This window comes from Podarcis erhardii (genome assembly GCF_964252035.2).
Source record: "Podarcis erhardii genome assembly, chromosome: Z".
In the NCBI taxonomy this organism is placed as follows: domain Eukaryota; kingdom Metazoa; phylum Chordata; class Lepidosauria; order Squamata; family Lacertidae; genus Podarcis; species Podarcis erhardii.
In genome coordinates, this window is record NC_138504.1 from 5,650,767 (window position 1) to 5,794,945 (window position 144,179).

General features: G+C 44.8%; 3 protein-coding genes across 11 annotated transcripts in view; 2 read left to right on the plus strand and 1 right to left on the minus strand.

Moving 5' to 3' along the window:
* The first annotated feature begins 1,863 nt into the window (after positions 1-1,863).
* On the plus strand, positions 1,864-13,907 carry LOC309334038 (uncharacterized protein). Its single transcript, XM_081848225.1, has 7 exons — positions 1,864-1,937; positions 2,573-2,692; positions 5,562-5,696; positions 6,666-6,801; positions 8,622-8,710; positions 10,579-10,890; positions 11,511-13,907. Exons 2-7 carry the CDS (start codon positions 2,594-2,596, stop codon positions 11,607-11,609), a joined length of 870 nt encoding a protein of 289 aa, XP_081704351.1. The 5' UTR covers positions 1,864-1,937; positions 2,573-2,593; the 3' UTR covers positions 11,610-13,907.
* A 4,104-nt stretch (positions 13,908-18,011) lies between these two features.
* Positions 18,012-120,284, minus strand: ATP11C (ATPase phospholipid transporting 11C (ATP11C blood group)). 9 transcript variants are annotated; one of them, XR_014152777.1, is made up of 30 exons: positions 88,255-88,432; positions 82,002-82,121; positions 76,970-77,059; positions 74,163-74,243; positions 73,897-74,004; positions 73,112-73,240; positions 68,416-68,519; positions 65,908-65,958; positions 65,484-65,548; positions 63,910-63,991; positions 61,790-61,940; positions 61,483-61,680; positions 59,381-59,521; positions 58,959-59,116; positions 56,064-56,135; positions 55,160-55,233; positions 54,100-54,203; positions 52,438-52,619; positions 50,990-51,244; positions 49,420-49,594; positions 48,685-48,787; positions 48,333-48,478; positions 47,050-47,109; positions 45,410-45,537; positions 41,633-41,768; positions 39,438-39,503; positions 39,117-39,220; positions 36,654-36,807; positions 27,203-27,407; positions 21,453-21,589 (listed from the first exon to the last, which is right to left on the minus strand). XR_014152777.1 is itself a non-coding variant. In XM_081847889.1 (30 exons), the coding sequence occupies exons 1-29, from the start codon at positions 119,503-119,505 to the stop codon at positions 27,206-27,208; spliced, it is 3,366 nt and encodes a 1,121-aa protein (XP_081704015.1). In that variant the 5' UTR covers positions 119,506-120,284; the 3' UTR covers positions 21,453-21,589; positions 27,203-27,205. The 9 variants fall into 9 exon arrangements, 8 of the variants coding, with proteins under 8 accessions (XP_081704013.1, XP_081704014.1, XP_081704012.1 ...); XM_081847889.1 differs by lacking the exon at positions 88,255-88,432 and adding an exon at positions 119,479-120,284 and having other exon boundaries at positions 27,203-27,307; XM_081847883.1 differs by having other exon boundaries at positions 27,203-27,307.
* A 15,846-nt stretch (positions 120,285-136,130) lies between these two features.
* LOC309334182 (uncharacterized protein) overlaps positions 136,131-144,179 on the plus strand; it is an 8,741-nt gene continuing 692 nt past the window's right edge. The window contains exons 1-3 of the mRNA XM_081848341.1: positions 136,131-136,152; positions 137,080-137,209; positions 143,880-144,179. The exon at positions 143,880-144,179 is cut by the window's right edge and continues 692 nt beyond it. Coding sequence (XP_081704467.1) covers positions 137,088-137,209; positions 143,880-144,179 — 422 coding nt within the window. The 5' untranslated portion in view covers positions 136,131-136,152; positions 137,080-137,087. The remainder of the gene's footprint in view (positions 136,153-137,079; positions 137,210-143,879) is intronic.

The window sequence follows — 144,179 nt, forward strand, 5'->3', positions numbered from 1 at the left end:
GCTTCCTTTTTCGTAAAACCGTTAATACCCAGGGAATCCGCGCTCCGCAAGACGAAAAAATCGCAAGACGAAGCAACTTGCGGAATGAATTAATTTTGTCTTGCGAGGCACCACTGTAGATCTGGCAGGAACTGAAAGAGCTACCCAAACAGGTGCTGAAGGTATGTAGCTGATGATGATCAAGCTTTTCTGGTAATCTGCTAAATCCTAACTTGTAAAACATGTAAAAAAACAACAACCCACAAGTAATTCTCTCCCCCCCCCCCCGGGTTCTTGGGCATGCTTGCTCTTATTTATGTAAGCCATTTACAGCTTAACAGTAAAATTCATCACATTTGGAACACAAGACTGATGCAGATGTTACATTCCCAACTGGTAGATTCTTGCACAAAAATCTAACTTCTCTACGGCAAGGATGAGGGACCTGTAGTGCTGTAGAAGTTGCATATGAACTCCTAGCAATCCTAGCCTGTATGACCAGTGGTCAGCAATGCTGGAAGTTGTCTTCCAACAACACATGGAGGGCCACAAGTTCCTCATCCCTGCTTCTGCAGAGACCATTGTAAAACCGCCCCATGATCCTTGAATGAAGGGTGGTATATGTTAGCAATTTCACTCCTCCAACGCTGCAGATGAGATTGTTGTAAATCACATACCTGTCTGGGACGAGTCTGGGAAAGGAAGAAAGTCTTACCTCTTCCGCTGCAGGTACTATTACACTGTACTTTGCTTTTATTTCTTTGTTTGTTCTCTCGGAGCTGGAGAGAACGGACGCCATTATGCTTTTGTCTGTACATAGTGTGTAAATAAATAGTAGATTAGCTCTATGATGGCTCACTCACTCTTGCTGTGTTATGCCGGAAGATTAGTGTGCATATACCAGCTAGTATATGTTGCTAGAAGCGCACTGTAAGAGAAGGGAGATGCCTTTTCCAGAGCTGTGCGTACCGGAGGACGCTCAAAGTTTTGGGGGCTTGCTGGCACCCCCAGGGCGTTTTTTCCAACAGTATATACATTTAATGAATATAATATTTGGTTATAGGCCTTCTAGCGTTATCTTCCTCCTTTTGGCTGAAGTTATTCAACGTTTCTGAGTTAATTGGCATAATTCATCATATCACTAATAATGCTGAAGTCTTATTGGGTGTCTCCAATGCTGTCATTTCACTGACAGAAGGAATCTGTTGGCAGAACAGGGGAGATAATATTTTTTGGGTGATTCACCCTACGAAGGACCCTGTGCCCCTCTTTGATCTGCTGCAGAGGGTTGGGGAATCACCCAGAGCAGATTTAAGGACAGAATGGGAATCGTTGAAAATTGCCTCCCCCATTCTGCCGATATTGCCTTCTGTCAGGAGACCTTGGATAATGACCAGTATTGTTATTTCACACGTATAAAGTGCCTAAAGGGCAGGTAAAAACAATACAGAAGGGGGGGGGGAGAGAGAATGGAGAATGAAGAAGAAAGCAATCAAATTCAGGAACTCTTGACTATGTTAACTCCCAATATGGTAGCAAAAGAACTTTTGTAGAAGGAACTGTCTGAAAATAAAAAACTGATGTTTAATGCCTAGGGATCCATCTCCAAGAATGCTGCAATGTAAACCGGAGCCTCTCCATCTTGGGCCAAGTGATCAAGAACCTTTGTGAAGAGCAGAGTGGGTAAGGACAATTCAGTTAAGAAGGGTTCTTTAGTTTGTGCTGTTTTGAAAAGTGTTCTCACTTGATCTTAGGCCAGGCAGCCAATGTAGTGCCCATTCCTAGGTTGTTTGGCTACAACTCCCTCCACCGCCAGGCCATTGGTCATTTGTCTGGGCCTGATGGGAGTTGTCATCCAACAACCTTCGGAAGGCACCACATTGGCTGGCAATTCTAAGACTGTTATCATCTTCACGGTCATTCTGACATCGTTCGAAGAAACGCTTCGAACCCTCCAGGTAAAACTATACAGGTCCGTTTCCTTCCCCCAAAAGTTTTGCCCCAAGTAACAAGTAGGCAAGAAGGTATTTCCCCCTCTCTTTAAACTGGCATGCTTTGTTCTGGTATATGTATCTGCAGTTATAGAACTATGAGAAATCAGACTTCCACTTCAAAGGGAAGTAGTGTAGCACTTCCTCTAATAGCTGAGGTGGATACTGACAGCAAACCCTCAAACTCTTAAAAAGAGAGCTTGTGAAGACATGGTAGTCATGGAGTCTTGAATATCAGGTGGAAAAGGAAAGGTGGGGGGAAAGGCCTACTTGAACCCCTGATAGCTTCTCTGTTGCCCTCCAGATGTTGGAGACTCCAGCTCCCATCAGCCGTGGTCAACATGGTCAGATGATGAAAGCTGTAGTTCAACAACATCTGGAGGACACCAGGTTGGTTAACCTAGGCTTATCCCTTCTGTGGGGAGGTGAAAGAATGCTGCAACATTTCTTATAATGGGTACCAGTTGTATTTACTGTAATAGCAAATGTTGATTTTTATGATCCATACTTCTGTAATTTTCGAAGAGATTTTACACAAATGTCATTTTTTCTGACTTCTCCTTCAAAGAGCGGTTCTGACTCCATGTGCCTATCTCTCCTAGTTTGCGAATACATCCAAAAAAATGAAAAACCGCCCTATAATAAATTACGTTACAGATGAGGATGCCCTTCTAAAGAGGTATTGTTTAGAGATTGACAGCTTGAAACAACAAATTGAAGATGTAAGTTGTCTTCTTGGAAATCTGAGTGTTCTAGGCTGGAACAGGTCAAATTGCATCTATATTTTGTTTTGTTTTGAAATAGGATTCATGCTCTATTTTGCCAGCAATTATACCTTAAAAGCACAACACATTTATCTTTTAGAAGTTCAAATATCTGTGGTAATCTCGAATGCTGGTGGCAATAGCATTCTTTTAGTTGGTGACTTGGATTATAGGCCAGCTGCCTGTACCAAGTGAGGGGTCCGTAATCTCTGTTTAGACACAGTCTCCATTTTAAGAGTCTGGCCTAATTTTAATGGCAACTCTTAATAAAGTTGACAACCATTTCATGCGGGGGTTCCATTCCCGGCCTCCACATACACTGGAGTAGCATGTATAAGTGTATCCCAGCCCTGTTACACTCTTTTCGTGACATGCTGATCAATGTTTTTAGGTCACTTCCAGGTTCATCGCCATATGCAATCGCATGTCTTTTGGATGCTACTATTATAAGTGCTTATGCACCAACACTGGATGCCGATGAAGACATTAAAGATTTTACTCTCAGCTGGATACCGTCCTATCAGAGACACCTAAGGAAGATAAAATTATCCTCCTGGGTGATTTTAATGCAAGAGTTGGGTGAGATTTTGATCTGTGGCCTGGGATTATTGAGAAAAAAGGAATTGGTAACAGCAACGAGAACGGAATCTTACTTTTGACAATATGTGTAGCGCACAACATTGTTATTGCCAACAAACTCTTTCAACAGAAAAATAAAATTGAAACTTCATGGAGGCATCCTCAGTCAAACCACTGGCACCTCTTAGACTATGTTATTATCCGTGCTAAAGATTGCTGTGATGTGCTCTTTACCAGAGCTATGACAAGCGCCGATGACTGCTGGACAGATCACCAACTAATATGCTCCACGATGGCTATCAAGATTATACCTTGACGCAGGATTCAAGAAAGGAAACCAAGGCACAAAATGAACACTCAAGCCCTTCAAGATCCCATTAAGGACCATCCGTTTTCAGAATTTCCTGATAGCATCAAGGAACACTGGACCAAACTAAAAACATGCATTATTGCAGCCTGTGAACAAACTATTGGACACCAAACCAAGAAACACCAGAAACTGGTTTGATGAGAATGACAGTGAGATTGAACACATATTTGACAAGAAAAGGAAGGCCTTTCAGATCTGGCAAAGAGATAGAAACTGTGCCACTAAGAAAAAAACCTGTGCCAGTGCTAAGCCTGAGGTTCAAAGAAGAACCAGAGAACTAAAAAACACTGGTGGATTAAAATAAGCTCAAGAGATCCAGCACACTCAGAGGATGACCTCCAAACCATCCTAAATATCTTTGCAGAAGATTACGAAAAGCTTGGCCTATCACTCAACGTCCAAAAAACCAAAGTGCTACACCAACAAGTACAAAATCACCCCTCTGCAGCACCACAAATCCAACGCAATGGTGTAATGTTGGAAAATGTCAGTCACTTCTCCTACCTGGGCAGTTATCTTTCCCCAAGGGCCAACATTGATGCTGAAATCCATCATCGCCTAATCTCTGCGAGTGCAGCTTTCTCCCAGTTGAAGTGCAGAGTGTTTGAGGACCGGGACATTTGCAGGGAAACCAAAATGCTTGTTTACAAAGCTATTGTACTACCAACCTTACTGTATGCTTGTGAAACATGGACCACTAAAAAACGCCATCTCCAACTCCTTGAAAGATTCAATCAACAGTGTCTCCGAAAAATTTTACACATCACTTGGGAAGACAGGCGAACAAATATCAGTGTACTGGAAGAAGCAAAGATCACCAGTGTTGAAGCAATGATTCTTCAACATCAACTTCGTTGGACTGGTCATGTTGTGCGGTTGCCTGATCATCGTCTTCCAAAGCAACTACTCTATTCCAAACTTTAAAATAGCGTAATGCTGGTGGTCAACAAAAGAGGTTTAAAGACAGTCTCAAGGCAAATCTAAAAAAATGTAGTATAGACACTGACAACTGGGAAACGCTGGCCTGCGATCCCTCCAGTTGGAGAACAGCCTTTACTAAAGGTGTCATGGGCTTTGAAGACACTCAAACTCAGGACGCAAGGGAGAAAAGTGCTAAGAGGAAGGCATGCTTGGCAAATCTGCACCGTGATCAACTCCCACCCGGAAACCAATGTCCGCACTGTGGAAGAACATGTGGATCCAGAATTGGCCTCCACAGTCACTTACAGACTCGTTGTTAAAACCGTGTTTATGGAAGACAATCTTACTTGGCTTCGAGTGATCACCAAAGAATACGAAGTATCGGTCATTGCTTGTATGCAACCCTTTCCACACTGGGGGGTGCAGACTCAATTTCACAGAAATGACTGAGAAACTTAAATGCTTTCATTGCTTCTTGCTGATGTTTAACCTTCACAGCCGTTAGTACTTACAGTACATTATTATCATCACAGTACATTACAGTTAGTACTTACAGTACATTATTTATTAGGCTATGCCTAATAAAGGATTTTGAAATTGAAATATACAGATTAACAGCCATAATCATCGCAAGCATGGAGGGGTCTACACAAAAGGACATGGGTATCCTAGCCAATGTAACATGTCAGGGTAATTTTTTCTGTAATGTAAACTTCAATACCTTCTCCAGGCACCACAAACATGGATTTGTTTTAAGGGATTTTACTACCCCAAAATAGATTGAAAATTTGGCTTGGGGTAGTAAAGTATTCCCAAAAGTGTGTGTAAGTTTTCAGCAGGTCATATACAAAATCCCCCCTCATAATGGATTTTCCTTGCTTGGGAAATCATGCACACCTTACTATGAACAACATTTTGTGCCTTTCGACGTTTGGTATTGATGCTTTCCCTTGGTAGATCTCATCACAATCCCAGGTGGCAGAGATTGTTGAAGAGAAGTATGCTCTTCAAAATGAGCTGCAGGAGAAAATAAAGAATCTCACTGAGATGCTGGTGACGTCAGCTTCTCTTGCATCAGCGCAAGAGTTCAAGGTAATACTTAAAAATTGAAGTGTTGTGGGACCTTTGGTGGAAAACTGGTGGCTCTTCCACATTTCTTGTATCAGCTGTTATTAAGTAATCAAATGGGGCGAGGGAAGCCTGGAAATGACTAGAAGGGTGTCGCTGCAGTAAAGGACCTTCGAATGCGTGGAAGTTTAAGGTAAACCCTTCATAAAACTGAGTAAGAAAGCAGAACTTACTTATTGTGTGTTTCTTTTTATATAAAACCTGACTCAGGTCCAACCGATAGAAGAAAAGTCTCTTGAACTGAGGCAACTTCTTGTCAAGACTTCCAGTACCAGAAGGACTAGAAGTGTGTCACTGTAGAAAAGGACCTTCCAATGTGTGGAAGTTTAACATAGCTCTGTTAATGCATGCTTGAAGCAGGAAGTTCATATCGGGAAGCTGGTATAAGAACAGGCACCAGCGACTGAGTGTGCTGTAGTGGTGCCAGGAGTGCAGAGCGGGAGGGTGAATGGAGCCTGCTGCTCTCCGGTCCAGCCCCCATCACCCAGGGCCCTCCACAACTTGGCAGCTCGTGGAGGGCGGCATGAGAAGGCTCCCATGTGCCCTTCAGTCCCAGCCTTACCCCCGAGGACTGGGATCAAAGGGCATGTGGCAGTAGTGTCCTTCTCATGTCGCTCTCCCCGGCTCCCAGCCTCGCAAAATAAGGCTTTGTGTTGAATTCTGAAGCCTCTACTTGTCACCCGACTAGTGAGGCACAACGAGTTCAAGTTGCTTATGGGGCTTGCAAACATGTTTTTGGAAAGTTTCCCCTCTCCCTTTGCAACTTTTTTTGCAAATGTTTATGGTAGAACTTACAACTAGCTTCAACTGACCATGTCCTAGGCCATGTACAAATTCCAAGACATCAGCAAATGGGATTGTGCTTTCAAAAATATCTAACTTCCTTTAATTCTCCTACGTGCCTTGATTTTTATTTTTATTTTATGTTTTAAGTTTCCAAGGACAAGGAAGAGGAAAGCGACCTGGTCTGCAGGAACAACATCCCAGGAAGCAGGGGAATGTCTCCTGGGAAGCTTTTTCCAAAAAGCCAAACAGTTTAAAAAACCTTGTCTAGCAGAGATGAAAACATGTAAGTTTGTTATGTGTGGAAACTATATTTAAAAGGTGCTATATAAAATATGGGCTGAAGCATGGTAGGTTGGGATAAGTTAGAACTTAGATAAAACAAAACAAATTCCTTCCAGTAGCACCTTAAAGACCAACTAAGTCAGTTCTTGGTATGAGCTTTCGTGTGCATGCACACTTCTTCAGATACACTGAAACAGAAGTTTCCAGACCCTTCTATATAGTGAGAAGGTGGGGAGGGGTATTACTCAGAAGGGTGGTGGGAATGGGTGATTGGCAGATAGCTGTGATGAGCCTGTTGACGACTCTTAACGACTGCAATAGGTCTTACAGGAAAAAGCAAGGGGTGAAAAGGTGAAAAATGTCTTTGTCATGTATAATGAGATAAGAATCCAAGGTCTTTGTTCAGACCAGGTTTCTCCATGGTTTTAAGTTTGGTGATAAGTTGTAATTCAGCAGCTTCTCTTTCCAGTCTATTTCTGAAATTCCTTTGTAGTAAAACAGCTACTTTGAGATCTTGTATAGAATGTCCTGGGAGATTGAAGTGTTCTCCTACTGGTTTCTCTGTCTTGTGATTCCTGATGTCCGATTTATGTCCGTTTATTCTTTGGCGTAAGGTCTGGCCTGTTTGTCCAATATAGAGAGCTATATTCTGTTTCAGTGTATCTGAAGAAGTGTGCATGCACACGAAAGCTCATACCAAGAACTGACTTAGTTGGTCTTTAAGGTGCTACTGGAAGGAATTTGTTTTGTTTTGACTATGGCAGACCAACACGGCTACCTATCTGTAATTAGAACTTAGATAATACATTGTTTAAACCAATATCCACAGTGAGCTGCAAATAGTTAAACTCTTGCACCCATTTTGAGGGCTGTGCTTAAGTTGCATATGTTAATTATGCTGAATGTTATTGCTACATCTGAAGTTTTCAGAGAAGGGCAAGAGGGCTCTTGGCATAACTTAGCCTGCTCCATTTATCTCCTGGTTGCTCCAGAGGTCGGATTCTGACATTGATCTTTAGGCGCTAGGGAGAACTGGCTTCCTTGCAAATGCTAGCAAAGGCTAATGTAGCCAACTCTCTCGCCGCTTGCATTTGGCTGCTCGTGTGTTCTTTCTCCCATGGCAGGGGAGAATTAAACCCACTGGGCCCCAAGGTAGTCAAAGCTCAGTTCCTTTCACTGCACCTTTCTGCATTTGTCTCAAGAACTTAGAGTCACAGAGTTGTAGCATGGGAAGGGATCCCAAGCGTCATCTTGTCCAACTCCCTGCAATGCCGGAATCTCAGCCAAGGCATCCATGACAGATGGTCATCCAAGCTCTGCTTAGAAACCTCCAAGGAGAGTCCACAGCTCCCACGGGAGTCCGTTCCACTGTTGAACAGCTCCTGCTGTCATGAAAGCTCTTCCTGATTGTTTAGTCAGAATCTCCTTTCTTGTAAGTTGAAGCCATGGGTTCAAGTCCAACTTCCAGAGCAGGAGAAAACAAACTTGCTCTATCTTCCATGTGACAGCCCTTGAGATATATGGAGATGGCTATCATATCTCCTCTCAGTCTCCTATTTTCCAGGCTAAACATCCCCAGCTTCTTCAGCCTTTCCTCGTAAGCCTTGGTTTCCAGACCCTTGGTCGTCTTAGCTGCCCTCATTTGCACGCATTCCAGTTTGTCAATATCTTTCTTAAATTGTGGTGCCCAGAACTGGACACAGTGTTTCAAGCTTGGACTGACCAAGGCAGAATAGAGTGGTACTGTTACTTCCCTTTTTTGCATCTTAAGTATACAGGCTTTTATTTGTTAAATTTTTGGCAAAATGGGTTGTCTTTCAGCTGTATCCTCGGAATGTGATGATCAAGGGATGACAGCCAGTGTTACCATTCCTGAAGAGGAACGGACTCCAGGGTCTGAGGTTGGTTTGGTAAGCAGTATATGTGTGTGTGTGGAAACTAGTGTGCTTCACCAAAGATGAAATTTACGTTCAATTTTTCTCTTACCCCTCGTGGATATAGCCCCAGAAGGTTGCCAAGAAATGAATGTCACCCTTGGAATGGAAAAGGTTCCCACTCATCTTTCAAGGACGAAGCTGGGAGTGGGGAGTATGCCCTCTGCAGGCTTCCTCCTCCTTTCTTTTTTGCAACAACAATTTCTTGATTACCCCCTACTAACTATATTGGACATGGGTGGCGCTGTGGGTTAAACCACTGAGCCTAGGACTTGCCGATCAGAAGGTCGGCGGTTCGAATCCCCACGACGGGGTGAGCTCCCATTGCTTGGTCCCAGCTCCTGCCAACCTAGCAGTTCAAAAGCACGTCAAAGTGCAAGTAGATAAATAGGTACCGCTCTGGCAGGAAGGTAAACGGCGTTTCCGTGCGCTGCTCTGGTTCACCAGAAGTGGCTTAGTCATGCTGGCCACATGACCCGGAAGCCAGTAAAGTGAGATGAGCGCCGCAACCCCAGAGTCGGTCACGACTGGACCTAATGGTCAGGGGTATCTTTACCTTTACCTAACTATATTGGATCAACATGACTTCTTTTACACTTGGTTGGATGGGGTGGAACTGAGGGAGCAGAGTTTAGGGGACAGAAATTCTGAGGTTTGGAAAGCTCACCTCTCCTTTTCAGGGTTTTTTGCAAGCCTCCCAAACTTGGCAGCGTTGCCAGCATGTAGCTGGAACTTAACATATAAATGATGTCTAGCTCTCAGTATGGCTTTGGCAACAACACTTTTGAGCTACCAATATATTGCTGAAGGAACAAGCAAGGGCTTTCAGTATTAAAGTTTTATGGCACAAAACGTCTAGTAAAATGGCAGGTTCCGGTGATATCGGAGCTCAAAGTCGCATATGATTGTAAAAGTAAGTGCTGACACTGTAAATTGAGTTCAAACAGACTGGTAGCCAGTACCTTCCCTTCAGGAAAGATGAAGTGTGTTCCCTTCACCTGTATTTATGAAGTGCCTAATTTTTTCAGTTTTCCAAAACAGCCCCAGGTACGACACACCGCAGTAGTCTAGTCAGGAAGTGGTGATGGCATGGATCACAGTGGTCATTGGGGGGGGGGGCAGGGATGCACAGTTGATGGACACACCTTAGCTGGTGAAAAGCACTGCATCTCACATCCCCAGCAACAAAACTGGGCCTTGAGACGCTGCTCTGTGTCTTCCACTGTTTGCAGTATGGCCTATGGACACAAAGGACATCGTCTTCCCTATGGTAGAAGACAAGACCTCACTGATGCGGTCCATAGAGAAGCAGAGCAATACGTTTAGCACCAACATGGCAGCAGGTGTTGCCAGAAGGAGGCATGCAAGGCACCATCCAGCCATCTTAGGGACTCCACTCCAAATTTGTGTAGGGTTTACTCCTTAAGCCTTTTCTTCTCTCAAAGATATTCTGCAAGGCAGTTGTGTATTACAGCTGAACATTTTAGTGTCATGTCAAGCCATAACCCAAGGTTTACTATACACAAACAAACTGGAGATTGGAGTGAAATAAACCATGATTGGTACACCAAGAAGAAACCTTGGCTTATCATCATGGTTTATTTTTCCTTACTCCAGCACTAGCCGCGAGGAGCAAATACGTAATTTGCTCATCTACACTAAGTCATGACTTACAGTGATGTGCACAGATGGTCAGACACAAGTTGCAGTCTGTCTTTGAGAAAAACTGATATATACATGGTGTGCTAAAGTTTCTTATAACATTTTTGGGATAAAGTTAGAATATTGACACTTGCATGGCTAGAGCACATCACTGACACCTTGCCCATTTTCCTTTTCTTAAGAAGCCACCTAGCAAGATCCAAGAGCTGCAAATAGGAGACACAGAAGAGGATAGACCTTGTATGAAAGAACAACTCAGCAAAACTCTAGAGAAGTTGAATGAAATGGAACAACTGAGGGAGAAATTAAAAGCCAGTAAGTCTAGAATTGAAGCGGAGTTAATGGACATGCTGAGAATAACTCATAAACTTCATGAGCAGGAAGAAGCAATGACAGACTTAATCCAGGAGCGAGATTACCTGAAGGACAAATTGAATTCTCTCCAAGTGGAGAGGGATCTCATCAGTAAAGAGATGCAAGAAGCGAAATCAATGGTAAAATATTATTAGTTTTTACTAAGATCCCTTTTCCTTTCTTTTTTTACTATTTACAGTTTATTGATTTTTGTAAAATTGCAAAAGTGCATCTGCCAACCAACCTTTCCTTCCCAATGTCCTTTTAATAGCTTGCACTTTCATATTTGTGCTGGTCTTTTAATGGAAGGGGAAAGTAAGCCAGAAACCTTTACCAGTTGGATATTCTACCATCACAAGTTACAGTTCTAGGAGTTGAGAGCAGATTTTCATAGACCAAATAATGCGCACAGACTGGGGGAATGTTGTGCATGCCCGTGTGAGACCAGGAGCCTGTTCAGGCAAAGTAACAGCTGGCGGAGTGGAAATGGAGCTGGTGGTCTAAAGCTGGCCTTAAATCTTGGGACAGGAGGATTTGTAAGCCATTGAGGGAAGGCTTGTGCTTCAAATCTCGTGGCAGGGGATGGGTCTTCTGCTCCAACATATGGTGTTCCTGGCAGCAGGCAACTTGGAGAAGGGTTTGGGCATTAGAGAATTAGGGAGCTCCAGGTCCCACCTTTCAAGGTAAACCCTGCATAAAACTGAGTAAGAAAGCAGAACTTACTTATTGTGTGTTTCTTTCTCTATAAAACCTGACTCAGGTCCAACAGATAAGAGAAAGGTCTCTTGAACTGGCACAAGTGTTTGAGTCAAAGGAAGAGCAAAGTCAGACGGAACGCAATACACAGCAGCAATCTTGATATTTTGTGGACCCTGTGGGCAAGCCTATAATGCTGAACTGGAAATCAGCTTGTGTTAATTTTTATCACTTCATACTTATTTAAAAGAACAAAATTACACATTTGCACAAATATTTGTGTTGTTGAAACTGAAGTGATCTTTCTAAAGTGTGGTGGTATAGAGACAAATTGAGATGTGTGTGAGCTCATCGTGACAACTGCTCTGTAGCCACATCTCCAAGGGGAGTCCAAAAAATGTAGGCAGCTGTAATTGATCCCTGAGCTGGCAAAAGCTGGTATAGCAGTCAGCATGTTGAAATTTGGATTGGATGGCCTGGATTTGGGTTATTAATCCAGCCTTGTGCATGACTACAGTCCTGTGCACTGTTCCATGGAGAGTTAGCTCCATTTAATTCAGTGTCTTCTTTTGAATATAATATGCTGAGCTTGTAGATCTTTAAACAAAGGTCTTCAGCCAGCCAGCAGTCTTGCAAAGTGTTTAATCGGATTTCTGCTTCATGCTAACCATTTAAGGAAGTCTCTAGCTTCTGCTCAAATCTTTTCCCATTTCCACTGCTGGAGTTATGTATAGGCTAAGTAGGCTGAAGCCTAGGGTCTCTAAATCTATGGGGCTTCCCCAGCCTGCCCAACACCCAGCAGGCAGTCTCCCCTCTCCCCAAATTGCAAACCCAAGACTTCATGCGAGGGCAGGGCAACTTGGGCCCAGCAACTATGAGACTCGGGGCCAGCCAGTGGAGCCCAATTTGAAATTCTGGGACCCAACTTGAAATTTTTTTGTGGGGTGCTACTTCACAGCCAAAGTCTGCAAAATCTTAAGAGATATAAATCCATGTGCTAGGTCATTTTCACAAGGTCAGCAAAGCCCTTCAGAAGTCAGGTCTGTTACTGAGTTCTTATGCAAGTTTGTACAGTTTTCTGTATTTTTAAAGGAAAATTAGAGAAGATTTTGATGAGCTTGAGAAATAGGCAAAAGCCAACTTGCCCAATGTTAATTATAAAACCAGGAGACAAAGAGTGAGGGCACGGCAAAGAAATGACAGAAGTGCACCTGATGCCTTAGATGCACTTTCTTCAAGAGATAAGTTAGGATAAAATCCTTTATTCCTATATTCCTTTATTAGATGCACTTGAAGCCAATTTAAAAAGAGGTACTGTGTTGCAGAATTGTTTTCCATTCTTGCTATCCTGATAGTATCTAAGCAAGAAATTCAGCAAGGTTTAGAACTGTTGATGGAATATCTACCCAAAATATATTGACCTGAAACTTCTTGATGAACTTTTGCACTTTCACCAGTATGTGAGACAAAGCCATAGGCACTGCACCGCCACTGGCTTTAAACCGGAACGCTGTTCCTGTTCATGTATAATGCTGGAGACACATGCCTGAGAACCCCTCTTTACATCAGGCTTGGGGACAGGTTGGTGTTGGGGAGAGGATGGGCTAGAGAGGATCTTTCATAGGCTTGGATCTTCAGGGGAGGCCTGCAAGATGTCTCCAGTCTGATTTGGCCCTTATGCAGTGGAGAGCTGCATAGCGCTGTGAGTGTATGGCTTTTCCTTTAGTGTAAGGGGCTAACCGTGCATCAGAGCCACCTTGCCATAGAAGCCAACTCCTACGGACCAACAAGAGATCTCCCCTCCCAATAAAATATATGAGGGGGCAGCCCCCCCCAGTTGATGGGCATTACCATTCAAATTGTGTGTGTACTATGTCATGTGATTATGTGGGACGGGGCTTACCTGCTGACACCCCCATTTTATTCAAATTGTGCCAGCTCTCAAAGCACCTCTAGAAACGCAAGGTGCACTTCTTAGGTAGATACTTTGTCCACTTAGCTCAGGACTGTCTGTACTAACAGGATTGTGTGTCTCAAGAGTTTCAGGCTGTGGAGGGGGGGGGGTTAAAAGCTGCTTTAGGCTATGTCAGATCTCTGGCCCACCTAGGTCAGCCCTACCTGGAGATCCAGGAAACCGAACCTGTGATGCACCAGCATGCACCCCTTAAATGATAATTTTAGACTCAATGCTGAAAAGGGGAAATATTTAAGTAATCTAAGAAGCTGCCTTATGCAGAGCCAGATCATGGGACGATCTAGCTCAGTACAGTGGTGGACCTTGGGGTCAGCAGCGCCCTATGGGCTGCCAAAATTCAGCTACCTCCACTTCTTGCCTTCCACTTTATGTACATCATATTCAGGACTTTAAATTGTGCTTTTATATCAAATTTCATTTTCTCCATATACTGTTTTACTGTTGCTATGTCCATTGGCTAATGCGAATAAAGTTTTTTTTAAATAATCTCTTTCTATGTACATCATATATGCAGCACCCTCGAGGCTTCGCACCCAGTAAGACCGAACCAGTTGCACTCCCCTAAATCTGCATCTGCTCAGAACTGTCTATGACTGTCAGAGGCTCTTTAGTGTTCCAGGCAAGGTGACTGTCCCAGACCTACCTGGAGATGCCAAGGGTTGAACCTTGGTGCCCTTTTGGATGCAGAGAGGATGCTCTGCCACTGAGTTGCAGCCTTTCCCCAAGGTCTAACCTGGATTGAGCTCCTTGCATCCAAAAGGATGTGCTCTAACCACTGAGCTCTGGTCCTCCTTCCACTTTTAACATTATCTGCAACCAAATAACTTCAGTTCAGCAGTGCAGGGAGATTCACCTGCAGGATTTCTGCCTGGCACTCTCAGCTGTTATAGAAGTCCAGAACTACTGCCAGTAAAGGGAGGACAGCTTATGGCAGTGAGCACCATCTGTTCATCACATACTGGACGTTCCTTGTGTCAGTCCAACGAAAGAGAGAAAGAATGTCCTAAAACACACTTCTCCTTTTTTTAAAAAAACAAAGCACTTCCACATTGCCACTCCGTAACCTCAGAACCATGTTTAGCAGCATACAAAAATAATGAAGGATAATGTATTTAAAATTCCCAACAAATATTGTTGTTGGGGTTTTTTTAAGTACCAACTATCCCTGCTTTTAACAGTGCAGTCCTATGCATGTTTAGTGATAAAAGGAAGGAGGACAGCCAGATGAATCACTGCTCTGCTTTTCAATTAGATATGCGCACGTTGAGTGTGGTGGAATGTTAACTCTATATAGCAGCTTTGTTCCAAGTTCTATGTAAGCTGTCATTTCACATCAAAAAAGTTTGGGGGGGGGGAAGGCCCTTATGTCCTGCGTGGGCTGTATAATTATGCTGCTGCTTCTTTTTTTACATTAGAGGTTCAGAAATTTGACAGGCAGACACTGCCCTCAATCTTTTGAGAGAAAGTTATGATTATTTTTTGTTCTTATTCAAATGGAGGGGGGGGGGAATTTTGATCCTGTTTCTTGAAGAAGCTTTCAATCTATTGAAGCGATATACATAGCTGCTCCTCTACCCAAATTGGATTTGGGGTGGTGGTGTTCATTTTACCAAATACAGTCATACCTCATGTTATGTTATTTCAGGTTATGTCCCGCGGCAACCCAGAAGTACTGGAAAGGGTTACTTCCGGGTTTCCCCGCTCGCGCATGCGCAGAAGTGCAAAATGACATCACGCGCATGCGCAGAAGCACCAAATTGTAACCCGTGTGTGCACAGACACGCTGCTACGGGTTGTGCTCTTTTTTGGTTGCAAACGGGCCTCCTGTACCACTGTACTGCTACACCAGTCTCTTTGTACTACTCTGCGTCCATGGAATACACCATGTGGCTGAGCCACTGTAGTACTTGTTTGAAACTGGAGTAGAAATGGGTACTCTTCCCCCACCCCCTTAGAATTTTGCAGTTGAGTATCCCAATGCCCTGTTAAAATATGGTTTTAGTTCCATTCTCCAAACTGCTCCTGGCTTTTGAACCACTGATACTTCTCTGGGTTTTTAAATATTGTTTTTTTGGGGATACTGTTTTCTTTCATGCAGCTGAAACACTGTGGAAACAGCCCCTATATACAGCTGCAAAAAAGGTGAGAGAAATGAAAGGACACAGCAAGTGTTGCCTGTAGTCTTACAAATACATTTGCAAAATTGCTAGACCCCCTAAGAGAAATTGGCTAGCTGACTGACCTGCAACCTAAAAATGGGGAGGAAGGAGAAGCATTATTTCAATGCTTCTGTGCCGATAAGTGATTTTACCTGGCTGTGGACAAGAAGCTATTTTCAAGCTATTGATGGTATTTTAACTGCTACCTGCAAAGATAAAGAAGGGACATTCTTTCATCAGTGGTGGGAATGTAAGAAAGTGAAAAGTTTTTGGGAAATGATATATAATGAGTTGAAAAAAATGTTAAGATATACTTTTGTGAAAAAACCCGAAGCTTTTCTTTTAGGTATCATAGGAAAGGACATTGGAAGAAAGGACTGTAAGCTTTTCCAGTATGCGGTAACGGCAGCCAGAATCCTGTTGGCCCAGAAGTGGAAACAAGAGGAGATACCGACGATAGAAGAATGGAGATTAAAATTGATAGACTATGCAGAATTGGATAAATTAACTGGGAAAATCAGATATACTAAAGACCAAAAGTTCATCGAGGACTGGGGAAAATTTGTGGATTATCTGACAAATATGTGGTGTAAATACAACGCTAGTGGGATTTAAAGAGGCACTGTAAAAAAAAGAAAATAAGTATTGTTTATTATAAACAATGGGAGTAAGGAGGAAAAATGGCAATACGAAAGAAGGGAATGTGTATTAAAGGTATAATTATAGATGATTGTCAGAGACGCTGAAGGAAGTCAAAAAACAATTATAATTTGTTGTATGTGGGATTAAATGAATAATTGGATGGAAGTTTATAAAATGTATAATAATAAAAATTATTTTTTTAAAAAGAAGGGGAGCAGCATTACCCACTGCCACCCACAAATGCTTTGCTAGGGTTGCCATATATCTGGAATTTCCCAGACATATACAGAATACCGCATTCATCAGCAGCATCCAAGTGGAAATCAGCTAAATGTCTGGGAAAATCTGAACATATGGCTGCCAATGTCAGCAGTGCCGATTTTGCCAATTTCCCCTTAAAATAGCTCAAAAATGGCATTTTTGTGTGTGTGATTTGTGCTTATTACACAGAAAAGTCAGGTTCACTTAAGACAGGGGTCCTCAAACTTTTTAAATGGGGCCAGTTCACTGTTGGGGGTCGGACTATACTTTGGAAAAAATATGAACGAATTCCTATGCACACTGCACATATTTTATTTCTAGTGCACAAAAAACAGGAAAAATACAATATTTAAAATGAAGAACGATTTTAATCAACATAAATTTACATATATATATATTTTAAAAAATATTTTGACTGTGTCAGACCAATAAGTATTTCAATGGGAAGTATGGGCCTGCTTTTGGCAAATGAGATGGTCAATATCCGGTTCCATATTTGTCGCTGCTAGTCGTAGCAAGTGATGCAAGTGTTCATCCGTTAGTCTGGATCTGGTTGGAGATTTCAGATGTTTCATTCGGGGAAAAGTCTGTTCACAGACATAGGTGCTAGATGGTTGCAAATTTGAGTGCATGGTTCTGAGATTAAGATATGTCTCAGAGAGGAGCTTGATTTGAATGCGTCTCATTGAGGGTTGTGGGGAACCACAGACCTTAAGCTCCAGGGAGAAAAAATGTGGGGTGGGAATTCAGTAACTGTTCAGTCCCACTTTGGGGGCGGAGATTTGGATGAACCTATACCATTTATTTTTTCAAGGCCTGCCTCCGACTGGGCTCGTCTTGGATGGCAGGCAGACGTTTACTTGCAAGCAACCCGATGCTGAGGAGTTTTCCTTGCGAGCAAGTGTGCCTTGGATCGCAGCCCAGCTTCCAAGCACTTTTCCCAGGACAAAAACTCGCTAGGATGATGGCAGCCATCTTTTTCCTTGGACGTGATCCCCAGTGGCTCCAGGGGTGTTTCCTCATGAGTAAGCACTGGAGCCCTGCTTTCCTTGTGAGCGACCTTCTTCCCCCTTTCCCTGCCTTCTGAGCATAGCTCACCATTGGTGTGGAGGCTGCTGCAGGCAACGGAGGGTGAGCCCGGCCGGAGGAGGCGGTGGTTGGGGCCGCCGAGCTGGGCTGCAAGGATAACAGCGGCCAGGGCTGGATCAGGTGGAGAGGGCAGCAGAGCGCAGGGCATGAGCGAGCAGCATGGTGGCTGGCGATTGAGGGAGGCGGACACATGTGGGGAGAGACAGGCCGCAAGGCAAGGCACGGCCAGGAGGGGGAAATCCTGACCCGCCTCTTTCCCTCCCGCCTGCTCTGCTTAAAAGCACCGTGGAGCAAGCTCTCCAAAGCGCTTTGAGTCTCCTCAATGGCTTTGCAGTGAGTTCTGCAATGCCTGGGCGGATTTATGACCCTGGCGGGCTGGATTCGGCCCGCATCCCATAGTTTGAGGACCCCTGACTTAAGACAACAAACTTCATGAAGCTCAATCAGAACATACCAAAGTTTATTGATTATTTCAAAACAAAACAAAACAAAAAGGTTTGTTTTCATAAGGAAAAAAAAAAGGAGCGAGTTGCATTCATAAAAGTTAACATTCACATTCCATTGTCATTATATAAAGCAACATGAACGTATAAAATTGCAGTTGAAGTGATAAAAATTAAGAATGCAGTCCTGCTGGGTTTTCGCAAGAAGCTGAAAAATGCATCTTAAAATCTGTATATATAATTTTACACCCTCTCCCCCCCCCCACCCCGTATTTACAAAAACAAATGAACAAATGTATTTTCCAGAAGTTCTGCTTCAGATTTAAGTCAGGCAAGTTTCAAGATATTGACACAAGTCTCTTTGGACTGGTGTGGCACAGGTGCAAAGCTGAATTTAATTTTTTGTTTGCTTATTCCGTGTCACTGGCCATATGCAAATTTTCAGCAACAATTATATTGCTTGGGAAGAGGGAGAGAAGCCACCAGCCACACTTAGTTGCTGGAAAATACAGAATGAAGTGCAGAGAAGGTTAGTATTGATTAAGGCCCAGTCTATGCAGGGAGCAGATCACCTGGGAAAACTGCAGCAGAACTATAACATGTTAGAATGAGTTTCCCATGAAAAAGAGCACATCAGGGAGCCATTTAGGCCATTTCTCTCTAAAATCCAGTTTTCCATGTGAAGCAAGTCTGACCACCATCCCACTGGAGGACACAATGGACAGGTATGCAAATTGGGAGATCCCCCATCTCCTATCTAAAGTGGCACAGTCCATTTTTAAGCACCCACCCCCATCTTTTCTGTGTTGTAGGCCAGACCAAACCCATCATTTTACAAATGGGATTTCAAAGAAGCCATCTTTCCTCTTTTCTTCCTCCAAGCCTCTGCATAAATCTCAATGAACTGCTAGGTTCACGTTACTTTCGGGTGGACTGGGCCCTTCAGTGGAGCTGAAAAGAGGTGGCTTGGTATTTTCGAAAGCAACAAAATGCAGAAACCATACTTTGGTAAGCTTACCAAATTAATGTTACTTGGGGGTAGGGAGGGTGGATGGATGGGTGATAAGCTTGAGGCTTCTCCTGACTCACTTTGAATAAAAAGCACCCCCCCCCCAAAAAAAACCCCCAACAACAAAACGACAATAAAACCACCACACTCCTCGAACTAAAATAAATGGGAGGTGCAGAGTGAATCCTAATCACAACCACTAGGCAAAAGGCTGCCTGTAGGGAGTCTGCCATCCCCCAGGTGTTGTGGACCACAACTCCCATAATCCCTTATCACTAGTCATGTGGGCTGGGGCTGATGGCAGCTATGGTCCAGTAACATCTGGAGGACTTCAAGGTTCCCCTTCCCTGATACAGAGAACATTAGAGCTGAACATTTCAGCACTAGCACTGGAGAAGTCACAAAAGCACTGATTGAAATATGCATATAAACATCCCTCCCAAATGGTTTGGCACTCAGGCTGCCATTCAAGCTGCCTTTGGGACCTATCTGGACACTGCAGGGGAGACATGGATCAAATTAAGAACTGTTATTCCAAGAGTGGCAAGAGCCACACCACTGGTTTCTTTCCCGAGAGATGTGGGTCATTGCCAGCCTCCCCACTAACACCTAGCAATTCTCCAATACGTCCTTTGTAGGCACAGCGGAAGTGAGAAGTTCTGATTTACTGGCCCCGTGGCAATGGGGAAAGAATGAGCAAAGGAAGACTGAACCTTGATTAAATGCTGGGGAGTTTTAGGAGCAGCCCCAGTCACCACATGCCACATCATCACAGGCTCAGATCTGCTACAAAAACGTTTTAACTGGACCATACATATGCCCTACTATGTGGAATTGCTTGCTGCTGGTGAATATCCTTTGCCTTGCATAGAAGCAATGTGTGAACCGAAGCTTACACTCTTTTAACTTGAATCGTAAATTCCAAACCAGTTTTCTTTGGGCCTCTTCCACCGTTGCAGGAAGTGCTGAGGTTGTGGGCAACACTCACGGTAAAGGAGAGGGGGAACCCGTGGTGCTCTGTGTCCACTGCATGTGCCCAAACGAGCCGCATCAGACACTACATGGCGGCAAACGCATGCACCCACCAGACACGTGCAGCTGAAGGCATGCTTGGCATTGCACATGCAAAATAGCGCCACGTTTCCACACTGAAAGGATTCTGCAGGGGACGTCTTTGAAACCTATTGTTGGAATTGGCCATTAAGATGTGCCACACTTTGGAGGAGATTGAAGGTGATGCGTCTCCTGCCTCCCTTCACAGAACAGAAGGGATAACAGTACAGGCTGTTTTAGGTTTTGCATCCCACACCCTTTCAAAAAAAGGGGGGAAGGGAGGGCTGATGTCTCATGGGTTGGACCTGCCACCCGCTCAACAGAATACGGAAGAGGAGGACAAGGTTAGCACAGCAAAGAACCCATGGCTTGCATCCTTCGACGGTGCTTGGGACACTGACTTGAGCTTGTGAAGAAGTCATACATTCTAGGCAACGTGGCAACCTGCATCCAAAAGGCAGGTGTGCAAGCCCATCACAGCAGAAGTCAAAGCAGGTCAGAAAACACAGGTCCCACATTTTCACACAGCCAAAGGACACCAATCTAGAGTTTGGGTGAGTGGGGAAAATAGGTGCATGTTCACTTTGGCTGTGAGATGCCTGTTTGGTGGGAGAAGAGAGAGCCTGGACAAAGGACACATTTGAAAAAGGTGGGAATTAACCTCAGCTTTTGAGATAGATGTAGATGCTGGGAGAATGGGTGCTTCAGTTGTTTTGTTTTTTAGGTACTCCTGATGGGTCGGATTGGATGGGAGAAAAAAATGGTGTGTGTGTGTTTTCTCTAAATGTCCACATTTTTCCTTTAAAAGGGTATGGCACAACTTTCTCATTAGAGGAACTGGGGTGGCGATGGGGGAAATTAAGATTCCGCCAACAAACATAGTTTATGGCTTAGCAACATAATGGTTACCTACCAAAAATTCCTAGTGCTATTTTGGGGGAACTGTAACATACCTCTTGTGCTATATCTTTGGTTGGAAGGGGGGGGCGGGGATAGAGCCATACACAGCTCTTCTTCTTCCTTGGACAAGGGTGAAGATGGCTGAACAGAGGACAGATCATCCATCGCAGCGGGCAAAAATCTCACACAATTTTTGTCATCAAAACAGCAAGGTTGCTTTCTCAAAACTTGCATTAGGAAGGGGGAGGAACAGATGAAAAGGATGGCACCCCCCCTTTATGTTGATTTTTTTTTAAAAAAAAAAAATCACAATGCAAACCAAAAGTCCTCTTAAAAACAAAAAAGCCAAAAAGCCTAACCAAAATATAGAACCATTTGTATTTTTCTTCTTTTTCTGGTGGGCCTGATTTGCTTCCAAGCGTTCATTTTTTTACTCCGAGAGTGCTGTTCGTTTAGAACTGTGTGCTGGGGTTAAAATCTTTGCATCTGAAGTATCCTGAGATGGCAATGTTCTGCAAAATTTGTCACGGGGCTCCCTGGCTTTCCTTCAACAGTGTAGCTGTTCCCCCGTGGTTTGTAGGACAACAGCATCGGCAGCTCCAGGGGGTTAGGCTGTAAAAAAAGGAAAGGGGGGGAGAGACGGAGGGCAGGGGTTGGGAAGAAAGAGAGAGAAATTCAGCTTAAGTTGTTGTTGTCAACATGGACCAGGAAGGGAAAGAAACAGATATAGCAGAGTGGCACCAGGTCAGAAACCAAGGCTTAGAATTTGCAAGGAGTTAAAGAGCTACATGATTTGGAAAGGGGTTGGGGAGGGAAAATGCCAAACCAAATTCATAATTAAGCAGATAAACGCTATGATTAGAATTCTGGGAGCTGTAGTTTGTTAAGGGTGCTTCCCCGCCCCCCCCCCACTCCCAGAGCTACACATCCCCATGTGTTTTATCAATCAGTCCCAGGGCACTCTGCAAATTGCAGCCCTGTGAGGGGAAACAAGGGTCTCCCAGCAAACCTCTGCCCTCCTGGTGAACTACAGTTCCCACAGTTCTTTGGGGAAAGCCATTGCTCTTTAAAGTGGCATCCTAGTACTTTAGACGTACGCTGGGGGTGTGGCTAGTGGGGTTAGCAGAGCATCATGTGCACTCAAACGGGTTAATTGTGCAACTCCGTTTAGGGAAGGACCTCCGCACAGTGCTAAAACACACGCTTCGCATGCTCCTCTGCTTTGCTGTGATTATCACAGGATGTTTCGTGCCTCTGTGAGCAGCCACATTCCCCCCCTTCATGAGATATGGGGACAGGATTCTTTCATTCGCCAAGCTGAGGGGCAAGTGAGGAGGGAACGCTTGAGGCTGCCAGAAAATAAAAAGCTTGGGTGCCACCTAGCGTTGAAGGGAAGGTTTGCTCTCTTGTTTTCTTCCAAGTATGAAATCTCACCTCACCTTTCTGCTAACCACGGCAGCTTTCCACACTGCCCACTTAACAAAGCTGCCTAGATATAAATGCAAGCTTTAGAGTTTTATCTACAGTTCTTCATGTGCCTCCTCTTTGAGAGGTCCAGAGGGTGGCAACACGAGAACGGGGCCTTCTCCGTAGTGGCTCCCCTTCTGTGGAATGCTCTCCCCAGGGAAGTTTGCCTGGTGCTTTCATTATACACCTTTAGGCGCCAGGCAAAAACATTCCTTTTTAACCAGGCCTTTTGGTTGATTTGATTGACATCCTAGGCCCATTTAAAATGTGGGGGTTTTTTGGGGGGGGGGGTTATTGGGTCGTTGTTGTTTTTATTTTCATTATGCATTTTGTGTTTTTATATTTTGATTTTATTCTGTGAAGATGCCCTGAGACCTGCTGGTATAAGGCTGTACTGTATATATATATATACTGTATACTGTATATTCATATACATATATACTGTATACTGTATATTCATATACATATATACTGTATATTAAACAAACAAACAAATAAATAAATAAAAAAGACAGAGTTTATTTTAAGGAAGATGTCACTGTGCAAATCTGCCTCACTGGTTTCTTTTGTGTTTATTTGTTTTAAGAGGCCATGGCGGAGCTATTTAACTTTTATGAGACTGATTCTTATCAACAAATGATGGTATGTCATTTTATTGCTCAGTGCAAGTCACCCAAGTTACACTGTAGAATGACAGGGTGTCCTCCATGTATTTTGGGGTTTTATATCTTGATTTTACTTTGTGAACTGCCCTGAGAGCCTGGGTATGGGGTGGTATATTAATTCAACTAACAACAACAACAACAACAATACTCTAGAGGTGGGGAACACTGGGCCCTGCCATTGCTGAGGAACAACTCCTATCTTCCTTGGCCACTGGCCATGCTTGCTTGGGCTGATGGGAGTTGTAGAGTTCAGCAACATCTGGAAGGCCAAAGTACCCCCCACGCCTTCCCATAAACTAATAGCAAACCCATGTTCCCAGGTACCAATTCTTACTTGGCCAAAACAGCACCATCCACACACAAGGAGATTCTCCCAGTTGGCCTGCAATGACTGAACTCTGGTATTGGCGTCTCTCTTTCCCCACACTTTATATTTAACTGATGAGACAGATGGGAATTTTAGAAATTGTAACAGGGATGGAACATGCTTGGGACTCTCTTCAGTCACTGTCACTTATTTCTGACTTTGCACCTTCCTCAGGTGTTTCTGCCTGGCTGGAATGTGTCCTGAACTCCCATAACACCTCCTTGCTTGCCTGGATGGATAGAGAGGGTTGGGTGTAGAAACTAGAGTACGGCACAAAAGATGGCTTCATGTTCATCGCTCCACTCCCTTGTAGTGATGGTGGCCTAAGGCAAGCACAACCAACTGAGGTTCACTAGGCCAATGTAGAGCAGTTCTTGTTCTGCTGTTGGATGTCATTTGGCAGAAGGGAATACATAAGCAGGGGGCTGGCAACTTTGCTGAACCATTTCTCACCAATGCAACGTTTGTGTTGGATTCCTCTGTTGTACAACATTAAAACTCACCTGTCTGCAAATGCAGTAATCCTTGCATTAACAAACAGAATGAAGTCCATTATTTATTAGTGTTCTTAATTATCTATGGACATTCTTATAGTTGTGTTTAGCTGTTCTTGATTTGTTTTCCATTTGGAAGGCAGATTCTAGCGTTTTATAATAAATACATTTTAAAACAAAAAACAATGACTTGGTGCTTCATGTCCCCATATTATGTAACAGAGGAAAAACTTGAAAACAGAGATGACTATTATGGGCATGAAATGGACCATATGCATCTACAGGGCGATATTTTAAATGGAAGTAGGAAGGTGATTGGTTTGGCATTCTTCCCTCTTTGTTACATGTGGCACTTAACACACTTTTGAGAATCAAAAACATTTAAGAAGGAGTTGCGTACAGTGTGTGAAGAATACACAACAGACACAGAATCCACAGACAGATGGACACATGTTATTCTATATCAACAGGCAATCAAAGCCAGGTGATGTCAAAATACAGAGATTTTGCAAGTCTTATTCAGATAGGAGCAGCATGCAGGTAGCAGTTAAATACCATCAAATCATTTAAACACCTCACAAGTGCAATGCCAGAATACTTGGGGAGTCAATGGAAGCCAGTTGATCTTTCCTTCCAATTGAAATGTTCACTTCTAGAGTCACTAAGAAACCAACATGGATTCATCGATGCTTAAAACTGAGCACAATTCTCCAAAAACCTCTTGGGCTCCACTGAAATCCACAGAGGCACTCAAGTCTCTGTGGTTTTTGGAGGACTGTACCAACTGCAGGTTTGATTAACTCCAAAAGAAGCTTATGCTGGGGCTGGGGCAATTACCGTATTTTTTGCTCTATAAGACTCACTTTTTCCCTCCTAAAAAGTAAGGGGGAAGTGTGTGCGTCTTATGGAGCGAATGCAGACTGCACAGCTATCACAGAAGCCAGAACAGCAAGAGGGATTGCTGCTTTCACTGCACAGCGATCCCTCTTGCTCTTCTGGCTTCTGAGATTCAGAATATTTTTTTCCTTGTTTTCCTCCTCCAAAAACTAGGTGCGTCTTGTGGTCTGGTGCGTCCTATAGAGCGAAAAATACGGTACTTCTTTGGGGAATGAGCTGGGATTCACCTCTCCTTCTGTGAAACTTGTGATGGCTATGGGGCTCCAAATGGGTTCTGACAATCTGCTCCACCTTAGCTTAGTGGTACGGGATTTGCCTTGTGTGCAGAAGGGCCCGAGTTCAATCCCCATCATCAGTAAGAGCTGTTCGACAGTGGAATTTGCTGCCAAGGAGTGTGGTGGAGTCTCCTTCTTTGGAGGTCTTTAAGCAGAGGCTTGACAACCATATGTCAGGAGTGCTCTGATGGTGTTTCCTGCTTGGCAGGGGGTTGGACTCGATGGCCCTTGTGGTCTCTTCCAACTCTATGATTCTATGATTCTATGATTCTATGATCTCCAGGTGGGGCTGGGAGAGAACCCAATCCTGGAGACCCACTGCCTGTCAGTGTAAACACTACTGAGTTAGATGGACCAATGGTCCGACTCAATATAAGCTAGATACCTGTGTTCCTTGCAAGCCCAGAAATATCAGACTCTGTATCTGTTGAGACACACAAGGCTCTACACACCACTTTGCACACTGGCACATTAAGTGCACTTAATGTAACAGAAAAAGCAATAGAAGTGGTGTTTGCCATAAAACCTGTGCGAGTGAACCCAACTGGAATAGAAGCCACACATCCCCCAATCCCAAAGGTCTCCAAGGCTTGGGCAAAAACAGAGCTAACTATCCTCAAAAAGCAGCCTTCCTGTATAACCAGCTGCTGAATAACTATCACCATACCAAGGTTCTTTCTAAAAGGATTAACGTACAAAGGCCACGGATATCCTAAACACAGTAACTACAATCTTGTGGCTCAGGATGTTGACATAGTCAAGACAGAATGAACGAAGGCAAAATGAGTTGGGCTTAGTCACATTTTTAAGGGGGGGGGGGGAACAAACAGAAGGACCTTCTGCATATAGAACAGATCCCACTTCCACTGGCTGCAGCTCATCTGCTGACTGTACAAAAAAACTGGAAGGGTTAGGATAATTTGCAGTTGCCTGCTTGGACAATGGCTCTCATGGAAAAGTTGACTAAATGCTAAAAAGGCACTGAATGGGAAATGATTCTGCAGAAATACGGCATGCCTTTGCAGCAGGGGTAAGCAACCTAAGGCCCATGGGCCACAAGCAGTCCATGGGGGTTGTTTAACCAGCCCACGAGCTGCCCCTGACCGAGCCGCCTGCTTGGAGAGTTCCCACACACTGCGCCAGAAACTGTATCTGCACAGACAATGGAAATCACAAGCGTGCACAATGTGGCCCATGGAGGGATCTCCGCTGGAGTGAACCAGCCCAGGCAGACTGCCAACCCCTGCTTTATAGCATGTGTGCAGTCTCCGGGAATTATGTCAGGGTATATTAGGCTAACTTCTGCACCTTATTCTCATGAGAGATGAGGATTTTCCCCTCCCCCTTTTATTGTATGGGGGCTTCTCATGTTGTTATACTGGAAAAATCAAATGAAAGCATTTACAAAGTAAAATAATAACAACAATTGCATGCTAATTCTGTCCATCCCTTCATCTGCGTACTTCAGTTTTGACAACAAAGGTTTCAGGGAACTGGGGATGTCTCATAGTTTTTATGGCCAGGGTTGGGGGTATCTGGCAACTCCCCTGGCTTTCATGGCTCCAGGAAACAGAGAAGTAGCCACAGGTTGAGGGACCTGTGGGAAAGGGCAACAAAGACCCAGAAGTGTGCAGAAGTCGAGAAGCAAACCAGGCTCCTCTGGCTTCTGGGCCTTTTTGCAGAAAAAAGATCCATGCATCTCCAAACACCTTCTAAACCTCAAACAAGATGGCCACAAAGCTTTTACTGAACGAAAAGCTTTCAATGCTCTGGCCTGTGCTAGATATTAGGTTAAAAAGAGAAGAGGGGAACACCCCTCCCTCCTGCTTCTAGTTATCTTGCTTTTAATAAAAACATCTCCACTAAAAAAAGAAGAAGAAAATCCAAAACTCCCAAATGGCACCCGAAACCCGTATGGCAGGCATTGTACCTGGCGATGTTTGGCAAGGAGGGTTGCCAGCCCCGGTGGCTGAGATTACAAGAATCACATTTTAATTGATTTCAGGGATCACTTGGTTAATCCATGCCTTCCCAGGCCCTAATTCTCGAGAACAGGATACCTGTCACAATACATTAGATTCGTCTGAGAAGGTTCTTAAAAGGAGAGGTCTGACTGACGGTCTGGTCGGCACTGAACTGGCTGCAATCCTAGGGCGCCCTCTTTTCTGCAAAGGGTGAGGCAAACAGAGTATAAAGCACGTGAAAATGCAACAGATGATCTGGGCAAAGCGAGGTTAACAAGGCAACGCAACTGAGCTCTGGAAGCTAAAATGGAAATGAGAAACGTTAAAAGGAAAGGGTGGTGGGGTGGGGTGGGGGTGGAGAGACAGCACACAACTTACTGTGAGAAAAGCAGACCAGTTTGTGAAGAAGAGGAAAATCTCCTTCCAAGATATCAACTGAGAAGCATGTGGTTCGTTTTCACAATTCCACCCCACGCAGCAAACAGAGAAAGCAAGCCCCACACTATTCACTTTCTGCTCCATTCAGAGTGTGGGGAAAATACAGCTTACATGCCTTCAACGACTGCCTGCTATCCCCCACCTGAGAGGCCTCACTGATTCTGAGTTCCATGCCTAGTAAATTAACCAGGATTCTCTGTGTACTAGCCTCACGGGGCCCTTCATGGGTAGGAGGGAATGGCAGGGTGCAACACTGGCCCCCATTGTCACCTAGAGGTATGAAGCCTCTGGACTGGCCAGGCCTTGTAAAATGTATAGGCCACCAGCCACCTATAGAATCATGGAGTTGGAAGGGACCCCGACAGCCATCTAGTTCAACCCTCTGCAATCCAATTTGAAACCAGCTTTGTAAAAGTGCTGGAAGTTTTATTGCTGCAGTCTTGCAGCTGCCCGTTCCAGCTCAACAAAAAGGTTCATGTCTATATACTGCACTTTGTTCCTGTCTTAAGTGTACTTCGAAAAGGTGCCTAAGCATTATTAATGCAAGCACTAGCCTACGCTTAGGGGAAAAGCTGTTCCACTGCACAGGGGCCACCACAGAAAAGGCCCTCCCCTCTAGCGACTGCTGGCTATATTCCCATAGCCTTTGGCATGACAAGGCAGGCCCCTCCAAGTAATTGTAATGGTGGAGAGCTTTTTTTTTTTTCCCAGGAGGCCAGGTATTCATCTTCCACACCCTGGCTGGGTAACTTTGTCAGGTGGATGGGACACCCAACTGTCAAAGGGGTGGGGGAGATGTTGCTCAAGCAGGTTTGAACTCCCTGTGTGTTACCTGATGGGCAGGGAGTTCACCCCTGCTTTGTGCAGGGCTTGGGTAAGCCAGCCAGTTCCCAGCAGGCATTCACTAGCTCACCTGAAATGAAAAGGGTTGAACTCCCTGCATCAGCAGACATGCAGGAAGTTTTCTCCTGCTTTATGAAGCTGCGTCTTTACCAGCCCAACATCTGACACAAGTGTGGTTTAGGGGGAATCTGCCTCACAGGCCAAATGGGGAGGCCTGGTGACCCAAGTCTAGCCCATGGGCTGAAGGTCCCCCCACACCTGATGAACAGCAATGATACCTGAAGTGGTGCAAAAACAAATTAAGACATTATAGGTCAGTACCAACACCTGGCCCAGTAGCTTATCTACAATCCGTGTTAATTCCTTTAAGAGTGATAGGCTGCCCCAGTAAGTAGCTTAGCAGCTGAATTTTCCATTATCTTGCAGCTTCCTGACCAGCCTTTAACAAAACTGAGTAATAATAATAACAACAATAATTTTATTATTTATACCCCACCCATTTGGGTGGCTACCAACAGAACACTAAAAACAGAATAAAACTTCAAACATTAAAAACTTCCCTAAACAGGGCTGCCTTCAGATGTCTTCTGAAAGTCAGGATAGTTGCTTATTTCCTAGAGGATCAGGAAGGTGTTCCACAGGGCGGGTGTCACTACCGAGAAGGCCTCCTGCCTGGTTTCTTGTATGTAACTATGTTATGGAGCTATAGGTGGCATTTTAATAGCATATATACATTTATTTTTGCTAGGATTTTGAATACTGTGCAATCCTGCCCTGCAATCATCAGATGAAGGGCAGTCTAATAGCACTAAAGTAAATGGGGGATTAGGGGAGGGGTTGTACCTCTTGTGGGGGAACATGTCCTGCTGCTTCCCGGGTAGTTCATTCCCACTCTGCTCAAATTTACCCTTGGACTGCCATCTGTCCAGATTTTAATTTGCTCTGAACTCATTTTAAGATGTATTTTAACTAACTGATTGCCTGTTTTTATGTTCTTTGTATACTGTCTTACTTACATGATGTTAGCCGCCCTGAGCCTGGCTCTGACTGGGGTGGGCAGGGTACAAATAATAATGTATTATTGTTAGGGGTTCCTAGAAGTTGTCAGCATGTGACAGTGTCCATACCCTGAGAATGGCTTCAACCGGCCAGCAAAACCAGGTGAGGGCAGCTGATGGGTTCCGAACCCTCAGTGAGAGAGGGACTAACTCATCAATCTGGGAAGGAAAACTCTTGATCCTAAACCTCTGCTGCCTTGTGGGATAACTCTGGGAGAAGAAAAGCCTAAGGAGTAAACCCTACACTAATCCAGAGTGGAGGCCCTAAAATGGTTGGATGGCACCTTGTATACCTCCTTCTGGCAACTTCTAGCAGCCAAGCTGGTGCCAAATGTCTTTCTCTGCTTTTTCCTGGACCACATCAGGGAGGCTGAGGGAGGTGGGGCTTGTTGCTTGGGCAGCTCAGGGCCTCCATGTACACCGCCCAGAGGTCACTCTGGTGGTGCTAGTGCAGCAGAAACAACATGGGAGGCAGCAGTTATGAACTCCCTGTGTGTTACCTGATGGGCAGGGACAGGCGGGGGGGGGGGGAGCAAGAGAAAGAGAAATTACAAATGAGTTACTGGCAGACGCTGTACTTCTTCAGTGGTTTGACTTCAACCCCCCCCCCCCGGAGGTGCGCCCCACTGTCTCTCGAGACAGATCCATGCCAACAACAAACTAATGCAATTTTTTTAAAAGTGCCATTGGGGTGGAAATAAATTGATAATGTTGATGAAGTTGATGATACTGGTTACTGGCCCAAGGTCATCCAGTGAGCTTCCTGGTGGGAGTGGGGATTTGAATGCAAGTCTAATACCCTAACCATTACACCACCACTGGCTCTTCCATGGATGGTTCAACCACACCAGCTGCTCAACGCTGGTAGCTGCAATCTCCAAGCAGTCAGCTTCAGAGCCTTGTCAGGCACAAAGACAGCTGGGCTATTGGGGAGGGGTAAGATTGGGATGCCTTTGGAGAAGGGGAGAGATGGAACGACAGGAGGAAGCAATGCACAGTGAAAAGCAGAAATGCAAGGAGATGCATCTTCAAAAAGAAAAGGCAAGACACACACACATTATCAAGGAAGTTATATGCATAGAGAGAAAGGAAAGCAGCTAAGTGGCTCAAGGGCTTCCAATTATTAGAGAAGAAAGATCACCTTATTCATTCAGAGAAGCTGTGATTGCTGGAAGTTTGAGAGAGCACGAAGATAGTAGACGTTCCCGAGGAAGGAAGGCGCCTCGTTACCTGGTTCAGAAGGGCACAAAAGAAAAAAGGAGGAGATTTCAAAGAGGCAGGGAGGTAGGTGGGGGCAGAAAGGAATGCGGGGACAGGCGGGGGGGGGGGAGCAAGAGAGAGAGAAATTACAAATGAACTTTCCACTCAAATACCTCCTCAACATGGGGGAAGGCGCTGTTAATAAAAACCAGGGAGAACAGAATATGTTGAGATAGAGAAGCACTGAAGAGTTAGAGACAAGAGAGCAGCAGTTTTTAAACAGGAAGACTTGGGGAACAAAAGCACAGCGACTGAAGCTGATTTGTTCTGAAATAGGCCAGAGGGAGGAGGGGAGGCTTTTAAAAAATCAGTTTATTCAGAGCAGGCAAAAAAAGGGGAGGGCAGGGAACATTTATCTGTATTGCATTTTTAAAAATTGTGTATGTAATCTTTTACACTCAGGAATCAGCCCTGCTGGCTCCAGCAGAACGCCCATCTCGTTTCCAGGCATCTTGTTTCCAAAGGTGACCAGCCGAATACTTTTGGATTGTTTCCGTTTCCTGAACGGGGGTGGAGGGCTAATACAATTATTGGTGGGTTGTGTGCATGTGTATGTATATGTGTGCTATATAGATAACTATATAGATCTATATAGATATAGATATATACGCGTGCACCTGAATATGGGCGTTTCCTTGGGGCTGCATTTAACTCTTGGTGCCATTGGCCAGAGCATGGTCTTAAGGTACATGGCATCATCGCCTCGTCTGATGGATCTGTGACATGTCAGTGTCGGGGTGGGTGTTCCCTAGGGAATCACATATCCTCTGCCTTGGTTGGGTTCCATGACAGACAAGGTGGAATGTAAACATGACCAAAAATATTATTATTTTTCAAAATAAAATAAAGGACCTCTCCACCTCCAAGATTTTGTCTAACCCTTAAGAGTTTCAGTGTAAAAAGAAATGCAGGATAGCTAGCAAACTTTGCCATAAGGTAACCTATTACCATCCAGATGTTGGACTCTATCTTCCATCAACCATGGTGGTCGGTGATGAGAACTACAGCCTAGCAACACCTAGAACAGAATTTCTCACACTTGGGGCCCCCAGCTGTTGTTGGACTACAACTGCAATCATCCCTGACTACTGGTCCCGCTAGCTAGAGATGATGGGATTTGTAGTCCAAAAACAGCTGGAGACCCAAGCTTGAGAAGTACTGGCCTGGAGGGTGCCACTTTGAGTATGCCTCTCATATGGAAGGTGCTGCCACAAAGAAAGGAACATTCTTTTGTCTACCGTCATGTCAATTTCATTGGGTGACTGTCTCTTTTCTGGGGGCAGGAGAAGGTGTATCAAACTTCCCTTGCTCTCAATTCTTCTCCCAATTTTTATAAAACTCTGCCATGTTCCTAGAACATGGGGAGAGGAAGCTGGTACGCTGAGGTGTTACTGAATTCAACTGCTGTCAGACGCAGTCAGCATGGCCAGCCAGTCAAGGATGATGAGAGCCATTATAGCTCACCAACATCTGCAGGGCCACAGATTTCGTATCTTTGCTTTAGCCTTTCAGGAGGGAAAATGCTCTACCACCTCTGTTCCCACTCACTTGGGTTGCATTTTCACACACCTTTGTTTTTTTTAGATTGGTCAACCAAAGCAGTTGAATACGTCACACAATACTATACTGTGATACCAGTTGTCTCTTTTTTTCCTGATAAATCTTTCACAAGAAAACCTTCTCATTTGCCAGAACCGATAGTTTCTCTTGGGCAGACTGCATAAAAATTTGAGGATCAAAGGACAAAATCCTTTTCTCATTTTACAGCTTGAATAAAACAGCCACATATAATATTTATTCAAGCTGTAAAATGAGAAAGGGATTTTGTCCTTTGAACTGAAAAACCTCCTTTCTCCTTCCATAAGTGCCTCAGACTCCATACAGGGTTATATACAGCTGCATATACTTTTAGGAAGTCTGCTTCTGGAGGCACCATCATTGAATTTTGTTCCAATGAACAGTCATCTCATTAAGTTCACAGGAAATCTTGGTTTGCAGAAGTTGGCTGTGCACAGCACTGATTGGCTGGAACCTGGAACATTGTGAACACCCCCTTTCTTCCCAGAGCAGTTTTGCAAGTCTTCTCCTCGCTCAACTGTGCTCTGTATAAAAAATAAATTAAAGGAACTGACTGTAATAAAAAGAACTAGAATACAGCTTTTAAGAGGGAAGTGAACTGTCTTGTCTCTCTTGGACTCCACACCAAGAGAGAACATAAGCACACAACACAGCCACTTGTGCTATTTGTTCATCCCAGTTTAATGTTGGGAACCCTAACTTGGTGCCTGGGGGCACCACGGATCCTTCTTGGTGTCTGCCAATACCCGCTATCCCACCTACCCACTCCTCTCTCCCTCTCTTTTCAAAGAGTATTTTCATTTTGAGGAAAGGGTGTTTGGTTGGGCTTAGGGATGAATATGCCAATTGCAGTTTCTCTGAGTTTCACATACTTCCAGTCATATTTTCAGTTCTCCTCACTTGTCTTCATGAAAATTCATCAATATAGCAGTGTCACTTGCAATATTGCAACCCTGATATACAAATGCTTGCAATTTTGCCTAATACACACATTTTGCAAAGCAATTGCCCCTAACATACAGCATTTCACGTGCACAATTTATGTTATGCGTTTTTTAAATACATTACTTGACTGGGTAATTGCATTGCAAAATGCAGAGGACTGCAAATTTCAAAGGGTGATGGAGTTTTGGTTATTCTTTCAGAAAGTGCAAAATAGGTAGGTACACACTTAAACCCAAACTGAGCTGAACTTCTTCCCCATCCCTAGTTGGGGTTGTGCTGAACCAAAGGTGAACCACTCCAGAAGCTTTGCTAACGCCATCTTGGTAGTCAAGATAACCCCACAATTAACTGGTAGTTGCTGTAGCAAGGAGCTCATATATGTTTATATTCACTTGCTTTGATATACGCTAATTGGCTGACTTTGATGTTATCCTTATCTGTGGGCTTCGGGTGCTGGGCTCTGAGCCCAGAAACAGGAACTCTCTGTAACATTTGGGTGCTTGCCATCTATGTCCTCTTCTGGTCAGGTGAAGTGATGGGAAGTCCTAGCCAAAGTGACATATGCTACTTTGTGCATAAAGAAACATATGCACGTTTGCTTGGGCATGGACAAGCCATCTCCTTGCTGCGGTGACAGTTCCATGTCTGTAAAGGTTGGCAGGCTGATTTGCTGTAAATCTACACCTTTCTTTTAATAAAGCACTAGAACTGATCTCTCTGGCGTTTTTGGCATCCATCCTTGGTACCCTTGCACCCAACCACTCCCACAAGCCCTCCTTTGGGCTGGTGGATCCAGACGGGGTGATGCCTGGCTTTTTGTTTGTGTGTGTTTCAGTGTTTTGCCCTTTTCATGAAGGGGGCAGGTCTGAGGTTTTCGTTTGTGAACTGGATACATTGTGATGCCCACAACGGATTGCAGTCGTACCTTGGTTCTTGAATGGAATTTGTTCTGGAAGTTTGAAAACCAAGGCACAACTTCCGATTGGCTGCAAGAGCTTCCTGTACCCAATCAGAAGCTGCAGAAGCTCCATCGGACATTCGGCTTCCAAAAAAGTTTGCAAAGTGGAACAGTCACTTCTGAGCTTACGGCGTTTGGAAGCCAAAATGTTCGAATCGCAGGGCATTCGAGAACCAAGATATGACTGTATTATATCCATGCCTTTGGGGGGAAAGTTTTTAATCTGACCTCCAAAATCACTAAACAATCTACTCCTCCCAATTCAGCCAGGGCTGGTGGGAGTCAGGAATATCTGGAGGGTCACAGGTCCCCACCCCGGCACTACAAGGTGCAGGGATCTTGCTGTGCAACAACTTTGCAGTCCTATTTGGCCATTCACCCTTACAGGGTTTGCAACTGCCTGCTCATCAACCCCACCACTTCTGGTGCAGTGCTCTTGCCTGGTCCTGCCTCCTTCCATGGGCTGGATGGTGTGGTTTGAAGCAGGGAGCAGCAGTGCCGGAGCATGCCACTGGAGAACAGCCAAGAAGGACACAATGCCCTGTGTCCCTCACAAAAAACCCTCTGCCTGGAGAGGCAACTATGTGGAAAGGTTGCCCACTTTCCACATAGACTTGGAACCCTGATGCAATTTCCACACCTTTTAAACCCTTTAGGAAACTGTCAGGGGACCTGCCTACTGTTTGCCCCTAAATGTGCTGCTAATGTAACTTGAAAGAGGGAAATGTTGGCCCTCCCACCATCTGCCAGTTAGAAAACACAGCAGGATTTAGTGGATTCAAATGTGTCAAGGGCAAGAACAACAACAAAAACATACTGTGGTGTGTTCAAAGCACCTCACATCACACTGATGTGTTTACCAATCACCCCAAAAACATACGGGTGGGGAGCTGAGCCGAAGGCTGTCCTGTGAAATTGCAGTCTGAACTGGAAACCTTTGTTCAGTTTTAGCCACTACCCTCTGCTGGCAAAGCTACCTTGCATAGTATTCCTTCGACTGACAGCTGCCCATTAAAAGCATCTACAGCCTCCACAATTTATTTTGGGGTACTTTAATAATAATGCTGTTGTGCCTTTTTTATACTTTAGCAAAGACAACTCTTTGACATGTTAATTGTGTATAAAGTTTACTGTAAAACCGCATGAAAGTACAATCTAACATAATGCACACGGCAACATTTTTCAACACGCTGTATAAAAAAAAACAACGGAAAATATTTCTGAAGGCATCACTTAGAACTCACCAAATCCTTCTTTGTTAAAACAATGCCAACTCCAGCATTTTTTTAAAAGAAAAGTAAGAAAAGGGAGACGTGCAATTCACGAAATGGTTTATGGGCTAGAACCATATGAAACAAATATTATATGGGAGTTCTGATGCAGATGTAATACTGCTGGTCTCTCAACTAAGAAACTGGCTACCTGTTCCCTGCCCAGCTGCAATCCCAGTTTACCATCTGCACTGGCACTTACAGTGCTTAGCATTATCCAGGATTCCCTCCCAAGTTGGTTGACCAGCATTAATCCAGGTTTAAGGCTAGAGGCAGAGAGTGGTTACTTATGCTCAAGGGGGAAGTACGGAGCTTATGAGCTCACAGATCACACACTTCCTCACCCATGGCTAGGATTTCCAGGGAGGCACATTTGCAGCAGGTGACTGTTGCCATGGCCTCACTGACACAAAGGATGATTCAGCTGGCAGGCCCAATCTGTCATGGATGGTGGCTGCTGGGGGTGAGTGGGTCAAAGTCACAGCTTCTGAGCAGCAGACACTTAGCAGTGTTTTTGAAAAACTGAGAACTAAGTACTATTCAACTAGCCCAAGTGAGGGACTTAAGATGGCTGGGGTTTAGTGCTTGTTAAGAATCACAGAGGAAAACCAAGCTCCCTTCCTGCTGGTCCCAACAGGTATGCTATGGGATTTATGGTTCCAGCACAAATGGCTCCTTGCAGTATCAGATTCAGACAGGTAGGCAATTCAGCCCTTATCAGACATAAAGGGACATAAAGAAATTGGACATCTCCTCAACTCTTAAAAAACAAAAACAAAACACCACCTTCTACAACTGCTGAAAGAGATGCAGGAAGCCCTAAGCAAAGGTCCAGCTGAAAACCTCAAAATATGGAGTCTGGGTCTGATTTGGAGTTTGGGGGGAAAGTTCTTTCTGGAAACCCCTGCTTGCATTCTCGCTTGTCTTGGTCCAGCCTCTATGAGTTCAGGTCTAGACAGGCTAGATGGATGAAGCTGTTGTCTGCTATGCACTGTCAGCTGCCCTTCCATATCCCAGAGATATCCTCTTTGCTGATCTCGACAAAGAGCCATTGGCCGTCTATGAGGCACTGCTAGATAATCTGGGCAGAGCTTTCCAAATGTTCCAAACAGCCTGCCTGCCAAAGAGATCGCTTAGAAGAGGGGGATCCACTCTTCCGGTTCAGAAGTCTCAGGCTTCTTCCGTTCGCTCCTTACCTGGTGGCGTTTTCTCTTCATGCTTCTAAAGAGTTGGAAAAGGATCTCGGGGAGAAGGGCAAGGAAGATCAGGCAAAATATTGCCAACCAGACTGAGACAGAAGTCAGCAGCTGGGCAAAGACATGATACATTCTTTGTTGCTTCAAGAAAGGCCTGGCCGGAACAACAAAGAAGGAGGGAGAAAGAAAGAAAGGCACACATTAGATTTATTTATTAAAAAACAAAAACAAAACCACCCCTCAACCAAATAGGCTCATTCTTTTATTTATCCCAAAGCATCAAGATTTATGATATATCAATCTTGGGGTACCTCAGGTTAAGTACTTAATTCGTTCTGGAGGTCTGTTCTTAACCTGAAACTGTTCTTAGCCTGAAGCACCACTTTAGCTAATGGGGCCTCCTGCTGCTGCTGTGCTGCCGGAGCATGATTTCTGTTCTCATCCTGAAGCCAGCCGGCCATGCCCTCTCCCAGGCTATTCCATTACATTCTCCCTCCTACCCATCTGGTTTTCCATGCCCCTCCTAAACAGTCACTCAGTATTCCCAATGCCCATTGGGCCTTCACTGAGCCATTGCAACCCACCCCCCATCTTGTTCTCTCAAATATGCCGATAGCCCCTTCATTGAACATGGACCATGCCATTTTGCCCACACAAATCTTTTGCTAGTTTGTTTTCGATGTCTTACGTTCCAGTGGCTGTTTGTAGGTTCTGGTGCCAATATTTGTGATTCTAACGAGGACTGTCATTCTGCTGTTATTTTAGAGGTCTGGGATTGTAAGTGGACGGGTGAGTCTTTAAAAAACTATGCATGCACATGCAAGGATTGGCACTTGGGAGACCTGAGGCCCCTATTATAATATAGGATTAAACATATTTTTCTGTGTATTAGACTATATTTCCTACTATTTTTTCAAGTTTAAAATTGGGGGGTTCACTTGTACATGGTGCATATGGGGTACTGGCGATTGGTTTCTGTCGCGAGCAGATTGTCAGCAGCGATTGGGTGGGTGATTGGTGGCTGTGGCCATGACTGCGGTCAATTGGCATCCGCTGTGGAAATTGGGCGGGCGATCGGTGGTTGCTGGCAGCAAGCCTGCAGACAACTGGTGGCTTTGGCGACATGAGAGATTTTTCAGCATCGGTCAGGCGGGTAAGTGATTTTTGGCAATCCCTGCCCAAACCACAACTCTGGGCAACCCCCCTCCCTGAAAAAGCTTAACAATTCTGGGCAATCTCCCCCCATTTTCTTTATTTGGAGTCCCCAAAAATGGAGGTCGTGTTCTACACGGGGGCGTGTTATACATGGAAAAATACGGTAATGCATTTTATACTCCAGCCCCATCTGTGCACATAAAATCACAGACCAGAGTTGGAAGGAATCACAGGGGGCATCTAGTCCAACCCCCCGAAGTGAAGGACTCTTTTTGCCCATCTTGGATCTCAAACCTACAACCCTGAGATTTGGAGTCTTGTGCTCTACCAACTGAGCTATCCCTATGAAGCTAACTTACACTGAGTTGGGCCACTGGTTCACCAAGACCTGTGCTGTCCACTCTTGTTTAGCCACAGCTATGCAAGGTTTCAGGAAGGGGTCATTCCCCAGCACCTGTTATCTGACCCTTTCAACTGGAGATGGCAGGGGTTGAATCCGAGGCCTTCTGCATGCAAAGCATGTGCTCTACCACAAAGGCACAGAAGACTCTTCCCTTTGGATCTCAGGGCCACTCCCTACACACAGAATTTATCGCCACAGCAGTCTTGTGCTGTAGGTGGACTCATTTGCTAGCAAGGCTAGCTAGTGAATTTCATGGCCATGTGAGAGTCTGAGCATAGGTCTTCCCACTACCTCGTCCTGAGGAAGGGTCATAGCTCAGTGGTAGGAGAGCACATGTTTTGCATCCAGAAGGTTCCAGGAGGCATTTCCAGGTGGGGTGTAAAAGAGAGGCCCCTGCCTGAGAAGGCTGCTGCTAGCCATTGTTGACAATGCTGAGCTACATGGACCAATGCCCTTAGTTAGCAGAAGGTAACTTTCTATGTTCCCATGTCCCTACAAAGTTTTAAAATATATTTTTAGTAGCATTGAATAACCCCCCCCCACACCAATCTCATTATGTTAAAGGAGGAGGCACCTCATATTTATTAAGGTATTTGTTCTCACCTAATTCCCCCCCCACTAAACTTTTGGTGGTATTATTATTATTATTATTATTATTATTATTATTATTATTATTATTATTATTATTATTAAAATTTATATACCACCCTATATCTGGGGGTTTCAGGGCGGCTCACAGAATAAAATGAAGATATAAAACCACAAAATACATAATAAGAATAAAAACAAACACCCAACAGCCACCCCACCCCCAAATATGCAAATACACTACACTTAAATCTGGGGTGCAATCGGTGCAGATTACGCTGGAGCACAATAATATAAATTGAAAATAAAATGCTTACCAAATGATTCCTCCCCAGAAGAATGAGAAAAACACATAGAAGACCAAAGAACCCCAAATGACAAAGTGGGTCACCCACGTCCAGAACCGAGTGTCTAATGCCAGCTGGAGTATTTGAAAAAGAGAAAGAGATAAAAGAGAACAGGGAGCTTTAGATACAATATGTTGTAGGGCAAAATTATCATTAATTACTACAGCAGTTGGAGCAATAGGAAGAAAATCACTGCCAGTAACATCAATACATCAAGCTCAGTGTCAGGAAGTCCCCTGTACAACTAAATTGAGAGGTGGCTTTTTAAAAAATTCAAACGAGGACACTAACCTTTAGAGTGACGGTGAACACCAATACAGTAAAAATCATTGTTCCAAAACTCCAGTTCCCAGACATCTGAAAAACAGAGTTGGCTGAGATATTTGCCTGGTCCAGATTTTTGAAAGAGGGCAGGCGAGGAATTAAACAGATGATTACAATGAACTGAATAATTCATCCCTACCCCACAGGAGCAAGATACTGCAATAATCAATAGAACATTTTCCCCTAACCAAAACAAAACAAAACAAAACAAAACAAAAACCACCTTGCAGAGCACAACAAAATCAAACAAGTAACGTTTATGGCTATCTACTGCAATTTGCTCAATGATTCTTTTTTTAAAAAGGAAAAGAAAAGAAAAGAAAACACAACCATAGTGGTCTCCTGCTTTAAAAAAAAACCAAAACAACCACAGGTGTGAGGAAGCAAGGCTAGCATTCCTTTCCACAAAGGTTTATGTTGGCTGGTAAGGGGTCCAGATGAAAGAATGCTTTGCGGTTGGACGACAGAAGAACTGGCACTGCAAGGAAAGGTACAGTCTCTGCAGAGGATTCTGGGTAATGTTCTCGCACGTGCACTCAGTCGGGGAGAAGGCAAATTAAAAAACAACAACTGATCTGTGTTTTTCGATCACGGGATGATGCAGCCTGCATCACCCCTGCCTTCATGGGGTGTGGAATTCAATATGGTGCTAAGTGGAGCTCCCCTACCACTCTCCAAAGCAGATTTAGGGGGTGCAGAGGGCACACTGAGGGTTGGGGTCCCACTGCGTGAGCGGTCTTTGCTCTGCTCACACAACAACTTAAGTTGAATCCCATCCCTAGGATCCAATTCCCAAACCTCTGGTTCAGTGCTCAACACCCACATGGACAAGCCTTTATGTGTGGACTGCTATCCCTCCTTTTTCACGCATCTCCTTCTTTCTTATTTTTCGGCTCTACCCACACTGAAGAAAAAGCAACAGGCTGTGTTTCAAAGTCAGAACAATGGCAACAAATGGGACAATTTGCTTACCAAATTCTGTCAAGATCTGAATGCATACATTAAAACAGAAAGTGACATGTAAAAAGTGTTTTTTTGTTTGTTTGTTTTTAAATTCTTTTGCATTTAATGACAAACAGGCAGAAAGTCAAGGTGCAGGAAGCCAGGGAACGTGATTGAATGGTCAACAAGAAGCAACTTTGCAAGAAGAAGAAGAGGAGGAGGAGGTGGTGGTTGGACATGACATCCCGTCTTTCACTTCCCTTAAGGAGTCTCAAGGTGGCTAACAATCTCATTTCCCTTCTTCCCCCACAACAAACACCTTGTGAGATGAGTGGGGCTGAGAGACTTCAGAGAAGTGTGACTAGCTCAAGGTCACCCAGCAGCTGCATGTGGAAGAGCGGGGAAGTGAACCCAGTTCACCAGATTATAAGTCTACCACTCTTAACCACCACACCAAGGATGAAGCAAAGTAGATCTACATGGATCTCTCTTTTGGAAGCTGCCAACCACTGCTGCTTCCAAAAAAACACTGTACAACGGAGTTTATGGAACACTGCAAAATCTGAAAGAGGCTTTGATTCACTGGCAGTAAGAACAACCTTTGCACAGAGGCCACAAATAAACAGGTTTGATAGAAGAGATGCACCACTGCAATGGTCAAATACATAATTTACAATTAACATTTACACAAAGTCACCTGAAGGCAAACGAAGACACACGCAAGATTCCCCACAGGTTTTTGAAGTGACAATTGCAGCTGTTGGTTGGGGGAGGTGAACATTCAGATCAAGACATGGCGCATGGGGAGAGGTTTTGTAATCCTTCCCCCCCCTCCCCCAATGGCATTTCTCTCTATTAACTTGCACGAAAACACACACACACAAAGAACAACAACAAAACGGGTACGCTGCCCACTCCACTCATGGGTGGGGGAAGTTAATTGAGAAAACAACACAAGGAGAAAGGTTAAAAAACCCTCCTGTGGACAACAGAGTACTAATCCTCAATCCCACCTCCCAGCTAAGAAAGAAAGAAAGAAAGAAAGAAAGAAAGAAAGAAATCACAATCACACAGTTTCAAAAGTGGTTTCCTGCATGACAGGGGCATGCTCTTTTAGATACACACATCTGATGGTCCCGTGGGTGCGTGGAATAAGTTGCACCATACAGCAACTCCAGGCACAGCCTGATTTTTGGTTTAAAAGGCTTTGTTCCTCTTACCTTTCCGTTGTTCTCTATAGAAGAGTTCATGAAAAAAAAGTAAGTCCCAAAGAAAAACACACAGCCATCAAAAAGGCCCAGGAGGGTCCAGTATAAGAAAGGTTTCAACTGCAACATGGCGTTGTCGGAAACGTTCCTGCCAAGGAAAATGTAACAGAAAGAAAAGGCTTTAAAACTGTGTTCACGAAAAGCAAGAAGGGGTGTCTGTGTGTGTATGTGTGTGTGTGTGTGTGTGTGTGTACGTACGCAATTGCCAGATGGTGTCCTGCAGGGCCTCAAAGCAGGCAGGAGACCAGAAGGTGACCTTGAAGATTACAACAGCAGCACAATCCCTACACAACCATGCAACCTCACAGGGTTGTTGTAAAGATACATTTTATTTGGGGAGGGGGAGAACCTTGAGCTCTGTAGAGGGAACATAGGATTAAAAAAATTACAATAAATAAAATCTATGAAATCCCCTTCCTGCGTTAGAAGTGGAAAAGAAAGCTGCATAAGACTAGCAGGTTATGCAAAGAAACAAGAAGAGTTAATTTGCAAAGACACTAACAAGGTGACTGTATAACTTTCAGACACTTCTCTCCACTGGTTGTCATTCCGTTTCAGTACTTATTCTCTGCCCAGTCTGGGTTTTGCTCTTCTTTTGTTTGGCCCGACAGAATCATCTTTTAGCCAGCCACACGCTCCAAAAAGAAGTGAGGAAAATGTCCGAACTACTCTAGCTATATTGCTCTGGTGGCTTAATAAATAATAATAATAATAATAATAATAATAATAATAATAATAATAATAATAATAGCAAAAACAAAACACAGATCTGATACCTGAAACTGCTTTAATGCTCTGTCCTTATCATTCCTATGAGGAACGTAAGACATGGGCTCCCTCTACTGGACTTGAAACACACTCTCTTTCCAAAAGAGAGTTCTTGAGAAGACTGAAAAGGGAATGCAAGGAATGCAGTGGGACAGCAGCAGGATTTGGCCCAGGCAGCAGCCGACCATCAATGTCCGCCTCGTCTTCTCTGACAACTGCTCTCCATGATCTCACCAGAGGAAGGGTCTCTCCCATCATCTCCTTTTAACTTTCACATACCTGCACACAGCTACTGCTGAGCCATGGCCTCTTGCTGCACAGCAGATGGCATGCAAATATGGCTATTATAATAGCAAAGATGAGCTAACACAATTCGTCTTTCATATTTCTTTGTTATACAATAAATAGCAGACCAATTCTTGTAGGGATCAAGCTCCCCTCACTCCCCCCTTTAAATACTGTTTCCTTCCCAATTTCAGCTGTTCTGCTACAACTACCCCAGCTCATCTTATTATATGTTGTTGTTGTTGTTTTATTTCTACCTCGCTCATCTAGCTGGGTTGCCCCGGTCACTCTGGGCAGCCTCCAACCAAATACAGTGGTACCTCTGGTTGTGAACGGGATCCGTTCCGGAGGCCCTTCGCAACATGAAAAGAGCGCAACCCGCAGCGGCACATCTGCGCATGCACAGGTTGCAATTTGCTGCTTCTGCACATGACGTCATTTTGCGCTTCTGCGCATGCGTGAGCGGCGAAACCCGGAAGTAACCCTTTCTGGTACTTCCAGGTCGCCGCGGGACGTAACCTGAAAGAACGTAACATGAAGCAACACAGCAACACAGTAAGACATCAAGCATTAAAAACTTCCAGATACATGGCTGCTTTCAGATGTCTTCTAAAAGTTGTGTAGTTCTTGATCTCCTTGACATCTGAAGGGAGGGTGTTCCACAGGGAGGGCACCACTACCACGAAGGGTGATATGGGCCTTGGGATATATGAAATTGGAATGGTATGGTATGAAGTCAAGCACGTTTGGGCACCACTGAATTGGGCACCTCCCTCTGAAAGAATCAATGGGGTTTAAAAGTGCTTAGCTTTGACAGGGCCATGATCAGGAATGTTTTACTTCTGGAAACGTGCATGACGCAGAGAAAGGCAAAGCTACCTTCCCTCTCGCGTTGTTTTGATAACGCAGGGCCTATTGTAATAGTAGGCTGGGCTAAAGCCCTCCCACCTTCTACGGCAACGCCGTTTCACAGACAAAGCCAAACCAGGCAGAGCTGCACTAAGATTTAGGAAAGGCAATGTGCTTCAGGACAGACCGTAATGATGGCAGGGCTAACTATCCCACTGAGAAACCACAGGGAGCCCACTGCTGCAAGCCCCGCCTGGGATTCTGCTGTTGGACCATCCCACCTGCCCAAACAGCAGTGATAAACTGCCTAAGTAGCAGAGCAGAAAATGGGAGAGCTGAAAAAGGCAGCAGCCTGCAAAACCGCTTTGTATTCAGGGACACATTTTCAGCTGATGAATATTCAAAGCAAGGCCATCTTATTTTTTGCAATTAGCTTGTTTTCCTTACTCTGCTCATGCAATTACGATCGCCGGGCAAGCAAGGCGCTCAATAAGCTCCTATCAAGTTATAAATAGTGGCAGAGGGGAATGCTGAGGCGCTTGGCAGAGGAAGAAGTGGGGCAGGGGTGGCTAGCCCCATTCTGGAGCAGCTCTGCTTCTGTGCCCCCAACAACCCCCCACCCAGCCTTTTGCTACATACACAAATCCTTTGGATGCAAACAAGGATGTTTACACCAGCATCAAGCACCCAATACTGATAACAACAGCTGGCTTGCTGGACCAGGGCCAGAGGAAGATTTTCATTTGCTGGAGCAGGTTAGCAGAGCACTCCACAGATGCGAGGCTAAGCATCTGTTGCTGTGCAGCTCAGGGAGAGGTGGAGAGACAGCCACTGACAGGGGCTTTTCCAGGGACCAGCTTCCAGCAACACCAATCCTCCCCTGGTTTGTGTCAGTGGTGAAGATTGAGAAGCAACAGCCCACTGAAGGGAACCAGAAGGTATTAATTGCTGGAACTGGGAATCCTGGTAACGGCGCAATCCTCGTTGCAGTCAGAACTTTCTGAAAGCACCCTGAGTCAGGGTAGTCAAAAGACCCACAAGCACTGGTCTAAAAAAAAATTCTTCACAATTCAGAAGTTCAGGAATCAGGCAAGATCTGCAAGGAAGCAACTGTCCCAAGCTGCAAAGGTGCGACTTGCTGATTTAGTGAGAATGCCCGAATTGAAAACAAGTGCTCCACTGGGGTTCTCTGTTCTCCCCCTGGAGGTTGTTCAGGAGGAACCAGCATCCTTGCCTCCCCTTTCTGAAGCAAGTGGAAGTTGAGGCACATTGGGGAGAGCCTCCCCACCAGCCATGCTTCCCCAAAATGAGCACCACCACCCCAGTTTCTTCCTGCTCGTGTCAGGATCTGCCAACCTGACCCCAACCGCGACAGAGCTGAGGAGCTCATGACACTGACCCCTGACGGGCACTCTGCCCACCTGTCAATCACTGGAGGTGACCATAATATCAGGTAACTAATTCTTCATTTATAGTGCTGCTTGAGCCAAAGCTGCACAGCAAGCAGAGACCCAAGCTGAGCAGAACTGACGTCAAGCCCTGCTTTCTTTAGTGGGAGGGAGGCTGAACTATGGAATTCTCCCCATGGGGGACTCAGCAGCCCAGCTGACTCCAGCAGGGCTTGCTGTCACTGCTGATAAAGAGTGGGATATAAATGCCATAAACAAAGAAAAGCAAATCAAAACATTGCACCTGGGAGTGGAGTTGACTGCCTAAGGCTATGGGCAGAGGGAAGGGAGTGCTGAATCTCTGTCCACAATCCAGCTCAACTTCTTTCACCAGCAGCCAAAGGCAGATAAAACAGAAAAAGCGCTGGTGGTTACTTACAGGTATAGTTTTGGGAAGGCCATCAGCGTGTCAATAGGGACGTGTTGCTCCAGCAGACTGTAGGCCACGATTGGCATAGATGTAAAGCAGATGTTGAACATGGTAAGGTAAGCAGCATCATAGAGAGGCTTAAAAAGACAAGGAAGGGAGAAGGGGAGTCAGGAGGAGAAAGCAGCACCCTTGTTTGCTCCTGCCCTCTCCAAAATACTTACGGTGCTGCCCACTGCAGCAGCCTCCCCTACAGTTAAGGCTTCAAGGCTTCCAGAGGCAACTGAACCTCAGGTTTAGCAAACTGCACTTGATCGTGGTGGGGAAAGCTTTTATGCAGTTTTGGGGCATACTTCCTGCTCGCTTTAGGCTGTCAACATGCCATTCTGGACTTCTGGTTTGCAAGAGATCACAGTCGTAATGCAATGTTACAGGTTCAAGAAGAGGGCTGAGTGCTACTCAGCCAGAAGGAACATGGGATGCAAAGGCAAATCCTGCACTTCGTAGAACTGTAAACTCAAGCATAACCTCACTCTGAACTTCTACACCAAACACAAAATTGAACTGTTGCTGGGTGGGGTGGGGGGGAGGAGTAACCACAAGCCAAAGAGGGAGAAAAGAGGAGAGTCAAAGGAAGCAGGGTTATGGAGAACAGCTGCGTTCAAAGTGAGGGGGGGGGGTCAGCTCATTAGCAGAATTGGTTACGGCAAAACCAGTGCTTGAATGGAACACTCGAGAAACTGGACATTGTACTCATTCAATATATCCCAAAGTCTGGTTTCAAGGAACACCGGGTAGTTTGTGAGCCTCTGGAGATGAGCCAGCAATTCTGCAAACAGGGGTTAGAAGTGGGTTTCGAGTACCACGGAAAACATCTTGAGGTGCAAAGGGCAGGAAACCAAACCATTAGACAGCAGTTGCAGAAACTTGCTTGCTATGACGGTGACAGCTGCCAAACAGTTTCACTTTTGATTAATTTAAAAAGCTGCACACCCAGATGGCTTCAACAGCTTTTTTGCACAATGGAACTCCCCTCCCCCCCCCCCGCCCCTTGTGAAGTCCTTTCTTTAAAAACCTCCAGCACAGAAGTGCTCCTGGCGAAGGTTGTTGGCTCGATTGGCAAGTGCCTATGTTTCTGCACTTTGCAAGGGGTGCATTAAGAAATAAAAGCAGGAGTGGAAGAAGGGTAGAGGGTGGTCCAAAGCTGACTGGTTTACTGAGCAGAACAAGAGAAGACGCACAAGGGAGCCAGCCATCTTGCCACTGGACCTTTATCCCAACTCCTGCCCTAGCATAGGATGGAAGGTCACTCAGCCCTTCACAATATATATCTGCATCTATCTGGAAATCCAATTGGAGTAAAAGGTGCCTCCTGTGCTGTCTTTGCTGCAACTGAAACACCTAAGTGGTCCTCCAGGGCGCAAGTCTAGGCAGTGCGTATGGAACAGGTGGGAGGAAAGAGAATTTTTCTCTAGCAAGCACTGAAAGGAACAAAATAGCTTCATATAATTCGATAAAAACAAGCAGTCTGAGAATTCTGGTCACAGAAAAGGAGGTAGCACCATAATAAAAAATTAGCAGGCCTAGAACTTCAGCCCAAACTGTGAGTCGCGATTCGGCTGACAAAGTCATCACCGATAGCAGCAACCTACCTGTTGTGAAAAGCCACAGAAGAACTGGTACAAAAATTGTGGGAAAATGAAGCAAAGATTCTAAAAATGAAACAGAAAAGCAAAAGCCATGTTACTCGGGAGACTTAAGCACTTTATTAATTTAATTTAATTTATACAGCTGAGAGCATTGGGGACCCACTACATAAGAAACAGCTATCCCCACAAAACCGTTCTTGCCCTTTTCAGATTTGCTGACAAAGCTCTGCTCCAAATCCTCACTTCAAAAGAGCAGCAACGTGTTTTGCCCTCCCTCCCAGGAGGCGCAGGGTGGCATATATGTGGGTGGATCCCATTTTATCCTTGGAGTGGGGAGGGAGACAGGCTTGTAGGTAGGTTAGACTGAGAGTGCGCAGCTTGCCCCCAGCATCACAAAGCGAGCTGCTTCTTTTTTTGTGCCACCTGTTTTGTCTTCCATAGATCCTGAGGGTTATCAAGTCCAACCCCCTGGATCTCAGCAGTCTTTTAAAGGCTACAACTCAATAAAACAAATTTAAAAATCACAATCACAAACGTAAAACAACAAATTCAGAAGAGCCTTATTTATTTCAGGGAGGGGTGTGTGTGTGTGTGTGTGCGCGCGCGCGTATGCGCTGCATCACATGCTTACTGCCCATTTTCCTATCCACGAATGCTCTACAGAAGAGTCATATATTTACAGTACGCTGGAAGACCAAGTGGCCAGCTTCTCTTGGAAGGGAATTCTGTCACAATGGTGCAGTGATTGAGATGGCCCTAGCCTGTGCACCCACCATGGCAACACAAAGAGAGGTCTTTGCTGGCCAACCGCCAAACCACTAACACACACCTCCTCTCTCGGCATGCATACCAACAACCATGGTAAGACAGGACATAGGAAGCAGTCTTCTACCAGGTCAAACTGTTTGCAAGCCTAGCCCAATACTGTCCACTCTGCGTGGCAGTAGCTCTCAAGGGTCTCAAGCAGGGACCTTTCTCATCACCTGCTAGCTCATAGCTTAAACTGGGGGGGGGGGTGTCGGGGATTGAATTGTGGGCTTCCAGTGTGCGAAACACTTGCTCCATCGCTCAGCTATGGGACTGCAAAGCCAGGAGTGGCTGAAGGACAGAAGAGGCCAGGAAGAACCGACATATCCGTAAGCCAGGATGGGTGCCGTAGGCCACTCATCTAGGATCAGGGCTTCAGAATTTCCACCTTCCCTGAAGCCCACCAGCAGTTCTTCTTGGGATTAACCAATGATTGGGAAGTGACTAAATGCGCCCTCCAAGCAAATGAAGCCCATTACCTTGTAGAAGAAATACTGTACAAGGTGTGAGATTCTCACGTAGTACAAATGCCCATGAGCCAAGAGCAATTTTTTCAAGTCTTTAAACTTTGGGATGGCGTAGTCACTGTTCCGGGCTGCTTGGCGGCCCTCTTTACCTTTGATACCTGGAAGCAGAGATGGAAGAATTGGTGGGTGAGGAGATCCCTGGCCAATACATCTTGTATAAAACCCCCAGTTGCTCTGCCTCCCCCCCCCATACGTACACTTCTATCATGCTCCCCACACTCTTAGATTTCTCCCCCACTCACCCTGCAAGACAAGAATGCTCCAAATAGTTGCCCAATGCTATGCACTTCAAGATATGCCTCACCTATGCCCACATGAGCTTCCAAGATCATGCTGACGTCGTTGGCCCCATCTCCCACCGCCAGGGTTATTGGGCTGCCCTTCGAACACTTAACCATCCGAACAATCTAAATGGGCAAAAGAGAAGCAATAAAGGCAGACAGAGAAGGAAAAAGGAGTAAAGTCTATGAATCTCTCTTGTGTTGCTCATGAGCATTACATTTAGTGTAGCGCAAAGGGGGGCGGGGATGGATTTGGACTTGAGACCAATAGGAAAAGATGCCACAACCCAAAAAAAAAAGGTCCTGCTGCGCTGCAAGTCAGTTGCCTGGTGAGAATTTACTTCCACAACTCCTGTTTGTTATCCAGGTGAGGCAATTTATTACCAATCGTCATCAAACTTATAACCCTTTTACTGTTAATATTTATTACCTGCCCGTCACTGTCATCACCTTTATCACCTTTTGATTTGGTTTATTAAATGCCACTTTTCAAATGAATCCCAAAGCGGCTTGCAACCAATAAATAACAAGAGCAAGACAGAATGTCATATCATGCCCTTCAACAGCAAGTCAGAGATGCATTTCAACAATCTGAAATTCAGTAGTGAAAGCAGTTTTGAAAAAACTGCAAACAGGTGGGTCCTAAAACACAACACTCCTCTCAGTGCCAAAGGCCGGGGTAAAGAGTTGTGTAAACATAGCAGTTAAAACGCACTGGTTCTCTTGTTGTTCAAAGGCCCTGCATCACACACACACACCTGTGCTTTCTGCAAGGGAGCCATCCGACAACATAAGACTGCTGTACACTTCAGGCAGATCTGGAGGAAGATGCTTTTGTAGTGGCCGGAACGTGAATCTTGGGAAGGGTTCAGTATCAGGGCCAGGGTGGCACCATCGATAACCAGTCCATACTCGTGACTTAGTGTCCAGCTTCTAAAACAGAAGACAACAAGCCTTGCAATAATTATATACACCTCTCCTGACACAGATCCTGGAAGAAGATAAGGGCAGCAGATGCTCTGGCACAAGGCACCACAAGACAGACAGCTAAATAATCAGAAAGCCAGAATTAACAGCAGCTAAAACAGGAAGCTGTGTGCATTTGGTTACATTATCTGTTTTCACTACTGCATACATAATGGAACAAAAGGATGTGGACTTTTGCTTTTTGCTGTGGCCATAACTGCCTCTTGTCTATACTGAGTGGCAGGGGCTCCCTCCAGGGTTTCAGGCTGGTTCCCCCACCCCCTTCCCCCACCCCCTTATCTGGAGATGGCAGGGATCAAACATGGGACCTTTCAAATGCAAATGTGATGCTCTAGCTCTGAGTTGCAACCCTTCAACTAAGCTACTCTGGGGACAGTTGTTAAGCTGCTGTTGCTCAAATGGCTCCTAGTTTTTTTACTGGGTATCTGGTAGCTGGAAGAGTTTTGGAAAAAGAACTACCATGGACTCTAGCCTTTGTGCTGAGCCTGTTTAATTATTCAGAATTTGAAAGTGTACCTCGTCTTCCCTACTGTAATCCTCTGCAGTCACATTCCTGCTAACTCACCCTTTGCTTCCCACTGCCCCCCCCCTCATGTCCTCTATCACCCACCCCTTAGCAGAACACTCTGGTGTTAAAGACAGTTGGAAGAAACCAGCCAGATCAACTAAATATTTGCATGATTTATTTCTGTGTGCATGTCCTAGGGGGTTTGGAGAAGATTCGGAGTATACATATGAGCTCAGGTTGAAAGTAGCATCCTGGTACAATATCCAGGGAATGAAAGGTCAAGGGACATGGGATCAAGCCTACTTGCCCTGGTATGATCTCCCAATTTCCATCTGCAGGAAACTTGCCAACAGCGATTGTTGGAGTTCGTTGCAAGTTGTGGGGTGAGGGAAATCAGGAAGGAACCAATACAGGGAAAAGAACATCATAAGACAAGCCTGACAGATCAAGGCCAGTGGCCCACCCAGTCTTGCATCCATTTCTCACAGCAGCCAGCCAGGTAGGTGCCTGCCTGCCTGTGATTCCCATCAACTGGGATTCAAAGACATCGCTTCCAACAGAGGAGGGATAACAGAGGCATAGTGGCCAGCCTTGAGGTACACAGAAGTGAACTTTATTTCAAAGTCTGGGCACTCTTTAAAAGAAACTTAATCTGTAGTCACCAGCAAATAGTGCTAAAGTTTAAAATTGGTTGCGTTCCAGAGCACCTCTGGAAAGTAATCAACTACAGAATGCCCTTGGCTGAACAAAGTCCAGTCTCTCCTCTTGGGCTGCAAAGTTATCTCAGGGCTGCCTGTCCACAGACCCTTAGAAGCTGCCTGTTTCACACTTACCTCTTTGCATTTAGGGGCACGTCGCTCACCAGCTTCTTGTGATAATCCACGAGCAGTTCGTGCAGCCGGTCCTCCTTCCGGTCTTCCCCTTCCATGATTTTGGCCGTCAGGTGCAGCAACTCCGTGTTGGTCTGGAAGAGTTTGCAGGCATAGCAGGTGGCCTGAGCCGTCTCTAGCTTGTCCCCTGTCAGCACCCAGATCTTCATGCCCGCAGTGTGCATGGCCTCAATGGTTTCAGCAGCAAAGTCCTGGAGCCTATGGGCAGAGACACCTTTCGCTTATCAAACGAAACAACTGGTGTGCCAAAATGTTCTTTCCCCGCTATAATTTTCTTTTCTTTTTTTAAAGAGAGAACTCTTTTGAATGATCCAGAATTCATAACGGGTAAAAAAGGATACAGGAGAGAGATAATGACACCCTCACAATCATTAATTAATGAACTGGAACCCAGTAAAACTGGTGGAGATGAGAAAGAGAAGATGAGGCATTTTCCAGTCAACAATTCCACTATTACAAAAAAAAAAGAAAAGACAACTGTATATTTTCCAGAATAATTCACTCTTCCTTCTGTTCTAACAGTTCAGGGGCTGATTTCTGATATTACTTACTTTCTAGGCAGGCAGTAGGAATATGAGAACTGCCTTAGGGTTAGACTGTTGGTCCATGTAATTCAGTACTGCCTACTCTGACCGGCAGAAGTTCTACAGGGGTCTCAGGCACAGAAACGTCTTCCTTGTCACCTATTCCCTGATCACTTCAAACAGAGATTCCTGGGATTGAACCTGTGACCTTCTGCATGCAAACTACATTCGCTAACCCTTTAGTCCCGAGGCCACCACAAAAATCTGACATAAGATTATCAGGAGAGCAGCTGGGCCCTGTATGGCTGAGAAGGGAAAAGGCAGAGTATAGCTGAAAGAGGAGGACAGGTTCTGAAGTTGCTCAGACAGGCAACGGAGATCAAAGCCTAGTGGTGCACTGACACCTCCATGCTACAGTGTCCCTCTGGCCGCTACATTCAAGCCCCATGGCAAGCTTCCTCACTGGCATTATTTTTCCACTGATGGCATTTGGTGAGAATATTCAGCAAGGTGCTCTTCTGGCTAGCTGGCATTCTAAACTGGTTGGCAGAAACACAACAGGGCTATGTAGGAGAACCAGCCACCCCACATTCAGTGAGCGCATGAAAGAAGTGGGGTCGTGCATGTTCACAATTCACTCCCATAAAATGTGAAAGGAGCCCAACACACATGGAGGGGGATGTGCCTAGGCACATCTGGGTTCTCAGTCATGTGGTGGAGCTGTATGGATGCACTCTTTACCTTGGCGTTTAACAATATATATGTAGCTTGCCTTGGGATCTTGTGATGAAAGGCAGGGACAAAAACATCACCCAATCTCCTTTTCCAAGTTGCGGAGGTCACGTTTCTTTTCCTGTGGACACTTACTTGTCTTCCACAGCTGTGGACCCAATCAAATGCATGTTCCTCTCAATATCGTCGAAAACCTGGGCCATCTTTGCTTCCCGGTCCTGTAGCGCCATCGTCGCTTCCTTAACCCGGGTATCAATTATGTGGTAATCATAGTGAGATATTTCTTTGTAGGCCACGCAGAGAGTTCGATACCCATCCTAAAAAAAAGAAGCAAGGAAGTGCATTTTTCTAAAGATCAGGTCTCCCACCCAACTTCCCTCTAGAACAGCAGGGTTCAGTTGCTCGCAAGCACCTGCAAAAAAACCCAGACTCAACCTGCTGGGCCAGTAGTCACAGGTAGCCTCTCAAAGCTGCCTTAAAAAGATTGCTGGGTCATGGGTTGATGGCCATGATTCTCAGAGCCTTCCTTGCAGTAAATCCACTGATGACAAGTGTAGTTGGTAGCAGTAGAGTGACCCTTCAGGTGCTCAAAAACCTAAGAGACTTGTGGGATCAGACCAAGAGATTCACTGAGTCCCAAGACCTTGTCTAAAAGTATGAGGTGGGTGAGGGGGGTAGCCACCTTGCTGAAGCTAAGCAGATGCAGGTCTAGTCAGTGCCTGGGTTCAGGAGACAACCTGGGAACCCCATGCACACCAGCTTGTGTTCCACAATGGAAAATAAGTTTATTACCCACAGAATAAGCACGGCCAATCAAGAGTCCAGCGTCCCGTTTCCCACAGTGGCCAGCCAGATAAAAGGCATTACATCAACAGGCCTTACTTGCCGCTGCTCCCCAGCCAGTGTTCAGAATACAGTCATACCTTGGGTTAAAGTAGCTTCGGGTTGAATGTTTTCAGGTTGCGTCCTGCGGCAACCCAGAGGTAATGGAATGGGTTACTTCCATGTTTCGCCGCTCATGCATGTAGATGCTCAAAATGATGTCACACGAATGCACAGATGCGGCGAATCAAGATCCGCACATGCGCAGGCATGGGTTGCGTTCTGCTCAGGATGCGAACGGGGCTCCAGAACGGATCCTGTTCGCATCCTGAGGTACCACTGTACTGAAGCTGGAGGCTCCCATTTAACAGCACAAAATTTAAAAAGTTTAAGGTTGGGGCCACCAATATGAAACCCATTAAAACATCTGATTAGGAATAGGCAATTGGGAGCCCAATCCCGCCCCTTGACAAATAGACATCACCCTTTGTCATCAGTTGTTTTCTACCACACAAGCCAAGATGCAAGGCTTTTGGAGACAGCACCCCTTCTCCAAGGGAACAGCAACTGTGATGCAAATAGGGTTCTGTTATCCAACTGCATACTGCCTCTAGCAGTGGAGGGAAAACATAGCCAGCCTGGCTAGCAGTTGCTGAAAACCTTTCCGTCCATGAATTTCTCTAACCCTCTCTTAAAGCCATCCAGGTTGGTAGCCATTGCTATTATCTTGCAAGTTCTGCACTATTTATCCTGGAGAGTCAGCAGTAAAGGTGATTCTGAAAGGGTGAGCTGGTGGAAAGAGCCACTGCCACCAGCCTTTGGGACTTTAGTCCAAACATGGTCCCTGTGAAAAATCAACAGCCAATCTAAGCAAAGCTTAACGGCATTTGATTTTCCAAACGCCAAGATTCTGGACTATGCATTCTCTCTATGAGCAAAACAAAATAACTCATCAGTCAAAGTTGGCGTTCTTACCATTGCATTGCGTTCGACGTGTATCCTTGTTTTTTGGACATCAGCTTCTGGGACCCTGGGGAAAATTGCAGAGTCTGCTCCCTTGCAGAACAGGTATATGCTTCCTAAAAACAGAGTTTGAAAAGGGATGGGTGGGTAAAATAATCAGTGATTCGTAGGACGAGAGATCTAGGGCATAACATAGAATTTGATCTCTGGGAGTAATTATGGAAGAAAGATCTTCATGCTACACATTGAAAGAAAACCATATAAAATGATACATAGAGGGTATTTAACCCTGAGTAGATTAGCTAAAATGTATAAATCTTAATCTGACTTGTGTTGGGAATGTAAAGAAGTAGCCACATTTTTTTCATATGTGGTGGTCATGCAAAATAGTTAAAGATTATTGGGAAATGATATACTATGAGATGAAAGCAAGTTTTAAAAAAACATTCCCCTCCCCCCCAAACCAGAAGCATTCCTTTTGGGAATAGTTCAGATGGAGGTACCCATGAGTCAGAAAAAATTATTTCTGTATGCAACTACAGCAGCTCAGACTTTGTTAGCCCCAAAATGGAGCCTGAGAGAGGTCTCTAAGAAGGAGGAATGGCAACTTAAAATGATAGAATATGCAGAGTTCGCAGGCCTAACCAGTAAAATAAGAGAACAAGAAGATCGAGTCTACAAAGGGGAGTGGAATTTTTTGTGTGGAATATCTGGAAAATAACAGTAAACAAGTGAAAATGCTAACAGGATTAAGGTAAGTTCTACAATATAATGTAGAATGAGGAAATACGATTGGGGGATTAAATGGTTTTAACAGAATATGCATTAATTATGAGAAAATTAAAAGACCCATGGAAGAGGAAGCAGGGAAGTCAATGAATGTATAATTATAATGGTGGATATTTAATGATGGAAATGTGTATTTGAAAACTTTAATAAAAACTATTTTAAAAAGAAAAAGAAAAGGGATTGATTATTATTAAAGCAGTGAAGAAGTTAAACTAACAGGCCGCTGCTGGAAAAGTCAAAATAATAAATTTCATGGTGAAGAGAGAAAAGAGCTTCAACTCACCGTCGTGTGATTTCACGAGAACACTCATTCGGCGACGGACACAATCAAAATCTAGAACATTCAGCAGTTCGTACCTTTTGAGGCAAGAAAGACAAAGAGCATTTAGGGTCTTGGAAGGTGGCTGGGAAACTCAAACCACTTATTACCCTCAAACCCTACACAAGTGAATCAAATAAGAACCCTGTGTAAGCTTCAGTTAGCCACTGCTCTGTTAAGGATTACAAACACTCTGTATCTATTATGAAGGTATTTAGGGGTTTGTAACTTGTGTAAATGAAAAGGGGTGTCTAAGTCAAATCCACCCTCCTAAGGGATGCTAATCTGGCCTCTGGAAAGAAAGGGGGCATGTCTAAAAGCAGGAGGAAGAGCAACAACAACTGCTGGCCATGCAGCCAGCCAACCCTTGTCCTTCAGCTCCTGTAATAGCCTTAGCCCACTTAAGGATGCCTCCCACACCCTCCCAAAAAAGAGAAAACTGTTTTGAGTACGTTAATGATGGGTTTTAAAAGATGCTAGCACTTCTGGAATTCTAATGTGGAGCCAGCAGCCACATGCAAGGATCACAGAGAATACTTGCAAAACGCAAGGCTGGAGCTGCCCCACCTCAATTAAGCGATATAAAAAAGAGGAAGGGGGATGCAGCCCATGTACACCTGCTGATTTCTGTACTGCTCTAACAGGTATCTGTCACAGCCCAAATGGCTCAACAGAAGCAGAAATGTGGGAAAACAGCAATGGGAACCAGGCGCTAGATTCAAGGAAGGCGAGTGATTTTTTTAAATAAAAAACCATGCCTTGAAATGAGCCAATCATTTCCATCACCACCGCCCAGTATTAGGGTTTCCCTAACCATGCTTCGGCTGCCTTGCGTGATATCGGGAGGCCTAGCCATGGTCGCACCTACCTTTCGATTTCCTTTTTTCGGTTCTGTACATTCATGAAGTTATTTTCTTGTCCTAGAAAAGTGAAACCATACCTGTCAATGAACAAAAAGGACAGAATGGCGTTGAAAAAAAAAACCCAACACACACGCACTTCAGATTTAAAAAGAAACAAAAAACTGACAGAAATTAAAAAGAAATAAAAGCCACGTGGAGATAACGCCATACAGGCAGCAGTTGTGGGAGCAGTTCCTTGGAAACGTAGGAAACCCGGCCAAATAGTGCTGGACACAGAGTTCAACTTCCTGAGAAAGTCTCAGGTTTGCTTTCTTTCTTTTTTTGTCGTTGTTGTTAAAAAGTAGGTTTATAGTTTTCATGGATGAAAATACATTATCTGCTGAAATCTCAGAGAAGTGACTAAGCTTTCCAAAGTCTGCTGAAAGGGGTGTCATATTCTTCAGCATTCCTTGCTCCTTCGTAGTTCAATGAGAAGCATCAGAATTAGGCACATTTGCTGAATCTGAATTGCTTCTCATGTTTCAGAAACCCGGCTGGACATTTAGCATCACAGATTAGATGCTGCAAAACAGTCTTCTGGCAGGCAATCCTGCTGCTAATTGGCAGGTGATTCTTGAAGACCAGTTCATGCCAACAGGCCTATTTATTCATTTTTTTACAATTGTTCTGTGTTGTTTTTATTTTCTGAACTTGTTGTACACTTGCACACTTGCATTTTATGTGAGGTGGCTGTCTATAAATATTTTTAGAAATAAAATGTACGCAAGATGTAGAACTGAGTTTGTGGGGGGGGGGGGTGAAGGACTTCCAATCGCCCACAGATGTGTGAAATGTGTGAAAGCATTTTTAAGCAATGGAATACAGCAACCTCTGATCCTTGTATGTGGTTTGTGGGGGCAGAGCGTGTTCAGAGATTGCTCTGCACATTTCTTCTGCTTTGCTTGTTTTTAACTTATGGACAATATGACTGCATCCCCCCCCCCCAATTCTCTCTTGGCAAGCAGCTCGTTTATTTTTTGTCCGTTAATGTGTTCCATTTTGCTGATGCCCCTGTTTCAGCTGCTTTGCAAATCAAAACCCGACTGAAGGACGTTTAAAGAATTTATCTCTGCTGTACAGAATGATCTAAACTTTTATTTATTTATTTTTATTTTTGGCCACAGTTGCAACACAGGGGAAAAGGTTGAAGGACTCTGGTTCAGCCTGCCCTGACCTTAGAAGCATCAAATGCAACTTAAAACAAACAAGCAAGCAAAAAAAAAAAAAAGGGGGGGGGAGACACTCTTTTTCAGCAAGAGGTAAAGGACCAAGCCCAGTTGTTGGAATGTTCCTCCACTGATGAGACAAGAGTGATTGCTGTTAAAAATCAAGACACCACCACTCAGCAACCTGCGATTAGGCCAGGATGGGCAACAGGTGGGCTGCAGCCAGCACCAAGCCCAATTTTCACACTGTCCCGCCCTAATTTTGGAAGTTGTCAGTTGACCTCCCAGCTGTTTGGCCCCAGGAGATTCTGAAATGGCCTTGGTTTCAGAGAAAAGGGTGCCTGCCAGGTTTCTTAAGATGAAGTGACCTGAGCTGCCCAGCTCCAAAACGTGCAGAGGACAGGTGTGATGTCATGGCCAAGGGAGAGAAGAAGTTGGCTATCCCCCAGTAGAAAAATTAAGACCCCCCCACATCTGCTTTACAAGCATCTTCTCCAGATGCACGCCACTGCCTCTACAATTACGCCCACACCTGTCTGAGTAGGCGGCAAAGACTCACTTCCAAGTGATTCACCTTCCTGACTCAGCTTCTTCATTTTAACGACTTGTTATAAATACTTCCATCCCACCTTTTCACCAGAGGGCCCACAGCAAAGCAGTAGGGCACCTGTTTTGAATGCAGAAAGTCCCAGGCATCTCCAGGGAGAGCCAAGAAATACGCCATGCCTGAAATCACAGAGCTGCTGCTGCTGCCAGTCAGTGTAAACAACACTGAGCTAGATGGTTAGGGATTGTATATCCAATGTTAGTCCCGCACAAAGCAGACCAGCTGGAATTGATGAGCATGGGTTTCAAAGGGTATGTCTTTGCGGGTTGCAACCCTATGGTCCTATTTGCATCCGTTGGCTTACAACAATTTTAATAAACCATAAAATCCAATTAGAGTTGTCCCAAGCAATTGAAAACAAAAACAAAAAATTAAAAGACCTGACAGATGTAGCAGATAAAATACAATTTAAAAAGAAGGGAGTAAACCACAAAATAATCCTCAGACAAACAGATCAAATGCCTGCAGGCAAAGGACACATCTTGGTCAAAATAATCCTTCCTCTTCTGTTACCCTCCAGATGTTGTTGAATTACAGCTCCCATCATCCATGACTACATGACAACAGCTATTGTGGCTGACGGGACTTGGGGAGTCCAAATGCCCTTGCTTTCCACCATTATGGGGTAAATGGAAAAAGGCAGGAGGGAAATGGGCCAATGAAACATCTGGGGATACTAGGGAAGTCTAGGGATTCTGAGAGGTGCCTCGGACTGGTTTTGACAGAGAGAGTATGCACAATACCTCTGACAAGACCAGAGGTGAGCCTCCCTGCAATTCTGAGCTTCAGCAGGTCCCCAGCCATGGTGGCTCCTAGCATTGCCCACGCATCAAGGGAATTCTAAAGCATGGCCTAAGTCACGGAAACCTACAGCCAGACCCCCCAACAACCGTAAACACCTTTAAGCCAAATTTCACCAGGCAGTTTCAGCAATATTTTCTTTACCACTCTCAGTATCCAAAGCTGGAGAGTGTCCACCTGTGAGCATAATGGCCTCACAGGGAACATTTGTGTACCGTTCAATACAATTGAGTGGGAAGATAGATGTACTGGGAAGGGAGTGGCCTTGCCTCCGAAGCCATCCTTACTTTTGAGCTCCTTGCAGCAAAGCAATCTCGTCTGGGGAAGCGGCAACATACTTGCTCGTGCTGCCTGTCTGCGACCCCCCTGAATCCATTTCGTCTTTCTGCTGAACCTGAACTGTGTGGCAGAGACACAAAGCACGAAGGAAGAGCTCTTCGCGGTTCTGGGGAAGGGATGTAACAAAAGGAAACGAGAATGTTAGCAAGCAGGCTTCCTGCTCCAGGGATACAAGGAAGAAGCACGGAGACATCGTCACAGAACCAGCTGCTTCCAGTGCAACAACAGTCAAATTTTAGTCTTGCTCCACCCCCCACCCCGCAACAAGACAGTGTACAGCCTGCACATACAATACCTCAAAAAGCTTGTCTAAGTACTCTTGCAGCCCTTCTGGTACGGAAAGTTGGGTTGCCCTGCACTGGATGCTTACCTTCTCTGCTTTTCCATGACCCTTCAATCCATCAACCTCGGTAATGGAATCTCCATACTTGTAGCCATCAATGCTGCACTCAATGAACTCCATTGTGTTTTCTGTTAAAGTCCCCGTTTTATCAGAAAACACATACTCAACCTAAAAGAAAAAGAGAAATGGTTCCCAGTTAACGAGAAACAAAACCCTTTGCTCTTTCCCCAACTGGTGGCATCTATAGGAAAAGGAGGCCCACTTCACTTTTATATACGTGTTAAGACATAAAACGCTTTAGGAAGTGGCTTTAATGCTAGAATTAAAACATACCTGTTACATTCTGATTTATGCTTCACATTTCCTGCAGCAATGGCCCCTAGTTCTTTACACTGTTTTCATTTTTATCCTGCTCATTTATCCTGCTCATTCTTCAAATTACCCCCCCCCCCTCCCGTGATGATCTAGTTTTGTCTCACTGTCCAGGTGAGCAAGCAAGTTAGTTGTTTTCACGTTCCTGGCCGGAAACTAGTTTTCTTGGAGGGCCACTTGGAAAATGAAAGAAAAGCAGAGATGAGCTACATCTTCCATCAGCACTGATCACTGGCTGTGTTGCCTGAGGCTGAAAACTGTGGGAGCCCTGCAGTCTGGAGGGACACAAGTTTCCTATCCCTGAAGCAAAGGGTGGAGAACCAAGGCTCCATCCCTCAAAGTGGCCTACTGGCAAGTCCACTTCACAAAGAACCCATTCCCTTCCCAGATGGGAGAAGACAGGCCCTTAGGAGGGACAATTTGGCTGAGATCTTCTAGCTGCTGAGCCATGCCTCACACAGCAGCAAGCAGTGAAGCCCAGCTGCCCAAGAAAGGGAAAAACAAAAAAGTCAAACCAAGTTTATATTTGCAAGAAAAACAGTCCCACTGCAAAAGGAGAAGAAGCGATTTTAAAAATTAAAAGCAGCACGACTAGGAGGATCAGCTGACATGTGCACAGCATGGGATTGGGAGCCTGACATTTCCCTGCATGGTAACAAGCATGCAAATCCTGCTTAGTGAGGCTAATTATAGCATCCAGCACTCAGGGGCCCAAAGAATCAATCTTTAGCGCTAATACATATTTAAATACTCTAAAAAGAAATCCTGTGTTGAAAGGAACACGAGAACCTAGAAGTCTCAGGTTCTGTTAAGGCCAGATAATTACGTCTTGGCTGGCTAAACAGCCTTTTAGAGCCACTGCACTGGCAGGAAATCTACTATCTTCTCCCTGACATGTTTGCTCTGCTTGTTTCACAACCAAGCCGTGCTTTCTTTTGTTTTGATAGTTGCAATATGCTTTTCTATAGCTCCATTGTTCTCATTAGGGAGGGCAGAAATAAATAGGATCTAACTGAGAAGAGAGTGCTAATGGAATATCAAAGTAAAGGTGATCTTCTACTTGGATTGATGGTCAAATCTTGAGCTCTCAGTATTTTGGAACTTGGAAGCAATTCTAAATTGATTTGGGCTACAACCCTAACCGCACGAGTAAGCCTCACTGAATTCAGAAAGACTTACTTCCAAACAGGATTGAGTTGTCAGGGTTAAGTAGTCAGTTCTTTTTTGAGTCCAGAACTTTAGTGAAAAAAATGTGAGCTCTGAAGGATTATTATGTTCCAATCTACACACGGTGTTGTGGGCTGGGGGAGAATTGGTACTTAATTTTTCTGCAGAAAAATTGTTGTTCCACAAGGACATTTGGAAGAATGAATAGATGCCGACTGCAGATTCAGTATTAGTCAAGCTTAGCACAGTGTGAGTTTTTAGCATTACTTATAAATAACAAGGACAATTAACTTGCTGAAGCAGATCACTCACTCTCCATGGCATCGGCAGCTTCTCCAATGCAATCTGAAAACTTCCCAAGCAAATTACTCTGATTAGCATGTAAAAATTAGTCCAATTTTACCTTGGGGAAATTTTCCAGTTTGGACTTTTCTGGAAAACCCATGTCACTGCTGACACTTCAGGTCAGTTCTCACCAAAATTCAATACAGTGGTAGTTGTATCATTTTAACTTGGACCAACAGATCGTAAGACACTAACTGCAGTGGGAAGGAGGGAAAGGTGAGAAAAGGAAACGAGATGCTTCTGACCTGGCCCAGCTCTTCATTGAGGTCAGAGGTGTTCACCAAGGCTCCTTCATTGCAGCTCACATCATACATCTCTTTGTCCCATGAAATGAAGAAGGAGCCCAGGAATTTCTGCATCTCAACGGTCACGTACATGGAGACAGGGATGATGAAATTGAAGAGAACCATGAAGGACAGGAAATCGGTGAACATTTTTAAGAGCTAGAGAGAACAGAAAGATTGACTGGACTGTTGTTTTAAAAAGTACACACGGGCAAACGCTAATGAATACAGAGGCAGTGGCAATCAAAGCTGAAGCAAGCCCAGTTACCTTGAAGGCTTCTTTGTCCTTTTGGGTTCTCTGGTTGTACCAAGGCTCATCGTGAAATGGAACGCTTTGCCAGACGTACTTCAGAGTTGTGCATATTATAGCCTTGCCCACAAGAATGCATAAATAAACGATCAAGAACATGTTGATCGACCTGGAAAGGCAAAGTGTTAAAAAAGAATCACAGTGGTTTATAGTATTACACAAGCAGTGGAAAAACTCTATGCTGATAGGGACCTGAAAGAAACAATTCCAAGACTTATAAGGGTACAATACCCCCCAAGGTTTTGCAGCCATCCAGCCTTGATTCAAGAGAATTGCACCGGCATTAGACCCCTCACTTGAATTAAACCACATTACGCTCATGCATCTGTGAGGCTCTCTTTTGAAAAGTGTTTGAGACATGCAACTGATAGAAGATGCACTGGCCAGACTGCTACCTTGAGACAGATGGCAGAGAATATTGGGGGGCGGGGGAAGTACTGCACTGGATACCTATTTATTTCTGGTCTTAATCCAAAATGTTGGTGTAAACCTTAGCAGGGGTGGGGAACTGGAACTCCCCTACCCCCCATGCCAAAGCTGATGGATAGGTACGGCTGTCCGCTCATCAGTTAAGTGACATGACGCTTTGAAGCACTTACAATCATAGAATCATAGAACTGCAGAGCTGGAAGGGACCCCAAGGATCATCTAAGCCCAACCCCCTGCAATGCATGATTCTCAGCTGAAGCATTCATGACGGCCAGGCAGGACCTCAAAGCACTGTGGAGGGACCCATGCATGGTGCTCAGAAGTCCTGCTGATCAGCTGGTCACCCGTGCTGCAGAAGACACTTTTGGTTCAGCCCAGCCCAGCCTCCTGCCCACACGTGATTTAATCGTTTATTTATTCAGTGCATTTATATGCTGCCTTTCTGGCAAAGAACCCAAGGCAGTTTACAATTTTAAAGGACAAAAAAGAATTATTTAACATTTGAAGTTTAAACCTGACTGGGGCGAGAAGCCAATCCAGGCCCTGTGTTGTCGTCGTTACATACATATGGTCATACATGATGCCAGGTGATTTGCAGGTGGGCATGGCTTGGCCAGAACAGAGTGGAGTGGAGTGCAAAACAGGGAGGCCTGGCGGGGCTGTGAAACAGCTTAGGGATACAATAGCTCCTAAACACAGCCACTGAGGCACTCCAGTTAATTTCTATAGAAATTCTGGGGAGGAAACCAAGTGTTGGGGCTTTACAAAGAGGTGAGACCACCTGGGGCCCCCAGATTCAAGGTGGGGGCAGGATGACTGCCGCATCATCAGCAATCCAGTTCGGGATCCAATGAATCCTGGGCTGGCTAAAGCCTTTCCCACCTCCAGAATGCCTTGTTCTGCTGGTAGGGATTTGGAAGGCATGCAGAGAGGGACATGGCACATGTTTGTCCAGTCCAACCTTACCCTTTCACACACAGTGCATGTCTTATACAGGGCGTGGGGGGTGTAGATTACCACCCCTCTTCCATTTTACAAATACCATATTTACTCGAATCTAATTTGGCCTTTTTTGGCCAAATTACGTTGCAAAAATTAAGGTGCACATTACATTTGGGCAAATACGGAATGTGTCACCGCCACAAAGCTGGGCTTTTCTTCTTCAGCGTGTGCCATGTTCGAAACTCCTATTTTTCTAGCCGCATTTTGCAACAGGGGGTTTTATTAGTGTGAGCGGTTTCTGAGCTCTGGGAGCAATACTGCCCCTAAGATTTCAGATTAAAACTGCCACTGTTGAAAGGAAAGGAAGAGCTTTTTTCTGCCTCCCCACCTCCAGCTATTCTCTGAAGACTGGAGAAAGGATCCTAATAAGAATATTGGGGGGTGCATGCGCAGGGGAAGGACTAGACCATGTGAAAAATTAACATAGTATTTTAGCTGCAGTGCATTCAATTTCAGCATTGCTTTCTTGTTTTTTTAAAAAAGTGCCTAGACATTCCATTGTTGCGTCTTAGCTCCTAGCTTTCATATCTCAGTTTCCAACACTGGGTGTGTCTGAGACAAAGGAAGAATGTTGAAGTACAATATACACAATCCAATTAAACAACAGTTGACTCAAAAGAGATTTACAATATGTCCAGATAACCTACTTTTCAACTGCAGATCGCTTCTGGGATTTTCCTTGGTAGTTCAAAGCCATTTTGGTTTCCATTCCAGTATATACTGCGACTCCTACAAAAAATCAAAGCCACCGGTGAAACGCCCTGAAAACATTCACCTACCTGCTCCTTCCTAGGAAGGAAGTTTCACAATGACCGGTCCATGTAGTCAAGTACATGGGCTCACTCATGTTCCAGAGCAACTGGTAGTCAGAGACATAATAAATGTAATAAACAGTTCATACTGCATGGAAGAATCATTCTCAATAGGCTAAAAATGAAGTCACAATTGATGAGCTTAAGCTCAGGATAGAAGAAGTACAACCTTGTGGTTGCCTCCTGACTGTCAAGTTATTTTGGGAGAGGAATTCAAACCAGAAATTTAGGTTTGCACAGTTCAAGCAGATTAAAGTACTCTATCGCACTGGCACAACAAATCTGCTTAAGAATGTTTCTTTTCTTTTTTAATCACTCTTTGCGCTTAGGGAAGTGATGGGGAAATGCACTTGGAAATGGGGTAAGATGTGAAAAACCATTAAATGCTCTGAGAAATGGGGTAAAACCCTGCAAGCAAATCAGAATAAAGATCAGACATCATCCAACCACTGTGCATGCTTTGTGCAAGCAAACCAAGATGGTAAAGGTAAAGGGACCCCTGACCATTAGGTCCAGTCGTGACCGACTCTGGGGTTGTGGCGCTCATCTCGCTTTATTGGCCGAGGGAGCCGGTGTACAGCTTCTGGGTCATGTGGCCGGCATGACTAAGCCACTTCTGGCGAACTAGAGCAGCACACGGAACCACCGTTTACCTTCCCGCCGGAGTGGTACCTATTTATCTACTTGCACTTTGACGTGCTTTCGAACTGCTAGGTTGGCAGGAGCAGGGACCGAGCAACGGGAGCTCACCCCGCTGTGGGGATTCGAAACGCCGACCTGCTGATCAGCAAATCCTAGGCTCTGTGGTTTAACCCACAGCGCCACCCAAGTCCCTCTCAAACCAATATGAGTGCCCATTTAAAAAGGTTGCCTGAGTGAGCCCTTAAGTCAAAAGTAAATCCCACTAATTTAAAATGTGTGTTACTAGTGATTAAATATGCATAGGAACCCAGCCCAAAACTTTTGTTTGGGGCAGGAAATAAACACCACACAAATTTGAGATTTCAGCCTTCTTCCCAACGGGTCCTCCCAGGCGTTGAGATAAGCAGGTGGGTCCCTCTTGGTTGTTCCACCTCCATCAAAATTTTGGGCGCAGTGGCAGTAACGGCCCAAGAGACAGCGCCTGGGGTGGCAGCCCCAAAACCTTGGGGTTCCCTCCCTATAGAGATGTGTCTGGCACCTTCACTAGACAGGATTTTGGTGAATGCTGAAGATGCATCACTTCACCCTGACCTATGGCACCTGAGATGTGTGTTTCCAATGTCCGGCCCATTCCCGTGACTGTAACATGTTTTAACGGCCTATAACTTCAAATTGTTGTAATGTGCCCTGGGAGAGGCTGGTGAAGGGCAGGTCTTAAATTCAAAGCATGGCTGAAACAAACTAGAAAACGCCAAACAGTTGCTTACCATAGATCCTAGGGGTGTTTTTTAATGTTGCTCCCTTCAGCAACAGGTTCTCAGGACCCAGTGCCCTAGAATGAAGTCAGACTATTAGGCCACTTACAAAAGGAAAGGGGGGGAGGGAGGGAGGGAGGGAGGGAGGGAGGGAGGGAGGGAGGGAGGGAGAGAGAGAGAGAGAGAGAGAGAAGCATTCTGAAAATGCCAACTAATATGGCAATGGTAAGGGGGAAGCAAGACAACACCACTAAGACGGTTTCATTAATGTGCAGGGAAAGTGAAAAATCAGTGCAAGGGATAGAGAGCAGTCAAACATCAAGCTGCTGATGTCAGCAATAGCCTTTAGGGAGGCGACAAGAGGCCAGCTAATTAATTACAAAACAGAAGCCCCCCAAAGCATAGTGATAATGAACTAACAAAACAGCTGACTAACCTGGCTACTGGCTCTTGACTGTCCTTGTAGATGGTAATTCGGCCCACAAACCTGCAATGAGAGATGGGCACAAGAGGTTGCTTATTAAGCCTTGCTGGTAATTTGTAGGAGAGCCGCCGCAAATTATCAATGAACAAAAGTGGAGAGAGAAAAGCAAAGGTGGGTAACTGCAGAGCTCTCAGAAACACCTGTTCCACAAAGCAGTGGTGGGGAACCTCATCCCTGGGGGCCCCGAATGTGGCCCTCCAAGCCTCCCTATTCGGCCCTTGGGGTAATCCCAAGGCCCCACCGTTCTCCAGGCCACACCCCTCACCTGGCTTCTCATCAGAGATTTTATTTACTTTTGTTTGTTTATTAAAATAGTATACCACCCTTCCTTCTTAGTTCTCAGGATGCTTCACCACTTGGAATTACAATATAAAGAGTTAGCAGAAATGACTGGCAGAATCCGAGACCTGGGAGAGGAAGCAGTGGAAGAGGATTGGAAGAAATTTAAGGACTACCTACAAAAACACTGTAAATTACACGAGTGTTAAGAAGGATGAGGGATTTGAAAATAATAGGGCACCATAAAGTTTGGTGAAAAGACTATGAGACTGAGTGAAGTTTATGAGAAAGATAAATTTTGAATAAATATTATGGTAAAATTAGGTATTTAAGACCTAGATAAAAATATTCAAAGTTAGGGACAAAATATTGGAAATGTGTACAATAAGAATGGAAATAAGGTGATAAATTGCTGGTTAAAGTTTTATAAATTTGGAAAGTAGGAGCGAGAGACGTGAGGAAGTCCAAAAATGAAGAAAAGTTGGTTATTACACGATGCTAAATTTTATGTTTGTTTTTCTTTTCTGTTTGTTCTTTGCTTATGCTGTTTTTCTCTGTTTATTGTATTAAAAAAAAACTCTTAATAATTTTTTTTTTAAAAAAAAGGAATTACAATATAAAAACACGATATGTGTAATAAAAAGAAGAATAAAAAGGTTTTGTGCCCCGGAACTGTGATAAGGCATTATTTCTTCCCTAGGTGGAGGAAGGGGATGTTTGTGAGGTGTGCTTGTGTGTAGAAACGGCTGGCCTGTCAGGAAGGTAACTTAGTGTAGAAAGTTGAAAGCCACATTTGCTGCTCCACCCACTTTACCTGTGGCCCCACCTATCACTGCCACACAGCTCCTAGAAGCTGGACCATGGTGGAATGAGCCTCAGGCTGATTAAGGTTCTCCCACACTGTTCCAAACATTTGTACACTGTGTGCTATGCAAATCCAGCGAGTTATTCACTAATAAGTCACTCTGGGCAGCTCCCATCATATATAAAAACATAGTAAAACCTTAAACCTTAAAAAGCTTCCCTATACAGGGATGCCTTCGGACGTTTCCTAAAGTTACGTAATTACTCATCTCCTTAACACCTGGTGGGAGGGCGTTCCATGGGGCAGGTGCCACTACCGAGAAGGATAAGGAAGGAATGGTGGATGGATGGATGGATATATATATATATATATGGCACAGAAGTGCCAGAGACTAAATTTGTGAGAACCATGTTTTAAGGCATTTATTTTACAAGCAGTTATTCGTCAGCCTCCAACCCACCATCCTCCCTAGCATTTGCGAAACGCACATCTACCAAACGCCTGCATTTGCTAGATGCTGCAAAAAAAAAGATTAAAAAGGCAGAGTCTGCCCTTAACCCGTTTATAGGCTGTGAGCTCAAAGGCATGACACATTTGGGAGGAGGGAAGAGTACAAGGGAAGGAGAATCAATAGCAGGCCAGGGAAAGGGGTCGGTCCCTCCCTCCCATGCATGAGAAAGGGGGGGGGGCGGCAACTGGGTCAGGAAGGCCAATGGATGGAAAGGGACTTGTTCGACATTTGCCTAAGGGCAATTAGACCAGGATCAATTTCAGAATATAATGAAGCACAGTCAACTTTCTCATACGGGGAAAGGAGATCAACAACTCTAAATTCGGGAATGAATCGAATTCTCAAAAAGAGATAATCTCACATGAGAAGGGTCATTTAGCAACTGCACTGCATGCAGAAGGTCCCAGGTTCAGTCCCTAGCACCTTCAGGCAGGGTTGGGAAAGATCTTTGTTTGAAACCCTGCAGAGATCATAGAAACATAATCTTAAAGTTGGGAGGGACCCAAGGATCATCTAGTCCAACCCCCTAAAGCATCCATGACAGGTGGCCACCATGATGCTGTTTTAAGACAGACAGATGCTGCCTGTCAGTGTACACAACTGTGAGCAAGATGGACCAACAAGATACGATCCTAATCTCTAATCCTGACTGCCTGATCTCCCAGGAAACGGTGCAGATCCAGCTCGCAGCTGGTTAATGCAAATAAAATAGTAAACAGAAAGCTTTGACACAGTCGAAGCAGAACCTACCATGCACCTCAAAGCCCAACTCATGAGCCCGGTCCTGGGAAAAGACAGACACAAGGTGGTGCATGCCTCAAAAAAAAAATTGGCAAGGAAATAAATGTTGCGTTTCAGAACTTACTTGTAGAGGTCTGGCTGAGGCTGTTCACATTCTATTGTAGCAGTAAGGCAATTTATGGCTTGGCATGTATGGAGTTTGGCAGTATCCTGCACAGTGTAGTGAGTCTAGAAGGGAGACAGAAATGCAAAATCCGTTAAGCAGCTGTTTACTGTCCCTAGAGTACACAGACCGTTTTGCACAGTGGGCGATTCTAACAAGCTACAGAGCTCATGTGGTGCTTTGATTGCTAGAAATGCTACTAGGAATTGGTTTTAGCTGATCTGTGTTTTAGCCATCTTCGAGAGGCTCATTATTACTATCGCTACTGCTGCGTTAGCTGTAATTTTATTGCTGGGTTTTTAAAGGCCTTTTATCCCAGCTCGATCAGTGAGATCATCCAGAGGAGCACGGCTGGTTGCTTCCTGTATTACAGAGGCTTGACGTGACACTCACTAGAAATTGGGCATTTAGCGTCATCGGTCTTATGCTGTGGAATGCTCTTCCAACACAGACTCAGCAGGCACCCTCACTTTTGACTTTCCTGCAGATATTCTTACATCAACAGGTCTATGCAGCTGCTTAAAAAATCTTCGATTAGCCAGTCATTTTAACCATTTTTTAATATTTTACTGTATGTAATTGCTCTGCACTGCCATGCTATATTGTATGAACAGGTGGTATATAAATACCTTTTATAAATATAAAATAATGAACCTATTTGCAAGCTACCACAAGAATCCTTTTGGCATAAAGCAAGACACAAGTGCTTCAGTAACTAACCAACTCAGTAAACCTACTAAATTAAAATGCACGTTGAGCCAATTATTTGCTCCGACAATATAGAAATAAGCTGGAAATTTTCTGATAGATCCTATGTGAAATAGATGCCTGTCTCCTCCTTGTGGGGTTGCAGTTCCAGTTGAGCAGCTTACTCTTGATAACTCATGCACTGCCATTTACTTGCTTTCCACGCTGAACAAAATCTTAATTCAGGGATGGGGAACCTGTGACCTTTTAGCTGCTGTTGGACTCCGGCTCCCATCAGTGATTGGCCATGGAGCAGGGATGATGGGAGCTGGAGTCTAGCAACAGCTACAGGTTTCCCATCCGTGGCCTAATACAGTGGTGCCTCGCAAGACGAAAAGAATCCGTTCCGCGAGTCTCTTCGTCTTGCGGTTTTTTCGTCTTTCGAAGCAAGCCCATTAGCGGCTTAGTGGATTAGCGCTATTAGCGGCTTAGCGGATCAGCTAATAAGCGGCTTAGTGGATCAGCTGATAAGTGGCTTAGCGGATCAGCTGATAAGCGGCTTAGCGGATCAGCTGATAAGCGGCTTAGAAAAAGGGGGGGGGGAGGAAAAAAATCCTGCAGGAACTCGCAAGACATTTTCGTCTTGCGAAGCAAGCCCATAGGAAATTCGTTTTGCGAAGCACCTCCAAAACGGAAAACCCTTTCGTCTAGCGGGTTTTCCGTCTTGCGAGGCATTCGTCTTGCGGGGCACCACTGTACGTTGATTCCAGAGACCTGTTGAAGAACAATCCATCAGCTTCTCCAGGTTTCATGAAAAGCTGCAGATGCTTCAACAGGTGTTCTGTGTTCCCTGTTCCCCTGAGTGCTGGCCTAGGATCTCTCAAAGGTAATCGGGTGAGAGAATTAAATGTCAGTAGAGGAGGGAGAGCTATTCTAGGCATCCCTGGCTACGCAGATACTTCTTGATTAAATTAGAAAGCAGACAAAGGGTTTAAAATTCTCCATTTAAGAGGTTCTATTTCTAGACACTACTCGGGTGTTGTAAATCACTTCTGTCAGCAGGAGACACTGCCGTGATCCATCTTCATAAACAAAACTCACCCAGATGCTTCCCTAGCTCGTTATCTCTAAATTTTCCTCGTTTCAAGCTGGATGAGAAACAGCTCTATTGCATCAACGGTGGGAGATGATGAATGGCATTAAAAGCACAGACATTTTCACAACTTGGAGGTTAAGCTCTTGGGCCTTGCGCTTCCTTGCCAAAGATTTATAGAAAAAGCTCATTAAACATTTTAAGTACATTCCTTCTCAGGCACATCCTGTTGCACCTTGTTCTTGCAAAACAAGATACAGGACATGCTTTGGAGGAAAGCTGAAGGGGAAAAAGAGTGTGTGTGTGTGTGTGAGGGGAGAATCAGCATGACTTGCTTGCGGCAACAGTGGATGAGAAGAAGACCAGCTGGCTAGATCACACCAGGGGCCACTCCAGTCCAGCATCCTGTTTTCAGAGTGGCCAATCAGATGACAACAGGAAGCGCGCAAACAGGACATGAGCACTCCTCACTTTTGTGGTTTGCAGCAACCGGTGTTCAGAAGAACACTGACTCAGAGCATGGGAGAAGAGCATAGCCATTGCGCCTAGTGGCTACTGGCAGCCCTATTGCCTGTGAATTTGTCCGATCCTCTTTTAAAGGCCATCACTGCCTCCTATGAGCGTGTATGCCATAGTTTAACCATGTGCCAGATAAACACCAGAGTTCTATTATGTCATAATGTCTCTCTCTCTCTCACACACACACATGTACACCAAAGTTCAATGATATTTTATCTGGCAATGTACAGAAAATGGAATGGTTCATACGGCTGGGTGCGTGTGTACATGCACAAGAGAGAGACAGACAGACAGACAGAGAATCTTCCATAGGATAATGGTCCCGGGCTCTGTTATCTTTCAAAAGGAAATTTGAAACAGTAAATCATAGGATGGGCAATCTTATTGCTATTACCAGCCAGACTTCATGTTATGAATCATGTTGCATATGAAGTAAGATCAAAATATCGAACCTTCAGAACGACAGATATACCTGTGTTTCAATAGCTATTGCTCAGACAGTGTATAACATCACAGAGGAGCTATTGTATTTTTGTACAACTTTAATAGTTGTATTTTGTACAACTATTAAAAATGGGCAGATAGTAAAATTGATTAGTTGTTCACCTAGAGATAAACCTAAGCCTTCCCTCATTTGACACAAGAAGCGCCTGGTGGATCAGGCCCATGGCCCATCTAGTCTAGCATCCTGTTCTTGTTCTGGCCAACCAGCCGCCTGTGCAAGACCAGGGAGCAGAAGGGGAGCTCAGGAGTCCTTGGTTTCCAGCAACTGCTATTCAGAAGCATCGCTGCCTTTCATACTTTTGATTTAACTGATTTCTGCCTTTTTGCAGGGCAAATGTTTGCTCAGAATGGCACCAACTATTTCCAGTTTTATTTTAATTTTTTGTGATATCATAATAGGCTGCAGGGAGTGGGTGCTTGAGGGCCACATGCCAATTGTGCGGCTGGGGCATGCACGAACGCGCACCAACGCGCGCACACAACTTTCCAGAGGTCTCCCTGCTGAGACTGAGAAGTGCAGCTGCTCCCAACACACACCAGTGGCAAAAGATCTCACTCTGCCCAGCCTGCATAACAGTAACTAGGCGGGCCAAGAGAAGTGCAATTTACATTTGGAGGAAGGTGCTTAGGGATGACCCCCATTGCAATCATGATCCCCTCAGCGGCAGGGGGTAGGCAACCTACGGCCCGTGGGCCGGATGCGGCCCAATCGCCTTCTCAATCCGGCCCGTGGACGGTCGGGGAATCAGTGTGTTTTTATATAAGTAGAATGTGTGCTTTTATTTAAAATGCATCTCTGGGTTATTTGTGTAGCATAGGAATTCGTTCATTCCCCCTCCTCAAAATGTAGTCCAGCCCCCCACATGGTCTGAGGGACAGTGGACCGGCCCATGGCTGAAAAAGGTTGCTGACCCCTGCCTCAGTCCATCAAGCAGCTGTTCTTAAGGCACACCCCTGCCAGACATCAAAATTCGCTGGTGGGTGGTGAATTTGGCAGTGGTGGGTGGCTCGTGCATCTGTGGCTGGCTGCATGGAAGACCTGTGAAGGTTGCATGAATCCCATGGTTTATCCACCTTTGCACTGAATGGAGAAGGCGCTCCATCAGTGGCTATTAGAGAAATCCACATTCAGAGACAAGGCGCTGCTGAATCCCCCAAAAGGGGTGCGGTGGCTTGATCTATCCAGTGGCATAGCCGGCTGCTCGGGCGCCCAGGGCGGAACACATGCCCTGCACCCAGGGGCAGGGCAAGCCGCCCACAGGGCAGGGCAAGCCAGGGCAGAGCACGCTGTGTGGAACCTCCATGGAGTCCACAAGCCCCACGTTGCCGTTTCGGGCAGTGCGGAGTCTGCAGGGGCCCGAGCCACCATGTCACTCCCCAAGAGAGACGTGTGGCTCGGGCGCGCTGCAGGCCTCAGTGATGACACCCGGGGGTGGACTGCACCCCCCTTCCTACGCCACCGGATCTGCCCTCACAGAAAACAGGATGCTGAACCTTTCGTCTGACCCAGAAGGCATGCTCTTATAATCCCATGTAAGCTGTGGACCAGATAGGAGCCTGCCGCTCATGAGAGAAGGACTGTGGTGTAGCTCTGTGAGGGCCACGCATGACCATACGCTCCCCAGCACAAAAATATCCTGTCATATAGAATTAGCAAGTTGTGAAGAGAGCATGGCTGAAAGGGAATGCATTTCACTTTCCTTTGTGTGACAGGTACGCACAGTCAGTCACTCTTGATTCGGAGCCTAGTGACTGCGCCGTGTCAAAGCTTTGGAAAGCCAAGATTTACCGCTTCAAAGCTTAGTGAAGATAAAAGGGCTGCAGGTCAGATGTGCTGTTTACCCATTCTGTTACCTTGACATTTGATTCTCCATCCAAACTAGCTGTAGTGACATAACAACACCCGTCCTTGTGAGTTGATGCGAGGAAGATCAGGTCGCATGGGAAGGTTTCATCTGACTTTACTTCTACTATGTCGCCAACCTTAAAGACCAGAACAAATAAATGTCAACGTGCTGCAGAAATGTTTGCTCAGATGTACTTATTTCGAGCATCACCCCCCCCCACTCTTCAGCTGAAAAGGCTTTATTGATATAAATCAACAACAAATAAGTGAAGAAGGCATCTAAATCTAAAAGCTCTCTGTCGTGCTGGGAGCGGGGTGGGGGGTGGGGGTGGGCTCATGCAGGGTACACACATTCCTGCCTCTGTGCACCACCCCCAGAATGTAGCCTTCACACAAGTCGCAATCGTGCTGCATTACAGAAGAGGAAAAAGCCTTCTGCCAAGTGGAATGGCAGAGGAGGGGTACAGAGATCTGTCACCTCCACCAGCTTGCTCACTCGCCTGCACAGAACTCCTTGCTGCCTGTGGCTCCCTGCGGTTGAAGGCAAGGCCCCAAACCATTTCCAACGTGCAGAAACCTCGCTCGTCTTTGCTACAAAACACACAAGTGCTTCAGCCCATTCCCAGCCACCCCAACCAGCCAGAGGGGACCAGCCGGAGTCCATCATCAAGCACGAATGCAAGGTTTTAATAACAACTCTCCCTGCACTCACACCCCGCCCTCCGCCTTTCGCTACAGGCTCCCTGGAGCTTCCCAGTGCCCCGAAAGCTTGCTCCCCTCTTTCATACCACACCTTGATTCCTTCACACTCCTTCTTCACTTGCTTTGCATCCTCAATCACCAGGACGGTGCTTTTGTTTACTTCTTTGTCAGCCCTGTGCCGTAGCCAATCCTCATAACCCTGGAGCAGGGGGCGGAAGTCATCACAATCAAGAAACAAGAGAAACAAAGAAAAAAGAGGTGAGGGAGAGCCTTTCCTCAGATATTTTGCAGAGCTCTAAACTGACAATCCTCTTTTTTCATTTACTTTTTCTGGGGGAAGGGGGAGAACGCAAATACCTGTTTAATAGCTGTAATGGTAATAACAAAGAATAGAGGAAGTCCGCTCGTGACGGGGCTGGTTGGTGTGTCTACTATGACCTGCGGAAGAGGGGGAAATGCAAGTTATTGGGGGAGAATTAAAGAAAAGGATATTTGCTGGTTTGATGTCCTCAGCTTTTATAAGCAACAAACATAAACTGATGCTGCAACGTGGAAAACACCGGAAAACACTGGAAAACACCAGAGCGTGCATGTCATTGCTTTTTAATGAACTGCATCTGTTTATGTACAATTTTTTCTGTACAATAATCCATTCAGACTTCTGTTTTATAGTGTGTGGTGAATCACTGGTAGGAAGTGCCTAGAAGTTTTGATAATGATGTGGCGAAGTTTGCCATTCATTCAAATGGCAGAGGTGTCTTCCAGATAAGAAGAAAAGCACCCATGTATATTCTTCATTCCCACTTTCTTGCTGTGAAGAGCTTGTGAAGGGATCTCTTTGAGTGTCCAAACAGAATAATGTGAGGTCTGAATACATCCTTTTCCATTATATGTCCTGCCATGTGAATCCAAGTGTGTATTATTATTATTATTAGTAGTAGTAGTAGTAGTAGTACTAAAGAACTCATTTCTTTGAAGCCAACACTCTTCAGTTTTGATTCTCCAGATGTTGTCGGGCTGCAAACAGCATCATACCTGTTCAAACTGGCTGAGAGTGACAGGAATCTTATCCCAGAAACATCTGGGGACCCAAGGCTGACTGACCTCGTCAAAGCCTTCTGCTACAGATATACAGTTGATATCAAGTATGTGCTAAGCTTGCACTGTAAATGGAGGTTTGTCACACACATGCACATTTGCTCAAGAGCTCAGCTCATGCTCCAGGAAGTCTGTTCACTAGAACAGCTATTCCAGTGGTCCAAGCTACTCCAGCACTAAAAGTATTTATGCTTCTGATCGTAGAGACAGGGAATAGCTACTGTGGCCAGAAGCCATTGACAGATGCAACTATAATTATGAGGGTTAGCTATGTTATTACAACAAACAGACACCCTTAAAGACTAAGGCTGCTAGCTACACACCCTTACCTGGGAATAAGCCTCGTTAAAGAAAGCGGGGCATACTTCACAGTAAACATGTGTAAGACCGCACCGTAATGGATTTATTATGGCATGTGTTTAAAGCTGTGCAGTCTTCACAAGAAAAAGCCTCTTGTGGAACAATGAACACACACATTGGCGGGTAGGTGGATTTGACGGGTTCCAAGCCTTTAACTGCCAGGCTCTACTAATGCCTGGCACAGGAGCGATGCTTTTGTAATGTGATGCCAAACATTTGAATATAAGATTAATTTCTTTCCTATGGTAATGGCTAACTGGGGAGGGCAAGGGGAGGTTTGGTACAAATAGGTAGCCATGATATTTTTCATGGGGGTGTTCTGCTTCAGAAGATAGTCAGCTGGGTTTTTGTTTTTTTATCACAGTGTGATAATTCACACACACCTCTCCATGGCCAGGTTTTCAAGTAAGTTTTACTCAGAGTATACCCGCTGATATTGACCATGACGGGTCAACTTTGGGCAAAAATCAGCTGTATGCAATTCACTGAAACTTGGGGATATTTATTCCAAAACTGCACAGCACTGGAACTGAGAGAGAAAACCGCACCTGTCCCTAGTGGCGCTATTTTGATTTGTTTCAAGTTAAATATAGCCTTTGTTCCAACCTGTTCCAAGTTAAAGCCCCACGCGCACTGGGGAGATTCCTGTCGAATTTGTTGCTCCTGGCAAGCTGAACCACACCGCCCAAGGAAATGGAAGTGGCAGCCGGTTAGCCTGGTGCATAAGCAAGGTTATACATTTCACAACCAGCCCCGACTGCTCAGAACAGGATTCTACAGTTATCTGGAAGATGGGGCGATGCCATCTTAGCATTGTCATGTAAATTAGCTGGAGCTACTTCCTCAGAGATCATTAATGCCTCTGCCCCTGACACAAGGATGAGATGCAAATTGGCAAAGCGCTCTGTCTTCAAAGCAGGCAAGATGCAATCGTCAGGGAATGCAGGCAGCAGCAGTGGCGAATTCAACACACTCCATTTAGCAAAGTCTGAGGAAGGTTCAAGCTTATGAGGAATGGGCCAAGATGCTCTCCTCCGTCTACAATAATGAGTGCTTTTAATAAACGTCAGCAGATATGCTGCCCAAGAGCAGTGGCCAATGCTGCAGGTCAAGAGCCCTTTTTAAAAAAAAACGCTGAAAGACTGAAAACCCATCTGACATCACCAGAAGCTGAACCCACTCCCCTACTTTCCTTCCCTGAAATGGTTGGTCTGCAGAATTTCAGCTTGCTTTTGATTTTATTTTTTTAAAGAGTCTCCTGATTCAGCTCTAGCCTCTTTAATCAGAAAGCAGAAGTGAAAAGGACACAGCCCACATCTGTGGTTGCTATTCGCCTACCCACCAAGAAATGCACACTCAGAAATTTACTTCTGCATTTGTGTAGCACCTAGACAACATAACAGGGAGGTATTTGGGGGCCTCATCACAAGCTGTTGCGTGTGCAGGAGGGAGGGGATGATGCATCTTTGACCACTGAAGATAAGCAGCTATATAATGTAGTGTCTCTAGGTTGGAGCAAATGACACCATTGTTGTCGTGTTCTGTAAACACAAACCCACTAACTTATGCCTTGAAAATAAGGGTCTTTATTTTAGCAGGATGGCATTGAAACATTTCAATGACTGGTACTTACAACACACACACACACACACACACACCAGCAACGTTCTCCCTCACCTTCATTGCTTTTTCTAAAGCAGCCTTACCTGTACAAGGAAAATGATAAGGAAGTAAAAGTTGGCAATTCTTCGGAACTGTTCAAAGAGATTCTTTGGAAGAAAATTCCAGACAGTGTACTGTGGGGCAAAAAAGCAAAAGAGGCAGGTATGAACCAAGACTTTGACCAGCAATGGCCTCTTCCGAACAGGGTTGCCCTGAGACACTTTGGCACCTGAAGCTAACCAGAAAATGGCACACACACACACACACACACACACACAAACCACCCCCCACCAGGGAAGAAGTGAGGGTCAAGGAACTACATCAGGAACAATGGGAGAATAAAGATCTACACTGGGAACGAGGATGGAAGGAGACCTGCAGTGCCTCCTATTTGCCAAGAGGCTGCTGCGGAGATGGTATTGCAGTGGCTGTGGGCGATGCAATCCTCAGAGGCTGGATCTGCTGCCCCTCTGGATTCGGCTGCCTGAGGCAGTCGCCTCACCTTCCCTCATGGGTGGAGTGGGCCAGCCCTGCCTCTGAAGACCACACCAAAATTGGGATACCTATCATCTGTTCAATATGTCTGTCTGTCTGTCTGTCTGTCTGTCTATCTATCTCTGTCTATAAATATAAAATGGGTGGCTTTTAAAGGGGCAAACAATTATAATGGGCACGCATGCACACACATCCACACACCCCTTTGGTGTCATTTCCAACAGAAAGAAATAAGCATCTTGCTCGTGAAGAGCTTGCTTTGCTACCCACTCAGAAACATTGGTTTTCCTCCTTTCATTTCTAAGAGTCGTGTCCCGTGGGTCTTATGCCAGCGTTTGCAAAAGGCTTGGCGCATAACCCCACTCAAAAATTCTAGTGCCAGAAACAAGAGATGTGAAGGTTTAAAGGGGGGGGGGCATTTTCCCTGTCTCTCCCGCACACACAAGCCAGCTTGAAATAAGGTGAGGTGGAGAAGGCAGCCTTGAGGGCCAGCTACTGCCTCTGCATTGCTGAAGAAGCACCAGGACTTAAATATCAGAAAGTGCTTCCAAATGTAATGGCAAAATGCACCGCGTCTTCAGTCGCTTGGTTCAAAATGAAAGGCTGCCAAACATATTGCTCTGGCAAGGTATGCATTTGATACAACCTCTTGGCTCCTCCTCTGCCTCAACAATACCAAGTCAGTGGGAAGGGACCTTCACTGGCTTACAGAATCCCAACCCGTTAGGGTCTTCTCAAGCTACTGATCAATAGTATAGCCTTCAGAAATGTTGCGGCCTCCTTCACAGTGCAGTGAGAGCCAGGGTGGCACAGCAGTTAAGAGTGTTAGGGCCAGGACCTGGGAGACCAGGGTTCAAATCTGCACTCGACCATGAAGCTCCCTGGGTTGACCTAGAGCCAGTCACTGCCTCTCAGCCGTGGCTTCCTCACAGGGTGGTTGTGGGAATTAACAGAGGAGGGGGTGTGCCACTTTTGAGTTCTGGGGTGTGTGAGGAAGTTGGGATATATATGCAATACGTGAACAAATGAACTAATGGACTAACCCATGCTCTGGCTGGTTTTAAATCGGCCATAAGAGGAATTCAAAAAGCTTCCTAGGCCAGCCAAATCCAGGTGCAGTGGAGACCTGACAGCAAAAGTAATCATTGCTACGGCTGGTTGTTTTGTGTGTTGTGTTTCTTTGGTTTAATGTGGCCCTTTCGTGGAAGGGGGTTACTGTTTTCTTTTGTTTTCATTCTTGTTTTCATTCTGTAGTTTGTGTTTTTATCTTGGTCCCTTGTGCCTATGGCTCCTGGGATGTCCTGCGGAGGACCTTATGGTCCACAGATAACACTTTGGAGGTCCCGAGCCGCAAGGTGTTTAGATTGGTCTCAACTAGGGCCAGGGCCTTTTCAGTACTGGCCCCGACTTGGTGGGACGCTCTGTCACAAGAGACTTGGGCCCTGTGGGACTTGACATCTTTCTGCAGCGCCTGCAAGACAGAGCTGTTCCGCCTGGCCTTTGGTTTGGACTCAGTCTGACCCTTATGTTTCCCACCCCTTATGGTTTTGATTTATGGGCTACTACTAAAATGAGGCTGCATTTTAAATTGTATTTTAACCTGTATTTTAATTAACTGGGTTTTTTGTTGGTTTTTTTGTTTCCTATTATGTTTTATTGTAATTTTATTGGTGTTAGCTGCCCTGAGCCCAGTTCTGGTAGGGAGGGCGGGGTATAAATAAAAATTATTATTATTATTATTATTATTATTATTATTATTATTATTATTATTATTTTGTGAACTGCCCTGAGATGTATGGATTAAGGGTGGTATACAGATTTAATAAACAACAACAACAACTCCTCTCTTGTGCTACTGCAGAGCTTTCCAAACTTTTCCTGTTGGTGACACACTTTTTAGACAAGCATATTTCACGACATAGTAATTCAGTTTTACCAGCAAACTGGAGGTTAAATTAACCCCTTTCCAGCCCCAGGAGGAGCGTGGGGAACATTTGTGCGACACACCTACACACTGTAGCCGACACGCTAATGTGTCATGACACAGAGTTTGGAAAGCTCTGCACTACTGTCTGGAACTGCAAGGGCTAGAACCCAGAACCGATAGCTCCATGATCCGCCACCCCATACAGCAAGACATTAGGGCAGCAGGTTGCAGCATCTCCCTTGTAAACAGATTCCAAGGGCTCGAATGACTGTGTCCATCGAGAGTAGCCGCTGACTCTCCTCTTGTCAGCCCGGGGTACTGCCTTGGCAAGGACAACCTTTCCTACGTTGGTCCAGCTCCAGGGTCAATCCTCTCATCTGCCTACTGCACAGCCCAGGACTTTCACCACTCAAAGGACAAGCTTCTGAATTGATCCAGCAAGCACCAGGAGCTCCACACCCACAAGAAAGCTCCCCCAAAATCAGGCTCGTCTGCTAAATGGCAAGTGGGGGAAGCTGAGTTTGCACTGAGTCATTTTGCGAGACCACGTGAAAAGTGCAGGTGGATGCTTTGCAGAGCAGAGAAAGCGGTATGGGAACCCGACCTTTTCCTGGCACACAAAAGGCACATGGAACATACAGCAGTTGATGAACAGAATCTGCTGAATGTCAACCACTAGCGGAGGTTGTCACGATGTTTCACGCAACTCCCCTTTTGCCGCTGATAGCAGCCACCTGCTTTCCTGGCTTGGAAAAACTGTTGCCTTTTGTTCCACCTTCCGAGCTACACACAATGAGAGCAAGACTTCCCAGTCAATGCAACAGTAAATATATTAAAAGATTCAAGAGGTGCAGCTTGCGCTGTGCCTTGCCTGGTTTGCATTAGCTCTTTTTAAAAAACAAAAATAAAAAATTGAAGCTTGGGTGCAATTTATACTCTCATTCTGCTTTGCAAATATTGCTGCACAGAAGAAACGGAAATTTGTGCACAATAAAAAAATATTTAGGGTTGTCGCCCTTATATTTTATCCAAGCTCTCCTTGTATAATTCACAATCATTTTGTATTTTCTAATTATCTGGAAATTTCACCAGCTTCAGCGCTTCAAAATGTTTCTATATATGACTCCCTGTAACGGCATGCGCGGATGGCAGGTGCTTGGAGGAACTGTGGCTGAGAAAACGAGGAGGTTAGATCAGCAAAAATCCCAAAGGGTGAAGAAGAAGCAAGAAAGAAAAAGCCAAGGGGACAAAATAACAATAACAGCAACAGCAACAACAACACAACAGTTCAATGAGGACTGACCATGCTCAGTGTGTATTGGGGCGGGGCGGGGGGGGGGGGAGCCAAAAAACTGTGTGTGTCTGTGTGTAAGAGAGCGAAGTGCAATAGCTCAAGGACTCCCCCTCTCTCCATATGAGCCTACCCAGACCCTGCTACCCATCATCTGAGGCCCTTCTTTATGTGCCACCTCCTCCAGGAGAGGTTTGGAGGGTGACAACTCAAGAAGGGCCTTTTCTGTGGTGGCTCCTTGTTCATAGAAGGCTTTCCCCATGGAGGCTTGTCTGGCGACTTCGTTACATATCTTTAGGCACAAGGCAAAAACGTTCCTCTTCAACCAGGTGTTCAGCTGATTACCTTTCTATGGCTTTTTGAACGTATTTGTGGGAGCGGGGTTATTGGGGTTTTTGTTGTTGTTGTTGTTCCATTATGTATTTTGAATTATCATTTTGTATTTTTGTCTTGCAAACCACCCTTGGATCTTTGGATGAAGAGCAGCATGCACATTTATCAAATAACAATAATAACCGGATGAGATGTCTTGGAAGAAAATACGGTTGGTTAGCTGGAACACCGGACAATACCCTCTGTGCCCTTTTACTGGAGTTCCCACTTGTAAATGTAATAAAACCATTAGCTGGGCTACTTGTGCCAGACAGAGGAAGCTACAAAAGAGGAACTACGGGTCTTTTGTGTTTCATGCAGTTCTAAAACTGGAACACCTTGCGGGATTGGGAAAGAGTTCCTTCATGCATGGGTTTTATTCTTAGCTGTAACAAACAGAGCTGCAAAACAGCAGCAGAATAAGTGCACCAGACTGATAAAGGGTCTCACAGACTGCCTTTTTGCAACAGATTTCTTGTTATGCCTGGAGGACCTCGTGGATGAGCTGGATCACTAACGAAGTATAAGCTTTAAACAAAAGACACCCCGCCCACCCGAACAAAAACCAGGCACAGCTTGCGAGTGATCTTCATAACTCATTATCAAGTCATAAGGTTAATGATGGTCAGAGTGATTCCCAAGTTCAAAACAAGTCTGTGGGAAAAGTAACAGAACACAAAATTACTTTTGCTAACGGCACACTCTGGAGTAGAACTGTAACCTGAACAGGATCTAAGTACTGCAGGTTATGAGCAGAGTCTCTAAACCACGAAGGACCAGGAGAACCTGCTCCACTCTTCCATGATGCTCGCTGGGTGACCTTCGGCCGGCCACGTCCCTTCTGCCTAAAATACTCTGCAGGGTTGTTGTGAAGCTAAAAACAGGTCGGGTGGGCCGGTGCAGCAATTAAAGAATGGTTATTACGGTGCTCACATGAATTGTCAAGAGCTCGCATGCCATTCCCGCAAAAGCATTCATGTGGCAAACGTACCTTGGAAGAGACTATTTGGTTAGAGCAGAACTTCTGCGGAATGTAAGCCTCTGGCGTGGGAAGCGGATGGTGGCCAACAAGGACAGTTCGTGTCCCAACACGTTTCTCTTCCCCGACAAGCTGCAAGTAGAAGAGGAAGAGGATTAAGTCACAGGCCCCCAAACATATTGCAAAGCAGGCTTCTGTGTCTGTGGAATTCTGCACCCTCGGTGCCCCGGGTCAATAGCCTATGGGCTCATTAACAACATGGAACTTCCATGTTCCCAAGGGCTTGTGGCATTCACTGGATGCCAGGGGCTCCTCCACGCACACAATTCATTTGTGCATTTGGGGAGCCGCTCCTAATGTTAGTCAGTGAGGAAATCTCTTGGGAAATTACACAGATGTGCAGAGAACGTGTGTCCCACAAAAAGAAATTACCATTCCAAACGTACAGAACAACTCTATTCAGAGCTGGCAGTACACAATGTACATATGCTGCTGTTTTCCTAAAGTTATATCCCAGCTACCTATTTCATTCATTTAAAACATTATATCCTGCCGCAAGGCAGATAACAGTATGAAACAAGTAATTAGCATAGAATAAAAATAATAAAAAACCACATTTGTGTACAGCGATGCGGCAGCAGTAACAACAAAAACGTTAAGAGTAACTGTTGAAGCAAAGCAGCAATTAGTAACTTGGAGAGCTTTGGGGTAAAACTGAAAGCCAGCGTTTCGATGCTGTCCAAATCTTAACATGGGAGCAAACAAACATTCCTGGGAGTTCCACATTAGACCACGCAATGGTCCCTTCCTTCTGAAGGCACCAAGAAATGGAGGAACAACACAGTGCAGGTCTTCCAACAGGAAAATAAGTTGACTCCTAAGGGAGAATCTTCTGCAAATGATGATTTCCAGCATGCTCCAGGGAGTCCTGGAGTTCTTCCAACCTTATCAGAGGTTCTCCAATGAGAAGACCACAAGAAACCAACATACCCCTTTAGGGGCAGCTAATCTCCTGCAGCAGAATGCAGCTGCACTAGGTACATCCCACAGAACTCATGCTGAAGAGAGCAAGGCCCCCAAACACATCCCACCAGGCGCATCAACTCCCAAGAGCGGAGGAGTCTTCGGCCCCCTCAATATCGGATGGCAAAGAAGAGGCTGGTGTCAAGCGACTGGCTCCTCCTGAGCGCAAGAGAGGAAGCAGTGCCATGCTGGGCTCCATGCGTGACCTCCTCCCAACGATGTGATGTCACCAAGCATATGACGTATGGCGCACATCGCACACATGACACAACTCAACACACACCAGGCCCCCTCAATCTTAGGCCCAAGACGGAATCTCTGCCTCCCACAATCTCCTGCAACAGGCATATTTGGGGGTAGGCAAGCTCGTGGTGGGCGAAAGTTCCTTTTTTAAAAGTTAAGAATATAGAATAGAATAGAATAGAATAGAATAGAATAGAATAGAATAGAATATAAAATATTCCACCTAAAATGAAAAAGAAAAGACAAACCCGTTAAGAACATACCGGATCCAATTCATAGTCCATTCCATCCAATCTACCTTCTCCAACAATAGGAAAACAAAGAAGGATGTAGAAGACCATGCAAGAACTTTTAGAAAAGTAGGTCACGGCAAAAAAAGCACATACAACACAATCAACTGATGTGAGATTGGATAATACTCCACAGCATTTTATATGCCGAGCTCCGATACTCACACACCCAACCTTTTTCATTCCTTCCAGTGTGGAAAAACCTTGCTCATAATCAAGTAGTAAGGAGAGGATTTTCCTCCTATTGCAGGGGAGGACGAGAGTTTAAAAATAGTATTAATGCAACTGGAGGTACATATCTATCATTGACCGGAGCATTGTACTGGAAATTCCCAGGAGCATCCAGTGTCGGATCGGAGAGTTTCTGTACAGAGACCTTGACATAAAAAATGATCCAGGACCATGAGGCTTCTAGAGCAAATTCACATTTCTGTTTCCTTCCTCCCAAACTCTCTTTTGGGAGTGCATGCAGGGGAAGATGGAAATAAAATGGAAAATCCTTCCAAACCTAACTATTCCCTGGCCTCGACGCAGCCATAAGCCTGGCACTACATTTACCATTCAAAACATCTTCAGGGGTGCACTGAACAGCAAAGAAGAACTGCAACCCTGGTCTTCAATTCATTGTGGAAGTCTGCTTGTCCAGCCCATGAACAAAGCTTTGCCAGGAGCTGAATAAATGCCAAATTATATGTTGCATGAAGGTGTGCGTGCTTGGGGTGTGCACAGCCTCTGAATTACAGTGGTACCTCTGGTTACGTACTTAATTCATTCCAGAGGTCCGTTCTTAACCTGAAACTGTTCTTAACCTGAAGCACCACTTTAGCTAATGGGGCCTCCTGCTGCTGCCACGCTGCCGAAGCACGATTTCTGTTCTCATCCTGAAGCAAAGTTCTTAACCCGAGGTAATATTTCTGGGTTAACATCTGGAGGGCACCAGCTTGGCAGAGGCTGCTTTCATGGCTCTCTCCTTCATAACCAGACTTACTCTGGACAAAGTCATTCCAGTTCAAATCTTGTCTATGGCCTGAACTCATCTGAAATGAGCAAGAGGCCAGTGTTACCAACCTCGTTTGCCAGGTTATTTTATGCATTACAAGAAATAGCATACGTCAAGTTCACTGAAACACACTGCAGTTCCACGGAGTAAAATTCCAGTACTTCAAGTCAAAAGCAGCTAATGGAATATTTTTTGAGAAATCTCATAATTCACCCGGACAACCAGTTGTTCTGAAGAAAGAGGATTTGGAAGGATCAAAGTGGTGGTCATTCTGTTGAGCCAACTGTTCCCTGTGCAAATAGTTAAATAGCTTTCCCAACAAGTTTCACAATACATTTAGGTACATTTCAAGGCAAATGACATTTCCCAGAAAAAAAAAACCCTGTTTCGTTGTTCATACTTTATAGGAAACGAACCTTAAAGCAGAACTGCCCATATCTGCTAGCTTAAAATCCTGAAGTTGGTAGAGATAAAGAATTTACCAGGTTCAAGGAGATACTATCAGTATATAAACCCCTTAAAAACTTGGGACCAGTTTACCTCTGAGATCGCCCTACCCCACACGTGCCCACTTGACCACTTCGGTCAATGCAGAGGGCACGATTCAACCAGCATTAAGCATTTTTAAGGGTCCCTCCTGACGTCACTTTTTATTGCTAGTTAATGATTATTTATGGTAATGATGGTATTGGGGCAGTTATAAGTGATCCTTTCAATACTGTTTGCACCATATGCTCCATAGCTGAAATTATGCAACTTTTCATGCTGTACGTGTTCCAAGAGTTTTCCTTGCTACAGTGGTGCCTCGCAAGACGAAATCAATTCGTTCTGCGAGTTGCTTCGTCTTGCGATTTTTTCGTCTTGCGGAGCGCAGATTCCCCGGGTATTAACGGCTTTAAGAAAAAGGAAGCAAACCCGCAAGACGTTTTCGTCTTGCGAAGCAAGCCCATAGGGAAATTCGTCTTGCGAAGCAACTCAAGAAACGAAAAACCCTTTCGTCTTGCGCGTTTTTCGTCTAGTGAGGCATTCGTCTTGCGGGGCACCACTGTACTGTTTTTCTGTTATAGTGCAAGTGTGCTCCTCCAGACAATTGAGGTAACATTGGAATATTACAGAACTAATAAAGCAGAGTGGCGTGTGGACTTGCCCAGTATAAATTGATCACTAAGGCATTTATATTGCCTGAGTTATTCACACAAAAGTTTATTCCATTTCCCCAACATTTCCTAGCTGTTCATTTCTGCATTGTATCTGGGCTTTCACATGACACAAAAACCACCAGGAAAACTAATGGAATATAGCACACATTTAGCTCTAATTTGATTCCAGAAATAATCCATTTGTAGCCCTTTTAACGTGGAAAATCCCAGGAGAAAACTGAAAAATTTGGGGTGGGATGCTGGCATACAGTTACCTCCTGTTTTCATGAGGAAATCATAGGGGGGAAAGAGCACACATGTGCGGAAAGGTCATTGCTGTGCCACAATACTGGTGAAAATGAAATTTAGCACAGCATGCCAGTGTATTTGTCAAAAAGGCAAAATTCCACAGCACACCAGGTACTTAAGTACAAAAGCAACATTGTTAGAAAAGAGGACAACTGGGGAAACTAATGCAACATTTGCCACATCTGAACGCACCCAAATCCTCTAGAATACACTAGCACAAAAATGCCTCCCACTGATCTTTGTGGAAGAGTTGAAGTTTGAGTTGAAGCAACTCCTCTTTAAAGCAACCATGAAGATGACACACACTCTCAGAAAACTTATGCCTATTATAGTCAATGGTACTTCTTTCCAAGTAAAGAGGCAAGTAAATGCTCTACTTTGGCTGGGTCACCCCTGATTAGTGATGCTGGCTTGACCATGCATCAGTCTGAAATATCTGGAGGGTGCCAGGTCAAAAAGGCTGGAGTAGACCCAGGGCCGTCTTACCCATAGGTGCCAGGGGTGCAGGACACCTGAGTGCCTGGCTCTCAGAGGCGCCAGGCTGAGAGTCTGGGGCCCAAGAGTTGAGTCCGGGGAAGAGCCCGCCCGTCGGTTGGAGTGCCATGGCAGGCTCTCTGCGTCACAAGTTTGGGGGGCGAGCGAGATGCTAAGGCAGCAGGCCAGCTCTGCCCTACAGCGCGCCTGGGACTGGGCAACCTGGGGGGGGGGGCGCACCGGGTGGATATTTGCACCCCAGCGCCGCATATGCTTAAGACAGCCCTGAGTAGACAATATTTTGCATGCATACCTGCCCCCTATGAGCAAGTACCATAACCTGGCATTCGGCAGCTTTCTACATCCCCTAAATTCTAGTGCTAAAACATCTTTCTAAGCCCAGTTCCAACCAACAGAAAAGGCTTCACTGAATGCAACAGTTTGCAATAATGAGAACAGGAACTGTAATCTTGACCTTCATTCTACACCCGCACAAGAAAAAGCATCAGAGGAACAAGTAAAACGAACAGGAAGCTGAATATTTAAAGATCTGTAAAACACACAGGTCACTCACGCAAAGGCTTCCCTCCTCTGAGTTAAAAGAAACAAGCACTCCACCAAAAAGCTCTCAAGAAGGAAAACAAAAGACTCCAGAGCAGGTGTCTCTGTTTTGTTTTGTTTTTTAAACTAATGAAAGGGAGGAAGATCATATTTACAACAGTGAGCTCTTACCTTGAAAACAACTGATATGGCTTTTTGACCTGATGTTTTTTAAGCCACGTGAAAGAATTTGACAAGAAACTTGCATCACCTAAAAACTCAAGGAGCTAGTATGTGTGGACCCATGGAAAGCTGTAGTTTCCCCCAACCACTAGGCCATGTTACCTAGGCTAGCTTCCATTTAGTATTTTTTTAACCACCTGAAACTCATCCCCAGCTTTGCTAAAAGAAAAAACCTCTGCTATGTTTCTACTTACGTGTGTTCTTTACCTCGCAAGGAATATGCCTGTATGCCATCAGCCAGGAGACAGACCTGGGTATCTGCTTGATTTTATATTTTCAGAAATGGGGGGGGGGGGGTCCAGCCACTCCTTCCTTACTTGCCCCACCAGTCCTGGGTGCAAACCAAGACTGGGATGGTAACCCAGGAGAGCCTAATCCTGTGTCCCAAAACTTCCATGGTCCAGAAGCACATTCAATAAAGTAAGAAACTGCTGTGGGTACCAAAAAGAAGAAAAAAGAAAAACCACCACACATCTCACAAAAGAAAACCTGAGAATATTCGGGATTACAACTCATGCCATCCCCAAAACCACAGCAAAACACTTACATATGTCCTTAAACAAATAAATCACATACCAAAAAGAAAAAGGAAAGGCAGACACCCCAGACATCCTACCAACCCAAACAGCTCAATATTTAAAATTTTAAAAACTGGGACAGAAAGGGGTGTTAGGATTATAACCTTAGTCTTGCTATCTGCAACCAGACAGGTGATAATATAAACCTGCCCTAAAGGGTCATTGCAAACCTCACAACTAGAAAATCCACAGATAGCAATATGAAGACTTGAAAACACAAGTATTATTATTTACAGTCTGTAACTCACCTTATGCCTTTGGCCTAGAGAGGTGGGATCTAAATAACAACTCCCCCCTCACATACCAAAACACACAGAGGGAGAGACAAAAAACAGGACTTTCATAGGTCGCATTTGTAGGGAGCAGGCAGATTATCCCCCCTTCCCATGGCTTTCAGATGCCAGCTTGAAGGTCAACACGACTTACCGGTACATGAATATGCTTTGACCAGTTGGGCTGCGCATGAGAGGCTGCTGTTTTCTGCTCCATGTAGAGGATCTTGAATTTGGGGGACAGGGAGGGGTGAGCGGAGGAGAGGATCCTCTCCCCGGGATAAAGGGTCCTCAAAATCCCATTTGGCATCGAGAAGTGTTGCCGCAGCAACCGCCCAGTCTGGGGACCAACTGCCATGGAATTCAAGGACGGGTGCTTAGGGCAAGGAAAGAGGGAGGTTGTGCCCCAGTATCTAGTGACCGGGATGGGGTTAGGGAGAGATGGTGCCAATGGACCAGCAGGCAAAAACCCTACCCTGCTCTTCCACATGGAGAAAATATTTTCTGCTATTAGAAAAAGCAGAGCAATCGGAAGGGAATTTCACCAAGCCACCTCAACCCCAAAGCAGGCTAGAGATAAACGTTAGAATCACCTGCTGCCATGTTTATGCATCAAACTTGTATATTTTTTTAGGGGTGGATGGGAGTTGTTTGAGAAGTTGGCAGCACAGCTTTTGAACTTGGTCATTACCCTCCACCAGGCCATGCAGAAGAAGGGGGTGTATTCTGAAGAAAACCCACAAAATTGAATTACATTTTTATCTTGCTCACCTCATTTTGTCCCCACAACAGCTGCAAGTGGTAGATTAGGTTGAGACATGGCGACTGGCCACTGAGTGAGCTCTGCAGTGGAGGCAGAATTTGAACCCAAGTTTCTCAGGAACTACTCTAACCCTCCCGGCAACTACACAACACAGAGACAATTGTGTGCAAGCAACAGGTGGGGAGCTTGCTATTCACCTAGACACATGCAATCTGGGCCCCAGCATTTTTAAATCTGTGCTTTCAATTCCAGGCACCCAGTGTGTTTTGGTTTTGTTACATCTACATTGGTTTTGTTTTCATATCTCACTTCTTTGTATTTAAATTGCTTTCATCCCCAATGTATTCTAAAATGCCCAGAGGAAGCTATTCATTCATTAGCTATATTTCTGTTACTGCCCTGCATCCAATATCCTACAGTATTCACGGGGAGCATTCGCAAGACACATGTACACACTGCAGCCAACACACTAACGTGTTGCAACACATAGGACTCAGCTAAACAGCTGCAAATATAATGTTTAAATTGTGTTTTAAGTGCATTATACAAATATGACACAAGATGGCAATGGTGAGCTTATGGCATATATATATATATGTGTGTGTGTGTGTGTGTGTGTGTGTGTGTATTTTCACAGCATTTTTTATGTGTGTCCAGATCCCACCACAGTTTGGAAAGCTCTGTATTAAAACAACAATAAATAATGTCATGGGAAAGCACTCAAGTGAAATGGATAAATAAATACAACAAAAAGGGTTGTGGAGGAAGTCTGATTGAGAAGTCTGCCCCCCTTTCATCCATGATGTGCTAAGCAAAGTTATCGAAGGGTAAAGTCAACACCTTTTCTCTCAAGGAGCAAAAGTAGTTCAGTAGCAGAGAACATGTTTTGAAAGCAGAAGATTGCAGGGAATCTCCAGTCAAAGGATCTCACACACCAGGCAATAGGAAAAACCCTTCTATGAACACAAAGAGCTGTGGCCTGTCAGGCAATGTTTCTCAAGCTTGAGTCCCCAGCTGTTGCTAGACTACAACTCCCACCATCCCTGACCACTGGTCCTGTTAGCTAGGGATGATGGGAGTTGTAGTCCCACAGCAGCTGAGGACCCAAGTACAGTGGTACCTCAGGTTAAGTACTTAATTTGTTCTGAAGGTCCGTTCTTAACCTGAAACTGTGCTTAACCTGAGGTACCACTTTAGGTAATGGGGCCTCCTGTTGCTGCCGCGCTGCCGGAGCACGATTTCTGTTCTCATCCTGAAGCAAAGTTCTTAACCCGAGGTAATATTTCTGGGTTAGCGGAGTCTGTAACCTGAAGTGAGTGTAACCTGAAGCGTATGTAACCCGAGGTACCACTGTATGAGTAACAATGGTAGACAATACGGAGATAGACAGACAAATAGTCTGACCGGGTATAAGCCAGCTTCCTATGCACTCTGCATAAGCCTGGACTGCTGTCCACAACTTCACTTTGAATTCAGTGCCAAGCTTAAAGCAGGTTCTAGAGTGCGTTAGCAAGGCTAATGCTGTTTTCAAATAAATGAAGCTGTTTTCAAATAAAAGCAAATGTATACAATTTCACTGGCTTGGCATATATCTTGAATAACTGACTTTCTGTTCCAGAGAACTGAGACATGCAATGACTCATTCGTAATGCTGGGATTCCTTCCTGAAAAGTTAAATCAGTGCAACATTGCCCCTATTATTATGTATTCAGGCTGCATTTATTGAATTTTAGCCTGCTACCCAACTGTTAAAGGCCTAAAAGCCATACCAGGTAAAAGAGTGGTGTCTGCAGCCGAGGCCTTGCCAGATCTGATAAGACACTGCAATAAAGTGGTACCTTGGGTTAAGAACTTAATTCATTCTGGAGGTCCGTTCTTAACCTCAAACTGTGCTTAACCTGAGGTACCACTTTAGCTAACGGGCCTCCCGCTGCCACCATGCCACTGGAGGACGATTTCTGTTCTCATCCTGAAGCAAAGTCCAAGGTACTATTTCTGGGTTAGCGGAGTCTGTAACCTGAAGCGTCTGTAACCTGAAGCGTATGTAACCCGGGGTACCACTGTACTGGTCACAGAAATCTGTAATTTGTTTTTTTAGCACAGCAATTTTAAAGCTACTAGCCCAGCTCTAAAATGGAAATGGAAAATGAGCAAAATCCCATAGCTGAACATGATTGATTTCAAAACAAAATAGAAGAAAGCAACAAATGCTACTACCCAGAGCCATTCAATTAAGCATTGGAAGATTCAGGGCAGACGACGGTAAGGACATCCACACAAGAGCACAGTTAAACTATGGAATTTGTTATTACAAGATGTATTGGTGGCCCCTAGACTAGATGATTTTAATAGACAGTTAGCAACAAACTCATAACCACAATGGCTATGTTATAACAACACTGTCAGAGGCAGTGAGCCTCTGGATCTCAACTTTTTGGAATCATAACTTGGGAGAGCGCTGTAACACCTGGTTGCCCACTTTGGGAACCCAAGCTAGACAAGATGGCCCTCTGACCTGATCCAGTATTTCTCATACACTCTTAAAACATAGGTAAAGGTAAAGGGACCCCTGACCATTAGGTCCAGTCATGACCGACTCTGGGGTTGCAGAGCTCATCTCGCTTTATTGGCCGAGGGAGCCGGAGTACAGCTTCCGGGTCATGTGGCTAGCATGACTAAGCCGCTTCTGGCGAACCAGAACAGCGCACAGAAACGCTGTTTACCTTCCCGCCAGAACGGTACCTATTTATCTACTTGCACTTTGACGTGCTTTTGAACTGCTAGGAGCAGGGACTGAGCAACGGGAGCTCACCCCGTCGCTGCGGGGATTCGAACCACCGACCTTCTGATTGGCAAGTCCTAGGCTCTGTGGTTTAACCCACAGCACTACCCGCGTCCCTAAAACATACTATGCTGTATTTTAAACACTAAACACATAGCAGTAAATCTTCTCAGCTTTGGAAGCCAATTTTACAGTGTTTGAATTGCCACTTTTTAATGCTTTCATTTTTTTTAAAGAATGTGCGCGCGCACACACACACACAAAATCTCTCCATGCATACACATAGTCCTAAGAAGAAACGACATTTAATACAATTACCTAAGCAGTCAACTCCTAACCATGCCTAATTAAACTCAACGAGGCTAACACCCAGGTAAGTGATGTTAGGATTGTGGCCTTATTCAGGATCAGCTCTGATACATCAGTCAGTCAAATATCACTGCAAACCAGTCAACACACTAATCCAACGTGTTTTAGTAAATCCCGTTACCTAAGTGAAACTCTGGCTTCTGCTAACTGGCATTCATTTTTTACCTTCCCCCTTGCTTCCATTCGCCTTTCCAGAAACGTCTGCATTTTAAAAACAACATATTGTTCTCTGCTGCATACTTTCCAGAGCAAACGCTGTAATTCTGAAACACCAGTTAATTTGCAAATGCAATGGCTAAGCAGAAAAGCCAGTGAATACATTTGGGCTTACCGCCATAGACCACACCTTCAACCAAGTTTCTGGGGTGAAGCAGAATTCCATTTCAAGACAACGAAATGAACCAACAATCTTCTATACAGAGATGGCACTCCATAAAATAAATAAGGAACTAAAATGCTGTGTGGTTTGTTGTTTTTTAAAAAGCAGGCAGTAAGCAGGAAAAAACAGGCTTTTGCACAAAGTTGAGCAAAGATCAAATTACATTGGGCTGGAAAGGCATTCTGTTTAAAAAAGCACCTTCCAAAAGGGAGGGGAGGGGCTTGTGACCTCAACAGTTTGACTTCTGTAGCAAGCCTAGTTGACCTTAAGGCTGCAACCTTCTGTACACCCAACCAACCACAAAGGAGCAAGCCCGGCCGGTCTCAGTGGGACAAACTCACAAGTAAACATGCAGAGGATCAGGCTGCCTGGGCTGTAATCCTTAAAACAAAAGTCTGCTGCAGGAAAAAATAAACCGAGAGACATGCAGTACTTTGCCATCTTGTACACAAACCCATATCAGAACTATGCAAGATGCAAATACAGTAGTTATATGATCTCACCATGCCAGGGGGCCCCTTTTAACCCTTGTGTGGCTGTCAGAAATACCTGCAGAAGGCTGTGAAGCTGCAGGCAAGTGATTTTAGCATTCTTCAGACTCTTATTATTAACAGAAACCTGCTCCACAGGTTTTGTTCTGATGGGCTTTTCTGGGTGGATGAAATGGTCTCTGCCATGGGCATCTAATTTGTACTGGTGTTTTTTTATTTAAAAAAATGCTGTTTGTTTGTTTTTTGCTATTTGTATTATACACCGCCTTGAGACGCTTGCATACAAGGTGATTCATTAATACATAATAATTTTATGGTATATAAATATTCATTTTTAAAAGTCAGTTGTAAAAATGCTGCAATAATAATAATAATAATAATAATAATAATAATTTATTAAATTTCTATATAAAAACAGTGTAAAACCACAAAAGCTCACAACATAGCAACAAACGAAAATAATACCCTCACAGAAGGCCATAGATTGTTTAATTAGCCAAAAGCCTGGGAGAAGAGGAATTTTTTTGCATGGCGCCTAAAGATAGGTAACAAAGGTGCCAGGTGAGGCTCCCTGGTGAGAGCATCCCGCAAGCGGGAGCCACCCAAGAAAAGGCCTGGTCTCATGTTGCCACCCTCCTGACCTCTCATGATGGGGCACGTGAAAAAGGGCCCCATATGGTCAGTTCATATGGGGAGAGGTGACCTTTGAGGTATTGCTGTCCTGAGCCATTTAAGGCTTTATAAGTCAAAACCAGCGCCGGAAACTAATTGCCACCCAGTGCAGTTGGACCAAGACCAGTATAATATGATCAAATCGCCTTGTCCCAAGGAACCTGGCCACCTAATTCTGCACCAGCTGGTGTCTTCGAACCATCTTCAGAGGCAGCCCCACATATAACACATTGCAGTTATTCAACCTGGAGGTTACTGGAGCACACACAACCAAAGTTAGGCTTTCCCTGACCAGACAGGGACATGGCTGATCCACTAGCCGAAGCTGACGGAAGGCATGGATCCAGGAGTACCCCTGAAGGAATGGGTTTCCCAAACCTCAAAACTGACTGTGCAGGCAGTTTTTAAACTGCACCAAAATCCCCATTTCTCCTTAGCTAAAATGCATAAACTTTAGCCGTTGAGCAAATGCAAAACAAGAACACAGCTCTCTCCCTTATCAGTTTGACGGCAAGACTGGCCTTGACTTTACCAGTAGAACAGACACAGACATATTTTATGTCCTGACGACAAATGATGCAGAGACCCAAGTCTGAGACTAACGCCAGAGCATGTTCTCGCAAGTAGTGACCTCTTGCTCCAAGATAGGAGTAGGAACAGGAATATCCTTTTATGGTCAGAAGTACAGGAAGGAAGATCCTTGTATGGTTGAGAGTACCAGAGCAGGAACATATGTGATGTCAACCTGCTTACGTAGGCCAACGTGGTTGGGCTCCTAGGGGAGGAGTGAGAGGGTGCCTGGAGGATATATAAACTGCATGAAAGCTGTCATTTCTTTGTACTTGCTGTGGACTCACCACGCAGGTGCCTTCTGCTATCCGGAGAGCAGAATAAACTCTTTCTTTGAACCAACCTCGGTGTCATTTTGACTTCCTTCCTCCTGTCCCGGAGCAACGCAGACCCAATCGGTGAACTCCAATAAGGCTACACCCCCAGGCTGCATAACCTTCAGAGCAAGTGTAACCCCATAATGCAGGCAACCTCCCACCCATCCAGTCTAGGGAACCACCCATTCACAGTGCCCAATCTTATCTGGATTGAGCTTCAGTTTGTTGGCTTTCCCTCGGTCTATTGCTGAGGGTCCAGCACTTCCACTGCCTCACCTGCAGGTATAACATCATCTCTCTGGGAAAGCCTGGATAACGGGAAATACAAAGTTTTAGAAGACAAAGGATAGTCATTAACATCCTGTGTTTCTTATGCATCTCTCTTAATTCCTACAGGTGGTGGTAAACCACAGGGCAGGTGATACTGTGCTAGTTATTAGCATCATTTTCCAATTTATTTATTTTTTAATGCTGATGGAAAACTCTGCATATTACATGTGCATGATGAACACATGCAAAACCCACACACTTGAAAATACACCTGCAATGACTGGGATATTTGCAGGGCGCTTTCAATATACCTTTATCGTAGGTAAATTCTTAAGCAATCTGATACAAGTCAAGTGCAGTACAAAGGTTTTTTTGCACAATTACCATAAATAAGCAAACTTTCCCTTGTTAAATATGTATCTAGAGTGCACTGGGAGCATGCCAGTTCTTGCAGGGGTGTATGTGCATGAATGCAGGCATGCGCATGAATGAAGAGTTGCCTTTCAGTATTAATACTCTGTCCTGAGCCAGGCTCGCAAATGGTTGCTAGCCTTGGCTGCCTCCAGCTTTATGAAAGCAGGGGTTCACCACCACTACCCCAACCCATTTATACCAGAAGTAAAAAAGTACCGCAATCCAATACATGTCCGCTCAAAATAAAGTCCAATTGAGTTCAGTGGGAGTGGCCTTCCAGGTGTAACACTGCAGTGTAGCACACACGCACACAGAGAAGTATGGCAGACTGGTTGCTAAAAATGTTTCGTTGGTTAGCAAGCACTGCGCTCTTGCAAAGACACTCTAATCCGTGTGGTGTTTGTTGTAGCTGCCATTGAATAAATGCTTCCCAGTATTCGGATGCTGGAGCTGCTGAACATATACAGCTCTCGTTACTGAACTCTGCTTATAAAAGAAGCCAAAAGATAAACCATGATATCCTCTTCCTGTGCTATATTAGCAGCTGCGCATTGTCCGGCCAGCTATAATGACCTTTCAGCCTCATGTATTTGTGAACTGGAGCCTGGGATAAAGATATTGGCAGTAACTTGAGCATAGGTGTGAAATGCCTGCAGAATTCAACTCATGGCAGCCTCTTTCCTGGGTCTAGTGAAATGAAGATGGGGAGGGAAAGTTCTGTGGTCCTCTGGATGTTACTGGACTCCCAACTCCCAACAGGGGTGAGGGGTGCTGCTTTTATTTTATTAATTTTTAAAAATGGTATAAACTTGTGTCATTTAAAAAAAAATCAAAGCAGTTTACAGCAATACAAACAAAACCTTGCAAAAAAGAAGAAGTTAAAAGCAGGTAAAAATAGTTTAGCAACGACTGCAGGACCACAGGTTACCTGAGCTAGCAAAGGACGATGCAGATCTCCTTGCTATTAAACAGCTTCATCTCATTCCTGCAGCTCAAGCAGCTGAAAAATGCACAGGCCCATCGAGATTTTTCTTTTTCTGTTCAGCTGGCAACCCTAAAATAATAACAAATGCTTCTCCAAGGAGATGTTGACCACTCCCAGTCTACCATTTTAGAACTGTCCATGATACAATTGGTTTGTGTATTCCTTGACCGACCACATTTATCTCTATTTGTACTGACTTCCTTGGGAATCGCTTTGCATTATAGAAATCAATGTTTCCCAAATCTCTGGTACCTGCCCACCCCACCAAATCGAAAGATATAATTCATTCTCAAAACCAGAAGAGGTCTTGATCAGATGCCTAGGAATTGAGAACAAACCAATGGACAACAAGCCTATTGATACCTACTAGTCATGATGGTTGCATAATACTCTCCAGTGTCAGAGGCAATCTGCCACTAAATCAGAGTTGCTGTGACCGAGTTACTGTGACTTTGCTTGAGGGCTTCCTGCATTATTGTGACCATTAGCAGAGTCCATACCCAGAAAACAAAATTGACTGGCCGGCCAAACCAGGTGAGGGGGACCTGATGGGTTCCTTAGTGAGTTAGGGACTCTCCCTGTGTGTGAAGACGGGCTCCAGAGTATTAAATGGATGGGACTAATAGTGGGTCCAACGATCAAGGTTTCTGCTCATGATGTGGAGGGAGGTGAGGGGTAGATGTGGCTTCTCAATCTGGGAAGGTAGCCCATCCAAAATCCACTGCCTTGTGGGACATCTTCAAAAGAAGGAAAGGCTAAGGAGTAAACCTTACACAAATCCAGAGTGGAATCCCTAAGACAGTTAGATGGTGTCTTGTATGCCTCCTTCCAGCGACTCCTGCAGCCAAGCTGATGCCAAATGTCTTGCTCTTCTTTTCTTTGGACCACATCAGCGAGGCCGAGAGGAGGGTCTTGTCCTGGGCAGCCCAGGACCCCCCTTCACACTGCCCAGGCTTGTGCCCCAGGGAAGTCACTTCGGTGCTGCTAATGCAGCAGTTTGGTTTCACCCTGGAGGCAAACTCCACTGTCTCTCGAGACAGACGGATGCCAGCAATCTAGCAGAGCTCACCTTCCCCCTTTTAGAGTGTGTTCAGCTCAAAGGAGCCCACTTCCTGTGCTACTTGAATGAGTGGCTTGCAAATACAAGCCATCCTTCTCTACACCAGGAGAACATGTTAGCAGAGCAACCCTAACCGTATCTACTCAGAAATAAATCCTACTAAGTTCAATAGTGTTTTCTCCTATCTAAGAGGAGTTGGGATTGCAGCCAAAGAAGCCTAAGAACAGAAGAAGAACCCTGGTGGGTCAGGGCAAGGGGTCCCATTCAGTCCAGCATCCTGTTCTCACAGTGGTCAGCCAGATGCAATGAGGACAGAATGCAAACAAGCAGTAGAATCGGACCTCAGTAGAGGCTGACTGAGAGCAAGGAAGGTCTAAAAGGTAAAAGTAAAGGACCACTGGAGGGTTAAGTCCAGTCAAAGGCGACTATGGGGTTGCGCCACTCATCTCAATTTCAGGCCAAGGGAGCCGGCATTTGTCCACAGACAGTTTTCTGAGTCATGTGGCCAGCATAACTAACTGCTACTGGCACACGATGGACCGTGACGAGTGCCAGAGGGCACGGAAATGCCATTTACCTTCCTGCCACAGTGGTACCTATTTATCTACTTGCACTGGCATGCTTTCTAACTGCTAGGTTGGTAGGAGCTGGGACAGAGCAACAGGAGCTCACCCCGTCGTGGGGATTCGAACCGCCGATCAGCAAGCCCAAGAGGCTCAGTGGTTTAGACCACAGCAATAGAGGACAAATTGTATTTATACAGAGCAATCTCTGGGCAACCTACAATCAGTTTAAACCAAAACCAAACACACACATTGTTAAAAACAATGGCTATAAAGAACTAACAGTAAATTAACCACCAGCCAGCACAGAACTTATCAACAAAAACCATCAGTGTAAAACAATTAGCAAATCAGCAGCAATAGCAAACATCAAGATACAATAAAGAAAAAGGAAACGAGTAACATTTACAGTTGTTTTTTATTTATTTAAACAAAACTGGGGCAATGTTTTTAATCACTCAGTTCTGCTGATAAATAATAACTAGTTTTGATAAGGAAGGAAATGTTTTTGGTTTAATTTTAAATGCATTTTTTAAAAAGTTTTAAAATGTGCTAATGGCTTTTAACATAACATTTAACATAACATTCATAGGACCCCTTTTGGCTCCTATGAAACAATCCTCTAAGCAGTTTGATTATAAATTTGTTTGCACCTTGGTTATACAAACTTAAGTCCTCCTCATAAGTCCTCAAAGCGGAAAGTGGAGAAATTCTGGACCTATGCTATGTTTTTTAAAAATGTAAATGTGCTGCTGCATTTTACCGTAATTGAAAGAGTTTATAGCCAGGAAACACAGCTATATTTGAAATTCATTGTTAAAACCAAAATATAGGCTGCAATCCGACTCACACTTACCTGGGAGTAAGCCACATTGAAACAACTGGGACTTATCCCCAAGTAAACTTGCATAGCTTGCTCAGATAACGAGTGGTTTCATTGCAATTTCAGGAGAAACTGGAGTAGATTGTGACATCACTGCTCTTAGAGTTTTTGGCAGTTCAATTCTATGCACATCAGCTCAGAAGTAACTCCCAGTGAGCTCAACAGACCTTAACTGCCAGGTTAAGGGTCTACACAGCATGCCAAACTTAATCACACAAAGCCAAAAAATGTAATCGAGGTTCAAAAATTCTTATTTTGATCTTTCACTTTCAATCTTTTCAGCTATGATCAGGAGAAGTTGCTCTTATTTGTTGGGGGGCACTGCAGGCCAGTGCAGGATGAGACCATGGGAAGTAGCAGCCACATGAGGAGAGTGGAGAGGGCACAATGCATGAACCAAAACACCTTTGAACTGGCACAAGACAGTCTGGGAAAACTTCGCAACCTGAGCAGAACGCAACCTGTGTCTACGTATGCACGGGTCGCGATTCGCCACTTCTCCGCACGTCATTTTGAGTGTCTGTGAATTTTGAGCATCTGCGAAACCCGGAAGTAACCCGTTCTGTTACTTCCGGGTTGCCACGGGATGCAACCTGTGGGCCGCTCAATCTGAAGCATCTTTAACCCGAGGTATGACGAGTGGCGCTGTAGGTTAAACCACAGAGCCTAGGACTTGCTGATCAGAAGGTTGGCGGTCCGAATCCCCGTGACGGAGTGGGCTCCCGTTGCTCAATCCCTGCTCCTGCCAACCTAGCAGTTCGAAAGCACACCAGTGCAAGTAGATAAATAGGTACCGCTCCGGCGGGAAGGTAAACGGCGTTTCCATGCGCTGCTCTGGTTCACCAGAAGTGGCTTAGTCATGCTGGCCACATGACCCGGAAGCTGTACGCCGGCTCCCTTGGCCAATAAAGCAAGATGAGCGCCGCAACCCCAGAGTCGGCCACGACTGGACCTAATGGTCAGGGGTCCCTTTACCTTTTATGACTGTACTAGAACAGACAATGGTCTAACCAGTAGAAAGCAGCTTCCTATCTCACTTTTCTCCTTCTGCTTGCTGCCTTCACACCCTGAAAAGCAAATGTTTCCCCAGCAGAAAGATAAGGAAAACGCTCCAACATAATTATACAAAACCCAAGAAAGGCCACTGGTTTAATGAATGTGGAGACATTTGGTGACTGCCATTCTATTTTATTTGACTCCTCTTTTTCAAATTCCAACCTCATGAGCTGACTTGAGGCAAGGTTGACAAAAGAGAAACCGGCTTGAGGCTTGTTAAAGATCCAGTTTAGGGTGGAACTGGAATGTGAGCATTAAAAATGTCTCTAAGAAGCATGAACTTAGTAGGTTGCCAAGTACACAAGCTGGCCCTAGTGCTTCTGCTGATTGGGGTTGCCCACTTACGAAAAGCATGTTTTAAAATTCAAAATGCAATTTAATTGTGAGGTCCCACTGGGACAAAGCGAGAATTTACTTCTGAGTAAGCATGCAGAAGAATGCGCTGGAAATGTTCTTTCAAGAGTTGTTGCTGTTGGCATCCATCTGTCGCAAAAGACATTGGAGTGTGCCTTAGAGGGTGAAGTCAAAATAAATGACCTCCCTGGGGCTCAAGCCTGGGCAGTGTGGTCATGGAGTGCATGGAGGTCCTGGGTTGTCCAGGTTGCCTCTCGGCTCACTGATGTGGTCCAAAGGGAAACAGATCAATATGTTTGGCGCTAGCTTGGCTGCAGGAGTTGCCTGAAGGAGGCATACAAGGTGCTATCCAACCACCTTAGGGACTCCACTTTGAATTTATGATGGGTTTACTCCTTGGCTTTTTCCTCTCCCAAAGATAACCTGCAAGGGAGCAGAGAGTTTGGAGATTCCCTTCTTCTAGATGGGCCCCATCTGCCCCTCATGTGCAGAAACTGCCCTCTTGACTGCTGGACTCACTATTGGTCTTGTCCGATCAATCTGCCAGAGCCTGGGCTTTTTCCCCAAAACCCAAGCATGAAAAATCTCGAACCCAACTGAAAGCTGAAATTTCACTCACAACACAACTCCAGCAGCAAAGAATAGCTTTGCTTTTAAATAGTTTTATTTAATTGGTGGCAAGTGGGTTGAGTTTCTTGTGGTTGTACAAGCAGCAGGTTAAGCACTTAAGATTTAGTTTGCCTCCCTAGCCACTGGCGCCGAAGTGACTAAACACCAGCACACACACACACCAACAAACACAAGCCCCTAAAAGATGCACCAGACACTGAACTCGAAGACCAAAGACTGTCTTTTTGCAATACACACATTCCAAATAAGATCCTACTGATTCAGAGGTGTACATAGTTAAGCTGTACCCTTCTACAGTTATCCACTTGTAAAGTTCAGTGCCTTATCTGTAAGTACCACAGCTCATCTAAACAAATCAACAAGGGCACACTCTCATACAACACTTGTTCCTGTGTGGAGACAGCTTGCACTGTGTTCAGTTGAACATGTTAGCCAGCCTGATAGCACAAAGAAAAAGCAAGTCCTGATTCATGCATTACTCAGGTGTAGGGTATAGCATGAGAAAAGCCCAACTTTTTCAGGCTAGTGAGATGTTGGCGTTGTGGGATGCACTAGTGATGGAACATCTGAAGTGACAGAGACATCAAAGGCTGGTTCAGGGGGCACATTCTGCTCCTGGTCAGATATATCCTATGAACCCATGACCTCTTCCCCAAGGATGAGGAGTCAGAGCCATGGATGGAGAGCAAGGTCCTTCCCAAGAGGAAGCCCCTCCTCTGCATCTAAAAAAAAAAGTCTGACGTCATGAGGACCAGAAGCTTGAAGCTGCTGACAAAAGAGCTTTCACAAGAAGGACAACATAGTAGTAGTGATGCGGAAAGATATTTTTATGCTGATGGAAAGAAGATATTTTACGTCAATGGAAGTGTGTTGAAAGATGAAATCGTAACGGCTGGGTTGATGACAGAGAGAAATAGGAAACATTCTGATCTCTTGTCTCTTGGTCTTACTGGCAGGACAGAGGAAGGAAAACTCTTTTCAGCGCCTCTCTATTTGGCAAAAATAAGGAAATCAAAAACAAAACAAAACCACGTGACATGTTTTCACAAAAGGCCAGTGGAAATAAAGATGGGACAGAAATAGGAGCACTTTTTCCAAGTGGGCATCTCTCAAGAGTGCAGAGAGCAAAAACCATTAAGGGTGACTCTTTGCAGGTTTCAGTCTGCGTTGCTTCTGTAGCAAAGCCACCAAGCTACAGGAACCGATGAGCATGTCGCCAAGCCCTTCCTTTGGGGCCAGAGTAAACTCCAATGAGCCTTTATCGCTTGCTGCTGAAATAAGTGCAAAATAAAGCCTTCCAAAACTCCATTGGCTTAACATGTTCATAAAAACACACCACCACACTTAAGGCAGAATGTAAACCTTCCTCCCAGGGTCTCACTCAATAAAAGTCAGCTCCATCCCTCTAAGATCAAATATGTAAACCTCAATTTGATCACACACCTCACTTTCAGCCTGATATCTGTGGGTCCCATTTTGTGCTTTCAACAACCTTGTGAGGTAGGTTGGCTGAGAAAAAGGCGACTCACAAAAGGTCAAGTAGTGACCTCTGGAGCCAAGCATGGATTTGGACCAAAGTTTCCTATGAATCACAGAGCTGTAGAGCTGAAAGGGTCCCCCATGGTCATCCAGTCCACCCCCTGCAATGCAGGAGTCTCAACTAAATCAAACATGGCGGATGGCCATCCAACCTCTGCTTAAGGCTGATGCAAGTTGCAGTTCAAAACATCTGGAGGGCACCAGCTTGGCAGAGACTGCTTTAATGGCTCTCTCCTTCCTAACCAGACTTACTCTGGGCAAAGTCATTCCAGGTCAAATCTTGTCTATGGCCTGAACTCATCTGAAATGAGCAAGAGGCCAGTGTTACCAACCTCGTTTGCCAGGTTATTTTATGCATTACAAGAGTTCACTGAAACACACTGCAGTGCCACGGAGTACAATTCCAGTACTTCAAGTCAAAAGCAGCTAATTGGATATTTTTTGAGAAATCTCATAATTTACCCAGACAACCAATTGTTCTGAAGAAAGAGGATCAAAGCAGTGGTCATTCTGTTGAGCCAACTGTTCCCCGTGCAAATAGTTAAATAGCTTTCCCAACAGGTTTCACAATACATTTAGGTACATTTCAAGGCAAACAACAGTTTCCATGGTTTGACCCAGGAAAAAACCCGGTTTCATTGTTCCCACTTTATAGGCAACACACCCTAAAGCAGAACTGCCCATATCTGCTAGCTTAAAATCCTGACGTTGGGAGAGATAAAGATTTTGCCAGGTTCAAGGAGATGCTATTAGTATATAAACCCCTTAAAAACTTGGGGCCAATTTACCTACGAGATCACCTTCCCCCACATGTGCTCACTTGACCCCTTTGATTGGCAGAATTGGCAGTATTGCAGATGCCAGATAATACCCATTCCACATTTGTAAGAATCGATCAGTGTGGCAGAGCCTATAACTTTGGAAATCCCTGGCTATTGAGATGAAGCTTTCACTGTACTCTCTTCAGTTCCTGCTAAAAATAATTTATTTTTTCTTTAGTCAAGCCTAACCAGATGCTTAGAAAGTTGAAGTAATTTTAATCTGTTTTAATATTTTAACTTGTGTATGCTTTGAAGTACGGTTGTGAATTCTTATTGATTTTACGATTTTATATTTTGTAAGCCGCTTTGCAGTTTTTACTATTAAGTGGTGCATAGGTTCTATTATATAAATAAATTAGCTGCAAACCAAAGGGCATTTCCCACATTAACAAGTTAGCATCACTGAGTTTGATGTGGCTCAGTTCTCAGATGTTCAGGATCATACCTATCATAAAATCACAGAACTGTAGAGTTGGAAGGGGCCCCCGAGAGTGACCTAGACCAGTGTTTTCTAAACAGTGTGTGGCAACACATCAGTGTGTCAGCTGCAGTGTGTAGGTGTGTTGTGCAAATGCTCCCTGTGTTCCTCCCAGGGCTGGAAAGGGGTTACTTTAACCTCCGTTTTGCTAGTAAAACTGAATTACTATGTCGTGAAATGATGCATGTCTAAAAAGTGTGTCACCAACAGGAAAGGTTTGGAAAGCTCTGATCTAGATAGTAATACTGTTATAACTTTCAGTACAATCAAGGGAACTTGTTATTCCCACCCTGAAAATGCCAAGTGTGTTCATGCATCTAGTCCTCACAGATATTCAGGCAGCGCATGAAAAATTAGCTATGCTGCCCACATCATGATCCCTATTCATGTTCTTCCAATGATAACCTCCTGCCTATTATAGTTAAAGGTAAAGGGACCCCTGACCATGAGGTCCAGTCGTGGCTGACTCTGGGGTTGCAGCACTCATCTCGCTTTATTGGCCAAGGGAGCCGGCGTACAGCTTCCGGGTCATGTGGCCGGCATGACTAAGCCACTTCTGGTGAACCAGAGCAGCGCACGGAAACGCCATTTACCTTCCCGCCGGAGTGGTACCTATTTATCTACTTGCACTTTGAGGTGCTTTCGAACTGCTAGGTTGGCAGGAGCAGGGACCAAGCAACGGGAGCCCACCCCATCGCGGGGATTTGAACCACCAACCTTCTGATCAGCAAGTCCTAGGCTCTGTGGTTTAACCCACAGCACCACCCGCTTCCCTCTATTATAGTTAATTATCTGTTTTAAAAACATCCTATATATATATATATATATATATATTCTATTTGTTTTTGCGAAAGTATGAATTATCTTTGTGGTTGAGAAAAGAGGATTGTGCCCTAAGGTCTGGGCAACTTTGGTGAATGTTTACATTGCTACAAATGTCCCATATGCCAATCTAAACTGACCATCTCTTCTTTCCTGTTTAATTACTTTCAAGATAAGATTCAGTTTCTTTTTTTTTATTTTTTTATTTTTTTATTTTTTAAATAATTTTTATTGATTTTACAACATAAACAAAAAACAAATAAACATAACACGACTTCCCCAAACCTCCCCTTCCCTGCATCCATATTTTAAAATTTTTAGCAATTCTTCATCCCATTTTTATATTTAATTCTCTTTAAAAAAATTCTATTTTATAAATTTCAATTTATAGCTGTAATTCTTTGTATCCAATCCCTTGACATCTTAACATTCCGAAATTTTACAACAATTTTTAAGATAGATTTTAAATTTTTTCCAGTCCTCCTCCACTGTCTCTTTCCTCTGGTCACGAATTCTGCCGGTCATCTCTGCCAGTCCCATAAATTCAGTCACCTTGGTCTGCCATTCTTCCAGAGTAGGTAATTCTTTAGTCTTCCAATACTTCGCCAAAAGGATTCTTGCTGCTGTTGTTGCATACATAAAAAAGGTCCTATCTTTCTTTGGTACCAATTGGCCGACCATGCCCAGGAGAAAAGCCTCCGGTTTCTTTACAAATGTCCACTTAAGGATTTTCTTAATTTCATTATAGATCATTTCCCAGTAGGCCTTAATCTTTGGGCAGGTCCACCAAAGGTGATAAAAAGTTCCTTCACATTCATTGCACTTCCAACAATTGTTATTGGGCAAATGATATATCTTTGCAAGCTTGACTGGAGTCATGTACCACCTATAGATCATTTTCATTATGTTCTCTTTCAGGGCACTGCATGCCGTAAATTTAATACCTGTGGTCCATAACTGCTCCCAGTCAGCAAACATAATATCATGACCAATATCCTGTGCCCACTTAATCATAGCTGATTTAACCGTTTCATCCTGTGTATTCCATTTTAGCAGCAGATTATACATTCTAGACAAATTCTTAGTATTGGGTTCTAGCAATTCTGTTTCTAACTTTGACCTCTCCTTCTGAAATCCTAGTTTTCTGTCCTGCTTAAAAGTTTCATTGATCTGGAAATAATGTAACCAATCTCGGACTTTAGGTTTCAATTTCTCAAAACTCTGTAGTTTCAACTTTTCACCATCATATTCTATAATTTCACAATATTTTGGCCAATCTGTATCCATGTTCAGTCTTTTTACCGCCTTGGCTTCCATTGGTGACAACCACCTGGGGGTTTTACTTTCAAGCAAATCTTTATATCGATTCCATACATTATACAATGCTTTCCTAACAATATGGTTTTTAAAATTTCTATGTACCTTTACCTTGTCATACCATAAATATGCATGCCAACCAAAACTATTATCATAACCTTCCAGGTCCAGAATGTCTGTATTCTCAAGAAGTAGCCATGGTTTCAGCCAGCAAAAAGCTGCTGCTTCATAATAAAGTTTTAAGTCCGGCAGGGCAAAGCCCCCTCTATCCTTTGCATCAGTCAAAATCTTAAATTTTATTCTGGGTTTTTTGCCCTGCCAGACAAATTTAGATATGTCTTTCTGCCACTTCTTGAAACAGTCCATCTTATCTAGAATTTGCAATGTCTGGAACAGAAACAACAATCTCGGCAATACATTCATCTTGATAACAGCGATTCGGCCTAACAAGGAAAGTCTCAATCTTGACCATATATCGAAATCTTTCTTCACTTCGGCCCAGCATTTCTCATAATTGTCTTTAAATAGGTTCACATTCTTAGATGTTAAATTCACCCCCAGATATTTTACCTTTTTAGTAATTTCCAAACCAGTTTCTCTTTGAAAACTATCTTTTTCCCCCACCGTAAGATTTTTTTCCAACACCTTTGTCTTATGTTTATTTAATTTAAAACCTGCTACCTGACCAAATATTTCAATAAGTTCCAGAACTCTTTTTGTACTGGTTTCTGGCTGTTGTAATGTCAAGACTAGATCATCTGCAAATGCTCTTAACTTATAATGTTTAGTTCCGACCTGTATACCTTTAACCAGCTGGTCTCTTCTAATCATATTTAGGAAAACCTCCAGTACCGATATAAACAATAGAGGGGAAATTGGGCATCCCTGTCGTGTCCCTTTCTCTATTGGAATTTCGTCCATAACCATACCATTTACAATTAGTTTGGCCTTTTGCTCAGAGTAAATTGCACTTATACCATTTTCAAAGTTTTTGCCTACCCCCATCCCTTGGAGATTCCTCTTCATAAAGCTCCAACAAATGTTGTCAAAGGCTTTCTCTGCATCCACAAAAATCAAAACAGCTTTTCTATTTATGTCAGTTTCCAGAAGTTCTAAAATGTCTATAATATTCCTCACATTGTCTGACAATTGCCTGCCTGGTAGAAAGCCAGTTTGGTCCCTGTGAATCTCCTCTAACAAAACTTTTTTGAATCTTTTTGCTAAAATGTCTGCAAAAATTTTATAATCCACATTCAAGAGTGATATAGGGCGGTAATTCTTAACTTGATGTTTCTCAGTTTCTGTCTTCGGTATAAGTGAGATAAGATTCAGTTTCAGCGAACTGGTAAAATGCCACTGATTCTCTTTCCAATTTTCAGGCTCAAGCTGCATTTGCTACAGTTAAGCATTAACATTTGCTAGCAGCAAATTCCCTTTAACATGCTAGTCTGTGAAGATTTTAAGTGTGAATCCCAGCTGTTCACCCGTTCTTTAAAGTACGTATTAAACTCTTGGGTAGCACTCAACAAAATTAGTTACTGAAGACCCTGGGTGCTATGCTACCTGTGTTCATGCGCAAGCTCCCACAATCTTCTGAGGGGTGGGCAGATAAAAATAGGGTTATAGAAAAGAAGGGTGTAAGGGAAGGCTTGCGGTAATTACTCTACTATGGTGATAAAGGATCAACTCACAAGTCACGCTTTACAACAGCTGGTGTGTCCCACCACCACCACCCACATATCAGGGCATAGAGATAGAAGAGAGATATATCTATGTGGCCATCTAAAAAAGAAAGAAAAGTGTTAAGAGGACAACATTTTTGCAGGCTTAGTTTTCGGAATTTCCTCTCCAAAAAGACATACAGTACAAAAACCAATCAGGTAGTTGGTTACTGGCTGCAATGAAAAGTAATTCTAAACTATAGATTAGTCTAGCTCCTCCAGCCCTTCACAGGCTCAGCCATTCCCTCTCTCTTCTTGTAACACTTCTGTTTTCGATTAACCATAGTTTCAATGTGACACCTGAATCCTAATTGTGGTTAAACTTTCCTATGGTTAGCTATCAATCAACTGAATATTTATTATGGTCGTCCAATCATGAAGTACAACGTATTTTTAAAAATACGTAATCTCAGCCTCAGAAGCAAAAAGGTGACTAGAGCTAATCACTACAGTAGGTCTATAAGATACTACACATTTCAGTTTATTGCCACCTGTTTAGGAGCTGATTTCTTGGACCTCTCAGGGAAGGTATTCAAAAGGGTCTCCAAAATGATGGTTCAGATCCCGGTCAATTTAGGCATTTGGAAGAAAAAGAAATCCCTACCCAAAACTTTCAAGAAAACCCACATTATGGATAGCCAAGCTGCATGTTATCGTAAACTTTTTTTTTAAAAAAAAGGGCTTAAATTGGAAACTTTCATTTTGAAGAGGAGGCAGCTGCAGGAGCAGCTGCACTTTGAAATGTGCTCCCCAACCCCTTTATGGATGGCCCCTGGCAAGAAATGGTGCAAGGCCTCCATCCAGAACAGGAGGATATGTATCTCAGCTTAGAGCCTTGTGGCAGCTTCCACTTCACGGGGGGAAAAGGGGGGCGGATTTTAAGCATCCTGTGTTTAAAGAATGGGTAACGTCACATGTCTCTCGGCCCTAACTGTACTCAAGCCTAGGACTTTGGATGGACCTGACCTGCACTAGGGGTCAATGGCTCCACAGCCTATGAAACCTGGACTGGCTTGTGCAACTTGTTTAGCAAACATTGCCCCTTCTTCGCAGCAGCGTGACCGCAAATGCACACCAGAACAAACCAGCAACAACCACCCAAAAGTGAGCCACCCCATTATAATGGCACTCTAGGATGGAGACCACAGCATCCACCTGGCACCAGCATCCACCAGTCTTTCACATTAGGAAAAGGTGGGAAGTTAATAGCTTGCGCCTCTTTCCAAGCGAGGGAGCGAAATGCATTGTGGATCCAATTTTCACTCTCGCACAGCCCCGGCTGACGCTAAATGGATTCATGCCGACTCTGCGGCAACACAGCCTCCGGCCGGTTGTATTCATTCAGCTTTGATATTCAAGGTTAGCTTCAAAGAGAAGCTAAGGTGGCGGCGGGGCAGGGGGGGGGGCGGGAGGCAAAGAGGCAATGTCACTGCAGAGAGGCAACACAGCATAGGGCTCTGTTAGGCCGGGGGGGGGGATCTCATTTGTGCTACCAGGCTCCACCCTAGGCGCACATTCTTTCCAAGCTATTAGACAACGTAGCCCTGGACGCGCTAAGCGGTTCTTGTCCCAGGAGACAGAAGGGAACTGCTCACATCCAGGCTTCCAGCAGAGCTACATGGCAATCTAATCCTCCCTAATGCAACCAGACTCCTGATATTATGCCAGGATCAGATCCAGGGGTTTGACTAATCTCTGCGCATTAAGAAAGTGCTCTCCAAATGAGATCAGCTAGATAGCTCCTCTAGGTCAGAAGTGAGATTCTGTTCAACAGCTGTCAAAGACCAAAACGGCATTCATTAAGCACCGAGACAAATGGGATTCACACATTGACTGCATATGGACCAGCTTAAGGCACTGCTGATTTAATTTATAACGTGTATATTCCAGCCCTCAGTTCTGGAAGTTGAGGTTCTTTCCGAAACATAACAATCAATGTAAAAGCTTTCGCAATGCAATCCTGTGAAAGTCTACTAAGAACCAACTCCCACTAAGTCCATTTGAAATCCTGCCCATTTTGGTTTCTCATTTTCCCAAGCTTACATTCGCTCAATTTTTGCAGCAAACGGTGTACTTTTCTAAAAGCATCAGCATGAAAATTCATATGCGTTTCCGTGTACCAATGCTATGTGCATTCCCGCATGCAATTTTGCTTAATATACATCTTTGCACTAATACATGTATTTATGAGCAACTCTTTTGCTTGGAGAACCACATCACAAAATCTGGAATGCTGTGGATTGCAAAGGATTAACCATGCCTCAGTTTGTCAGCTGGGGGAGTGCCAAATTAGGCAGGCCACCATTATAAAGGTAAACCAAACAAATAGCTCACATCTAAGCCAAGGTGGGGCAAGGCAAGAGGCCTGGGAAGAAAAAGTCTTTACCTGGCACCAGGCTATGATTTCACCAGTCTTAGAAAGTGAGATATGAAAGCTAGGAGCTAAATGGCACCTTAACCTAGCTTACGGGTGCAACAGCAGAATGTCTAGGTGCACTTCTTTTATAACAAGAATACAAAGCTGAAAATGAATGAACTGCAGCTAAAATCTTATATTCATTTTTCACATGGTCTAGTCCTCATCTGAAGACTGCAAAAAACAAAGCTATACCTCCCCTGCCTACCCCCCTAATATTCTTATGAGGGTCCCTTCTCCAGTCCTCTGAGAGTGCCTGGAAACATAAAAAGGTCCTCCTTTTGCCCCAGCAGTGGCAGTTTTAATCTGAAATATTAGGAGCAGTACTGCTCCCAGAGCTCAGAAACTGCTGGCGCTAATGAAATTCCCTGTTGCAAAAACGCTCCTAGGACAATGGGAGTTTTGAGCACTGGATTTCACTCACCACGGTGACTGTTCCCACCTCCCACAACTCTGGCCAGTGTGACAAGCTCAAGCCTTCCTTCCTCTCAGCTTTTGGGCTGCAGAGGATTCAGGCCACTGCTTTGATCAGAGTTAAGAAGCAAGCAGAGCCCCACTGGATCAAGCCAATGGCACAACTAGCCCAGCATCCTGTTTTGACAGTGGCCAACTAGATATCAATGAGAAGAAGCCCACAAGCAAGACCCAAGCACAAGAGCAATTCTCCCCACTTGCGCTCCCCAGCAACTGGGGTTCATCATAAGCACACTGCCTCTGACCAAGGAAGGGCGGCCCAGCCGTTGTGGATAGCAGCCACTTACAGTCCCATCCATCTGTCTAATCCTCCTGTGAAGCCATCCAGGTTGATGGCCCTTACTGCATCTTGCAGAAGTCAACTCCAAAGTTTAGGGTCAGAGTTCTCCTTCTCCTAGTTGGGTTACTTTCGCAGGTTGATGACGAGCCCCATCTGCCCCTCGCTACCCTCCTTCTTGACCACTGTACTCACTATAGGTCTCTTCTGAAAAAAGCCGCTCTAAGCTTGGTTTTGGCCAGGGAGGGCGGGGTATAAATAAAAATTCTTCTTCTTCTTCTTCTTCTTCTTCTTCTTCTTCTTCTTCTTCTTCTTCTCAATCTACCAGAGCCTGTGCTTTTTTTCCACCAGCACCCAGCATGTGCATATCTGAAACCTAATTGAAAGCTGAAATTTCACTGGCAACACAACTCTCAGCATCAAATTTTACTGTTCAATATCCCCTAACTTTTCAGATAGGGAATTTCCACATTAAAATAAATAAAAACCAAAAGAGAATCTATCTTCCCTCTATTTCCTCACTCCTCCCAATTAACTTCACCCTGCTGTGATTTTTTTTTGGTCTTGATTTATTTTACTGCATTTATATGCCCCCTGTCCTCCCCACTTCTCATTTAAGCCTCACAACAACCTTGTGAGGTATGTTAAGCTGAGAGGCAATGGTTGGCCCAACGTCATTCAATAAGCTTCACTAGGTGCTAGTGCAGCACTCTAACCACCAGGCCACACTGTCCCTGCTCTCACTGGGTGCGCAAAGTATTTTTATGCAGTGGTTCCGAAAGATTAAGAATGCAGTGACACATTCAGGGGGCACTTCAGAATACACAAGATTAGGGAATGTGTCTGAATGCTCCCTGGACACACACACACACACACACACACACTACCCTGCACCTGGAAAGCCAGCACACTGCTAACAGGCTACTTTTCCACTAGCAACGGGAGCTTAAATAAATAGAATTCTGGAAGTGAGAACACTTAAGTCAGGGGGCTCCTTTCTTGTCCACAGAGTGAAGTACCATATTTTTTGCTCTATAGGACGCACTTTTCCCCCTCCAAAAATGAAGGGGAAATGTGTGTGCGTCCTATGGAGCGAATGCAGGCTTTTGCTGAAGCCTGGAGAGCGAGAGGGGTCGGTGCGCACCAACCCCTCTCACTCTCCAGGCTTCAGGAAGCTATCCACAAGCCTGTGGAGCCCGGCGGGAACTCCCTCTGGGCTCCGCGGGCTTGCGGACAGCTGCTTGCAGCCCGAAGCCCGGGGAGCGCAGCGCAGCGCACCCTGGGCTTTGGGCAGCTCTCTGCAAGCCTGAGGAGCCCAGAGGGAGTTCCTGCTGGGCTCCAAAGGCTTGCGGATAGCAGCCTGCAGCACAAAGCTCTTCTAGCTTCGGGATGGCTGTGGAAAGCGTCCGCAGGGCGGCGGGGTGAAGGCAACCCACCGCCCTGCGGAGGCTTGAAAGGCTGTCCCCGAAACTGCGCTCCAAAGGCTTTAGGGATCTTTGAACCCCACAAGCTCGGGGGGCAGCGGCAAGGCTGTGCGCAGCCTTTGCGCTGTTCCCCAACCTGCTCTTGAACGCACCTTGTTTTTGAGGGGGATAACAAGAAAAAAAAAATCCTGTTCTCCCCCTCCGTCCTATGGTCCGGTGCGTCCTATAGAGCGAAAAATATGGTAAGCGTGGACCAGGAAGATTTCACCACACAGTTCTTCTGCATCTCTGAAGCACCAGCATAGCAGAGGCATAGGAGGATCAGGACTCTCTGCATGCTGCAAAGGAGAGGCTCCAGGAAAACAATCTGGATCCACCCAGGCCTTTCATGGATTTCTATAAATACCAAGGTAGTTGCAGGAATTTGCTAAGTCAAAACCATGTGAGCAGAAAGCAGAGGAACAGAGCCCGCCCACCCACAGTATTGCAACTGTGCTATAAGCAGCCTGCTCTGCAGCTTTGTCACCACCTGAGGTCCTCCAGATGCTGACACACTCCAAAGCCCATCATTCTCTGACCATCAGCCATGATGGTCAAGACAGAGCAGAGGGGGCAAAGGATTGCGTTTCGTGCTTCCAGAGCAATGTGCAAAAGGGCAAACTTACACATTAACCCTGCAGTGAGGCGTGCAAACTCCAGGTGCAGAAACAGCTGTGCCTGACTCTGACCTCACAGGCAGGACATTCCACACTCCTCCCCAAACTCCTCAAGCTGCTAGCTATTATGGATTCCAAAGGTTTGAGGAGGGAGAAGAAGAAAAATCATCAGTGCAATCTCAAGTATCTGGGCAAGATCTTTCAAGATGCCTTTTTGCAACCCATAATTTACAGAGGGTTTTAAGCATGTTGAAAGCTCTTTGCGTGTAAAAGCTCAGGTAATAAAAATTGTGAGAAAACCTGAAGCTGTAGCTTTAATTTTTCAGGGTTCCCTCTCCATTTTGTTTCTGAAAATATTAGGGGTGGGAGGCCTTGACATATCTATGCAGACCCAATGAGCAATTTGGCCGCTGAATTCTGCACTAGCTGAAGTTTCCAAACTGTCTTCAGAGGCAGCCCCACGTATAACGAATTGCAGTAATCTAGCCTACAGGTTGCCAGAGCAAAAACAAAAGAAGTTAGGCGGTTCCTGTCCAGACAAGGGCACAGCTGGGCCACCAGCCAAAGTTGACAGAAGGAATTCCAGGCCACTGAGGCCACCTGAGCCTTGAGCAACAGCAAAGGATCCAAGAGTACCCCCAAGCTACAGACCTGCTCCTTCAGAGGAAGTGTAATCCCAGCAAGAGCAGGCGAACTCCCAGCCATTCGGTCCATTACCAAGGCAAGATAACAGTCCAGCACGTCCACTGCCTCACCCTGAAGATGTAAAAAAGGAGAGCTCTGTGCCGTCAGTATATTGCTGACAACGTACTCCAAAACTCTGGATGACCCCACTCAGCAGTTTCACATAGATGTTAAACAGCACAGCGGATAAAACTGAACGCTGAGGAACCCCACGTTGACGGCTCCCTTAAACCCTGGAGAGCCGCTGCCAGTCAGTGCAGACAGTAGTGTGGTAGATGGAACAATTGGTCTGAACTCGGCATTAGGCAGCTTCCTATGTTCCTCTATATCAGACATATGTAGATATGCTCTCAAACCTTCTGTTGCTTTAAGAAAGGCCCCCACCCCCAGTTATGTACTTCTCAGGGCAAAGCAGATCGAGGAGTCGGTTTGAGGCCAGTTATGGTTTTCCAGGAAGCTTCCATCTGCTGTGTATTTACACAACAGAAGGGAGTAGGAAAGAACTGGCAGAGAGTGAGGAATTGAGAACGATCTGAAGAAAAGAAGGCGGGGGGGGGGGAGGCAGAGAAGTAGGAGAGAGGTTAAGGCATCAGCCTCCAAAAAGAATAATCCCTACTTGCAAAATGCACTTTGTTCCATGTGCTGGCTTTTAAGCAATCTGAGCCATTTGAACACAGAAGCTGCAGCCTCAAGGGCCAAATGTCCTTCTTGAGAACATTCTGAGGACCACGGTGGCATGAGAAGCAATGGGTGTATGCTCCCAACTGCTCCAGATTTTTTTCTGGGGAGCCAAATTATGGTCCCGTTGTTTCACCTTCAAAATCCCTAAATGATAATTGGGGTTGGGGGCCAAGCACACAGCCCAATCACTCTCACATCAGTTCTCCCTTTGCACAGCTGGAATCAAAATAGGAAGAGGGTGTCTTTGCATTACATCTGAACTCAGAATCATGGTTCGTTTCTCCCTGATAAGCCAAGATCACCAGCCAGCTTGGTGTTGGCTTATGAATCTTGTTTTGTTTGGGCGAAAACAGACTACAATCCCATCATGCTAAACCAGCCTTCCCAGACTTGGGGATGTTGGTAGACTAGAACTCCCATCGTCCCTGAGCACTGGGAATGCTGCATTGGGCTGGATGAGCTCAAGCCCAACACCTGCAAGGTGGGAGGTTGTGCTAAGCTATCTCCTTTGTGGTTTGTTTACCCGAATGCATAAACCTGGAAGAACTGGGCTGAGAGAACGGTAGGTTTAGATTACTTGAGGAAGAGCAATTACTCAGAAGAAGAGCATCTGTTTCACATGCAGGTTCAATCTCCAGCATCTCCAGGTATGTCTCAGAATGTCCCACCTGTGGAACCCTGGAAAGCTGCTGCCAGTCAGTGCAGAGAATGCTGAGCTAGATGGAGCAATGGTCTGATTCATTTTAACAGAGCTTCCTATGTTCCTGGCTTATAGCTACGCAGCCACTGAGGCCAAGAAGCCACATGTCTTTTGCCATTTAAGCTGTTAGGAGCATGTGACTATGGGGTGAGGCCCTCTTATCTGTGGCACCCAGGATATGGGTCCCCTTGCCCCCAAAGCCTCAACTGGCCTTCTTCCTTTTGAACATTACGACATCAGGCCAAAACAGTACTTTCTAAAAGGATGCTCTGCGATTAGATTTGGACTTGGCTGCTGATGCAGTATCGCTGCTGCTCACGATTTGGCAGCCTGGAAATCAAACAGCTACTTTTGTCTTGTTGGCATTTCATGGCGGTTCTTGGCTGCCCTGAGGCTCCCGGTCAGGATCCAAGTATCTAAGTGATGGAATGGACTGCAGAATGCAGATAACTATTAACTGCTGGAGATGCGGCTTCCTGCTAACCAAATAGTGCCATTTATTTATTGCATTGCATTTTTATCCCACCTTTTGATGCAAGGAGCTCGAGGTAGCACCCCTTTGTCATCCTCACAGCTACCCTGTGAAGTGGGTTAGGCTGAGAGGCAGCGATTGGCCCCAGGTGCCCCAGGGAGCTTCATGGATGTGTGAGGATTCGAACTCTGGTCTTCCAGGTCCAACACTCTAACCGCTACACAACACTGGTTCTCTCTTTGTTTTGAGAGGAGTCCAGAGTTTCTTTTTAAAAAAGAAAGCCATACAAAGTAAGTAAACTGGCAGGTTGCTGCCTTGCAAAAGAACTGTAAACACACATTCACAGAACAAATTATGACATACTATGAACTTTACTCTTTTTTCCCCGAAAAAGCTCTTCTAAATTATTGTGCAAGAAGGAAACCCACATTTTTCTTTATCATCAGATGTACTGGTTGCCTCAAAAAAAAAAAAAGAAAAAAAAAACTTTCGGCGGGGAAAAGATGACACTCCAAAATGCCTACAATTAAAGACAAGGCAAATGAAACATGGAAAATATAACAGCTGGCTAAGCAAAACCGTAAAATTGAGAGATTGAAAACAAAATTTGAAAGGAAAGGGTGCAAAACGTTTACAATTTTATTTTTTTTTTAAGTGAAAACAACCACCAACATTAAAGTTTCTGAACTTTCGGGAATCTACAGATTTTTGTTTTAATATAAATATTTGTCTTTTTTCAAAAAGAAAGAAAAAAAGAAAACTTGTTTTTTTTAAAAAAGAAAGAAGCAGCAGTATAAACTGGGACTTAGGCCTTGAAGTTTCTTATAGCTAGGTGTAAAGAAAGGAGGTTGCAAATTCATAAAGGATAGTCCACTGAGAGCACGTACAATACACAACTGAAGCTACATGGTAAGAGGCAATATACCTCTAAGAATTAAATGCTCGAGTCAAGCAGTAGGGGTTGCAATCACTCTATTCCCTGCTCATGAGTTTCCCATAGGCATCCATTATAGAGCTGTTTGCCTTTATTCGCATTCTCAAGTTACGATAAACTAGGGTTGCTCATGCCCACAGCTCAGTCACTCCCATGTCATTCCTCCCCTGTCACAAACAGGAAAGCTCGATCTGCAAGTCCTTGGAATTAAATCTGGGATCTCCTGCATGCAAAGCATGTTCTCTGGGAGCACTAAGCTAAGGCACGAGAACAATACTATACACTTAAGCCATTTCCACTGCAGGGAAACAAGTATTACACAAGGATTTGCAATGCACAAGACTTCAGTCTCTGATAGCCCAGAGGGTTGCAACAGCAATGCAGCATCCCAGCAGGTGGCCAGGAAAACTTGCACCAAAGGACTGCTTCCAAGAAACAATTCCCTGTTTTAAAAGTGGTACAAGGTAAGCTCTAAAAACGTCCAGGACACTTCCAATTTGACCTTGTAACATCACCTTTCTTAGCCAACTCTTTTCTACCAAAGGAGGAAAAAAAGAAATCCTTTTCTCAAATTAGTTGGTAGACAGCTTACCCAAATACACATTTGGAAACAGGTTGCAGTGAGAGACCTTGATGCAGGCTACCACCACCACCACCGATCCATGCATATCTGAAATGTGTTATTTCTCAAGATGGATCAGAGGCTGAACAGTAAGGGCCCCACAGGATCAGAAGTGTTTGACAAGTCCAATGTACTGTTTCCAATAGGGGACAGCCTATTAAGGACACAAGCTGCAGACAAACCTAAATGCACCACTGTCAGCAATTACAGTTAAATAAAACCTCCAGATACAGAAGCAATCTATCTGTATGTACCAGGTAAAAGCAAGAGAGGGCCAGTGCCCCACCTCTGAGCAACCTGGGGCACCTCGCTGGGCACAGAAGAGTGGGCTGGATGGGTGCAGACAGATGACTTTAGGCTCTGGACTAGACAGACTCTTTAGATCAGGTTTCACCAACCAGATACCCTCTGCATAACTCCTATCAGCCCCAAGCCACAAAGCCATGGTCTCTGAGGCTGAAGGAAGCTGTAGTCCAAAGCGCATGGGGGGGGGGCACCAGGTTGGCCAAGGCTGCCCTATCACCACCCCTGCCTATCAGCTCAGACTTAATAGGCCCACCCAGTCCAACACTACCTATCCCAGGGCAAGGTACCCCAGGGTTTATTGCCTCCCAGCATGCAGGTTGCAGATAACCATTCATATTAACAGTCAGCAACAGACATCTCCTCCTCCTCCTCCAAAAACTTGCCCATTACCATCTGAGAAGCCTGGTCAGTTGTATGCTGAACACATCAAGATTCAGGACAAGAAAAGAAAGTTCTTCTTTATGCAGCTTATAGCTAAACTACAGAGCTCTCTCTAGCAGAAGGCAGAGGTGGCCACACACTTGGGACTGCTTTAGAAGACAATTAGGAAAATTCATGGGTGATTAGGTTATCAGTGGCCAGGCAGCCACACTTCTGAGTATCAGTTGTTGAAAACTGCAGGAATGTACACTGCTCTAGTGCTCAGGTCCTGCTTGTGGGAGTTTCCGAGAAGCATCTTGCTGGCAGCTGTCGAGAGCAGGCTGCTGCATTAGCTGGGCCATGGGCCTGATCCAGCAGTGTTCTTATTTGGCTCTGCACACCTCCAGTGCCGGAGGCAGTTTTGTCTCTGAATCCTAGTAGCTGAGATTCACCAGTGAGGAGCATGCTGTTGCACACACAATCCTGCTTGCAACCATCCTGGGGCATGTGACAAGCCACTGTGAGAAGAGGACCTGATCCAGCAAGGGCTCTTCTTGTTTTCAGTTCTTAAGCAGCAGAAACAGGCTGAAGCCCTTCAAACAGCACGTGGCAAAAAATTGCATTTTGGAATGCCTCCCTCCATTAAAAACTCCCTGCTGATAAAAACCTAGAATCATGAGCTGCACTGGAACCTTTCTGCCCGATGAGTTAATCTTCTATTTGCAGAGCACTGCTTTTCTCTCCCCACCCCCTTAATGCAGGGGTTCAGTCCAATTTGTATTCCCCCGTGTAGTGTGAGGATACACAGTCTCATGGAATCATACAGAGTTTTAGAGTTGGAAGAAACCCTGAGGATCATCTAGTCCAACCCCCTGCAATGCAGGAATATGCAGTCGTCCCATACAGGGATCGAACCTGCAACCTTGGTGTTATCAGCACCATGCTCTAACCAACTGAGTTGTCTCCTGGGTTGAGCTATTCTCCCAACCCAGTGTGGTTACAGCGTTGCGTCAAGGACGCAGGTTCAAATCCATTCTCAGCCATGTAGCCCAATGGGTAGCCTTGGGCTGTTTTGAAGTCTCTCAGCCTGGCCTGCTTCACAGGGCTGATCTGAGGATAATAGAGGGATGTGGAGATCCTCAGAGGGAAGGTGGGATATACAAACGCCACAATAAATATATTTCGGCTGTGAAGTGTGGGCCTCAACCTTAGGCAGTGGTCATCACCAGTGCAGTGGTTAGAGTCCTCGGCCAGGGCCTGGGAGACCAGGGTTCAAATCTCCACTCAGCCATGAAGCTTACTGGGTGACCTTGAGCCAGTCACTCACTCCCAGTCCAACCTACCTCACAGGGCTGTTGTTGTGGGGATAATGTGGGGAGAAGCACCTTGAAGGGAAGGTGGAATATAAATGTAAAAACTAACTAAATGAATCCTGGGGCAGGGAATTAGTTCATCCTCCAGCTTGTCCCGAATCTGCTCCCCATTCCTTTGCTGACCCCTTCTTCCCATGCCTTCTTGAGTTCTATTGCCAAGAGGAAAGGAGAAACGTGTTCCCAACCCACAAAATCCCCCCCCCCAGGGATCCTTTTAAAAAAATAAAAGGGGAAGCCCTAGGGATTCAAAGCCAATCTGCAAATCCTCCGCATGTGCTTCCCCTACTTAGAAAGAACAAAAGGATGAAAAGTGATCAAAGCGGCCAATCAAACGCCATCTTTCCACCCACCCTTTTTTGTGCAACGGGTACCCTGGGGAGACGGTTCCTTTACCTGTGAGTCTCAGCCAACTTGCTGAGCTTTAAAAATAACACTCAGGAACCAGCAGTGTGGCGGCGGCAGATTGCGAAAACAACACGGTGGCTAGATTGAAGGCGCGCGGGGGGGGGGGGAGTTGATGCTTTAGGCCTTGGGATAGTCGTGAGAACGAATGACTTCGCTTGGGTGCACTTGGGGAACTAGAGGGGAGCAGAAGACCGGTCACCCCCACCCCCCATCATTCCGAAAGCATCTGCAGGCGTGGAAGCATTCGGGCACACAGCGGGGAGGGGAAGAACTGAGCATCCATCGCGTACGGACCTCCCCACCCACCTCCAAAATTAGGGTGGCACAGAGGTACTTACGAAGCGATTGATCTGCCTGCGAAGCATAGCTGGACTGCCGCAGCGCCTTGGAGAGAGGGGAGCAGTGGGGTGGTAGTGGGGTAGTCCTGGTCTTTTAGAGCCGACTGGCACAAGCACTTAGCCCCTCTGCACGGGTCCCCAAGCCTCGGGGTCAGTGGGGACGCTGCGGCGAGCGGAGAGGCGCCCCCAGCCCCCGCTCGCCGTCCCCCCAGCCCCGCGGTCACCGGCGCGCCGCTCTGCCGCTCAGCCGCATCGCTCCTCTTCCAGTCGTGGCACCAACCGCAGCAACAGCCCACGGCGGGGCTCTCCCTCTCTTCCTCCCAGAGAGAAGCCCCAGATATGGGGGCGAGTCCCTAGCTTCGCCAACACTCCTCGGCTCCGTCAGGCTGGCCGGAGGCAAGATCTGGGCAGCATGCCGCGCTTTGGTAATAATAATAATAATAATAAAAAGGATGCTGCAGGGGAACAATAGCCAAAGCAGGCAGGCCGGCTGCCAGGAAGGGGGAAGCTGCGGCGGGAAACCCAGACTGCTGGATGCAACCTCCTCTTCCCCTGCAGCGAAGGCGGAGGCAGCAACAGTCCTCCCCGCCCCCGAGGCCCGAGAGCGGCGGGAGACCGAAAAACCGAGGCGCAGCGCTACGCTCACGACTTCTCCAAGCGCAGAGCGCTCCCCGCGCGCCCGCCTCTCCCAAGCGCACGTGGCACGCTGCCTCGCCGATGCCCGCGGAGACCCATACCACCAGCCCAGCGGCCCTTCCTGCTTCCCTGCCCCGCCACGGGCTACTTTCTGGCTTTCGCCTGGAGGCTCCACTTCTTCTATTTCTCCTCCCACCCCTCCGCCCCGCTCTGTTTTCGCAGCCGCCCCAGGGGCGGAACCTTCGGCTTCTCTCCACCCATTGGGTCCCGAGAGCAGCTTGGGAGGTGTAGTATATTTGCCCGATGTCCGGGATGGTAGGAGAAGGGAGAGCGAGGCTAGCGAGAGCCGGCCTGTTGCTCCTCCTCGTCCTCGGCCCGCCGGAGTAAGGGGAAGTTGGCTTGGAGGTTGGCTAGGCCTCTCGGGCGCACCCCAAACAGAACATGACGGGCGAGTCACCATTGCGCCCAACTCAGCAGCACACTGACGGGCCGTGGGCTCGCTAGCATTTCAGACAGGGAACATAGCCCTATCTACAGGAGCCTGGGATCTTCTGATTGCAAAGCAATAAGCGACCGCGTTTCTCTTGCCGCTGCGGCGCAAATTGGTATGGTTTCGTCTCCGAACTCACCGAATCAACTTTTAAGTTTCTGCACCTTTTCCCGCGAACGGAAGGACTTGTTTTAAACTGGCTTAGGCATGCGAATCAAAAGCACAAATATATTTCCTTGCAAAAAGGATGGCAGTTTGATCTCTGCCTAATGGCATCATCACAATGAATACTTTTAAAATACACAGTATCCCTTTATTTAATTGTTGCATTTCTGTTCTACATTTCCACCAAGGAACCCAAGATAGCATACATACACTGTGTGTTTATTAAATTTGTATACCACTTAATAAGTTTAATGATTCTCTCAAGGGTTTGTGTGTGTGTGTGTGTGTGTGTGTGTGTGTAGATGTCTTTAAAAATACACACCATTGCCTTTATTTAACTTTTGCATACCTATTCTGCCTTTCTATCAAGGAACCCTAACGAAACAAAATTACCTAGGTGGTGAACAACATCAGAGTAACATATAAAACAACATACAGTTCAGAACTACACCAGGTGGTCATGCTTTGGGGAGAGCTTGAAATTCAGAAGATGCACAGTCCCTCCAACCTGTTCCGCCACACTGCATTTTAACCACGCAATGCCATAGGGAGGGAGGCGATCGGGGGGAGTCAACCATGTCAGAGTGAAGGTTTGAACTTGTGTCTCGCCAACCCTGCAATGAGACTTTTAGTTTCAAATGTATTTAAGGATGGGCCTTGCTAAAACTCGCACATAAGCATGCTCAATTTGCAGGGATAAAGAACCACCAACCCACCAGATGTTGCACTCTCAACTCCCATCATCCTAGTGACCATGCTGGCTGGGACTCATGGGACGTTGAGTCTGAACAAAATCTGGAGGGGTGCAAGCTCCCCAGCCTTGCAGTAAAGCGTCACCCCAACAGAAACATAGCTCTTGCCATTCCTCACAGCATAAATCCCTGTAGCACATGTTCCTCATTTCTGCTCCAGGAACCCAGGAAGAGAGAGTGCTTTCTGGGAGAATAGGATGTTGTATCTGATGGGCCATTGGTCTGATCCAGCTGTGCTCATGTTCTTAATACCAATCGCTGAGAGAGCACTGTTGCACTCGGTCCTGCTTGCGGGTTTCTCACATCTGATTGGCCACTGTGAGTAACCAAACAAACCCCTGTGTTGCAAAGAGAACGTCAGCAATGTCTAGGCAATGTCATCTTATTTCGAATGAATGTACATAAATGAAAATATCAAATGCTGTGGAATGTTCCACAGCATTTGATATTTTCATTTACAAACCCATAAGATGGGTTTATGAAGCAATTCTATATCCTCCCACCACGCTGACGAAGAATTCTACGAAACAGTAGTCAATATCCGGAATCACTGTTCAGCGTTGGACATCATGTTTGCTGAATACACAAAGCTTCACAGCTTATCTTACATCATACAAAGTCTGGTACCTTGCTTCATTTAAAGATTTTCAGAGACTTTGAGACTAAAGATTTCATTTTCTCCTTGTTATGGTTTGAAGGAATTCTATAAAGATTGTTAATTGTGTTTGTACATGGCCATCATGTTGCCTAGACATTGCTGATGGGCACTGTGAGAACAGGATACTGAACTAGATGGGACACTAGTCTGATCGATCAGTTCATGTGTTACAGAAAATGGAGAACACTTCCCCTCTTTCACATAACATTGGAGCTTTAGGTCACCAGCTAGATTGGTGACTGGGCGTGGCCACCGAGACCATACAACATCGGTCCTAAAAGACCTACATTGGCTCCCAGTACGTTTCTAAGCACAATTCAAAGTGTTGGTGCTGATCTATAAAGTCCTAAATGGCCTTGGTCCAGTATACCTGAAGGAGCGTCTCCACCCCCATCGCTCAACCCGGACACTGAGGTCCAGCTCCAAGGGCCTTCTGGCAGTCAGTGGCGTAGCGTGGGTTGTCAGCACCCGGGGCAAGGCAAGTAATTTGCCCCCCCTAACCCATGGATTTGCGCCCCCAACCTGTGGATTTGTGCCCCCTAACCCGTGGATTTGCCCTAACCCCAGATGTTGCGCCCGGTACGGCCGGGCCCCCCTGCACCCCCCACGCTACGCCACTGCTGGCAGTTCCCTTCCTGCGAGAAGTGAGGTCATAGGGAACCAGGCAGAGGGCTTTTTTGGTAGTCACACTTGCCCTGTGGAACGCCCTATTATCAGATGTCAAAAAGATAAACAACTATCTGACTTTTAGAAGACATCTGAAGGCAGCCCTGTTTAGGGAAGTTGTTTATGTTTGAAGTTTTATTGCATTTTTAATATTCTTTTGGGAGCCGCCCAGAGTGGCTGGGGAAACCCAGACAGATGGGCAGGGTATAAATAATAAATGATGATGATGATGATGATGATGTAGCTGGTGGTCAGTAGATTCAAGAAGAACAAAATGAACTCCTTCACACAATTAAACTTGTGGAACTCACTGCCACAAGATGGAGCAATGGCCACTTAGGTAACTTTCAAAGAATAATAGAATCAATGATGTGTAGGGTTGGAGGGGTTCCCATAGGCACCCAGCACAGGCCCCTGCCATGCAGGAATCTCAGCTAAAGCATCCATGACAAACGACCATCCAACCTCCGTATAGAACAGGAGTCCCCAAGCTAAGGCCTGTGGGCTGGATAAGGCCTGAGGGAATCGTTTATCCGGCCCGTGGCAACCCTCGCCGCCTGCTGCTGCCACCCGCTCTTACCAGCGCTGCGCTGCACGGCTGCTCACTTCCGGGTCAGAGGAGCACCGGAAATAGCTTGTGCGCATGCGCAAGCATTATTTGCACATGCGCGTTATTTCCGGTGCACATCCAGGTCGGAGGAGGCCCGTGCACATGCGCACAAGCTATTTCCGGTGCTCCTCCGACCCAGAAGTGCGCCAGAAATAGTGTGTGCACATGTGTATGGGCATGCGCTCCCCCGCCCTCCGGGCGATCGACAATGGAGACACCGGCCCAAGCCACGGTAAGTTTGCTGACCCCTGGTATAGAAACTTCCAGGGAAGGAAAGCCCACTGCCTTCAAAGTGAGATAAACAAATTCATGAAGGAGATGACTTCTATCATTGGCTACTACAGTAGCCGAATAGAACCTCCACATTGAGAAACAGTCTATTGCTGGTGGAGACAACAATTAAAAGGGGGGCAATTGTCACCATGCCCCACCTGGGGACTTCATTGTAAACTTATGGTTACCCACTGTTGAGAAGGAAGGGGCTGGACCAGGTAGATATTTTCTCCTATATTCAATTAAATGAGCAGTGAGATTTCAGAAATTCTAAGGATGTCACCCTAAGACAAATAACCGGCAAATAAATCCTCTTGGACCTCTTCTGACCAAACTTCAGATTAGGTTGCTTTAAAAAAAACCTTTTTCTCAGTTCAACGGAGGCTGCCTCCACCTAGTGGCCACCAGAGGCAACGGGTGTGATCGCTCAGCGTGCTCTGATGACAGAATTAGTAACTACCGGTAGGTGCTCCACCAGACAACCTGTTTATTGAGCATCCATCCTGATTTGCTTGCACAAAGCTTATGTGGAGGTTAGACTATGCCCTGTCTTTATCAAGCATTTGCTCTGATTTATTTGTGGGAAGGTTATACAACAATAAGTCATAGTGATTTGTTTCTTGCATATTATACATCTCATTTGTTCATCTCACTTTTTTTTATACATTCCCCTGTTATTTTTCTACCTGCAGAAAGCAAATTAAATAAATACATAGTTTTGTTGTACTAAGGCACCCGAGTCCCTTAATCCACTTTAATTGCACAAACCTAAATTTCAGTGTGCACTGAACTGCAGCTATTCCAGCAAAAGTAACGACTGTTCTAATTTACTAATTTATCTGTTGTCGATGTTTGTTTCTTGCCTTTCCTCCAAGGCACGTGCTATTTTATATGCATTGATGTGAACTGGAAAAAATATTACTATAATTTATATAGAAATGCAGTACATGCCACCCTAGCAAGGAAGACTGTGATCAGATGTCACAGACTTGTTGGATGCAGAGGAATGGTGGGAGAAACCAGCTGGGGAACCCCCATGGGAAGAAGACTCAGAGCCCAGGAAGTGGTGGTGGGACAACGATGAGTGGTCAGAGGGAGAAAACTGGGAAGAGGAGGTGCTGGAAGCTGAGGAAGTAAGAGGACTTGGTGAGCAGGGAGAATCTGTGGCAGAGAGAGAAGTCCAGGATCAGAAACAGGAGAGGACACCAAGTGATCCCCTGCTTGTTTTCCCCAAGTCTTGGGGGGGGGGGTTGAGTGTGCAGGTCGGCCAGGGGTGCATGTGTCCAGTGTTACAACTTTGCACCGAGTCCAGAGAATTCCAAGTCCAGAGAATTGGTGCTTAGGTGTCGGGAGCACTGATACCTTAAGGACAAGGGAGAATTATAGCTACCCCATCTCAAAAGGTGAAGCATAGCTAGAAAATCCATAGAGAATATAGAAGTAGCAATTCCAAACAGGAATCCAGGGAGTCCACCACATGAGAAGAACCAAAAGGATTAAAGGTCTTCTCTCCTTCTCCTATTGAAAAGGAGCTGAGGAGGAGGTTGGGTTAAGTGGGATGGAGAGAGCAATAGGAAACTCTCATTATACACGACCTGGAGGGGGACCCCCCTGGAAAATTCACAGGTGCAAACAAAAGCAGGACTCCAGCACTTTTTTTCTTTTTAACACAGTGCACAATTAACCAATGGATGGAATGTTGTGAAGGTCAAAAGTTTAATTGGGTTTTAAACAGAAGTACACAAAATCATCTTATCCTTAAAGGAGAGAGAATGCTAATCACTGTGTGAATTGCAGAACTAGCTTCTCCAGACATCTGCTAAAATTTCTGAGGATCTATGATTTCTTAGGTGTTGCTTAAACGAACTGGTGTTTTTCTTAAAGCTTCAAAAGTGAAACTTATGGAATTCTAAAATGTCTGCTCAATAAACAAGTCCTTTCTGGAAAAAACAACAACAACAACAACAACCAGAACAACACTGGAGTAAATTTGTATAGTCCCTGGAGTTGCAGAGCAATGTTCAGGTCTTTAATAAGTAATAAAGGGTAAAACGTTTTTACACTGGAACCATCAAAGTGATCCAAAATTCTACTGAAACTTCTCAATGCAAAATGAATGGGCAAATTAAGCATCAGATGTTGCCAACAAAGCACAGCATGTACAAATAAGTCAGTTCATTGAGACATTATGATCCCAAATAGATTTCTACCCCCATAAAAGGTAATGGTAAAGGGAGCCCTGACCATTAGGTCCAGTCGTGGCCGACTCTGGGGTTGCGGTGCTCATTTTGCTTTATTGGCTGAGGGAGCCGGCGTACAGCTTCCGGGTCATGTGGCCAGCATGACTAAGCCGCTTCTGGCGAACCAGAGCAGTGCACGGAAATGCCGTCTACCTTCCCGTCAGAGCGGTACCTATTTATCTACTTGCACTTGACGTGCTTTCTGCTAGGTTGGCAGGAGCTGGGACCGAGCAACGGGAGCTCACCCTGTTGCGGGGATTCGAACTGCCGACCTTCTGATCGGCAAGTCCTAGGCTCTGTGGTTTAACCCACAGCGCCACCTGAGTCCCTCCCCCATAAAAAGGGCAGCCCAAATGATCAGGGTGTTGGCCTACCTTCCCTATAGGGAGTGGGGAGATGATCAAGCAAGGGTGGCAAACCTGTGGTCTTTCAAATTCTTCTGTCCTCCATCCATCCTTGATCACTGTGAGGGCCTAAGAAGTGGCCCTCCATTCACGATATCAGGCCGACCAGATGTCTTGGTAGGAAGCCTCAAATAGGACCTAAAGGCAACCACACTCTCCCCACTTGTGATTCCCAGCCAGAATCACAAACATAAGACCTCTGAAAGCAGAGGAAGAGCATAGCCATCAGAGTGAGCAGCCATTTCAATTAGTAGCCGATTTTAATTAGTTTTTGTACATTTTAATGGTGTGGTTCACACATCACTTTCAAGAAACATGGGTTTGGAAAAGCCAAACTGTGGTGTAGCTCCCAGCACCATGGTACAAAGATGGGGGTGGTTTAAGGGAAACAATGTGCCCATAATTTTAGGGGTCTGCACACCCAACATGTTGCATGTTTACCTGCAAACCATAGTTTATAGTTAACTATGCTTTAAATCAAGGGTGCTCAGCATGGAGCCCTCTAGATGTTGTGGGCTGATGGGAGTTGGAGTCCAGCAACATCTGGCACAGCATTGGTTACCCCTGGTTTAATGTGGCATGTAGATGAATTCATTATGTGAGCTTAAAGAGACATTATTTCATTGCACAGAGGAGAATTGAGAAATAAACCATTTGGATTTTCCTTAACAAGCGGACGAAGGAAACATGAAGGTATACTTAAAAAACACACCACATATACAGGTTTTTAAAGCAAGAAATATTGACAGATTGCATAAATATATTCCAAGAGAGCCTCAAATGTCTATAGTGCTGATTGCAGTAATTTCCAAACACACCCACTTATCGATGAATATATTATTATAGATGTTACCATTTCTCCTGAGTACCAGATCTGTTAGTCTCTCCACCTCTGTGAGATATAAGCACTTCCACAGTCGTTCCCAAGTGGCCACAGGTTGTGAGTTTTCCATAATCACATGCCAGTTTGCTGAGATTCACTAAACTTGCTATTAAAGATTTCATACCATTTGGTATACCAGTTTTGATCCAGTTAAACATGATCAACATAGGGCTTAATCCCACCCTTTCCCCTGTAATTTCTGATACCATGAATATTATTTGTCTCCAGAAATTGTGTGCTGCTGGCATTCCTATAAAGGAGAATAATATTTGTGACTTACTATTTTCAGCACCTGAAGTGTTTATCGTACAGCAAAGCTGCAAATTATGCGGAAGCTATGTTCCAGGGATTGCGCCTAAAGCCAAAATGGCATATAATCAAAACACATTGGGTGCAATGGTGGGTGGGAGTTTTTCCCAGATGTCCTCTGCATTTCCTCCACACACCCCTTCTTATTTTATTTTATTTATTTTATTTTTTGCCAAGCTCATAAAGCTGAATTTACAAGTTTGTTGTTGTTTAGTCGTTTAGTCGTGTCCGACTCTTCGTGACCCCATGGACCAGAGCACGCCAGGCACTCCTGTCTTCCACTACCTCCTGCAGTTTGGTCAGACTCATGTTTGTAGCTTCGAGAACACTGTCCAACCATCTTATCCTCTGTCATCCCCTTCTTCTTGTGCCCTCAATCTTTCCCAACATCAGGGTCTTTTCCAGGGAGTCTTCTCTTCTCATGAGGTGGCCAAAGTATTGGAGCCTCAGCTTCAGGATCTGTCCTTCCAGTGAGCACTCAGGGCTGATTTCCTTCAGACTGGATATGTTTGATTTTCTTGCAGTCCATGGGACTCTCAAGAGTCTCCTCCAGCACCATAATTCAAAAGCATCAATTCTTCAGCGATCAGCCTTCTTTATGGTCCAGCTCTCACTTCCATACATCACTACTGGGAAAACCATGGCTTTAACTATACGGACCTTTGTTGGCAAGGTGATGTCTCTGCTTTTTAAGATGCTGTCTAGGTTTGCCATCGCCTTTCTCCCAAGGAGCAGGCGTCTTTTAATTTCATGACTGCTGTCACCATCTGCAGTGATCATGGAGCCCAAGAAAGTAAAATCTCTCACTGCCTCCATTTCTTCCCCTTCTATTTGCCAGGAGGTGATGGGACCAGTGGCCATGATCTTCGTTTTTTTGATGTTGAGCTTCAGACCATATTTTGTGCTCTCCTCTTTCACCCTCATTAAAAGGTTCTTTAATTCCTCCTCACTTTCTCCCATCAAGGTTGTGTCATCTGCATATCTGAGGTTGTTGATATTTCTTCCAGCGATCTTAATTCCGGCTTGGGATTCATCCAGCCCAGCCTTTCGCATGATGAATTCTGCATATAAGTTAAATAAGCAGGGAGACAATATATAGCCTTGTCGTACTCCTTTCCCAATTTTGAACCAATCCGTTGTTCCATATCCAGTTATAACTGTAGCTTCTTGTCCCACATAGAGATTTCTCAGGAGACAGATGAGGTGATCAGGCACTCCCATTTCTTTAAGAACTTGCCATAGTTTGCTGTGGTTGACACAGTCAAAGGCTTTTGCATAGTCAATGAAGCAGAAGGAGATGTCTTTCTGGAACTCTCTAGCTTTCTCCATAATCCAGCGCATGTTTGCAATTTGGTCTCTGGTTCCTCTGCCCCTTCGAAATCCAGCTTGCACTTCTGGGAGTTCTCAGTCCACATACTGCTTAAGCCTGCCTTATAGAATTTTAAGCATAACCTTGCTCGCGTGTGAAATGAGTGCAATTGTGTGGTAGTGGAGCATTCTTTGGCACTTCCCTTCTTTGGGATTGGGATGTAGACTGATCTTCTCCAATCCCCTGGCCACTGCTGAGTTTTCCAAATTTGCTGGCATATTGAGTGTAGCACCTTAACAGCATTATCTTTTAAAATTTTAAATAGTTCAGCTGGAATATCATCACTTCCACTGGCCTTGTTATTAGCAGTGCTTTCTAAGGCCCATTTGACTTCAGGATGTCTGGCTCAAGGTCAGCAACCACACTACCTGGGGTATACGAGACATCCATTTCTTTCTGGTATAGTTCCTCTGTGTATTCTTGCCACCTCTTCTTGATGTCTTCTGTTTCTGTTAGGTCCTTTCCACTTTTTTCTTTTATTATGGAAATCTTTGTACGAAATTTTCCTTTCATATCTCCAATTTTCTTGAACAGATCTCTGGTTTTTCCCATTTTATTGTTTTCCTCTATTTCTTTGCATTGCTCGTTTAAGAAGGCCTTCTTGTCTCTCCTTGCTATTTTTTGGAAATCTGCATTCAATTTCCTGTATCTTTCACTTTCTCCCTCGCATTTTGCTTGCCTTCTCTGCCCCGCTATTTGTAAGGCCTCGTTGGACAGCCACTTTGCTTTCTTGCATTTCCTTTTCATTGGGATGGTTTTCATTGCTGCCTCCTGTATAACGTTACGAGCCTCCATCCATAGTTCTTCAGGCACTCTGTCCAGCAAATCTAAATCCTTAAACCTGTTCCTCACTTCCACTGTGTATTCATAAGGGATTTGACTTAGATTGTATCCTACCGGCCCAGTGGTTTTTCCTACTTTCTTCAGTTTAAGCTTGAATTTTGGTATAAGAAGCTGATGATCTGAGCCACAGTCAGCTCCAGGTCTTGTAGAGCTTCTCCATCTTTGGCTGCAGATAATATAATCAATCGGTTTTCGATGCTGCCCATCTGGTGATGTTCATGTGTAGAGTCGTCTCTTGTGTTGTTGGAAAAGAGTGTTTGTGATGACCAGCTTGTTCTCTTGGCAGAACTCTATTAGCCTTTGCCCTGCTTCGTTTTGAACTCCAAGGCCAAACTTGCCAGTTGTTCCTTTTATCTCTTGACTCCCTACTTTAGCATTCCAATCACCTATAATGAGAAGAACATCCTTCTTTGGTGTCATTTCTATAAGGTGTTGTAAGTCTTCATAGAATTGGTCAATTTCAGTTTCTTCAGCACCAGTGGTTGGTGCATAAACCTGGATTACTGTGATGTTAAAAGGTCTGCCTTGGATTCGTATCGAGATCATTCTATCATTTTTGAGATTGCATCCCAGTACAGCTTTTGCCACTCTTTTGTTGACTATGAGGGCCACTCCATTTCTTTTACGGGATTCTTGCCCACAGTAGTAGATGTGATGGTCATCCGAACTGAATTCGCCCATTCCCGTCCATTTTAGTTCACTGATGCCCAGGTTACAAGTTACAGTATTCATATAAGTCTGGCCAGTGTTAATAATATATACTAAACTTTGAAGGTTATAACTCGAATTTGGCCTGGAATGGACTGATCCCAATTAATGCTCTAGCAGCCATCTTCTGTACTAACCACAGTTGATGAACAGTCTTGAATGGCAGCCCCACATACAATGCATTTCAGCTCCCACCCAACAACGGACATCCATGGTGATGGTCACTAGCTATGGTGATTTTTATTTTAAAAGGGATTTGCGAAATCTGAGAAAGAGCAGATGAGAGCCTTCAGTGCCTATCAGCTGTGATGGCTAAATGTTTGGTGACACAATGCATATAAGATTATATTAGATTCTGCACAGCAAATGTCACCAAGGAAAAGTATGTTGTTGTATCCAAATAGGAAGCCCTGGATGACGGGAGAGGTTAGGAGATTATTGAAGGCCAGAAACTCTGCTTTTAGAACTGGGGACTGGGTATTGTATGGTATAGAAAGAGAAAACTTGGAAGAGGGGTATCAGGAAAGCAAAAGCGGAGTACAGAGGAAAAATTGAGGACCATCTGAGAAATCATGGTACTAGACAAATGTGGCAGGGAGTTCAACATCTGACTGGTTATAAATCGAGAAATTCATCAGTGGTAGAGAGTACTGCTTCCTTGGTGGGAGTGTTGAATGCGTTCTTTGCCTGATTTGAGGTGATACCAGCAGTGGCTCCAACAGGGATGCCAGAGCTATGGGCGTCACTGCCTACAGGAAATGCTGCCAGGGTGGAAGAGGGAGAAGTGAGGCGAATATTAAAGGAGGTAAACACGAGGAAGGCTATGGGCCCAGATGGGGTAGCTGGCAGGGTGCTAAGAGATTGTTCGGACCAACTGGCAGGAATCTTTATGAAGATTTTTAACCAGTCTCTGGCCCAACCCACTGTTCCACCCTGCCTGAAATCTGCTACCATTATACCCCTGCCAAAAAAAAATCAAGGATAGACAGTCTGAATGATTTTCGCCCTGTGGCGCTGACACCCATTATAATGAAATGTTTCGAAAAACTGGTGAGGAAGCGCATCTTATCTTGTCTGCCAGTGGGACTTGACCCTTACCAGTTTGCGTACAAGGCAAAGAGATCCACGGAGGATGCTGTAGCAATGGCTTTACATGCTGTCCTGACTCCTTTGGAGAAGCAAGGGGACTATGCAAGACTGTTATTTGTAGACTTCAGTTCTGCATTTAATACTATTCTTCCGCATAGATTGGTGCCCAAATTATTAAACCTGGGACTTCCACCGGGTTTGTGCAGGTGGATATTAGATTTTCTATCAAACCGTTCCCAATGGGTCAGGTTGGGTTCCCATGTCTCTGCGGATCTCATAATGAATATGGGGACGCCGCAGGGGTGCATGTTGAGCCCACTTTTATATACGCTCCATAAAGCTGACTGTGCCCCCAAATACCCCAGTAATAAGATCATTAAGTTTGCAGATGATACAAAGGTGGTTGGTTTAATCACGGCTGGAGAGGGGGAGGCGGCCTATAGGAAGGAAGATGAGCAGTTGGGGGAGTGGTGCAGGAAAAACAACTTACGTACTCCTTAACTTGAAGAAAACAAAAGAGATTATTGTGGGCTTTAGGAAATGTAAATTGAATATTCAGCCACTTATTATTGAGGGGAAGTGCGTGGAACAGGTCTCAGAGTTTTAATTTCTGGGAATGGAGTTGAGAGATGACCTAACCTGGGAGAAAACAGCAAAGACCTGATGAAGAGAGCACAGCAGAGGTTACCGTATATTTTCTTAAAATCCTCCGGGAAAACACTCAAAGGACCTGTTGATGGCATTTTACCATTGTACTGTGGAGAGTGTCTGGGTGTATGGTTTGGGAGCTGCACGGTCAGGGAAAAAACAGTGCTGTCCAGGGTTGTAAAGACTGCGGAGAGAATAACTGGGTGCACTCTTCCCACCTTGGATCAAAACTATGCTTCCAGGTGCCATAAGAAAGCTGCAGAGATAGCGCAGGATAGTGCGCACCCTAGAAATGATCTCTTTCAGCTTCTGCCTTCTGGAAGAAGGTACAGGGTTATAAAGACTAGGACTAGCTGCCTGAGAAACAGTTTCTACTCAAATGCGATTTGGGTTTTAAACGCAGTATAAGGAGTCTCTATGGAAGTATATTGTATTTAAAAATGGGGTATCAGAGTTTTTAGGGGGCTGACAAGGTTGGGATAGCTGGGATAGCAGGCTTGTTGAGTTTTGAATGTCTTATGTAGATTTTTCAATTTCGTTGTTCTGCATGGGACAATGACAATAAAGATTATCGTATCGTAAGCTGCCTTACATTGAGCCAAATCATTGGTCCGTCCACCACGATCCTGCCCACACTGATTAGCAAAGGATTTCCAAGGTTTCAGGTAAGGAACATCCCTCTCTCTCTACCTAGATATCCTGGGGATTGACCCTTGGACATTCTGTGTGCAAAGCATAAACTATACCACTGTGCTATATGGCCCTTCCTGTAAGCCAGTGATGGCCAAACTTGGCCCTCCAGCTGTTTTGGGATTACAACTCCCATCATCCCTAGCTAACAGGACCAGTGGTCAGGGATGGTGGGAACTGTAGTCCCAAAACAGCTGGAGGGCCAAGTCTGGCCATCACTGCTGTAAGCAATGAGAGGAGGACTGGGCTGTTGCCTTTAAGCCTTGACTTGTGGGCTTCCTGGAGGCATCTGGTTAGCTTCTGCAAAGCAGGATAGCAGACCAAATGAACCTTTGGGCCAAGCCAGATGGACCTAGATGGATCCAGCAAGACCTTATGGACAGTGGTGGAGCTTCATGCTCCGGCACTGCGGGGCGGAGAGCAGGTGGGGGCAGGGCTGGTGTGCGTCCTGGAGCGGGGTGTGCCGTCTGTTGGGGCAGGGCGCCCAGCGCGTGGGGGCAACCATGATGGCACCTCACCAGGATCGCACAGCCAGGGGCGATGTGCTCCCCCCCCTCTTCCTCCGCCAGTGCTTATGGACTCACCCACTTGGCCACATACCCCACCCTAGCACTGGAATAGATTATGCTGTCAGAATGTTGTTAGGAATGCTGGGGGTGTCATGTGGTTCCATGGTAGGTCAGAATAATATGCAGCCAGCATGGGGAAAGACAATGACTAAAGAAACAATGCACAGCTTTTCCCATACATTCCTATTGTTCTCCATCTTTATAGGGCCACACTTGTGCCAAGGTAGGGAACCCGTGAGGGATGAATGCATGCCTTGCTTACTTACTTTCTTATGTACGTACTTACTTACTTACTTACTTACCTACCTACCTACCTGCCTACTTATTTACTTACTTTATAAGATTTCTCACCTGCCCTTCACCATAAGGTCTCAGAGTGGGTTACAACAATACAATACATAGAACTATTTAATAGCAGATTAAAACATTTCAGTGACAAGAGGCACCAAACTTTTCCAAACGGAGCAGTACAGTGTGATTTCAGCAAAATTTCAGGTGTCTCCAACAAGACACCTTAAACTGTCAAAGGCCAGGGTGAATATCTTCAGTATTTGGCAAAAGCTGTACATTCAGAGGGGAATTCACCAGCTTAGGGACTGCCACAGAGGATCTCCACTTCCAGGACACCACCATCCCAAACTTCTGAGGGTGGTGGAACTACCAAGAGGACCCCTGCTTTGTCAGTCTTAACACCCAATAGGACCTAAAGGCACAGAGATGGTTTTTGAGATATTTGGGGCCTAACTTGCTTAGGGCTTCAGTCAGGAATGCGGAGCACCCTGAATTGAGAAGGGAAACAAGTGACCACTGGTGAGCTATTAAAACATATATAGCCACTGTATTTTAATAGCCCCGCCAGTTCTAAATGGAACCCCAGCCATCACCTCAAAGGAGAGCTTTCTTAGCACGTAAGAGCCTCTTAGGGGCTCTGCATCTAACCTTACAAACCTATTCTGTTTTGACCCAAAAGTAAGGTGTTTTGACTTTCCCCGTGCCAAAGGAACTTGGGGTGCATTGAATGGTGTGGGGACACCTAACATGGCTGTTGCTGAAGGTAGAGGGGCATGGATGCAATTGGAAAACTTATTTTAGGCAAGCACCTACCCCTTCCTTTCAGCCTGCAGGAGGGCCCTTTCCAGACTGCAAACATAGACGTGGATAATGGGATTAGGCAGTACAGTAAATTGATTCAATCATTAAAACAGTGACATGATGAGAGGCGCGCAAAATCGCTGAGTCAGTTTAAAAATGCATTGGCACAGCAGAAAGATAAAAGTGATTAAAGGGGTGGGGGATCTTAAAGACTTCACCACCCTCCTAAAATGCAGAATGTAGTGTAGTGAAGGTTCTGCAAGTCATGTCTTTTCAGAACTGCAACTGGGGGTGGACAAATCAAGTCATTTTCTCATCCCCCCCATTAAAACTTTTCATAATACAAGATAAAAGGAACTAATCTAAATAAAAACAGAAAGAGAAAGAGAAAGAGAAAACACTGCATCCTCTCCCAAAGGTAGCTCTTAACCCTTGATGCACACAGAAAGTGGTGGACCCTCCCAGCTCCCACCTGGAAGTTTTCCTTTCTTCTCCCAATCTCTCATCCTGGGAGGTCTTCCCTTCCTTGCCTCCAGAGAGCCAGCATGGTGTAGTGGTTAAGAGCAGTGGACTCGTAATCTGGTGAACCGGGTTCGCATCTCCACTCCTCCACATGCAGCTGCTGGGTGACCTTGGGCCAGTCACACTTCTCTGAAGTCTCTCAGCCTCACTTACCTCACAGAGTGTTTGTTGTGGGGGAGGAAGGGAAAGGAGAATGTTAGCTGCTTTGAGACTCCTTCGGGTAGAGATAAAGCGGGATATCAAATCCAAACCCTTCTTCTTCTTCCACAAATCAAGTCAGTTTTTGAGTTCATCATTTTTCCAGCCTTATATTCAGTTCTCGATATTGCTATAGCAATCTGTGATCTTTCCCTCACCCTTTTTAAAATTTTCATAACAATTCATCAGCATCTTGGTATGATTTTCTTCTAATACTGACATTTTTTCTATGCAATTTTGACTAACACACATATTTCTCCCCATGCAGTTTTTGCTAATATACTGCCATTTAGTACAGTGGAACCTCAGCTGTCGATCGTAATCTGTTCTGGAAGACCATTTGACTTCCAAAATGTTCGACAACTGAGGCACAATGGAAATTTCAATGGAGAAAATGGAGAAAAGCACCTCAGAAGCTGTTTGACTTCTGATGTGTGTTCAAAAAAGGAAGCATTCACTTCCGGATTTTCAGCATTTGGGTTCTGAATCATTTGGCTTCCAAAAAGCTCAAAAACCGAGGTTCCACTGTACATGGATTTTTAAAATGCACACTGTCTTCACTTTTGTAAGTAATGTTTGGTTGGACAATTGCACCATGAAGTTTGGAGGAGCGCAGATTTCAAAAGGATGGCTGTATTTCAGTTTGGGGAAAGGCTGGGGACTCAGCTATACAGCTGCAAATAAAACATTTTAAGTGTTTTGTAAAGTGCATTATACAAATGTGACACTAGGTGGTGATGGTGGCAAATTCAATATATTTTTCAAAACTTTTTTTAAAGTGTTTTTAACAGTGTTTTTTATATGTGTCTAGATTCCACCTGTGTTTTGGGTCACATATTGTTACAGGAAGTGTGAATTAGGTAGGTTCGCCTTTAAGTGGGAGCTGAACCAAGTTTCTGCCCCATCTCTAGCTGTGACCCACTAGGGCAGGGGCAGGGAGCCAGTGGACCTCCTGATCTTGTTGAACTCCAGTTCCCTGCAACCCCAGCAGCCAGCATGACCAGTGGTCAAGGAGATGTTATAGCCCAAAGCGAATACCAGTCTAAATGGACCAAATGGTCTGACTTGGTAGATGGCAGCTTCTTATGTTCATGTCCCCAGCATCTTCACATAGGCAGTATTTATCAAATTGGGTGTTGTTGGTCTACAACGCCCATCATCCCTAGCTAGCTGGACCAGTGATCAGAGATGATGGGAGTTGTAGTCCATCAACAGCTAGGAACCCAAGTGTGAAACCCAGGAAAGCTGCTGCTAGTCAATGTAGACAAAGCTGAGCTTGATAGACCTATGGCAGGCATAGGCAAACTCAGTCCTCCAGATGTTTTGGGACTACAACTCCCTTCATCCCTAGCTAACAGGACCAGTGGTCAGGGATGATGGGAGTTGTGGTCCCAAAACATCTGGAGGGCCAAGTTTGCCTATGCCTGAACTATGGTCTGACACTGTATACCAGTGTTCCCCAACCTTGGGCCTCCAGCTGTTTTTGGACTACAACTCCCATCATCCCTCACTAGCAAGACCAGTGGTCAAGGATGATGGGAATTGTAGTCCAAAAACAGCTGGAGGCCCAAGGTTGGGGAACACTGCTGTACACTACATATTCCTCTGTTCCTAAATGAGTACATCCCAACAAAACCAACTAAGAAATTTATTTAGGAAAGATACAAAATGGGTTCAGATTCTTCCTAGATGGCAAGGGTGCCTTGGAGGATGGAACAGGGCAGGGCAGGATACAGGTGATAATTTGAACTGATGCAGTGCCTCTCCTTTAAACAACCATTTGGAAGAAGACGCCATGGAAAAGCAGAGATTGAAGCAAGACCTGCTGATTGCCGTGATGTGTGTATTCTTGGTGCTCCTGATTTTGCTCATTGTTGGCTGCACTGTTCTTCACTACAAGCTGATGACAGACGACATGTAAGTTTCACCTATCACAACACACACCAACTTGTGCATGCACCAGCATGTAGAGTTGCTGTTTGAAAGGGGACCAAACCTCAGTCCTTTGCATTCAGAAGGACGCGGGTTCAGTCCCCAATATCTACAGAGAGGATTGGGGGAAACATCTGTCTGAAACCAAGGAAGGTGAGGCTTTGGGAGAATGGTTGAGGGAGCTGGGTATGTTTAGCCTGGAGAAGATTGAGCAGTAGTCTGATACCCATCTTCAAATATCTGAAGAGCTGTCACATGGAAGATGCAGCAAGCTTGTTTTCAGGAAGACCCGCACCAATGGAGTTGAAGGGTTTCCAACTTAATATTAGGAACTGACAGTAAGAGGTGTTTGATAGCACAATGCACTACCTTGGAAGGTGGTGGCCTCTTCTTCCTTGGAGGTTTTTAAGCAGAGTTTGGATGGCCACCTGTCCTGGATGCTTTAGTTGGATGCATTTCAGGGGGTTGGACTAGATGACCCTCAGGGTCCCTTACAACTCTACAGTTCTACGATTCTATGATTCCATGATTCTTGATCAGTGGAGTCAATACTGAGCTTTTTGCAGTGAAGTGTCTCAAAGTAACTGTGGCCGCATACACACTATACATTTAGAACTGACGGCTTCCACCCAAAGAATCATGGGAACTGTAGTTTGTTAGGGATGTTGGGAATGCTATCTTTGTTTTTGTTTTTTAATAATTTTTTTATTAATTTTCCAATTTTAAAACAGAATAACAAACAAACATCAACAAACAAAAACATACAAACAAGTATAATTTCATATCCTCATTTTCATGAGCCTTCTTTCTCGGACTTCCCCATACCTCACCCTTTCTGCATCCTTATTTAACAGTTTTTCAGCAACCCTTTACTCCAATTAAATTGTAACTTATTTTCTTTTCATCTTAATTCATCAAACAGTTTCAGCTGTAATTCTGCATCTTCCTTTCCCTTGACATTTTAGCACTCATCAATTTTAAAACAGTTCTTAAGATAAGCTTTAAATTTCTTCCAGTCTTCCTCCACCGCCTCTTTCTCTTGGTCACGGATTCTGCCAGTCATTTCTGCCAATCCCATAAAGTCGATCACTTTCGTCTGCCATTCTTCCAGTGTAGGTAATTCTTGTGTCTTCCAATACTTTGCTAGAAGAATCCTTGCTGCTGTAGTAGCGTACATAAAAAAAGTCTTGTCCTTCCTTGACACCAATTGGCCGACCATGCCCAAAAGAAATGCCTCTGGTTTCTTATGGAAAGTACATTTAAGTACCTTCTTAATTTCATTATAGATCATTTCCCAGAAGGCTTTAATCTTTGGGCAGGTCCACCAAAGGTGAAAGAAGGTACCTTCAGTCTCATTACATTTCCAGCATTTATTATTGGGCAAATGGTAAATCTTCGCAAGCTTGACTGGGGTCATGTACCACCTATAAATCATTTTCATAATATTTTCTCTTAAGGCATTACATGCCGTAAATTTTATGCCGGTGGTCCATAACTGTTCCCAGTCAGCAAACATGATGTCATGACCAATGTCCTGTGCCCATTTAATCATGGCTGATTTCACTGTCTCATCTATTGTATTCCACTTCAGCAACAAATTATACATTCTTGATAAATTCTTAGTATTGGGTTCTAACAATTCTGTTTCTAATTTCGATTTCTCCACCTGGAAACCAATTTTCCTGTCTTGTTTAAAAGTCTCCATTATTTGATAATAATGGAGCCAGTCTCGTACCTTGGACTTTATTTTCTCAAAACTCTGTAGTTTAAATTTGCCACTTTCTTGCTCTAAAATTTCAAAATATTTTGGCCATTTAGATTCCATATTAAGTTTCTTCACCTCCTTAGCCTCCATTGGTGATAGCCACCTAGGGGTTTTATTTTCCAACAAGTCCTTATATCGCATCCAAACATTGTATAATGCTTTCCTAACAATATGGTTTTTAAAACCTTTGTGAACTTTAACCTTGTCATACCATATATATGCATGCCAACCAAATCTATTATCAAATCCTTCCAAATCCAGAATGTCTGTATTCTCAAGAAGTAGCCAATCTTTCAACCAGCAGAAAGCTGCCGATTCATAGTACAGTCTTAAGTCCGGCAGGGCAAACCCCCCTCTGTCTTTTGTATCAGTTAATATCTTAAATTTTATTCTGGGCTTTTTGCCCTGCCAGACAAATTTAGATATATCTTTCTGCCACTTCTTGAAACAATCTAGTTTATCCACAATTTGTAATGTCTGAAACAAAAATAACATTCTGGGCAATACATTCATTTTAATCACAGCTATTCGACCTAACAAGGAAAGCTTCAGGTTCGACCATATTTCTAGATCTTTCTTTACCTCTGTCCAACAGTTATCATAGTTATCTTTAAATAAGTTCACATTTTTAGATGTCATATTAATCCCCAAGTATTTCACTTTCTTTGCCACCATTAACCCAGTTTCACTTTGAAACCTCTCTCTTTCAACATTTGTTAATTTTTTTTCCAAAACTTTAGTTTTTTGTTTATTCAACTTAAATCCTGCTACCTGACCAAAAACTTGAATTAATTCTAAAACTCTTTTTGTACTAGTGTCTGGCTCTTGTAAAGTCAATACTAAATCATCTGCAAATGCCTTCAGTTTATATTGTTTGGCTCCGACCTGGATTCCTTTTACCAGCTGGTCCCCCCTAATCATATTCAACAGAACCTCCAGGACTGATATAAAAAGTAATGGGGATATTGGGCACCCCTGCCGTGTCCCTTTTTCTATAGGAAGTTCATCAGTAACCACATTATTTACAATTAACTTTGCCTTTTGTTCAGAATATATTGCACCTATACCATTTTCAAACCTTTGGCCTACCCCCATCCCATGGAGATTCTTCTTCATAAAATTCCAAGAAATATTGTCAAAAGCTTTCTCCGCGTCCACAAATATTAAAACTGCCTTTGTATTGATTTTTACTGTCAGCAATTCCATAATGTCAATTATATTCCTTACATTATCTGATAAGTGTCTTCCTGGGAGAAAGCCTGCCTGGTCCTTGTGAATCTCCTCCACCAACACCCTCTTCAGTCTTTTTGCTAAAATGTCAGCAAATATTTTGTAATCCACATTAAGTACTGATATAGGGCAGTAGTTCTTGATCTGATTTTTTTCAGTTTCAGTCTTTGGTATAAGTGTAATAAAAGCTTCTTTCCACGATTCAGGTGCCTTTTTCCCCTCTAGTATTTCATTACAAACCTCCTTCAACGGTTGTATTAACCATTCCTTCAAAGCTTTATAGTATCTGGAGGTTAGTCCATCTGGTCCTGGAGATTTACCTAATTGCATATTTTGAATGGCACCCTCTATTTCTTGATCTGTTATTTTCTCATTCAAAACCAACATACTTTGTTGCGAAATTTTTTGTAATCCATGTTTCTTAAGAAAATCTTCTATATCTCCTTCGTTTTCCGGCCCTTGTGCATATAGTCTTCTGAAATAACTCTGAAAGCAGTTGCTAATCTCATTTGGTTTAAATATGTTCTTTCCTTCCACCTCCAAACTTGTAACTGTATTCAATTTTTGTCTCTTCTTCAATTGCCATGCTAGAAGTTTCCCACATTTGTCTGCTGATTCAAATGTCCTTTGTCTCATTTGCTTGATTTTCCATTCTATCTCTTGATTCATCAATTCCATATACTGCATCTGATAAAACTTAATTTCTCTCAAGATCTCATGAGACTTTGGTTTAGACCTCAATTTCTTTTCTCCTTCTTTTATTTTTTCCAAAATCTTATCTTTCTTCTCATTTTGTTTCTTCCTCTTTAAAGAATTCTGTTGTATTAGGAAACCTCGCATCACGGCCTTACTTGCGTCCCAAATCACTCTTTTATCGACGTCTATCCTCAGATTTATCTCAAAATAGTCCTTCAAAGTTTTTTGGGCCTTTTTGTGAATCTCATCATCTCTAAATAGGGTGTCATTCATTCTCCATCTAAAGGAGCCAGCTGTTGTTAGTTTCATTTCCATCTTTACAGCATTATGGTCGGAGCATGTCTTTGGGCAGATTTCCACTTTATTTATCTTTGGAGCCATTCCACTAGTAATCCATATTTGGTCTATTCTCGTCCATGTCATTTGTGCCTCAGAGAAAAACGTTCCCTCTCTCTCAAGAGGGTTTCTTGTTCTCCAAATATCAATCAAGTCCATATTTTCAGTCATTTCGAAAAAAGTCTTAGGTAATCTCCCATCCTTAGAGACCACCTGTCTTTGTGCTTTGTCCATATTGATAGAAACCACGCCATTAATATCTCCTAACAAAATTACATTGTAATCCAGATAGTCCATTAGTGTCTCATGCAATTTCTTAAAAAATTCTGCCTTCCCTTCATTTGGTGCATAAATACCAACTGTCAGCAATTTTTCTCCTTGGATTTGTATCTCAATTGCCAAGAATCTTCCTTGTTCATCTTTAAAAATCAATTTTGGGGCCAATTTCTCCTTTGCATAGATCACCACTCCTCTTTTCTTGACTTTATCCGATGAAATAAATTCCTGTCCTAATCTTTTATTTATAAGCAATTTTCTATGTGCCCTTGTCACATGGGTCTCTTGTAAACAAATCAAGTCCAATTGTTCTCTTTTCAAAATATGAAAAACCTCACGCCTTTTTCTGGGAAGGTTCAGTCCGTTACAGTTCCAGCTTATAAATCGCAGAGACATTGTTATTTAGTTAGTTACCTCCAGCTGCTCCCTGCAGCTGTTCTTCTTCCGTTAGTGATTTAAGTCCAAATGTCAGGTTTCCAAGATCTGTTTCAGAGGCCAATTCTACGACTCCTTTCTGAAGGTCCTCCTCGTTTCTATCCAGGAATTGTTCTTTATCTTGTACTGTTCTTATTTTAACTTTCTTTCCTTTGTAATTAAAGGACAGACCTTGTGGAAATGCCCACCTGAAAGGTATATTGTTCTTTTTCAGCAAGTAAACCAGGTTCTTATAATGAGTTCTTGCCTCCAGAATGTATTTTGGGATGTCCTTATAAATTTGCACAAAAGCGTCTTCAATCTCAAGAGTTCTCTGGTAATGTAAGTTTAGTATTTTATCTCTTTCCTCTTTAGATCTCAAAGTTATCAGACAATCCCTTGGAGTCTTTCTGTTTTGCCTTCTACCCAATCTGAAGGTGGCTGTTATCTTAAATTCTTCTTCCTCTGAGTTTACCTGCCAAAATTCTGAAAATTCTTTTGTGAGAAAGTCCACTAGGTTGTCCCCTTCACTTTTGGGGACCAGTCTTAATCTTAAGTTCCTCTCCTTCCTCTGCATCTCCCACAAAGACAAGGCCGCCTCATGTTCGTCCAACTTCTTACAAACTGGTGCTAATTTTTCCTGTGTAGTATCTGCAGTAGATTTAGCTTCTTCAGCAATTTTTCGAATTGGGAATGCTATCTTTGTGAGGGGTAGACTATAGCACCCGATGATTCTTTCTGGGAAACCATTTTTGCTAAAAGTGTTATGAATGGGCCATACATGTATATTGCCCTTGCATAATGAAAACTGAAATAGCAAATGTCACCAACAGCAATAAAGGCAAGGGATTTGAGATGGTTATATAAAGCAACATCCTATGAGAAATGTTGGGCTGTAGAAAAGTGGAAGGGCATTTGCTTTGCATGTAGAACAGAGGCACCACCTTTTGTGGGGGATTGAGGGGGCCTGACACAACATCCTAACATCGCACATGGGGCCCTATGAACATTGAGGGGGCCTGCCTCCCTAAAACAAAGTTTGGGGGCATAGTGCCTTGGCCCCCAGGAGCTGGCAGCCTTGATATAGAAGGTCCCAGGTTCAGTCCCTGGCATCTTCAGACAGGGCTGGGAAAGACTCCTGTTTAAAATCCTGGAGAGCCCCTGCCAGGCAGGTTGGATGAGACTGAGCTTGATGGACTGATAGACTGACATGGTATATTAGAGCATAGCAGCAGCAACAACAACAATTAATGATATAGCTGATAACTTAGTGCAGGGGGTCCTTTTGACTGTGCTGTTGCCGGGCATGCTGCCTTGGCCCCATGAGTGTCAGTGCTTGGTGTCTGCCGACATTAATAAATCATGAAACATTTAAAAAAACATGAAACAGTACAAAAAACCCCCAAAAAACTTCCCTATACAGGTTTAGAAGACAGGATTGTCATCTAAAGGTTGTATAGTTACTTACTGTAGCTCCTTGGCTCAAGGGTCGCATAACTCATACCCTCCAACATTTCTCCTTTGAAAACAAGGACATCCTAAGGGAAAGTGAGGCATTCCAGGATCCAAAAAGAAACCAAGACAGCTTCTGTAAATCTGAGACTGTCCTTCCAAAATATGGAGAGAATTAGAGCAGATAGACAGTTGGGTGGTGTTTGTGAAGAGAAATTGAGTTTTTAATTGTTATTTATTGGTGTGATGAGATACACAAAAAATGCAGACCTGCATACATTATGGGGAACTGTATGAAACTTGTCTGACAATGTAAAAGATGTTCAGTTTTTTGTTTAAAAAAATGGCTGGTTATTTGTTTTATGTACATGCATATCAGATGTTTTTGAACAGAACACTTGCTTAAAATAAACAAATCTGCAAAGTAAATCTGTCTGGGTTTCCTTGCTGTGCTTGTACCTCTCTCCCATCTTCTTTTTCTTCAAGCACCCTGAGGAAGGAGGTGAAGTCTTTTGCTATCCAGACACACTGCATGGAAACGAAGTTTGTCCTGTCTCCTTCCCCAGCAGAGGCACTAGAATCATCTCAGCGGATGCCATGCCTGCCACCATGCCAGGCACTATGCCTGCCACCATGCCAGGCACCAACATCCCAGGGAATGTCCCAGCCACCATGCCAACAGCCATCTCCACCGCCATCCCAGCCACCGACCAAGCCACTGACCCGGCAGCGATCCCATCCAAGATCCCCACCCCCTGCGGCACACTTGCCTAAGCCGTCAAAAGC

Excerpts from the sequence above, each read along its gene's own strand:
- LOC309334038 (XM_081848225.1), top strand. The coding sequence starts at position 2,594 with ATGAAAAACCGCCCTATAATAAATTACGTTACAGATGAGGATGCCCTT. Across the intron at positions 8,711-10,578 it reads CAGGGTCTGAGGTTGGTTTG|AAGCCACCTAGCAAGATCCA; the intron begins GTAAGCAGTATA and ends CCTTTTCTTAAG. Across the intron at positions 10,891-11,510 it reads TGCAAGAAGCGAAATCAATG|GTCCAACAGATAAGAGAAAG; the intron begins GTAAAATATTAT and ends AACCTGACTCAG.
- ATP11C (XM_081847882.1), bottom strand. The coding sequence starts at position 88,410 with ATGCCAAATGGGATTTTGAGGACCCTTTATCCCGGGGAGAGGATCCTC. Across the intron at positions 82,122-88,254 it reads CAAAGCATATTCATGTACCG|CTTGTCGGGGAAGAGAAACG; the intron begins GTAAGTCGTGTT and ends TTCTACTTGCAG. Across the intron at positions 52,620-54,099 it reads ACGTCGAACGCAATGCAATG|GATGGGTATCGAACTCTCTG; the intron begins GTAAGAACGCCA and ends TCTTTTTTTTAG.